The sequence below is a fragment of the Orcinus orca genome, chromosome 20 (genome assembly GCF_937001465.1).
Source record: "Orcinus orca chromosome 20, mOrcOrc1.1, whole genome shotgun sequence".
Taxonomy (NCBI): Eukaryota; Metazoa; Chordata; class Mammalia; order Artiodactyla; family Delphinidae; genus Orcinus; species Orcinus orca.
The window spans coordinates 45,991,708-46,120,167 of NC_064578.1; the positions used below are offsets into that span (position 1 = coordinate 45,991,708).

At 50.2% G+C, this 128,460-nt stretch overlaps 8 protein-coding genes, 1 non-coding gene and 1 pseudogene across 29 annotated transcripts; 2 read left to right on the top strand and 8 right to left on the bottom strand.

Annotated features, from left to right (window-relative positions):
• Positions 1-891: 891 nt before the first annotated feature.
• On the bottom strand, positions 892-10,103 carry RINL (Ras and Rab interactor like). Of its 5 annotated transcripts, XM_004271385.4 has the most exons (14): positions 9,873-10,103; positions 8,701-8,792; positions 8,342-8,501; positions 6,963-7,065; positions 5,932-6,004; positions 5,784-5,848; positions 5,378-5,527; positions 4,894-5,292; positions 4,176-4,493; positions 3,794-3,925; positions 3,479-3,642; positions 3,349-3,396; positions 2,062-2,135; positions 892-1,068 (listed from the first exon to the last, which is right to left on the bottom strand). In XM_004271385.4, the coding sequence occupies exons 2-13, from the start codon at positions 8,751-8,753 to the stop codon at positions 2,100-2,102; spliced, it is 1,701 nt and encodes a 566-aa protein (XP_004271433.4). In that variant the 5' UTR covers positions 8,754-8,792; positions 9,873-10,103; the 3' UTR covers positions 892-1,068; positions 2,062-2,099. The 5 variants fall into 5 exon arrangements, with proteins under 5 accessions (XP_004271433.4, XP_012388946.3, XP_033286896.2 ...); XM_012533492.3 differs by lacking the exons at positions 8,701-8,792; positions 9,873-10,103 and adding an exon at positions 7,600-7,869 and having other exon boundaries at positions 8,342-8,473; XM_033431005.2 differs by having other exon boundaries at positions 8,342-10,103.
• A 144-nt stretch (positions 10,104-10,247) lies between these two features.
• SIRT2 (sirtuin 2) lies at positions 10,248-29,638 on the bottom strand. 2 transcript variants are annotated; one of them, XM_004271317.4, is made up of 16 exons: positions 29,522-29,638; positions 28,642-28,688; positions 25,441-25,489; positions 25,068-25,181; positions 21,509-21,550; positions 21,242-21,348; positions 21,057-21,113; positions 20,435-20,503; positions 15,044-15,173; positions 13,172-13,231; positions 12,792-12,847; positions 12,562-12,638; positions 12,424-12,475; positions 11,320-11,390; positions 11,106-11,172; positions 10,248-10,985 (listed from the first exon to the last, which is right to left on the bottom strand). In XM_004271317.4, the coding sequence occupies exons 1-16, from the start codon at positions 29,535-29,537 to the stop codon at positions 10,830-10,832; spliced, it is 1,170 nt and encodes a 389-aa protein (XP_004271365.1). In that variant the 5' UTR covers positions 29,538-29,638; the 3' UTR covers positions 10,248-10,829. The 2 variants fall into 2 exon arrangements, with proteins under 2 accessions (XP_004271365.1, XP_004271366.1); XM_004271318.4 differs by lacking the exon at positions 28,642-28,688 and having other exon boundaries at positions 29,522-29,628.
• Positions 29,639-29,892: 254 nt separating this feature from the next.
• Positions 29,893-38,391, top strand: NFKBIB (NFKB inhibitor beta). The gene is made up of 6 exons (XM_004271316.3): positions 29,893-30,160; positions 35,702-35,807; positions 35,890-36,223; positions 37,027-37,115; positions 37,206-37,463; positions 38,244-38,391. Exons 1-6 carry the CDS (start codon positions 29,982-29,984, stop codon positions 38,337-38,339), a joined length of 1,062 nt encoding a protein of 353 aa, XP_004271364.1. The 5' UTR covers positions 29,893-29,981; the 3' UTR covers positions 38,340-38,391.
• A 72-nt stretch (positions 38,392-38,463) lies between these two features.
• CCER2 (coiled-coil glutamate rich protein 2) lies at positions 38,464-40,939 on the bottom strand. The gene is made up of 5 exons (XM_004271384.4): positions 40,813-40,939; positions 40,517-40,557; positions 40,269-40,356; positions 39,477-39,940; positions 38,464-38,812 (listed from the first exon to the last, which is right to left on the bottom strand). Exons 1-5 carry the CDS (start codon positions 40,886-40,888, stop codon positions 38,723-38,725), a joined length of 759 nt encoding a protein of 252 aa, XP_004271432.1. The 5' UTR covers positions 40,889-40,939; the 3' UTR covers positions 38,464-38,722.
• On the bottom strand, positions 40,273-53,682 carry SARS2 (seryl-tRNA synthetase 2, mitochondrial). Of its 3 annotated transcripts, XR_004483956.2 has the most exons (18): positions 53,388-53,682; positions 49,313-49,408; positions 47,765-47,794; positions 47,046-47,186; positions 46,909-46,963; positions 46,526-46,589; positions 46,182-46,287; positions 45,447-45,494; positions 45,091-45,199; positions 44,727-44,772; positions 44,555-44,642; positions 44,348-44,457; positions 43,587-43,680; positions 43,399-43,491; positions 43,222-43,287; positions 42,971-43,134; positions 40,517-40,557; positions 40,273-40,356 (listed from the first exon to the last, which is right to left on the bottom strand). XR_004483956.2 is itself a non-coding variant. In XM_033430990.2 (17 exons), exons 1-16 carry the CDS (start codon positions 53,652-53,654, stop codon positions 42,991-42,993), a joined length of 1,557 nt encoding a protein of 518 aa, XP_033286881.1. In that variant the 5' UTR covers positions 53,655-53,682; the 3' UTR covers positions 40,517-41,772; positions 42,971-42,990. The 3 variants fall into 3 exon arrangements, 2 of the variants coding, with proteins under 2 accessions (XP_033286881.1, XP_004271363.1); XM_033430990.2 differs by lacking the exon at positions 40,273-40,356 and having other exon boundaries at positions 40,517-41,772; XM_004271315.3 differs by lacking the exons at positions 40,273-40,356; positions 40,517-40,557 and having other exon boundaries at positions 42,647-43,134.
• Positions 47,767-53,371, bottom strand: LOC125962648 (60S ribosomal protein L39-like; annotated as a pseudogene).
• Positions 53,676-56,968, top strand: MRPS12 (mitochondrial ribosomal protein S12). Of its 3 annotated transcripts, none has more exons than XM_033431004.2 (3): positions 53,676-53,964; positions 54,244-54,311; positions 56,279-56,968. In XM_033431004.2, exons 2-3 carry the CDS (start codon positions 54,263-54,265, stop codon positions 56,647-56,649), a joined length of 420 nt encoding a protein of 139 aa, XP_033286895.1. In that variant the 5' UTR covers positions 53,676-53,964; positions 54,244-54,262; the 3' UTR covers positions 56,650-56,968. The 3 variants fall into 3 exon arrangements, with proteins under 3 accessions (XP_033286895.1, XP_004271362.1, XP_033286894.1); XM_004271314.4 differs by having other exon boundaries at positions 53,676-53,959; XM_033431003.2 differs by having other exon boundaries at positions 53,676-53,955.
• An 899-nt stretch (positions 56,969-57,867) lies between these two features.
• Positions 57,868-85,278, bottom strand: LOC101279216 (F-box only protein 17). 12 transcript variants are annotated; one of them, XM_033430992.2, is made up of 9 exons: positions 85,087-85,275; positions 64,455-64,820; positions 63,630-63,741; positions 62,614-62,673; positions 62,068-62,100; positions 61,576-61,671; positions 60,964-61,099; positions 58,920-59,007; positions 57,868-58,828 (listed from the first exon to the last, which is right to left on the bottom strand). In XM_033430992.2, the coding sequence occupies exons 2-9, from the start codon at positions 64,801-64,803 to the stop codon at positions 58,776-58,778; spliced, it is 927 nt and encodes a 308-aa protein (XP_033286883.1). In that variant the 5' UTR covers positions 64,804-64,820; positions 85,087-85,275; the 3' UTR covers positions 57,868-58,775. The 12 variants fall into 12 exon arrangements, 11 of the variants coding, with proteins under 11 accessions (XP_033286883.1, XP_033286893.1, XP_033286882.1 ...); XR_004483957.2 differs by having other exon boundaries at positions 58,791-58,828; positions 60,964-61,118; positions 85,087-85,278; XM_033431002.2 differs by lacking the exon at positions 58,920-59,007 and having other exon boundaries at positions 85,087-85,271.
• Positions 70,806-70,912, bottom strand: LOC117201849 (U6 spliceosomal RNA). The gene has a single exon (XR_004483977.1). It is a non-coding gene; the product is annotated as a U6 spliceosomal RNA (small nuclear RNA).
• LOC101281156 (F-box only protein 27-like) lies at positions 85,067-113,131 on the bottom strand. The gene is made up of 7 exons (XM_004271383.1): positions 113,122-113,131; positions 112,334-112,699; positions 112,014-112,128; positions 111,842-111,937; positions 108,213-108,348; positions 107,410-107,538; positions 85,067-85,291 (listed from the first exon to the last, which is right to left on the bottom strand). Exons 1-7 carry the CDS (start codon positions 113,129-113,131, stop codon positions 85,067-85,069), a joined length of 1,077 nt encoding a protein of 358 aa, XP_004271431.1.
• Positions 113,132-128,460: the final 15,329 nt, after the last annotated feature.

Genomic DNA, 128,460 nt, shown 5'->3' on the forward strand with positions numbered 1-128,460 from the left:
ATGGCCAAAAAACAAAAACAAACAAACAGAAAAAGAAAAAAGTGTAGGGACTTCCCTGGTGGTGCAGTGGTTAAGAATCTGCCTGCCAATGCAGGGAACATGGGTTCGAGCCCTGGTCTGGGAAGATCCCACATGCTGCGGAGCAACTAAGCCCGCGACCCACAGCTACTGAAACCCGCGCGCCTAGAGCCGGTGCTCCGCAACAAGAGAAGCCGCCGCAGTGAGAAGCCCGTGCACCACAACGAAGACTAGTCCTTGCTCGCCCCAACTAGAGATAGCCCGCCTGCAGCAACAAGGAACCAATACAGCCAAAAATAAATAAATAAAAATTTAAAAAAGATAAGAGCGTAAATTATATATTTTTCCTACAATTTAAAATAAATAAATACATATGTACATACATAAACACATAATAAATCAATGAAATTCTTGATGCCCTGCTTGCCCTGGAGGTCAGCTCCTTCTTACAGGACATGACTCCTCCCATCTCCTGGGGTCTGACCACCCCGCTCAGTGCTGTATGAACATAAGATCAGATACTGTGTCCTGCAGTCTCTCCAATCCCTTCTTCCTGCTTCACTGCCCAATGCAGCCATCCTCAAGGTTCTTGGCTTTCAAAAACAATTGTGAAAAAACTCTATTCCCTGGGACATTTTTCAGTGACATCTAAAATTACAGCATTTTGATCATTATAAAATGTAAAATTTTAATGGCAATGCATCTCTTCATTAGATGGATTAAGAGGGATTTTCCTATTTTTCTAGTAGACAAATGTCCTTGTTGCTGGAATGAGGTTGAGTATTAATTCTACTCTTATTTTTCCTTTTCATTAATAGTGCTGAGACTCTGTAAGTTTCCTGGGGCTGGTGTAACGAATGACTACAAACTCGGTGGCTTAAAACAACAGAAATTTATTCTCCTCCAGTTCCGGAGGCCAGAAATTAAACATCAGTATCACTGGGCTGAAATCAAGGTGTCAGCTGGGCCACACTTGTTCTGCAGGCTCCGTTCCTTGCCTCTTCCAGCTTCTGGAAAGTGTTCCTTGGCTTGTGGCCACATCACTCCAATCTGCAAGGCCAACATTTTCAGATCTCTCTCTGCTCTGCCTTTATAGTGCCTTCTCCTGTTTGTGTCAAGTCTTCCTTTGCCTTCCTTTTATAAGGACACATGTGGTTGCATTTAGAGCCCCCCTCGATATTCCAGGATAATCCCTCCATTTTAATCCTTAATTTGGGACTTCCCTGGAGGTCCAGTGGATAGGACCCAGCGCTTTCACTGTCGTGGGCCCAGGTTCAATCCCTGGTCTGGGAGCTAAGATCCCGCAAGCCTCAGGGTGTGGGAAAAAAAATCCTTAATTTGATAACATCTGCAAAGACCCCTTTCCAAATAAGGTAACATTCATGGATTCCAGAGATTAGGACATGGATATCTTTGCGGGGAGCCATTTTCAGCCTACCACAGAAAATGTGTTCATTGAACAAGTATTTATTGAACACCTACTGTGTGCCAGGCATTTGTCTAGGCACTGAGGATACAGCTATGAACAGAACAGAGATCGATAGCCTCCTGGAGCTGACGTCCTAAGGCTGTACTCACTGTCTAAAAATGGTAGCTACAGGCCCTGAGTGGCTATTGAGCGCTTGAGATGTGCTGCAGTGTAAAACACACTGGAATTTGAAGATTTAGGATACACACGAAAAGAATGTTAAATATCTCAATAATTCAAAAATATTGATTACATGTTGAAGTGATATAATGGGTTAAATCGGATATGTTATTAAAGTTAAATTCACTTGTTTCTTTTTATTTTTAAATGTAGCTATGAGAGTATTTAGAATTACATGTATAGCTTGTATTCTATTTCTATTGGACAGCACTGTCCTAAGGGGAGGGAGAAGATTATGGACAATTAACACAGTAAATAAGTATATTATATGGAATGATTGGAAGTGAAAGCTTCTATGGAAAAAAAAAAAAAGATCAGGGTAGGGGAGTGTTTCCTATGGCTGCTGTAACAAATTACCACAAACTTAGTGGCTTAAAAAAACACCCATTTATTACCTGTTGCAGTTCTAAAGGTCAGATGTCCAAAATATGTCTTAGGGTCTAAAATCAAAGGCTGAACTTGAGTGGACCTAGAGATTATCATATTAAGTGAAGTAAGTCAGACAGAGAAAGACAAATGTCATATGGTATCACTTATATGTGGAATCCCTTCCCCCCAAAAAGATACAAATGAACTTATTTACAAAACAGAAACAGACTCACAGACATAGAAAACAAACTAATGGTTACCAAAAGGGATAGCAGAGGTAGGGAGGGAGGGAGAGATAAATTAGGAGTTCGGGATTAATATATACACACTACTATACATAAAATAGGTAAACAACAAGGACCTACTGTATAGCACAGGGAACTATACTCAATATTTTGTAATAACCTATAATGGAAAGGAATCTGAAAAATAATATATATATATACATAACTGAATCACTTTGCTGTACACTTGAAACTAACACAACATTGTAAATTAACTATACTTTAATAAAAAAAAACAAAATCGAAAGCTGAGTTCCTTTTGGAGGTTCCAGGGGGAAATCCATTCCTTGTCTTTTTCAGCTTCTAGAGGATGCCTACATTGTTTGGCTCCTGGACACATCACTCCGACCTCTGCTTGCATCATCACATCTCTTCCTCTGACTCTGACCCCACTGCCTCCCTCTAATAAGGACCCTGGGGATTACATCGGGCCCACCTGAATCCAGGGTAATCTTCCCATCACAAGACCCTTAATTTTTTTTTTTTTTGGCTGCACCCCACGGTATGCGGAACTTCCCCCACCAGGGATCGAACCCGCAGCCCCCACAGTGGAAGCGCGGAGTCTTAACCCCTGGACCACCAGAGAAGTCCAAGATCCTTATTTTAATCACATCTGTAAAGTCCCTTTTACCACTTAAGGTAACATATTCACAGAGTATGGAGATTAGGGGGTGAACATCTTGGGGGGGCATTATTCTGTTTACCACAGAGAGGGTCAAGGCAGAGAAGCTGTGGTTTTAGACAGGGGTGTCTGGAAGAGAGCCTCACTGAGAAGGTGACATCTGCCTAAAGACCTGAAGGAAGGGAGGGAAGGAGCAGTGTGGATATCCGGGAATGGCATTCCAGGAAGCAGGGATAGCCAATGCAAAGGCTCAGAGGTCTTCCCTCAGACCCGTTTCCTTTTCCTGGGAGCCCCTCCTTCTTGCTGCCTCTAGTCTAAACTACAGGGATCAGAAGTTGGTGCTGCCCTAGGTGCCTCCCGAATCCTCTTGCGGAGCAGAAGGGTTTGAGACTCTAATCATCACTGGCCTCTTGCACAATCTCTATTGTCCATGGTTCCTCAAAGGGCAGCTTGGCCTGTGGGGAGAGGCAGGAGCCTGTGTCAGAAAGGCAACAGATCCAGCCCTCCCCTCCACCCGCAGTCCAGAGGGGCGATCACCTGGGCTTCGGTGGGCCTCTGTCTATGCAGCGTCCGCCTGCGGTGCCACTGGCGCAGGGAGGCCCGGGCCTCAGAGCTGAGCCCCTGGGGCGCGCGGCCCGTGTCGGGCTGGTAGTGGGCAATGTGGTACAGGGCCCCAAACCACGTGGTCAGGTAGTACCCGGCTAGGGGCAAGAAGGGGAGGTCAGCGCAGCCCCCTCAGGTTCCCTGGCCGCCTGCAGGCTCCCTGCAGGTTGACCACCTTCCCTCCCGCTGCAGGCGGGCGGCCTAGGGCGCTCCCTCTTGGGTCCCGGCGTTCTGGGGCTGGGGCGTCACCCTCTCCCCGTAGCTCGTCCGGATCCAAGAGCTCCATGAGAAACTCCACGTCGAGCTGAGTCTCCCCAATGTCCGGACTCCAGATTAGTTCCTCTGTTAGCGCTGGCAGGAAGGCGTCGGCCCCCAGGGGCTCTAGGGGAGCCGGAGGACAGGCTCTGGGGTGGACGGGGCGTGCAGGCACCTTCCATCCGATCCCCAGGACCGCAAGTGCTGGCTGCCCTTCCACTTTGCCGGGCATGCAAACGCCCGTTACTAGATTCCCGCGGCCCGCGTAGACGCCTCCTGCTAGAGCATGCCATCTTCCCCTCGACGTGTGCACGGGAGCCTCCTACCTGGCTCCCGTAACCCTCAAGCCACTCCACATTCAAGACTCCTCCTTTACCTTGGTTTTCGTCCCGAGCCAGGCCCTCGTAGACGTCACTGCACACCGCCAGCAGGAGCGACACCTTGCGGCGTGGGGCGCAGGCTGAGTGGAGGCGCGCCAGGCGCGCGTGGATGCGGCTTCGCAGGGCGGGGACGGGGCCCCGCCTCTCATGCCCCGCCCCCTGAGCTCCCGGAGGCCCCGCCTCCGCCCGCAGGGCTATCTGTCGCCGCCGCAGTTGCCGCAGAGCTGGGGCGCGGAGCGTGCGGAGTCGAGTCCACAGGGCCGGCTTCAGAGGCGCCAGCACCGCCCGGCACAGGGCCGCCTCCACCGCGGGGCCTGCAGGGGTTGAGATGGGTGAAGGAAGGGTCGCCAGGCTGACCCACGCCTACCCTCTCTCTCCAGCGACCCACCCTCGCCAACCGCAACACCTTCCTAGCCTGTGGCCACCCACTTGTGTAGACTTAGGTGTGAGCACGTGTGGAAGAAGGAGCCTGGGTGTGAACGAGCGCGTGGGAGAGTATGGCTGTCACACGTGTGTGAGATGGAGCAGTGGTGAACAGAATAGGTATTACTACATGTAGGAAAGGACGTGTGAGTGGAAAAGGAAACAGGTGTGCACACAGATGGAGAGAAGGAAGTTGGGTGTGAACACCTATGTAGGGCCAAGAGATGGCAAACGTGAACCTGTGCGGGTTGGGAGAGTGGCCCTAAGGTCCCTCTCAGCCCTCCTCATTACCTAGATCCTCGTCCTTCTGGGGGGCCCCGGGAGCCCTGCTCTCAAAGACAGCCCTGACATCGGGGTCCTTTGCTAAGTGATCTTGGAGGTCAGCAAGGAGGTGCCGCATATCCTGAAGCAGCTCTGTGGCCGGGTCCCCAGGCCTGTGGGGACCTTCAGCCTCTGAGGTGAGGCGCACCCGAAAGCCCCGGAACTGCCTGGCCACGTAGCTGCTCCGGGCCCTGGCTAGAGCCCGGATGTGACGCGTGAGCGCATCCTCAGCTCCCTCTTCTTCATCTTTGTAGTCATCCTCCTTCTTCTCTTCCACCAGGCTGGCCAGAGCTGGCCTAGGATGGTGTACTTCTGGGCTGAGCGGGCCTTCCACCCAGGAGACCTGGTGAGGGGCTGGGGTCCTGGGGGCTGATGGGGAGAGAGGGTTGAGTTCCACAAAACAGTGGCGGCAGCTCCTTCATCCCTCAGGGGCCCGGGGCCCTGCTCATCTAACCTGGACCATGTCTCTCGGCAGTCTCTGGAGTTGTCTCTGGGGGCGTCTGCTCCATCTCCCACCCTCTGTGGGTCTCCAGGTAGAGCTTGTTCACCACAAAGAACACCCTCCCTGAGGTGTTGAGTTGGATGCTGCCAATCTGCAGAGGATCTGGGGGCCAGCAGAAGTGAGGTGTCCCAGGTGTCCAAGGGGCCAGCCTTAGTGTCCAGCTTCGTTACTGGAAGAACTGAGGCTTGGTCCCTGGCACCTCCTCATTTGGGCCCAGGAGTTGAGCACCCCCCCCACCTTTCTCAAACCCCAGCCTTATCTTCCCTCGAACCCTGTAGTTTGGTCCCTCAAGTACCATCCTCCTGGACTAAGGAGGTGGAAAGGTGGCCTCTTCCTCCATTAGAGAATCATGCCTCACCTGTGTTTTGGTCTCCAGGCCCTAGAGTGGGAGGGGGCAAGAGCAGTGTTCTGGGCAAAACATCCCTGAGAAAAAATGAGGAGTCACAGTATGGGTGAGGTATCATAGGGAAGGATCCCCCTTAGCCCTTTTGAAAGGTGACCTGTACCTGCTGGCTGATAGGAAGGCCAGGAGATGGGGCAGGTCTGACATGCAGAGGTTAGAGGACTCCAGAGACACACCTGCGGGGAGAGGGCAAGGAGGAACAAGTTAGAAAACTCGAGGGGTAGCAGCCTTCTTTTCCCTGGGACTCTCTCTTCCCCAGTCCTGCAGGTCCCCCAAGAACCTTCAGAACAAGGAAATTTCTACCCTTGCAGTCCCTATCTTTTCCTGTGACTTTAGGCTTGCATTCCACTTATGCCACCAAATAGGATTCATTCATTAGACAAATATTTATTGAGCACCTATTCATTTTCAGGCACTAGGGATACAGTTGTCAAAAGGCAGATACATTCTCTGTCTTCCTGTAGTTTACCTTTTAGTGGAGGGAGACAAAAATGAATGAGTAAACAAATAAAGATAAGTGTATAATGTATTGAGTGCTATGAATGAAATGGAGTGATTGAAAGTGACCAGGGCTCTCATTAGCTGTGGTGGTCAAGGAAGATTACATTTCTACAGAGGCCTAAACGATGGAGACTAAACTAACCATTCAAGGAAGGGCATTCATGCAGGAAAAACAAATACAAAGGCCCTGAAGTTGGGACACATTTAGCATGCTCAAGAAACAGAGAAAACAGTGTGTCTAGAGTAGAGAGAATGAAGGGCTGTAGATGGAGAGGTGGGCAGGAGCTAATCATTCATCACCTTATAGGCCATGATGGGCTGTAAGGAGTTTAATGTTTATCTAAAGATGTTGCATGTCCTTTGCAGGGTTTAGGGCAGGAATGTATAACATCTGATTGATGTTTGAAAATATCACTCTGGCTGCCGTGTTCAGAATGGAAGAAAAGGGTGGGAGCAGGAAGACCAGAGAGGAGGCTACTGATATTGTCTGGGCAAGAGGTGATGGTGGCTAGGATTAGGGTGATGGAGGTAGAGAGCATTGGGGAGATTCAGGAGATATTTTAGAATTAAAACTGACCAATCTTGGTGATAAATTTGCTGTGGACTGCAAACTTGGGGGTATAGGCTCCTCACCTCCAGGAAGCTTCAGTATCTGGTAGGTGTTGATTTCCCCTGGTGAAGGTCCTGTCCTCAACACAAGGACCTGTCTGGGATCATGTCCTATGACCAGGAAACTCTGGGGGAATGGAGGCAAAGTTCAGCTTGAAGAGGATTTGTGCCTGCCTAGCATCCATTGCCCTTATTTTGGGTTCCACACCTCAAATTTCCTTTAGAAAACTCTCTACTCCACTCTCTACTCTAGGTCCTGTGGGTGACTAACTCTCCGTCAAGCCCTAGGGGTGGGTCCATGACCTGACCTAGCCAATAGGATTGACAGTGTTCTCTGACCACTGTGATTGGTTCAGAGATGGGCACGTGCACCAAGCTCAGCCAATGGAAATCTTCCACAGGATTTTTGCTGGAGCCCTTTGGAAAGAGGCCTCTTTTTACACTGAGGTTGCTAAGCTGGCGAGATGTGGCCCTGAGCTGGGGCCAGCCATCTCTCTAACTACAAAGAGAAAGCCTCCCTGAGGAGGAAACCGTGGTATACCTGTTTGTTGCTTTATCCAGATCTATTCCCTATTCCTTGCAGAACTCCAGCTTTATTCAGGGCATTAATAGGCCCAGCCATAGAAGATGGATAATGATTGATGTAGGCAGTGGTTCTCACCTCTGTATAACTCCCAGGTGAGCTTTTAAAAATGTTGCTACCTGGGCCTTATCCGTATATTCTGAATCAATTGTGAAGGCTTTTGTTTTTCCTAGTAAAAGAAAACAATGCAACTGGTGCCTCCTTTCTTCCTTCCTCCTGCCTGGAAGGCACACATGTGCTTGGGTCTGGGGCAGCCACTGCATGACCATGAGGGAAGTCCAGGAGAATTGCAGAGAAGATGGCCTTGATGTCACCTGAGGAGCAGAACTGGAGCCTGCAGCTACCTTTCTGGTTATGTTAGAAAGATAAATGCCTATTTATCTAAGCTATTATAGAACAAGTGTTTACTTGCATCCCCAAATATTTAGAATTCCCTGCAGTTTAAAGCAAAGCCAAGGGAATTCCCTGGCGGTCCAGTGGTTAGGATTCTGCGCTTTCACTGCTGAGGGCCCAGGTTCAACGCCTGGCCAGGGAACTAAGACCCTACAAGCCTTGTGGCAAAACAAAAACAAACAAAAAAAAGGGAAAAACAGAAAAACAAAGCCAAGAAGTGGAATGAAGAGAAATGTATACATTGTCTGATGTTCAGGATCCAGACATTCCTGAAATTACTTTTACTTCTGGGCTTTTCAGTCACTTGAATCAATAAGTAGCCTTTCAGTTTGCCTGGTCTGTGTTGTCACTAGCAACCAGCAGGGTCTGAACTGATTCAGAGTGTCATGGGGAGGGTCAGAGAGGGTCCCCGGCTGTGAGCACTTACCCCTGGCGGCCACAGCTCCAGAAGGGCTTTTGCATCCTGGGCATCCAGCTCTGGGATCTGCCACACCCCCCATGTCCTCTGAAGGCGAAGGAGTGGCTCTGGGGTCCCAAGGACTCTTAAGGGGGTCTCACCTGCTCCATTCGCCTGTGATGGGATTAGTCTGGGACATGCAGGGACCAGGAGACCAGGGGACAGAGGAAGGCAGTTGGACACTGAGATGGGGTCAAAGGTACAGGAAGGGGAAGCCCAGGGGCAATGGGTCAGAGATGGGGTTCTGGGTCCTGTGGCGGGTGGGAACTGGATGGAAGGGGCTTCTGAATCCAGGGGCAGGAGTTGGAGACAGCCCCAGCAGCCCTCACCTCTCCCCATCGGTGGGGCCTGCTGAGGCCTTGTCCTCTGGCCGTACCATCATCCTCAGGTTGCAGAAGGCCAGTGAGCCATGGTCTGGCCTCTGGCAGGGAGGAAGATAAGTCTATTTACAACCCGCATGGCAGAGACCTTGACCAATCAGAATGGACTTGAGACCCGTTGCTGTGCCAGGTATTAATTCTTTATTTGCTGGATGGTGGGGAGATCTGGGGATCCCAGGAGTCTTGAGTCTTGACGTAGTGGGGGAGGAAGGTGACTCAAACTGATAGCTATTTACCAAGCGGTAGGGTAATATTTCAGATTATAACATCCGGTGCAGCCTTATGAATGTGGACCAGCTAACTAACAACCTTGTCAAAATACAGTGCCCGGAAAGGGGCTCTGCCCACAGCAGGCACTCTGTAACGGTGACAAATGTTATACCACATTTCCTCTCCCTCCCTTCCCAGACCACAGAGGAGCCCTCAGATATTTTCTCCCAACGTTTTATTATGAGAGATTTAAAACATTCAGAAAAGCTGAAATAATTTTACAGGGAACATCCACATACCCGCTACCTAGATTTTACTATTATTCTTTTTGCTTTATCACACATCTGTCCCTCTATCCATCGGACCCCAACCCTTCTAACCAGGTAGAGAGTCCTACAGTGGGTTATCAGTTAAGGTGGGCATTCTAAAATATTTTCCCTGCAGCAGTCCCAGGAGTAGGAGTCCTAGGTCCATCCATGCATCCATCCATCCATCCGTGCACCCATACATCCAACAAATATTTATTGAGTACAGGCCCAGAGTAGGGTAAAAGGGTGCCTGAGGAAAAGGGTGATGGGCAGAATAGGCCCCTGCTCCCAGGGGCTTCCATTCTTCTTGGGGTGGGTACAGGGGATGGAAAATAAACAGCTAAACAAATCAATCAGCCCACCGACCAGAAGCCCAGGGTATTAGGAAGTGGGGGACAGAGAGCAGGTGCCCTGGCCAGGGGAGAGCAGTCAGGAGGGGTGGGGGGAGGGAGACAGATGCTTGCCTGGGTCCCATGAGAAGGGGAGAAGGAGATGGGTGGTGCTGGGCAGGATGGGACGGCGGCAGCTGCCTGATACCTCAGGGAGGCAGTGGGTCAGTGGGGGGGTGATGATGCCAGCTGCTCAGTCCCTGGGGACCCCTACCTGTTCTCCGAGGGGAGGCCTGGAGTAGCAGGAAGTGAAAGTGTTCCTCGCAGAGAGAGGAAGCTGAGTGGGCAGGGGGAAGAGGCGGGGCTGGGGGTATTTGAAATCGACCCTCCTCCCTCTTTCCGGGGGCTCAGGCCTTAGGTGACCGGGCTCTGGAGGAAGGGACCCTGGCAGTCTGGGAGTCCAGGGGTAAGAACCATGAGGCTCCCACGGCCCCAGGAGTCCCCTCTCGGCACCCTTCGGCACCCTGCACCCTTTCTCATGAGAGCCTGTGGATGTTCTTGTTTCCTTAGGGGCCCAAGGTCTAGTCCCTTCCTCCGGCAGCTTCCCTGTGGGCCCGCAGGAAAGAACAGCGAGGCCAGACAGCTGATGGTTAGTTGTTTTTTGTTTTTAATTTGTCTCTAATAAGTGACACCATCTGCCCACCCCAGTCTGGGAAGCGGGTCCCGAGTTGGGGGGCCTGGCACCCACTTTGGGAGTTGTAGGCAGAGACTTGGGAGGCCTTGAGGCTTGGATCCCCCCACTGGGTGTGAGTTACGTCTGGAGGGCGCACCTCCCCACCCAGGGTAGGTTAGACTTCGTCGACTTGGCCTCAAGCCCCTGGGAACAGTAGAGAGCATGGGGGCCCTGGGGCTCTCGTCCTGGGACAGTTAGCAGTTTGGAGGTACCCCTGGCCCCCTGAGCAGTTAGAGATTAGGGGAGGCTGATCCTTGGCCCTAAGGGTGATTAGGGGCTGCGGGCTGTTAGAGACCGGCTGCCCAAGCCTCAGCCCCTAAGACTGTTAGAGATTCGCCGGGGTCAGGGGTGCTGGGACCCCAGTTTGGGGAGGGAGTAGTTAGTAGATTGAGGAAATGTTCTGAGCTCCCCAGAAAAGAGCTGTAAGTTAGAGGGGGCCAGGCCTGGTTGGGGCTCAGCTGTCCCAAAGCTGGGCGTCCTGCCTGGGAGATGCGGCTGTCACTGGGGTTTCTCTCCCTCCGTGGTCCTGGCCTCCTCCTTGGCAGGAGGTGGAGACTTCCTGGAGGAAGCTGAAGTGGTGGGATTGGGAGTCCCTGACCCCGACTGGGCATCTATGCTGGCATGCTCCTTCCGGACAAGGTCCTCCAGTTCCTTCTGCAGGGGACAAAGTTCACAGAGATCAGAGGTCATCATGCATCATAAGGTCAGAGGACCTGTGGGACGGGGGTCCAGGGACTGGGCTCAGGGTGGGCGGGGGTGGCCCAGGCTCCTCACCTTCCATCCGAGGAGGTCGGCAAGGGCCAGGCAGCCCTGGTCGCAGTCACCCAGCCAGGCCACGTCCCTGTGGGCGGGTGAGAGTCAGAGCTCCCAGGCTTGTTCCAGGGCCCTACCGGCTCTGCCCTGCCCTGTGCCTCCGTGCCCTCCCTCCCACCTTGGCCCTGTCCCTTGAAGGCTCTGCTGCCCCCGCACTGCCGCGGGAGGGCCTCACCTGTAGGCCTTCTTGGAGTCGAAGTCCATGCCTCCTCCGAGGCCCATCATCATCCCGAGGAAAGGGTCCATCTGTGGGGAAGGGGGTGGAGTCGGGGGGAGCTAAGAGCACAGACCCTGGAGCCAGGTGGCTTGGGTTGGAATCCCAGCTCTGTGACTTTGCTCAAGTGGCCTGGCCTCTCTGAACGTCAGTTTCTTTCTCTGTAGAGTGGGGGTGATCATCAAACCCACTCCTAGGGTTGTACTGTCAGCGGGTTAATACAGAGGAAATGCTTAGCACGGTATCTGGCACACCGTACGTTTTTTGCCTGTTGGAGAAACATCTGTCCCCAGGAGGGAGCCCCTGCCTGGGAGTGAAGCTACCTCAGGAAAAGAGAGATGAGAGAGGGAGCGGGTAACTCCTGACAGAACTGCTGCAGGCCCAGGGGCCAGCTAGCCCTGACTCTTCAGTCACGGGAAGCACGACATTCTCGTTTTGGCTTAAGCCGCTTTGAGCTGGGGTTCTGTCACTCGTTCAAAAGGGTGAATGAGGGACTTCCCTGGTGGAGCAGAGGTTAAGAATCTGCCTGCCAATGCAGGGGACACGGGTTCGAGCCCTGGTCCGGGAAGATCCCACCTGCCATGGAGCAACTAAGCCCGTGTGCCACAACTACTGAGCCTGTGCTCTAGAGCCAGCGAGCCACAACTACTGGGCCCGTGTGCCACAACTACTGAGCCCGTGTGCCACAACTACTGAAGCCCGCACGCTCCGCAACAAGAGAAGCCACTGCAATGAGAAGCCCGTGCACCGCAACAAAGAGTAGCCCCCGCTCGCCACAACTAAAGAAAGCCCATGCGCAGCAACAAAGACCCAACGCAGGCAAAAATAAATAATAAATAAATTTTTTTTTAAAAAAAGGGTGAATGACACAGAGGCCTGTGGAATCTTGGAGTCAGGGCAGCCTGGAACCTGAACACTGTGGATTCCAGAATCCTTAGGTCTGAGCTGAGGGGTCCAAAGTATCGGGATTCTCCAGAGACCTGTCCCCTGGTTCCTGAGGAGGCCGGGGGGAGGCAATGTGGGGCCCCTGTGTGGGGGTGGCAGGGTGTGACTAAAAGGACTCACCTGGCCAGTCTTCTCCTTGTTGATGAGCAGGCGCGGGGTGGAGAGGGGCGCCCTGGTGGAGGGCGAGCTGAGTGGTGAGGGCCTGTCCCGGCTCCCCCAGTCCCCAGCAGCCCCCCATAGCCCCGAACCCCAACCTACTTGCTGATAAGGGATGCGAAGGGCTGCACCTGCAGGGAGGTGCCCATGATGATGAGGAGGTCCACCTTCAGGAAGTCCTGTGAAGGGGGAGCAGCCAGTGAGGCTGGGCTGCGGTCCCCGGCCCCCGCTGCAAGCCCACCCGCAGCTACCTGGGGAAGCCACCTTCCCCAGGGCAGGACCCAGGCTGCCCCTGCGTGGACCGAGATGGGGGGCGCGGCGGGTATACTTACTGACTGCAGGCAGGAGAAGAAACGCGCTGGGAGGTTCTCGCCAAAGAACACGATATCTGAGGTGGAGATAGATGGACAGACAGACACAGGGAGAGATAGAGACAGTGAAAAAGCAGGGGGGCAGAGACAGGGAGGGAGAGAGAGGACAGGCAGGAGCAGAAGGTGGACCGCTGGGCTGGGACGGGAGTGTGGAGCGCTGGGGACAGACTAGGGGCTATGGTACCCACTCTCCCTGGGGCAGACTCCGGGCACTGGTCAGGGAGAGAGGGTGACGGGGCTGGATGGACGGATAGGGCGCGTGGCCTTCTTGGGAAGGGGTTAGTGGCTGAGGGGGTCCCAGCCTGAGTCTACCTCGGTTGGTCCCCGGCCCCAAGGCTCACCAGGCTTCACCACACTCCGACATTTCTCACACTTGGGAGTCACCTCGGAGAAGATCTTCTCTGAGCGTGGGGAACGGGGAGGGAGAAGAGGAGGTAAGAGGCTTTGGGCTGGGGCTGCAGCCTGCCTGCCCACCCCATCCTTCCTTCACTGTCAACACAAACACACCTCAGTCACCGGCGGGCCTCCTGGGGTGTTTGCCCTGCTCAGGAGGGACCTCCCTTCTTAGACAGCTGTCCCTCCCCCACCCCCAACATTCCTGGGGTGGCTCCCAGCACCAGCCTATAGCTATTAAATGAACAAACAAACAAATGAGCAGACACTCGCCCCTAAAAGGGGCAGCTGGGTTCCACCAGCCCCCGACCTGGGGGATCTGGACTTGGGAGTGAAGCTCGTCCAGTGGGTCTTTGAGGGCAGCCCTACTTCACCGTGGGTCAGAGAGGCCTGGTAGGTGCCAGGCCTAGCGGCAGAGAGGGAAGAATTATGCAGATGATGCTGGGACAGGGACAAAACCTTAGGTGCAGCTGCTTCCCACTCTTGGGCTCTGTGACAGACACACCCCTGCCCCCACACACACCCCATGCTTATGACAATCGTCCTCATTGCCTATTGATTAAGGAAGCTTGAAAGCATTCTGTCACTTGCAACCCACAGAATCCTGGCTTGTTCATTCAACTATTCACTCATTCCTTCAACAGATATTTACAGAGCACTGCTTTAAGGTCTGTCATTTACTTGAGAATATTTTTGCATTGACAGTACATGACATTTTGCGAGTGACGCTTGTGCTACTGCTGTAAGAGAGACATAATGGGGTAATGTTAATTGTCCATCACCCCCAGCTGTGTGCACTTGGGCTATTCAGGAATCCTCACCCCAGGGGCGGGCAGCTGGCATGTGGTCAGAAGGGCCACACTCCAGGGGCCCTACTATCAGTGCTGCAGCTGTCCTTATCACACAGGGACACCAGAGGCTTTGTGAAATCAGCATAAAGAACGTCAGAAATGGGTTTCCATGGATGAAGTAAGTGGCTTCTTAATTAGCACAATGGATGTCAGAAATCAGCTCTCACTGGCATTCAGGAAATGTGGACTGGCTGGATTTTTTTGTTCCTCCTTCTCTTTTTGGACACTCTGCCCAGGCAAGAACAGGGATGAGGACTTTAGCAAGCCCTGGAGTTTGCATCCTTAAGGACAGCCCCCAGGCTTCATTCCTAACCAGGGCTGTGCCCAGCTTCACACGCCACGGCCTCTGCTCGCCTGAATCCAGCTAATCGGCCGGTTGAATCCTGTGCCTCTGGGGCAGTGCTGGCCGGTATGCTGGTTAGAGCCACATGTGACTTTTAAATTTTAATTGATACAAATTAAAGAAAGTTAAGAATTCAGTTCCTCGGTCACATTAGCCACATTTTAAGAGCTCAACAGCCCCATGTAGCAAGTGGCTGCCGTGTTGGACATTCCCCTCACCCCAGAAAGTTCTCTCAGATACTTCTGCTCTTCTTAGAGTGTAGCTGCGCTTGCCTGGATGAGCCCCTCATGTGAGACGGGGTCAGAGCGCCCAAAGGACAAAGAGCTAGGGTTTCATGACCTCACAGAACAGGTTGTAGGACCACGTGGGGGCCTGTCTGCTAACGCACGTCTCTGTGTCTGGAGTCTGCATCCATCATAACCTGGCTGTGAGGTGGTGTCGGGAGAAATGAACCCCCACTGCCAACTCCAATCTTTGGGGGCTGCCATTATCTGCTAAAAAGAGCTGCAGAGCTGTGCAGGACAGAGCTGGCGTCCGCGCGCGCGTGGAGACCCTGTCCCTGGCGCTGGGGAGCAGACAGGGGACGGGAGGCCTGCCCTCGGGGATAATAGCCTCCAGCCCCTCACCTTTCATCCAGCTTAGCGTGTACTCCTGCCGGCAGACGGGGCTGATGCAGTGAGACGTGTAGAAGGTGCCGTGGGCCTCCACCAGGTCCTCGGCCTCCAGCCCCGCCACTCGCTCCAGGGTGTCTATGTTCTGGAGGGAGAGATGGAGGAGAGAGGGTCAGGAGCGAACCACACCCCCCAAGGGGCAGAAGGCATAGCCAGGAGTTGCGGCTGAGGAAAGCAAGTGGGACAGGGAAGAAGGGAGGGAGGGAGAAGCAAGGGGCAGGGTGTGTCTAAAACTCTTCTGTTCATCCTGATGGTGCCTCTGAAAAGGTAAGTCATGGACACTTAAAGGCAGGGGCCCAAACTCAAATCTCTATGAGCCCAGACCCACTGCCACAAACCAGCCCTGGCAAATTTGGGCCACTTTGCTTCCGTTTTGCTGCAAATGTGTTTTGTTAGAACCAGACACTCTAGTGGCACCTGCCAGAAATTTGGTGAAATAAACGTACAACTCTCCAGTGTCTCCACTGTAAACGCAGCCCCCTCAGATATGGCATCCTTGGGCAGTACCCAACCTGCACAGCTGTCTGTGGCAGCCCTGGCCAGGCATTAACATAAATCAATGAATCAGGAGGGTTTTTTGGGTTTTCATCACACTGTTTTCCTACTTAACCTTACTATGATCTGCTGCATTGATAGTATATTAACTTGTAGTCTTTTCAGACAGAGATACTTTCCTTATTCAACAGGCAAGAATATTCTTCTCTTTCACATAGACACTTGCGCTTTCTCCAGCCCCTCCGGAGCAGCTTTTGTTTGCCCACGAGGAATGCTGCTGGGGCAGGTGCTGCTGGAGGACACTGGCAGACGTTACAGAGATGGCCGGGCATATGCAGCCCACAGCTGACCCGACGAGGTTTCCCGGAGGCTCCGTGAACAACTGAGAGATTTCCCTTGCAAGGGCAGACAGCCCCAACTGCCCTCTCTGCTCCCAGCCAGCCATCAGTTTATCCCCAACACATGCAGACAAGAGTCACTGTTCCCAGACTCTCTGTGGCTTTCCCTCTCCCCCCTTTACTAGAAATGCTAGTTTTGCCTTTGTTTCTTGACTTAGTCTACCAACTCCCAGACACGTAAGTAAGCAGTGTGCATGCATATAACTAAATGGCACGTCAAAGGTCTACCTACATGCCTCCGTGTTACCCTTTGATGTCATTTTTTTTTTTTTTTTTTTTTTTGCCACGCTGTGCGGCTTGCGGGACCTTAGTTCCCTGGCCAGGGATCGAACCCACGCTCTCAGCAGTGAAAGCACAGAGTCCTAACCACTGGACCACCAGGGAATTCCCTTGATGCCACTTTTGATGGAGAAACCACAAACAAACAAAAATGAATGCGGTCAACCCGTATGTACTGGTGTGAAGGGATCTCTCCAAGATGTTAGAAGGCCCAAAGCACAAAGGCAGTGTGTACAGGATGTGAAAAAGTCAATATATGAATTTGTGTATTTGCTTGCCTAAGTATGGAATATCTTCAAAGGAGACCCAAGAAGTAGGCAGCAGCCGTGGCCCCCGGGAGGGAAGCTGGGGCTGGGGAATATGGCCCAAGAGGTTCGCTATAAAGGCCAAGCAGCAATGAATGCATGGCAACACACAGCAACTGACGTCTGGCCTCAGCATCAGGCAGGAAAGAGGTCATGGTGAGGAGGCGGGCCCTGGGCAAGGTGGGCAGCGGCCACTCAGCTCCAGCCAACCACTCTCCCCCACAGAAAGCCACCCAGGGTACAGCCAGCTCTTCCCGATTTTCAAGAGGAGCCTGATGTCTGGGTTTTCATCTGCAATCTCTTGAATTTTAAACCTTGGCTCGCTTCTGGTTTCAAGACATCACGTCTCTGACATGCTTTTAAAAAGCATGAAGCTGGGACTTCCCTGGTGGCACAGTGGTTAAGAATCCGCCTGCCAATGCAGGGGACACGGGTTCGAGCCCTAGTCTGGGAAGATCCCATATGCCACAGAGCAACTAAGCCCGTGTGCCACAACTACTGGGCCTGCGCTCTAGAGCCTGCGAGCCACAACTACTGAGCCTGCATGCCACAATTACTGAAGCCCGTGCGCCTAGAGCCCGTGCTCCGCAACAAGAAAAGACACCGCAATGAGAAGCCTGCGCACCGCAACGAAGAGTAGCCCCCGCTCGCCGCAACTAGAGAAAGCCCACCTGCAGCAACGAAGACCAACGCAGCCAAAAATAAAATAAATAAATAATTTTTTTTTAAAAAAGCATGAAACTGCTATGTGGGTGCAGATATGGAAGGATCCTCCAGACAGGGCTTAAATGAAAGAAAGCCAAGTACAAACCCTATGTATGATGTAAATGCCATAGATATAGATTTAAAAGAGCGATAAGCTGGTTTGCTGAGGAGAACACAGTGACTTGAACGAAGGCGACAACTGTTCTCATGTTTGAATGGATACTTGTGTCTTGAGATAAAAATAGCATCGCGCGTGGCTTCGAAAGTGCTGCATCGTCACAATTCAGAAAGACGTGAAGACAATGTGTTCCAGAAAACTGGGTCAGTGACTCAAAAAGTGGCTGAGGTTAAAGAAGAGGGTGATGAGTTTAAAAAAAAAAAAAAAAAGGTTTCGTGAAACGTGAGACTGGAAAAATTTTTTCCACCTTTGTCTATGTTACGTAACGTGCCATTCTGAATACGTATGCGTGCTTAAATCCACACATGAAGAATTGCAACTGGGGGGAAATGCCACCACATTTCACGCTGACCTCACAACGCATTGGTGTTGGCTTTCGTCTAAAAATAGCCTACAGCTGGTGTGCTTTCGTGGTTGGGGCAGGGGGTTCTGCCTCAGAGCTGGGAAGCGAGCCCTCTGAGCTGCCCCCATGAGCCACCTGGGCCTGGGCCTGGGCTTCTCGTGCTGGGACCCCTGTGATCTCATCCTGTCTGGAGGGTTTAAACATCGTCTATCTGCTGCTCTCCAGCTCGAGTCCAGACTCCCGTGTCCAGCTGTCTGCCCATGTCCCCAGGTGGTTGTCTAATGGGCATCTCAACCCCGACATGCCTTCAGCCAAGCTCCTCCTCTGCCCCCCACGCCTGCACGTCCCACCATCTCAATAAAAGGCAGCAGGTGCTCAGGCTGAGAGGGAACCAGTCATCCCTGACTCCTTTCCTTCTCTCACGAATCGTTTCACATTCAACCCATTGGCAAGTCCTGCCAGCTCCACCTTCAAAACGGGTTCATAAGCCGCCCACCTCTCCCCTTCGGCGGCCCCCTCCCCGGCCCAGCCTCCATCCTCTCCTGCTTGGAACATCATTGCAGCCTCCTCCCTGGCCTTGGTACCCGCCCCCCACTGCTCCCACAGTCTGCCCCCCTCACGCAGCCAGAGGGACCCTGTGAACACCTGGGTCAGGTCACGTCCCTGCCCTGCTCAGAGCCCTCCTGTGATTCCATCTCACTCAGGGGAAGGGACAAAGCCCTCCCTGTGGCCCCCAAGCCCCCACACGGCCCACCCCTGTCACCTCCCTGACCTCGTCTCCTCCATCTTCTCCTACTACTGTCCTCCCTGCTCACTCAGATCCAGCTTCTTCTTCTTCTTCTTTTCTCTTTTTTAAAATATTTATTTATTTGGCTGTGCCGGGTCTTAGCTGTGGCATGTGGGATCTAGTTCCCTGACCAGGGATCGAACCTGGGCCCCCTGCATTGGGAGCGTGGAGTCTTAACCACTGGACTGCCAGGGAAGTCCAGATCCAGCTTCTTGAACACGCCAAATGCAGCCTCCCCTCAGGACCTCTGGACTGGCTGTTCGCTTTGCCTGGAATGCACTCTCCCCCGACAGATGATCCCATGGCTCCCTCCCTCCCCTCCTACAGGTCTCTGTTTAAATGTCCTGCTTCTCAGTGAGGCCTTCCCTGACATCCTGTTCACTACAGCCCCCGACCCTGCACACACAGAGCTTGAGTCCTCTTTCCTGCTCAGCTGTGCGCCATAGACCTCTCAGCATCAGCGTAGATACGCAACTCACCCATCTCGTCCGTTGTCTCTCCCCACACTACAGTGTCAGTTCCAGGAGGGCAGGGATGTCTGCTCCCTCCGTTCACTGCCTGCAGGGCCTGGCACTGGGTTGGCACTCAGTAAACATTGGGACAGAAGCTTACAAACAGGTTTGCCAGCAAGGCTATGGTGAGGATTTCATGAAGGCACTTGGCTTCAGGTGAGCTGTTCGTATCAAGTCTGAGTCACATCTCATGGAAAAAACTGACTCTCTGGGAAGAAAGGTCAGGTTTATTCTGAGCTGGGGCTCCTGCTGGAAGGAGGAGGCCATCCCCTCCCCCGCCAGCCCTGGGTGGGAGCACGTACCCCACTTGAGAATTCCGGACCTACAAAGATTTCATCCTCCCCCTGGTGGCAACTTCTGAGGCTGCAGGCTCCCGATTGCCAGGCGCAGGAAGAAAATAATAGAACACCTATTTCTATCCATGTGTTCTCTCTCTATTTTATAATTTTGGGTTCTGAGGTATGAATTAGAGCAGGCATGGTATCAGGGCTATAGTACATCATGTAATTTGGATACGTATTTATGAAACAAAGGTAGAGGTGCAAACATGTTTCACTATTGGGGTGCGAGACCCTAAAAGGCTCACCACTTGGAAGCCAACGATGTGAGCTGTCATTCCCTGAGGACACCCCGGCGAGGCCCTCCGCCAAGCACCTGACCTGTATGAGCCACGGCCCCACGGTACGCACAAGGCCTTTGTGCAAATTACAAAAGGGTGTCCCAGGACTTCCCCGGTGGTGCCGTGGTTAAGACTCCACGCTCCCAATGCAGGGGGCCGGGGTTCGATCCCTGGTTGGGGAACTAGATCCCACATGCATGCCACAACTAAGGAGCCCGCCTGCTGCAACTAAGGAGCTGGTGTGCCGTAACTAATAAGCCAGCAAACCGCAACTAAGGAGCCCGCCTGCCACAACTGAGACCCAGCACAGCCAAATAAATAAATATATTTTTAAAAGGTGCCCCACAAAAAAAAAAAAAAAGATAGTGCTCTTTCCTTAAGAGTTTACAGCTACCAGCCGGAAGATTGTCAGGTGTAGTGATCATGTTAGATCAACTCAGTTTGGAGTCACCTGCTGGAAAGCCCCGCCAAATACGGAATCTATGGTGCCAATAGCGTCTGCTCAGAGAAGTACTCCTGGGATGGCCCTGAGGGAGGTCACTGCCACACCACCACAGGCCTGAGAGGGCAAAGCTGTTCTGGCCTCTGTTTTATAGAAAGCGAAACTGAGGCTGAGAGAGGGGACGTGAGTTACTGCAGGTCACGTGACAGAGAAGCCGTGGCCTGAGCTCTCGGGCCCCTCCAGCCCTTGCTCTTCCTCCCAGCATGCCCGCGGTCCCACCTACCTGCGTGTAGCAGCGCAGGAGCAGCCCTTTCTCCTTCAGCAGGCGGATGAAGTAGTGGCAGACGGTGGGCTGGAGGGGAGCAATCATGACAGTGCCGATGAAGACGGAAGACACTGACCGCGCACCGCCGTGTGCCGGGAACCGTTCTAGGCACCACGCCTGTTTTCCCTCACGGAATCGTCACACCGACCTCGCGAGGTGCGCACCTCTGTTATCCCCATTTCACAGGTGAGGGAACTGAGGCACAGAGAGGGTGACTGTCTTGCCAGAGTCACCCAGGTTGTGGAGTTGGGGTTCGCACAGAGAGGACTGGCTCTGGAGTCTGGGCTCTTGCATGTATCGTTAACTCATTTAAGCCTCACGACAACCCTTCTCGTGGACTATTATCAGCTTCATTTTACATAAGGGAAAACTGAGGCTTGCAGGATCTCAGTTCCCCAACCAGGGACTGAACCCGGCACAGCAGTGAAGGCCCGGAATCCTAACCACTAGGCCAGGGAACTTCCCCAGAGCCCACGTGTTTAATGGCTATAATATTTGTCTGAAGGGCCCTGGAGGGGGCTTTCCCATGCCTGCTGGCCCCCAACCTTTCCTGTCACCGCCTCCACAAAAGAGAGCTCACCTTGAACTGCCCAGGATAGAGTTCCTTGGCGAGGGCAAAGAAGGGCTCTGGGTGTTTCTGTGGGAGAGAGAGCCGGAGGGCAGGTGGGCACCCAGATGGCCCTGGTGAGATGAGAGCTGGAGAGAGGCGGCCACGCCTCCACCCCCCACCCCCATTACAGACGTTCCTCCCTGCAGGACACGTACCTTGAAGTAGCCAATCTCAAAGATGGCCTCCGGGTAGGGAAGATGGTATTTCTCCAGGTTGGCATAGAGGCCCGTGTTTGGGGAGCGGAAGTCAGGGATGCCCGCCGCTGGAGGAGGAGTGGCAGCGGGCATTCAATCGATGAGGGACCTTGGCCCCTTCTCTACCACACTGACCCTCCCAGGCAAGGACCCCCACACAGCTCCTCCCCAGCTCTTCGAAGGGGCACCCCCAACCAGGGAGTTCTCTTGGGGGAGGGGGGCACTTACAAGTGGAGATTCCAGCTCCCACCAAACAGATAACCCTGCGACCTGGAGGAGAAGAGTTTATGCAGCGTGGGTTTTTTGTTTCTGTTTTTTTTTCAGTTTACGTTTGTTTACTGTTGTAACATTTTGTTTTGAACATCAAACACTGCTCCAAAATGTGACCATTTATCTTAAGACAGGTGTCTTTGCCATAAACTAAGTACTGAGCTGGTGTTCACCAGTTGTCTTTGCCATAAACTAAGTACTGAGCTGGTGTTCACCAGTTGTCTTTGCCATAAACTAAGTACTGAGCTGGTGTTCACCAGTTGTCTTTGCCATAAACTAAGTACTGAGCTGGTGTTCACAATGAACTTCTGACAGCTTAAAAAATTATTAGTGGCTCTTCTGTCTAATAATCAAATATATCATCACAGACTGAATGTAATGATTACATTAAAAGACCAAAGTTTCCCCTTCCCTTTCTTACCCTTAAATAATACCACCCACCACAGTCCCTGAAGCCGTTTACTCTGTGCCTGGCCCTGGGGCAAGCATTTCAGATCCCTGAATGGCTCTCCCAACCATTTCAAGGAGGGAGGTGTTAACATCCCACTTTATAGATGAGGAAACTGAGGCTCAGATAGGGGAAGGGGTCACACAGGTGACTGATGGAAGAGCCAGCATGGGGTCAAAGAATCCACTGTTTGAAATTACACCAATGGGGACTTCCCTGGTGGCACAGTGGTTAAGAATCCACCTGCAATGCAGGGCACACGGGTTCGAGCCCTGGTCTGGGAAGATCCCACATGTCACAGAGCAACTAAGCCTGTGTGCTACAACTACTGAGCCTGCGCTCTAGAGCCCGCGAGCCACAACTACTGAAGCCCGCGCACCTAGAGCCTGTGCTCCACAACAAGCCACCACAACGTTCTCATGCGCACCGCAACAAACTGCAAGTAGAGAAAGCCCACGCGTAGCAACGAAGACCCAACGTAGCCAAAATAAATAAATTTATATTAAAAGAAATGAAATTATAGCAATGTAGTAAGATTCAAGAAAAGGCCACTTGGAGAGAAATTTCTCCTCGCTAGATCTAGACAAAAATGCATGAGATCTTAGTGAGAAGGGTGGGGTGGGGGGTTCCCCCGGAAGAGCTGCAGGTTATTGTGAAAAAAATCTCTGGCCACCCCTCATCTTTTGGACATAATCTTGGATGGCCATCTATTTCTAGCATATGATACACATTCCTTCATCCTATTCCTTCCCTCCATAATCAAATGCACATCAGCCGCCGGAAGTCTGGTAATTTTCAGGTGAAGACCAAAGGCTGGCCACTCTCAGCCCATGCCCAGTGAGCAGCAGCGTGGATAAGGGCTTCCAATCCTACTTCTTCTGCATACCAGCGGGGGCGTCTTAGTTCAGATCACCACTCTGGGCTTTAGCTTCCTGCTCTGTAAAATGGGCATAATCACAGTACTGACCTTGCAGGGCTGTTGAGAGAATGAATTCATCCCTGTGAAGCTTAGATCAGTGCCCAGCACTGATGATTCTACAAGTCACTCGTGCTCAACTTCTTGAGCCCCATGATTCGTACACCTATAAGCGCTTTGCTCCCCCATCGTCACCAGCTTTCAGAGAAGAAGATGGGGAGGCGTGGTAGGGGTGGCATCACTTCACAAGCACGTGGGGCTGTGCAGAAATAGCCCAGCTGCCTCTTCAGTGGCTGGCTGGCTGGCAGCCCTGCCACGCAGCACCCTTGGCATCCGCCCCTCAGCTCATGGACAGACACGGGTGTGAGGCGCCTGTGAACCGGGCACCTCTGGGGTGTTCTGTGCAAAGGGGGACAGCAAGGGTGACAAAGCCTGAGGCCTGCTACAGCCACAGCCCTTGGCTTCGTCTCGGAATGCCATTGGACTCGGCCCAGTGGACCCACCAGGGGCCATGTGGAAGGGAGCGTGCGCCCTGGATTCAGGCGACCTGGCATCGAGCCCTGATCCTGCCTCTTGCCAGAAGTGTGACCCTGTACCCAGTCACAGTCTCTCTGCGCCTCAGTTTCCTCCTCTGTCCAGATCACTCCTCACAGGTATCATGTGAAGATCAAAGGAGGGGACACCTGTCAAGTGCTTAGCCCAGTGCCTGGCAAACAGCGAGAACTCAATTCATTGTTATTATTATTTTTATATTTTTAAGATTTTTTGGTGTGGACCTTTTTTTTTTGTCTGTTCGTTTTGTGGTACACGGGCCTCTCACTGTTGTGGCCTCTCCCGTGTGGAGCATAGGCTCCGGACGCACAGGCCCAGCGGCCATGGCTCACGGGCCCAGCCGCTCCGCGGCATGTGGGATCTTCCCGGACCGGGGCACGAACCCGCGTCCCCTGCATCGGCAGGCGGACTCTCAACCACTGCGCCACCAGGGAAGCCCTTCTGTCGACCATTTTTAAAGTCTTTATTGAATTTTGATTACAGTATTGCTTCTGTTTTATGTTTTGTTTCTTTGGCCGTGAGGAATGTGGGATCTCAGCTCCCCAACCAGGGATCGAACCCATACATACCCCCTGCGTTGGAAGGCGAAGTCTTAACCAACGGACCGCCATGCAAGTCCCCATTGTTATTATTTATTATTATCCCCTCATAGGCGCCCTCATGAATCAATTATCCTAAAACCCATGTGCAGGAGGACAGAAGGAATGAAAGCTTTGATGCCACTGCCTTAGTTCTCTTGGGGGCCCACCCAAGCCAAGAGATGGCTGCAGACAGCTGTCTGGCCTGCCCTAGGAGAGGGAGGTTCAGGACGGCCGGCCTGGCTGCCCTCGGAGAGACGGCAGCAGCTGGAGGACAGGGAAACTGGAGAAGACGTCCTCAACAAAAGGCTGTCCAGGACCCTCAAAGAGTGGATTGTTCTAGTCGAGGACTGCCGAGGGCTCGGTTTCTCAGCCTCTGGTGACCTCAACTCGTGGCGAGAAATATAAATTACATGGTGACCCCATAAAGAGGCACCTCTACACCACACCCGAAACAAGCCTCCTGTAATAATCGTCACAGGAAACACTTAGGCAGCCCTTGCTCTCTTCCAGGCCCGGTTCCAGGCATTTACATCTATGAATTTATGTAACCCCCTCATAACCCTATAAGGTAATTACTATCATTAGCGTCTTCATTCTGTCAAACAGGCCTGGCCAATCAGAGACACGGTGATTGGTTCAGGGGTAGGAATGTGACCCAACCCGGGCCAATTGGAGCCGATCTCTGCTCTTTTGCCTGAACTACTGGGAGAAAGGTGGCTCCCTCCCTCTTCAGTGGGAGCCACTAGGCTGCTGGAACTTGTATTTGCCACTGCCAGGAGCAACCTTGACCCCAACACAGAGAAGAGCTGCACCAGAGAGGGTTCAGATTTTTGACAACAGCGTGGAAGTCGCTGAATCCAGCCACGATTAAAGCGGGGTTTTCGTTACAGGATCAACACACTCCCTTTTTGGCATAAGCCAGTTTGAGTTGCGGTTCTTGTGACTTGCAGATGAAAGCTGTGAATTAAGTCACTTGGGACCAGGAGAGGGGAAGGGGCCCAGGGCAGGCAGAGGACTCACAGCGCTCACTCTGCATGTAGCGGGTCACCCCTTCCAGGGTTAATTCGTCCAGCAGACGCTCCTTCTGGGTGCCCAGGCCCAGTGTCTGGGAGAAGAAATTCCGCAGGAAGTCCACTGGCCAAAAAGAAGAGAGACAGCAGCCGGGTGGGTGTCCAGTCAGGGTGCCCAGAGGCCCCGAGTGCCCCTGCCCAGCCCTGGGGCCCCGCCGCCTTCCCGCAACTAAGAGCTCAATGCCTGGCCCAGTCAGGGGCCTCCAGGCGCTCGCACTGCATCTGGTATTACATACTTTGAATGTCACCCCTGGCGGAGGTGAGCACCCAGATCCCTGCCCTAAACCGCCCCCCAGAACCGTGCTCTCAAGGAAGATACTCACTCTCTCCTTCTCCGCCAGCCGCTCCTCCCTCAGTGTCTGAATCTGAGTCCTGGAAGGGGTGGGGGTGGGGTGATCAGGCCCCAGAAGTGGGGTGAGGGAGGGAGGGAAGTGGGGGTGACACCGGGTTTGGGGAAAAGGCTCTGGCTGGGAGCTGGGCCCAAGGAAGTGAGGGGTGGAGGGGACAGCGCTGGGGGCCAGTGTGTGGGCTCTGGGACAGGCTGCCTGTGTTGGAAAACCCAGCTCTGCTACTTGCAAGGAGCACAGTCTCCGGTGGGTGACTTGGCTTTTCTGAGTCTCCGAGCTCCTCCTCTTAGAAATGGAGCTCAGAGGACACTCATCTCAGAGTGCTACTGTGAGATGAAGTGAGTTCACCTCTGGGAGGTGCTCGGAACAGCCCTGGGGCGGGTGTGTGGTGGTGATCGCTCAGGAAGCACTGGCTATGTTCTCATCACCTCCCGGTGTCCACGGCCTCGCCTTACAACCCCTTAGTCCCCTGCCCCGGCCAGCAGTCCTGCAGCCCTCCTCAACTACGTCACTCCTGTGAATAACGCCTCGGTCCTCACCCTGCGGCCGTCAGCCCTCCTGCCTGAAGCCCCCCACTCCACCTTTCCAACCCTTCCATCTCCTTTATCGACTCCTCCCCTCAGCCAGACTTCCAAATTGAGGGTCTGGGACTCTGTCCTGGGCCCTCCCTACTTTCTCTGTTCACCTTCCCTGGTCGGCCTCATCCACGCCACTGGTCTGTCCTCCAGATCCAGGGTTCCCGCAGCCTCCTGGTATGCCTCCTTCTAAGTGACCCCCGGTCCCTCACTCCCGCCGTGTCCCAAACTGGCCTCAGCATCTCCCCCAAACCTGCTCCTCCTCCTGGGCCCCATCTCAGCGTGGCTTCCGGCCCCCGGTCTGCCAGACGCCTCCTGCCTCCCTCCCCTGCCCTCCTGCCATAACACGTCCCCTCTCCAGGGCTCCACGTGGCCCAGCCTGTCCTCCCCGCGGTCCTGCCCCGACCTCCTCCCTAGGCTCCCAGCCTCAGTCTTCACCTCTGATCTACTCTGCTGCCCTGTGTGTGATGGCCTGCCTGGGTCAGCCCGCTCCCCTCCACTTCAAAGGCCTTTCTCTGTGGCCTCTCCAGTCTAGTCATCTGATCACGAACATCTATGGAGTCTACCATGATGTCAGCTCCAAGAAGGCTGGGAGTTTTCGTCATCACCGCTGGCAGCCCAGCACCAAGAACAGGGTCTGGCACTCGGCGGGAGTTCCAGAACTATCCACCACTGGACAAACGGACGCCGGCTGTGCTGTGTGCTAGCCCGGGCCTGGGCCCTGTCATGGACCTCATGCAATGGTAGGAATGCAATTCTGGGGAATTCCCTGGCAGTCCAGTGGTTAGGACTACGCGATCTTACTGCCAAGGGCCTGCATTCAATCCCTGGTTGGGGAACTAAGATCCCGCAAGCCGAGTGGTGCAGCCAAAAAAAAAAAAAAAAAAATCTAACCAATTCGCTCTCCTGTTTAAAACCCCTCCAACGACCCCTCTCCATCACTCACAACTCTGGTTCCAAGCCTTTTTGAATAGAAACCTCCCTTCCAAACATAGTGAAAACTTTTCGTTACTTTCGGACTACGTATGCTGCACAAAAACTTCGACCATTAGACAATGTGTAACTTGGGGGCACTTGCTTCATGATTCCCTCACCCACAACCCCCGTCCCATTCCCCCACTTCAAGCTAACCACTCTTATTAACAGTACAATGGTAATTACTCCAGATTTCGTCTCTGCGGGTAAAACTCGTTATTTCCCCAGAAGTGGGTCATACCACAGTACGATGCTGCAACTTGCATTTTGCGCCAAACAATGTATCATAGACCTACCAGCTACATAGCGTTGCAGTGTGAGGATGCCCCATAGTTCATTTAACCCATCAACTGATAGCCGTTTGGGCTGTTTCCAGTTTTTCTGTATGAGACAATGCTGCAATTTACATCCTTGAATCTCTCTCTTTGGGACTGAGGATCGCTTTTTCACATGAAACCTTTTTCCCTGACAGTGGTCGTGCTTTGGGAGCCAGGCGAGGGAGAAGCCCGGCCTGACAGGAAACTCTTATCCCCTCGGTGTGGCTCTGCCGTGCCTCTGTGGGGTGCTCTCATCACAGCTTCTGCACTGGCCTACATCTGAACTGCGATCTCGCGTCTGTGGGTGGGCTGGCATGATTTCAGGTTGCAGACAGTGAGGCTCTGTGGAAGGATTTCAGGGCCCTGCTGAGAACGTGGGAGCAACAGGGCCTAAGGGGGAGCTGGAGGTGCTGGTGGGGCCTCTGTGAGCCTGCTTCCAGAGAAGTGTCCGGGATGCAATGTGCCGGGTGCCGTGGGTCACAAACCCGTGCCTGCCCTTCTAGCCAAGGAACAGTGGACAAGTTACTGAACAACTCTGTTTCCAATTCCTCATCTATAAAATGGCTACAGTAGACCTTGCCCCCCAACAGGGATGCTGGGAAGATGAAATGAGATGAGGCACATCAAACACTAAGCAGAGTACCCAGCTGGAGTAAGTACTCAATAAATGCTAACCATGAATATAATTAGCTGACCTCCCCAGCCACCTGATTACTGAACACATCACATTTTTTCATGCCCCTCAGTGTTTGCAAAAGCTGTATCCTCTGTCTGGGACACCATTTCTCACCTTGCCTGAGAAAATTCTAAATCACTCTACACTAACTACCATGTGCTGTATCTCAATCTGACTCCTAGATCAGCCTGTGGATTCCTCCAGGGAAGGGACTGGCAGGAATCTGTGTGACCCCACAAAGTTTACTCTGGGCTCCCAGAGTGCCCTGAGCTACTTTCATTATCACCCCATAGGGTCATTGTCTAGTCACTTGTCCTGTGAGATCTGTGAGTTCAGGGACCAAAGCTCTTCCATGCCCAGTGCAAATGAGTTTCAGAAGGGATGGGGGGCGCGGTGGGGAGGGCAAGGAGAAAGGAAAGTTTGGAAGGGCAGGCCTGGGGTTGAGGCTGCACACCCTTCTCTGACAGTCCCCAGAATCCACCATTCCCCGGGAGGATGAACCAGGAGGTGGGGTGAGGGACTGGGGCAGTGAGCTGAGGGCCCTGGGGTATCTGTCTCCCCTCTGCCACCTCCCCCCGTGTGGGGTGTTGGAAGTCCATCTCTCTCCTTCCCTCCACCCTTCCCTCCATCTCACCTGAGCCTCCTGCACCTTCCCTGCCTGGGTCTCCACAGGGTCAGAGGCTGGGGGAGGAGGGGGAGCAGATGTGGTTATGGTGAAGGGAGTGGTTAAGGGGGAATGAAGGGTTTCAAAGCAGCGGGGGGCAGAGGGGGTCAAGAAGACCCACCAACCTAGTTATACTGGGGTGGAAGTGTAAAAATGGAGTAGATGGAGGGAGGGAATGGGGAAAAGCAGATCTTATCAGAGTGGGGAGTGCTGGGAGGACAGGTGGTTAGTGAGGGACAAAGAGGCTGGGACGGGAAGGTTTAGGAGAGAGAAAAGAAAGTAAAGTATACAGGGTATGGAGGAAGACTTAGGAGGAGTTAGGAAGGTCGCAGTAGTGTGTGAGTGTGTACGGGGAGGGTTAGGTTTACAAGCAGAGGCAAGCGTAGAAAGCAAGAGAGAAGATAAGAAGAGATACTCCGCCTGGAAGAGGTGTTGGGTGATGGGGGGCAGGGAGGGTGGGATGGTAGGTTTAGGAGAGGAAGGAAGAGATAGGAGGGGACACCAGGGGTCCCCTAGCATCCTACAGTTCCCACTAACAACCAGGTACCCTCAGCAACCTGGACCGCGACATTCTAAGTCCCTAGCAACGAGGGTCCTTAGCAACTAAGGTGAGAGAAAGACGCGATCATTAGTAACCTGGGGGACGTGGCAAACGGACCCTTAAAACCTCGCGACCCAGAAACCCACCAATCTAGCAATATGGATCATTTTGCAACGGCCCCTGAATCCCATTCCCCCCCGTGCAGCCCCCATCTCCTGCCCCACCACGCCCGCCCTCGGGCCCCGGGGCCTGCAGCCCTCAGCCAGGCCCCGGCGCGGCCCGACCCTCCCACCAGGGCCCCCGACTCACGATCCGGCTCAGCCATGGGCGCGGGGCGGGGGCCCTCGGTACTGTCACCGACTGCTCTGCCCCGTGACGGCACCGGAAACAGGAGGGGGTCCGAGACAGGGCAAAGAACTACAACTCCCAGGAGCCATCGCGGCCGCCAACAACTCCCGGAGCTAGCCCCTCTGCGGTAAGGAAGACACGAGAGGGCTGGACTACGAATCCCAGAGTGCCCCGCTCCCGCAGCCATGTTGGTAAAGGGCGCGCGGAAAGAGTGGGAAAGAGTAGAGAGTCGCAGTCCATCTGAATACTCTGATTGGTCACGGTGTGGTATGGGGGCGGGGCGTTTACTATTTAACCCAGTCTGATTGGCTGAGTCAGGGGGCGTGTTGGGGAATTCCCCCCAGGGCGGAAGCGCTAGAATTCCAGGCAGAGCCCAGCGACTGGCGGGCGGCCGCTGGGGTCCCCTGAGGCTTTGGGGGCCATGGCCGGGGTCGCGTGCTTGGGGAAAGCTGCGGATGCCGACGAATGGTGCGACAGCGGTCTGGGCTCTCTGGGTCCGGACGCGGCGGCCCCCGGAGGACCGGGGCTAGGCGCGGAGCTGGGCCCGGGGCTGTCGTGGGCGCCCCTCGTCTTTGGCTACGTCACTGAGGATGGCGACACGTGAGTGAACCTTAGGCTGCCACACCGGGCCCTAAAATCCCACATCTGACTCCCTATTAGTCTCTGATCCTGACTTTCCAACCTCTCAATCCTAAATCTGTCTTCTAATGCTTTCCCTGACCTCTAACCCCCAAGTCTAACCTTTGATAAATCAATTTCCAATCTAATTTTGATCCTAACCCCTTCCTTTCTGGAACTCTGGTTCTCAGAGCTCCACATCCATTGATTGATTCCACATCCAAGGCTCGATTTGACCTTCCTGAATGCGGTCCTGAGACCTATGTTAGAACTGAAGTTCAGGCAGTCTCCTCCTGACATCTGACCTCTAAGTATGATCTTTGATCCTTAGCTCCTAACTTAGACGCATTAGATTTTGATTTCCGAAATTAATACTTGGCTTTTGACTCTAAGATCCCACCTTCTGAGCACTAACCTTCAAACCTTACATTCAAACAGAAAATGTAAACTCCGTGACAGCAGGGATTCATCTGTTAAACAAATATTTATCCAACACCGACAACGTTTCAGGCCCTGTTTTAGGTGCCGGTGATAAGGCAGTGAAGAAAGCACAAAAACTTATGACTTGTGGAGCCTACATTCTAGTGGGGGTATATAGATGGCAGGGCAGACAGACTTACAGAAAGGAAGGGAGGAAGGGTGGGAGGAAAAAAAGAGAAAGAAAGGTAGAGAGAAGGAAAGAAAGAAACAGAAAGCCACATAGACACAAAGTAAGAAAGAGAGAGAGAAGAGAAGAAAGATAGGAAGAAACAAAGATGGAAAAATGAAAAAAAAATAAGAAAAATGGTATGTCAGAAGATAGTAAGTTCTTTGGAGAAAAATAAAGTAGGAAAGTGAGACAAGTAGATAATCTGGGGAGAGCATTCCAGGTAGAAGGAACAATGCTGTAAAGGCCCAACTGAGGGAATGTCCCTGGGGTTTTTGTGTGTTGTGTTTACAGTTGTATCCCCAGTGACGGAACAGTGCCTGGCCCATAGGAGGCACTCAAGAAACACCGATCTTCTCAAAGAACCAGCTGTGGTTTCATTTATTTTCTCTATAGGTTTTTTTTTTTTTTTTGCTTTCTATTTTGTTGATCTCTCTTCTGACTTTCATTATTTACTTTCTTCTGCTTCCTTTAGGTTTAATTTGTTCTTCTTTTTCTAGTTTCTTAAGGTGGAAGCTGAGGTCATTGATTTGAGACCTTTCTTTTTTTCTAGTATAGGTGTTTCGTGTAAATTTCCCAGAGTAGTGCTTTAGCAGTATCTCACAAATTCTGGTGTGCTGTGTTTTTATTTTCACTTAATTCAGTACACTTTCTAATTTCTCTTTTGATTTCTCCTTTGGCTGGTGGATTATTTAGAAGTATGTTATTTAGTTTCCAGATAGTCCAAATATCTTCCTTTTATTGGTTTTTAGTTTAATTTCATTGTGTGTGCACTTGAAAAGAATGTGTATTCTGCTGCTGTTGGTGTAGTGTTCTCCAAGTGTCAGTTAGAGGTTGTATTGGTTTCTTTGGTTCTTCTGTTGTTCAGGTCTACTGTATCCTTGCTGATGATTTCTGTCTACTTGTTCTATCAGTTATTGAGAGAGGGGTATTGAAATCTTCAACAATAATTGTGGATTTGTGGATTTCCTTGTTCTATCAGGTTTTCCTTCGTGTAATTTGACGCTCTGTTATTAGGGGCACAAATGTTTAGGATTATTATGTCTTCTTCCTTAATTGACCTCTTTATCATTAGGAAATAATCTTCTCTATCCGTGGTAATATTCCTTGCTCTGAAATCTACTCTGATATTAAAATACTCACTCCTGCTTTCTTTTTTTTTTTAAACTTGTTTTTCATTGAGTATCTGTTTTTTATGCTAGCCAACGTTAGGGGCTTTCGTGTATGCTGTCTTATTTATTTATTTTTTGGCTGCGTTGGGTCTTCATTGCTGCGGGCAGCCTTTCTCTATTTGCGGCGAGTGGGGGCTACTCTTCGTTACGGTGCATGGGCTTCTCATTGAGGTGGCTTCTTGTTGTGGAGCACGGGCTCTAGGCGCACGGGCTTCAGTAGTTGCAGCGCATGTGTTCAGTAGTTGTGGCTCATGGTCTCTAGAGCGCGGGCTCAGTAGTTGTGGCACACGGGCTTAGTTGATCCGTGGCATGTGGGATCTTCCCGGACCAGGGATTGAACCCGTGTTCCCTGCATTGGCAGGCGGATTCTTAACCACTGTGTCACCAGGGAAGTCCTTCACTCTTGCTTTCTTTTGACTGACTGGTGTTAGCATGGTATATCTTTTTCCATTCTTTTATTTTTAACCTATTTTAAAATTTATTTTAAAGGGTGTTACTTGTAGGTAGCATATAGTTGGGTTTTGCTTTTTTATTCAATCTGACAGTTTCTACCTTTTAATTGGAGCTTTTAGACCATTTACATTTAATTTAATTATTGATATAGTTATGTCTATCATCTCGTTATTAGTTTTCTACTTATCTCTTCTTTGTTTACCTTTTCCTCTTTTTCTGTCTTTTGGAACGAGCAAATTTTGTTCCGTTGTATTTCTTTTTCTTTTCTTTCTTTTTTTTTTTTTTTGCGGTACGCGGGCCTCTCACTGTTGTGGCCTCTCCCGTTGCGGAGCACAGGCTCCGGACGCACAGGCTCAGTGGCCCTGGCTCACGGGCCCAGCTGCTCTGCGGCATGTGGGATCTTCCCGGACCGGGGCACAAACCCGTGTCCCCTGCATCGGCAGGCAGACTCTCAACCACTGCGCCACCAGGGAAGCCCCGTTCTATTTCTTTTGTTGGCTTATTACCTTTAACTCTTTGTTTTTTATTTTAGTGGTTGCTCTGAAAGACAGGTTGGCAAGCTATGGTCTTTGCCAACAAAGACAGGCAAAATCCAGCCAGCTACCTGCTTTTGTATGGCTGTGAGCTAAGAATGGTTTTTACATTTTTAAAAGGTTGGAAGAAAATCAAAAGAAGAAAAACATTTCATTGCAAGTGAAAATTATATGAAATCCAAATTGCAGACGCCATAAAGTAAGTTCTGTTGGAATCCAGCCATGCCCATTCATTTACATATCGCCAATGGCTGCTTTTGCATCCTGACAGGAGAGCTGAGTAGGTGAAAGGGAGACCATGTCGTCCACTAAGCTTGAATTATTTATCTGTCCCTTTACAGAAAAATTTGCTGACTCCTGCTTTAGGGCTTATAGTGTGCCACTTTAACTTATTATGGTCTGCCTTCAAGTGATATGATTCCGCTTCTCATAGCATAAAAGAACCTTAGAATAGTATATTTCCATTTGTCTCTTCCTGGCCTTTGTTGTATTGCTGTCGTACATTTCACTTATACATGTGTTATAAACTCCACCAGACACTGTTATAATTTTTGCTTAAACAGTCAATTCTTTTTAAAAAATTATCTTCTAAAGAAATTTACATATTAAGAAAGAAAATCTTATGTACTTACCCGTATAGTTACTGTTTTCAGTGTTCTTTATTCTGTTGTATAGATCCATATTTTCGTTTGACGTCATTTTCCTTTTGCTTACAGGTTTCCTTGAACATTTCTTGTGATGTGGGTCTGCTGGTGATGAGTTCCTTTTGTATAGTTGAAAGCAGCTGTATTTTGTCTCCATTTTTGAGAGATATTTTTGCTGGGTTAAAGAATTCTAGGTTGACAGTCCGTCTTTGAGTACTTTAAAGATGTGGCCGCATCGTGTTCTCCTGTATTATTTCCTTTGTGAAACCTGCTGTCGTGCTTATTTTTATTCCTTTATACTTAAGGTATCTTTTCCTCTGGCTGCTCCGAAGATATTTATCTTAGTTGTTGATTTTGAACAGGTTTTTCATGTGGGGCCTCGGTATACTTTTCATATTTCTTGTGCTCGGGAGTCATAGAGCTTCTTGGAGCCGTGGGTTTATAGTTTCCATCAGATTCGGAAAACTTTCTAGACATTATTTCTTCAAACGTTTTTTCTATCCCCCTGCTCCTTTAGGAACTTGTTACGGATAGACTGGGCCGCTTGAAGTTGGCCCACGGCTCACTGATGTCCTTTCCGTTCTGAAGTGTTCTCTGTGTTTCATTCTGGAGAGTTGCTATTGTGAAGTCCTCAGGTTTGCTAATCTTTTTTTTTTGGTAGTGTGTAATCTGTTGTTAATTCCATCCAGTGTCTTTTTCATTTCAGGTGCTGTAGTTTTTATCTCTAGGAGTTCAGTTTGAGTCTTTTTTTTTTTCTTTTTTTTAATCCATGTCTCTACTTAACTTGTTGAATGTATAAGATACAGTTTGAATGTTCTCGTTTGCTAGTTCTGCCGTCTGAGTCATTTCTGGGTCAATGTCCATTGGTTGATTATTCTCACTATGGATCATGCTTTCCTGCTTCTTTGGCAGGCGGATTCTTAACCATCTAATCTTCGATTAGATGCCAGACATTGTAATTTTTACCTTGTCAGGCTAGCTAGCTTTGTATTCCTATAAATACTCTTAAATATTGTTCTGGGATGCGGTTAAATTACTTGTAAGTAGTTTGATCCTTTGGGGTTTTGCTTTTATGATTTGTTAGGTGGGTCCTGAGCACCCACCTAATCTGGGGCTCATTATTCCTCATTACTGATGAAGTAAGACCTTCCGGAGCATTCTACCCAATATCCTGTGAATTGTGGGTTTGTCCTAGTCCCGGCCCTGTGTGAGCACCAGGCATATCTCTCTAATCCTTTTGGATGGTTTTCCCCCAGCCTGGGGTAGTTTCCTTACACCCTTGCACTGACCAGTATTCTTCTAAATACTCAAGAGGCCCCTCTGCGATCCCTGGGCAGCTGTCTCCTCTCTGGTTCCCTGTCCTGTGACTCCAGCTGCCTTGCTCTCCTGAGACTCAGCTCTGTCTCCTCACCTCAGGCAAATCTGCCTGCATTCCCCTTTCTGCATCATGGCTTGGAAACTCTCAAGACAGAAAGCTGTGGCAGTCAACTGAAGGGCTCATCGAGTGTGCTGCCTGTTTCCCTAGAACTGCTGTCATTCATTGCATGATGTCCAGTATCTTGGGAACTGTTGTTTCATATACTGTATTATGTCTGGTTTTTTTTGGTTGGTTGGAGATGGGAGTGAAATCTGGTCCATGTTACTTCATCTTGGGAGGGAGTAGAAGTCCTACTTAATAAACACTGGAGACTTCCCTGCTGGTCCAGTGATTAAGACTCCACGCTTCCACTGTAGGGGGCTCGGGTTCTATCCCTGGTCAGGGAGCTAAGATCCCACATGCCGTGCGGTGTAGCCACAAAACCCCCAAACCAAACCAAACCAAAACATTGATTAAACAAATTTGCTGAATTAACTCTGACCTGACCCTCCCAGGTTCCTGACAGCTGGTTCCAGAACTGTGGTCAGAATGCCTAGCACCCAGTAGGTGCCCCACGTTTGTTGAATGAACGCACGCTAGAGTACTTGACCTCATAAGAAGTAAAACAAACAAACCAAAAAAAAAAAAAACCAAACACCCAAGCAAACTAAAAAGAGAGTGCCAGACCTCTGCCTTCTGACCCCGTCCTTGTCCTCAGGGCACTGCACTTGGCCGTGATTCACCAGCACGAGCCCTTCCTGGATTTCCTCCTAGGATTCGCCGCTGGGACTGAGTACCTGTACCTGCAGAATGACCTGGGCCAGGTGAGCCACCCGTAGGCACCGTAGGGCTTGGGGGCCAGGCTTCTCTGTGTGACCCCCTAACCCCTGCCTTCTGCTCCTGCAGACAGCCCTGCATCTGGCAGCCATCCTGGAAGAGGCATCCACGGTGGAGAAGCTGTATGCAGCGGGTGCCAGCTTGCTGGTGGCGGAGCGTGGGGGCCACACGGCGCTGCACCTGGCCTGCCGCGTCGGGGCACACGCCTGCGCTCGTGTGCTGCTCCAGCCCCGCCCCCGGTGCCCCAGGGGAGTCCCCAACACCTACCTCGCTCAGGGCTCTGACCACACCCCTGACACCAACCACACCTCTGTTGCCTTGTACCCTGAACCTGACCTGGAGAAGGAAGAGGATGAGAGTGAAGAGGACTGGAAACTGCAGCTGGAGGCTGAAAACTATGAGGGTGAGTGTCCTCTGTCACTGGGAAGGGCCCGGGCTCCCAGGCAGGGTAAGGGTGCCTGGCTCTGGGCTCGGCTCTCCTGACTCAAAGCCTGGCCCCTTGGGAAATAATACCGAGGCTTTAGGGAACCCAGGCATCAGCCCCAAGGACTCCTGCTCAGGTCCCAGCTTATTGAGAACCACAAGCCCCAGGCCACCCAGGACAAGGGAACTCAAGTGCCAAGCCCTCTGGGAAACTCTGGCAGCCCAGGTTCCCAGAGGTTGACATTGGAGTTCAGGGACAGCCCTCCTCAGCCAGGCCTCATGGGAAAATAGACCTTGTCTACCCAGGGCCCTAGCATCTGAGTCTCACCTCCCCCGTCTCTAAGCCCACCCAACTACTTGGGACCAGGCCCCTCCACAGGTAGAAGGGCGGGACCCAGTGTTCAGGGCCCACCCCACCCCCCAAGGTCATAGGCCCTTCAACTACTCAGGACCCAGGAATTTGGGGTCCTGGTTCTTTGTGAAGTAAGACCAGAGACTCAGGTCTCCTAGCCCCAAGATCCAGGCCTCCTGTCCAAAGCCCCTGGGCTCTTCACGCATGGGCCCCAGACATCCCACAACCCAGGCATTGGCACTACCAGCAAGTTCCAGACCACCTGAGACTTAGGCATTTGGGATGCAGGAGCCTCTTTGATACACCCAGGCATTCAGGAGCCAGACCCCAAACTCCATCACCCTCAGGCCACAAAACCATCCCCTAGGATCGTGGCATTGGGGGCCCAGGCCCACCCCCCCATCATCTGACATAGGTCACTCTGTCCCCAGGCCACACCCCACTCCATGTGGCTGTCATCCACAAAGACGCGGAGATGGTCCGACTGCTCTGGGAGGCCGGAGCTGACCTCAACAAACCGGTGAGCTGCCCTAGGGAGAAGGCGTGGCAGGGTGGAGATCGTCCCCGAGCGGGGCAGGGTCTCCTCTAACCTCTCTGCTGCACCCCACAGGAGCCCACATGTGGCCGCAGCCCCTTGCACTTGGCAGTGGAGGCCCAGGCAGCCGATGTGCTGGAACTTCTCCTGAAGGCCGGTGCCAACCCCGCCACCCGCATGTACGGTGGCCGCACCCCACTCGGCAGCGCCATGCTCCGGACCAACCCCATCCTCGCCCGCCTCCTCCGTGCACACGGAGCCCCTGAGCCCGAGGACGAGGACAAGCCCGGCCCCTGCAGCAGCAGTAGCGACAGCGACAGCGGGGACGAGGGCGTGAGTCAGGAGGAAAGACTGGGCGGCCCAGCTTGGGGGTCAGAGTAAACGGGCAGGTGGAAGGGGGAGAAGAGAAATTAGGCAGCACGTTGAGACTGACGTTGGGCTGCTGTGATTAGAGAACTCAGGCAGCAGTGAAAGTGATACCAGACAGCGATCAGGGGAGACCTGGACAGGGGTGGCGGGGAGAACTCAGGCAGTGGCAGTTGAGAAGTTAAGGCAGTGGCAGAGGTAGAACTCAGGCAGAGGGAGAGAAAAGACCTTGGTCCTAGTGGTTGGTAAACATAGGCAGCAGAGGGTGGCAGCGTGGGGAGTTGTTTTGTGGGAGCAAGAGCTGGAGAATTTAGGCTGTGGGAAGATGACCTTGGGCAGCAGTGATTCAAACACGGGCAGCGGTGGGGAAAGACCTAAGCCAGCGGTGAGGAGGCTTCATTGGAGAACCCAGGCAGCAGAGACACTGCTGGGGGCAGGGGTTGTCGTTGAACGGTGGGGGTGAGGAATTTGCGTAGAGGCAGAGGGGAGGGGCGGAGGGGGAGACCTCAGGCTGCGGCGGCTGAAGGGCTGGAGAGGCAGCAGGGCTGGAGCCCACGCAGTAGTGCTGGGAGAACACAGGTGACCTGGAAAGTGGTGCTTAGAGAACTAGAAGCAGGGAAGTTGAACTGGGAGCGGGGAACTTGGGCTTCAAGGCAGCACCCGGTTCTCAGGGTGGGTGGGAGAACTTGGGCAGCGGGCAAGGTGGCAGCCACCTGAGCCCCTCTGCCTGGCCCCCTCTGCCCCCAGGATGAATATGACGACATCGTGGTCCACAGTGGCCGGAGCCCAAACCAGCTACCTCCCATCCCAGCCTCGAAACCACTCCCTGATGACCCCATCTGACTTAATTGTGAATAGAGTTTCCAATTTAATAAAAAAATCCCAGTTCTGACAACAGTCTCCTTCCCAGGCCTCCCGCCCACTCCTCAGCTCCTGTCCCTCTAAAATCAAGTGCTACACGATAAGCCTTGGTGGTTTTCTTTGTGCTTTATTCACTCGGGAGGGTTGGACTGCGTTAGACGGGTGTCAGGGCTGTTTCCTGAGTCAGTCTGAGCCCAGCCCCTCTACCCAGCTCAGACTTGGCCCCTCAGGCCTGGTTTCAAGGCGCACCCTTCTCCCCACTCCTGCAGGTTGGGGAGCAGAATGGGGTGATGGACTGGAAGGGTTTGGGTGTCAACAGTCCTAAGCCGTAGGGTTTGTGAGGAAGGAGGACACGAGGTCAGGGGTCAGCCCGCCCTCCTGAGCTCCTCTCCCAGCATCTCCGTCGCCTTCTTCAGCTCATCTCTCGTGTGCTCCAGCCGTTCCACGTCATGCTCCTGGGGGGATCAGAAGTGGGGTGCTCAGCACCCACCTTCAAAGGCAGGCCACCTCAGTGGTTGCCCATGAATGTGGGCCAGGTCAGTTCACTTAGTGGCAACCAGCAGTGGTCATCCTGGTCATCGTGGGCCGCGATGGTCGCCCTGCTGGTTGCTGCAACCCTGGAAGGGTCACGGCAGCTAACGTGGCCAGCGGTGAGGCCTGTGGTGTGTGCCATAGCCAACAGCGGCAGACAGAGGACTAGCAAAGGCGCTCCGCTGGGATGCTGTGACCCATTTGTGAGGTGATGGCCATTTCGGTCACTGCCACCACCTTTGCTTCTCATGACCCAGCAGTGGTGTCCATCTAGAGCCCAGTGAACCAGCCGCGGCAGCTACTTCTCATGGTGGCCAGCTTGCTGGTCACAGGCTAGCAGTGGTGGCTAACTCGGGCACTTCTGTGTGGTAATGGTGGCCTCTTGGTTACTGCAATGGAAGTACGGAAGCCCTCCTGGTCAAGTGAAGGCCCCACTTAGATGTTGCTGCCTAGTCCTCGTGTCAGTCCTGGTCACTATGGCCCGTTTGTGGTGGACCTTGCTGTTTATGGCCCAACACCGGTGGCTGTTCGGTAGGAAGTCCACGGACATCTGCTCCACCCCACTCCCCCCTTGCCTCCTCCACTCACCTCCCTGTCCGAAGCCTTTCTCTTCTCCTGCTTGGGCTCAGCTTCTGCCTGGTGGAGGTGGTGGCGGTCCTCGTGCCTCTCTCCACCCGCCTCGGCCCCCGGCCACAGGCTGTGGCCCCTGCCCAGCACCTGCACCCCCTTCTCCTCTGCCTCGAACTGGGCCGTCTCCTCATCGCTGGTCTGCTCTGCCACCCGCTTCCACGGGCCCTCAATGGTCTCCACGGGCCCCCTCTCCTTTTCCTCCTCCTTTCTGTGGTCCTCCTGGCGCAGCCGGCCGTGGAGCTGCTCGCGGATGGCCTGTTCCCGCACTTCGGCCTTGTGGGTCCTTTCTGCTGCCTCCTCTTCCTCGTCCCTCACCTCCTGGCTGGACCTTGTCTTCCCAGCCTCTGGCTTTTTAAAATCCCCAACCAGGAGGCCTTTCTCTTCAGTGGACCCACAGCCGCAGGACTCTGTCTCACACATTTCTAGAGGAAAGAGAGGATGTTCTCTGTGCAGCCAAACAGAAAACAGCCCTAGAGGAGTTCTGGGGCTGCCCGAGGTCCCACAGGGGCACTGCCCAGACCTGGGAGGGGAGAGTCAGGTGCTGGGAGACACTCTCTGCCCCCGTCCTGTACCCTTGCAGGGAGCCCCGAGGGTGGGGCTAGGGGCCAGGCTCCTTCAGTCTGGACACACTTGACAATGCCGGGCCAGCCCAGACAATGGCTCTAGGATGAGAAGAGGACACCCCTTCCTCCGGGCAGCCCTGGTGGGGTGGGAGCTCCTAAGAGGAACTGGGGCCTGGGCCCTCCTTACCTTTGTGGAGCAGAGCCATGCAGGGGCCTCGCTTGGCCTGGCCCAGCATCAGCACTTCTGTGACCACCTCTGCCAGACAGCGGGTCAGCTGGGGGTGAAGGGTCAGAGGGGAGGTTGAGGGTAGGGCAGATGGGGGGCATGAGAACAGTGGGAGGGTTGGAGGGAGACAAAAGATCGTGGAGGGGGCTGGGCAGGGGGGACCAGGGCCCCAGGGAGATGAGGCAGGGCAAGAGGGCCGCAGTCCTCACCTCCTCCTTGGAGGGTCGCGGTGCCAGGGGAGCCACGGTGGCTGTGGAGGAAGGACGGGGGTGCTGGGCTCGCACTCCGGGCGCTGTCCCGGGTGCTGATTCCAGCTCCGAGGTCGTCCCGGTACCCACAAGTCCCCTCCCCCAGCCCCCCTGCCAGGTGCGCCGTCTCCACCTGGAAGCTCAGCCCGTGAAAGCTCTAGTCTGGCCCCGCTGGGTGCGCCATCCCCGCCCCCGGTCACCCGAGTCCCCCGCTCCCCAGGCTGGCCGGGGGGGTCGCCCTGGTCTCAGGCGCTCACCCGCCCCGAGCAGCAGCGCCAGCAGAGGAGGCAGCAGCAGTAGCAAGAGCGGCACGGTGGGCTCGCGGCGCTGCATGGCGGGGCGTCCGGACCAGGGTCCTCGCACCGTGCGGCCGGGGAGGCAGCTCCTTATAACCCGCGCCCCCGGTGGCCCCCACGGGAGGAAGTGACGTCACCACCACCCGCTCCCCGCCAGATGGAGGGCAACAGCTGCGGGGCGGAGACCCGCCTGAGGCCCTCAATTATTCATGGGGGCCCACTCCCTGCACCCTCCCCTCCAGCTTCCAGCCCCTGAGCTCCAGCGCGGGGGTGGGGGTGGGGATTCTCTGCCCAGGGAAACAGGGTCTGATGAGCTTAAGGCCCCACTGGGAGGCGGGACCTGGGTTTGAATCCAGAGGCAGCCACTTACAGACCAACCTTAGGCAACTCCTTCCTTTCCTTGGCCCATTTTCTCCTCTGGAAAGTGGGTCTCATAAATCTACTTCCTCAGAGCTGTATCTGGGCCCCACCTGAGTCCCAGCTCCTCCACTACCAGCTGTGCAGCCCTGGGACAACTGCTTAATCTAAGACCTGTTCCTCACTTGTGAAATAGGGCTGGTGACAACCTACTCCACAGCTTGATGGGGAAGATTAAATCAGTTAATGCACATGTTAGCTTGGGCAGTGCTTGGCACTGCGAACTACACAGGTCCGAGCTCCTTCATCCCAGTCATTTTTGTTGAGCACCCATTACATGCCCAGTCCTCTTCTAGACCCTGGTGCTACAACAATGAATGGGGCTACTGGCAAACTTCCCTGGCCTCTTGGAGCAGACATCTGAGAATGGGGAAAGACAACACTCAAGGAAGGAGGCTGCGGCGCAGCACAGCACAGCGGCATAGATGCTGAGTGCTGGGGTGTTTACTTTGGCCACGCTGGTCAGGGAAGTCCTCTCGGAGGAGGTGACATCTGGGCTAAGGCCTGAGTGACAAAATGCAAGCAATCACACAAGATCTAGGGAAGAGTAGCCAGGGAGCGGTCTAGCAAGTGCAGAGGCCTGAGTTGGGAATAAGTCTGAGGATAAGAACAGCAAGGCAGGTTGGGGGGTGGCCAGAGCACGACAGGGAAGAGGCTGGTTGAAGAGGAAGGTGGGGGGCAGGTCACGTGGGGCCCCGTGGACCATGGTGACAGCTTGCCCTTTCCCCTGAGTGAGATGGAGCCACAGGAGGGCCCTGAGCAGGGAGGGATGTGACCCAACGCAGGTGTCCACAGGGTCCCTCTGGCTTTGTGCGGGAGACAGGGAGCAGGAAGACGGCCGACAGACTGCCGCGATTCTCCAAATGGGAGATACCAGTGGACAGGCCCAGGGAGGGGCCAGGGACGAGAGGGCAAAGGAGGGTTCTGGAAATATTTTGAAGGAGGAGCTGCCGGGGTTTGCTGAAGGATGGGATGTGGATGTGGAGAGGAGAGAACAGTCGAGGATGACTCTCAGGGCTGCGGCCTGAGGAGCTGGGAGAGCAGTTCCAGGTACTGAGACAGAGGCACTTAGGGGAGGAGTGAGTTCTGGCTTCACCGAGTTTGGGCTGCTTCCTGGACCCCACCCGGAGCTGGGGAATGAGGGGGGAGGTTGGACGTGAGGTGCCACTTGTCCCAGAGTCAGGGGAGAGGCCTCGGCATCCTCTCAATTCCCTCAGTGGCCCCCAAGCTACCCTCCACGTGCTCTGGGGATGCTGGACACTTCTGGCTTGGTTCCTGCAGCCACAGACCCCCTGAGGATTCAGCACCTCTGAGCAATAGCCCAGCATCCCTAGCAGGTTGGCCAGGCCACCCCCCTAACTCACAGACCCACAAAGGCCTTTGTTCCACTATTTATTGGGGGACTTTCTCTTAAGCACTGAGGGCGGGAAGAAGGAAGGAGGGATGGAGGCCTTCCCCCATCCCTAGAACCTCCAAGTCCCCTTGGAGGAAACACTGCTTCCCAGCACAGGCTGGGAGCTCCAACGACAACAGGGTCACTGACTGATCCTGAGGAAGTAGGGGCACAGGAGTGGTGGACCCTGGAGTCCAGGGGCCCAGGCGGGGAGCTGACATGAGGAAGGCAAATGTCGGGATGGCTCAGGACAACAGGTCCCAGGGGCCCAGCGACCCCCTAAGCTCCAGGAAACAGCGACAACCCTACTGGCCAACGAGGATGAGTCCTCAGCTCGAGGCAGGCTGGCCCGGGAGCCTGGGCTTCTGGGGCTGGTTGGGGCCGATGTACTGGAGAGGCACGTGGGTGGGGGTCGTGATCCGATCGGTGCTGAGGTAGGGCTGGAGGACAGGGGGCACGAGCACCGAGCCGTCCTGGGGAGAGAGCAGGCCTCAGGCGGCTGCCCTGCCAGCCCTGCAGCCTCCGCCTCCCTGCGTGAGATCCTCCCGCTGCCCCCTCACCTTTTGCTGATTGCTCTCCAGGAGTGCAATGAGGAGGCGGGGGACAGCACAGGCTGTGGCGTTCACCTGCGAGAGGGGCACGCTCAGACCCAGCTGCCGGCCGGCCCAGGGAGGGGCTGAGGTGGTGGGCCCGGGGCACCGGGCACTGGGGAGGGTGGGCGAGGGTGTGTGGCTCACCGTGTGGGCGAACTGCAGCTCCCCGGCCTCCGTCTGGACCATGACGTGGAGGCGGCGGCTCTGGAAGTCCGTGCAGTTGGAAGCACTGGTGACCTGGGCATGGGGGTGGGGTGGGCTGAGACGATGGGCCGTCGGCGGCGGTGGGGTCCTCTTTCCCACCCTGTCGCCCCGCCGGGCAGGGGGCTCACCTCGCCAAAGCGGCCTCGGCCCGGCATCCAGGCCTCGATGTCAAACTTGCGGTAGGCGGGCAGGCCCAGCTCCTGGGTGGGCATGTCCAGGACCCTGCAGCCCAGGAGAAAGACATGGCAAGGGCCAGCAGGTGAGAGGTGGTGGAGGAGCGGGGCAGGGGCAAGGGGAGGCGATGGAAGAGGAGGCAGCCAAAAGAGGGAAATGCAAGGGATAAAGTAGAGGACAGTGGCAAAGGGGAAGAGGTGGCCGAGTGGGCTGTTCACCATCGCCGTGCTTCCTTCTGTAACAGGAGCACCCTCAGGTTTTTGTAATGGGTCACCCAGATAAAAGTCCACCCTTCCCAGCTTCTCTTGAAAGCTCCGTGTGACTGACAGGGTGCGAGGAGGTGGGGCTTGTGACGTCCAGTCACCCCCTTAAAGGGAAGGGGTGTGCCCTCGCCCCCTGGAGGGTGAAGAGCCATCCTGGACCATGCAGATGAGGCAGCACCCTAGGGATGGGGAGCAACAGGAGGGAAGGGGCCTGGTCTGGACACTGGAGTGCCCTGCGCAGCTTATGCGGCCATTACGATCCTATGCGGGATTTTATAGACTGATAGGTAGACGGACATCCTATATATAATCGTAACACAGGCAAAAGGGGGCAGAGGGAGAAGAGGTGGTGAGGATTTTCAAGATGGGGGAGCACCTAGCCAGCCCTTCCCTCCCTCCTCCCTCACCCCCATCCTCTGCCACCCACCTCAGCCCCCGGCCCCTCCCCGCACCGGAAGTGCAAGCCCAGCTCTGTCAAGATCTCCATCTGAAGGGACAGGAACTCCTCCAGCAGCTGCGAGCTCTGCTCCAGCCCAGGGCCTGTCACCCCAAACATCTCCACCTGGGGCAGGGCGGGGGGCACAGGAGTCAGGAGGCACTAGGCTGTTGGGCTTGACGGGCTGGGGCGCTGGGCTGTTGCCAGTCCTAGCTATGCCAACCTTGGTGAAGTGGTGTACTCGATACAGCCCCCACGGCTCCTTCCCCGTGTCTGTTTCCGCCCGGTAGCAGGTACTGGAACAAACCATCCTGGGGGGAGCAGGGTAGGTGGGGTCAGGGAGAGGAGAGGGAATGTCACTGGTGGGGACAAGGTCTAAAGGAACTGGGCATCACCTGATTGGCAGATCCCTGAAGGCCACAGAGTGGTCCATGAAGTAGCCTGGGAGGAGAGGAAGACAGAATGGGTCAGCCAAGGCCACCATCCATCCAGCCATAGGAAACCTTTGTGAGAATTAGAAAAGGTGTCCCCTCTAGCAGACGCAACCTCAAGTCAGGACATGTGGCTGGATCCTCACCGTACCATTGTGCAGTAAACAACCTACACAACTGTACACATAGGCCCTGGGGTCGCTGAGATATCCTGGGCGTGCAGCCATCACCCGCCAGGAGGCTCCTGGCTGTCCCCTTTCGATCCCCTCCTGCTCTGAGGACACTGGAGGTGTCCTCACCCCACTCTTGCCCCCAGGTAGGAACTCACCTGCAAGTCCCACCTCTGCTGTCCCGGCCAGGTTGAGGTCTTCAAAGCGCGAGGGGTCGATGTTGTAAATTTGGGATGGTTTGGCATTTGGTGTCATCCCACAGCCTTCCTGGGGAGGAGGCCAGGCCACAGAGGTCAGGGGTCAGGTAACCTGGGTGGCCCCCATTCTGCAGTCACAACCCCTGCTCCTCCCCTAAAAGCATCTGGAATCACCCTGAGCTCCCTGTTATGGCTTGACCCCCTCAACGCAGCCCCAGGCCAGGTTCCTCGGGGGAGACAGGCTGGTCTCTCCACCTGGAACCCTCAGAATGGGGCCTGACACACGGCTGGGCATGGGGAACAGAGTCCTCACTCACAAACACAGCTCCTCGGAGAAGGTCTGGCACCGTCATGGGGGTGAAGCCCTGTGAGGGGGGGATGGGAGGGGTGAGGAGCACAGCCAGGACCCCCACCAGACCCCAAGCTCAGGCCTGAAGAAAGGACGCTGCAGGGTGGGCCAATGGCTCCCCCGTGTCACTCCAAAGTCCATTTCACTTCAGAGGAAATCGAGGCAGGCCTGAGCAAGTGGACTTGGAGCTGGACCCGGGGTCCTGGGCCCCTGTCACTGGGGCCCCCTCTGCTGGTGCTTCCTGGTTTCCTCACTTGGATATACCACTTAGATCTGACGATGTCCCTCCCCTGCTGAAAGCCTTCTGTGGCTCCCCAGTGCCCTCAGGAAATGTCTGAGTCCCTCACCATGGCCGACATCCCGTGCATTCATCCCTTGCCGACCCCTCCAGTTTCAACGGATGCTGTATTTCCCCAACACTCCCTGTACACTGCAAGCAGGCAGTGAGGGGCAGTGGTTACAGGTGCGGCTCCACACGCTAGCTGGGAGACCCTGGCTAGTTACTCCCTCCTCCATCTTTAAAGGGGATAATAATAGCACTCACCTCGTAAAGTTGCCCTAAGAATTAAATATGTCAATAATACATGTAAAGCTCTGAAAACAGTGACTGGAGCAGAGGTCACCCCCTCCTCTCCACCCTGAGCCTTCAGAGCTCAGCTTCAATGCCACCCCCTCCAGGCAACCCTCCCATCCAGGCCCATACCCGGTGGATGAGCTTGTTGAGTGTGAAGTTGACCAGGCCGTGCTGCAGGAGGGCCCCAGCCCCACGCAGGTAATAGGAGCGGTGGCCAGACACGTGGGACAGACGCCTGGGAGACAGATGGGCAGACAGGCGGGGGCACGTGGGCCAGGGCTGGTGGGGGAAGAGGGGGACTCAAGCACCCCGGGGCAGAGGCCCAGCTGCCAGGCGGGGGGCCAGGCATCAAACATTCATGCCGGGCAAGGCCCTGGCAGTTCCACATCCCATGCTGAGCCCAATGAGGCGGAGCCGGCAGCCAGCTGTTGGGCTGGGAGGGCTGGGCGATGGGGGCTGGGAGGGGGGCTCACTTCTGACGGATGATGTCGAGTTTCTCAGCTATTTCCAGGTGGCCCCGGGGTTGGAAGGAGAAGGCTATATACGGATGAAAAGCAATGGGGTAAGAGGGGGAGGAGAGACAGGGAACAGGGACAGAGAGAAAGAGGATTAGAGAGAGAGCGGAAGGAGAGGAGGACAGAGGGAGGGAGAGAAAAGGAGAGGAAAAGAGAGGGGGGAGGAAAAAAAGACAAATACATGTGTGCGTGTACACACACACACGTGTACCCGCACACACACATACGAGACAGGGTGAGAAATGGGAAAGCCCTGGGGCTCTACAGGCTCCAGCCATGGTCCCAGACCCCAGGAGCCCCCGCCCCCAGCCTGGGGTCCCCTGGCCTGGGCTGTGGTCCACCTGGCTTGTCTCCAACCACATGGAGCACTCGGGCCTGGCTTTCGTCCCCGACGGGCTGCAGGGAAACAGTGGGTGTCACTGGGAAGGTGGCACTAGGTGGACCCCTGGCCTCCCCCACTGCCCAGCGCGACGCTCACCACGTCTGGGTGGGTCTGGTTGGGCAGCCTCAGCGCCCGCAGGTAGAACTGCTCCTCGAGTTGGGCCTCCTTGGGGTACAGGAGCATGAGTTGCTTCCGGATCTCCCGGCCACGTGCCCGCAGACTCTGATACTGGGGGTCCTGGGAGTGGGGCAGGCAGGGTCAGCCCAGGAGCGGGTGGGGTCCCTCAACCAGTTTGACCTTCATCCCAGCTAGCACAACCTCTGTGGTGGACGTCTGCTGCTGCCTGTTTTCACTCAACATCTTGTATTTCCTTCCAGGAACCTCCCCTCACCACCACAGGGACATGGCTCTGGCCTGGTCTACTAGAACATTCCATTGCTTTGACCATAGTGATTGGCTTAAAGACAGGCACATGACCCAAGATGAACTCATGAGAATCAGCCCCAGGGCTGTGTCTGGAGCTGTCAGGAAAATGGTCCTCTCTGCACCAGACCCTGCCTCCCCTTGCCCCAAGGGGAGAAAGCTGGTCTGGGAATAAGAAGGAAGCAGAAGCAAATATGGGCCAGGACCTGGATCCAGCTGTACCTGAAGCCAATCTTTTTAGTTTCATGAATCAATAGAGCCTCTTGATGTTATTTTCCTTACTCCTATTTGAGTTATGTTTTCTATTACATACAATGGAGACTTCATGGCTGATAATGGGATCTTTGCTGCCCACCCCTCACCAGGAACAGGATATCAACTCCCTGTAGTACCTGCTGCACTTGACTGTGGTCCTGGTTTACCTGTAGAAAAGAGAAGGAGGGGGTGATCAGGTTGATGAAGTTGGGGATGGGGAGGAGGGGTGAAAGGTCAGGGCCAGGGGATCTGAATTCCTTGCTCTGCCAGTGCCTGGCTGGACCCTCCTCCACTCTGTGCCTCAGTTTCTCTGTCAGTAAAGCTGGGAGGAGGCAAGGTAACATAATAGTAATCATGCCTGCAGCTCCATTTATTGAGTGCTGCCTCATGCCTGGCCATGTGCAGAGGACTCTAATATGATCCTATTTCTTCATAGCCCACTCCTTGAGTTTCGCGCATCAGTGTGATGCCCGTTTTGTAGATGAGAAAACTGAGGCTCGGAACGGTAAGGTCTGTGAGCATGCATTTGGAGGCCTGAGACCAAGGGTCTGTGATACTCTGAACCTTCTGTGGTCCTGAGCACCAGAGGGAATCAGGCAGATCTGGGTCTGAATGTTGGGTGCCTACCAGCTGTGTGCCCTTAGGCAAATCTCTTCCCTTCTCTGAGCCTTGGTATCCTGGTCTGTGAAATGGGCTAACAGGAGCTCTTTAGTAGGGCTGTTGCCTGGCTTCCTGAGAAGATGAGCTCGTGCTCACTGAACATGAACTGTGATCAATCTTGTTGTTTTCACTGGCTGCTCGCCTGCGATGCATGTAGCCCAGGGCCTGGCAAGACACAGCAGGTCACTGGGAGATGTAGTTAGGGTTGGGAGAGTGGTGAAAAGCTGCCCAAATGCCTGGGTGCCAATCCCACCTCTCCTGCTTCCTAGCTGTGAGACAGGCACATTTGAACCTCTTGAGGTCTCGGTTTCCTCAGCTGTAGAACCGGGTTTGTATTGTTCCTGACTCACAGAGCTGTGGCGATTGAGTAAGGAAAGCACCTAGGACAGCGCCTGGCAGGCAGCGATGGCTATGGACACGTCTGCTATTATGACGACGATTGCTTTTCAGCCCTCTGTGGCAGACGCTGTTGGCTGTCTAACCCGAGACCATTTGCCCTCCTTCCTCCTTCTAGCCAGGGATCCCTGACTCAGTTCACCCTCCCCTGGGTAGCCTGCAGTTCAGGGAACGTGGGCCCAGCCAAGGTTGCCTCTTGTCATTGACTGGTGTGGCTGTGGGGTGTCTGGGCCCGTGAGACATGAGGGGACTCTGCTGGATGCTTCAGGAAAGGTCTCCCTGCTCTTGGAAAAGGCACTCAAGCCAGAGAAGTCCTGTTTTCTGCCTCTGGCAGAGACATGCCAGGAGACGCTGTACTACGGCAGGCACCCTGGGACCCTGAGGGGGCAGCTGAGGTCAAATCAACATGTGAGGTTGCAGGTGGAGAGAGAGGGAAGGAACCTGGCTTAGGGATGCTGGGGGGAGCTGCTAATTCATCAGTCCCAGGGATGCCTGGCCCTGGGTGGCTTGTTGTGTGACATAATGAATGTCCACCTCCTTCACGTTCCATAAATTGGGTTTCCTGTTACCTGCAGCCAGAGGCATCCTCCTGCCACCCCACCCCACCCACCCAGGACCCCCGCGCTCACCAGCAGGGCCTGCACTGCCTCAGCCACGGCCCCCTTCTCCTCCTCCAGGCTCCGGATCTGCTCCCGCTGCTGCCTCAGCTCCTGCCATGTTGAGATCTGGGGGTGGACACAGGAGGGAAAGATGTGAAGCGGCCACTGTCCCCTGCCCCTTCTGGCTGGAGCCTCGTCCCCTCGGCCCCCTGGACCAGCAGTGGGGTGAGGTAGAGACCACTCACTGTCCCCCAGTAGCCATTCTCCCCTCCTTCCCTTCAGTACTTGAACCCTCTGATGTTTAGCCGGGCACACAGCTGCCCAGAATTAAGACACACTCCCAGCCTCCCAGGCAGCTACATGTGTCTGTGGGCCCAAGACTGACCAAGGGACATGAGCTGAAGTGGTAGGTGTCACTCTTGAGTTGCCTCCTTAAAGATAAGCCCCCATACTGGACTTTCTCACTCCCTTTGGACTGGACGACGGACCCTGAGGAGAGGTGAACAGGACAACCCCCTAAGGGATGCAGAGCAAGAAGACGAAAGGACCTGGACGCTGGGGGACGTGGAGCTGAGGCGCACTTACCTCTTGACTCTCATGTGAGAGCAAAACAGCCTCTGTCCTATGGGGCGGCCACGGCAGCTACACCTGCACTCACCAACCCAGGGGGGTCAGGAGGGTCAGGAGGGGCGGGAGAGACGCAGCCCCCTCCAGCCCTCACTCTTTGGGCACACCTACTGCTGTGGAGTCCCTCTGTGAGCCCAGATCCCCGAGCAAAGCCCTCTGTCCTCTCTGGCTGCAGTTTTCCCTTCGACAAAATGGTGCAAGCAACACTGTCCTACCTCCCTGGAAGGGGGAGGGGAAGCCAGAGGGGAGAGAGGGAGATCACAGGATGGTTTGTTACCCACTTGGTGGCTCCCCCTGGATGTCTCCTGGACACCTCCCAGCTCACCGTGTGCAAGAGTGACTCTGGGAAAAGTATCTCCCCCACATCTGCTCCTCCTCAGGGACAGCCCCACTAACGCCCACCCTCCACCCCAGTCCCGCAGCCAGGTACCACGTGCTGACCTTTCTGTCCTTCCTCATCTCCCCACTCCTGCCCCACCCCAGATCCCGTCATCACCCCCCAGAAGCCCTGTGCCAGCCTCCTGGCCTTCAGGCTCACCCTCTCCAGTCCAGCCAGAGTTCTTATACAATCCTCTCCTGCCTGAGAGCACCCCTGGCCCCCAGCGCCCCCAGGAACAAACTGCATGCCCTGCTACTGCCTGACAAGCCACACGCCATAGTCCTCTCCACACTTATGCCCTAAGGAAGTGTTTTTCAAGCTTTGGAATGTGATCCGTCTGTGGGTTATAAATTTAACTTAGGGTCTCTAAACCAGCACTTTAGTAAACTGAGGTAAAATATACATAAAACTTACCTTTTTATTTTTTTCTTTTTCCCAACAAAAGGTTCACATGTTTATTACTGAGCTACACAGTGAGCAGTGGTGAGGAAAGATCAAGAAAAGAGGAGAGAGCATCAAACACAGGCAGTTGTTCCAGACACTAGTGATGCTCTGACAATGTGCGCCACTTCATATGTGAGGCTCCTTATAGACCCAGCTTGGTGCTTCTCCAATGTCTTCTCTTAGACTTGTACCTGATTTTATTACCAGTTTTCATTCGAATCCATTGGGGAATGGGACGATCCTACTTTTGTTTCTTGGCCAGGAATCGCTTGATCCTGAAAGTCTTGTGAGAAGACATGGCGAGGAGTAAATCCAACAGCCAAGATTTACCATTTTAATAATTAAAAAAGTATTTTAAAAATTTTTTATTTTTGGCTGCATTGGGTCTTCGTTGTTGCATGTGGGCTTGCTCTAGTTGCGGTGAGCGGGGGCTACTCTTCGTTGCAGTGCAAGGGCTTCTCATTGCGATGGCTCCTCTTGTTGTGGAGCACGGCCTCCACACGGTGCATGGGCTTCAGTAGTTGTGGCACGTGGGCTCAGTAGTTGTGGAGCATGGTCTTAGTTGCTCCGTGGCCTGTGGGATCTTCCTGGACCAGGGCTGGAACGCATGTCCCCTGCACTGGCAGGTGGATTCTTAACCACTGTGCCACCAGGGAAGTCCTTTAACCATTTTTTAAGTGTACAGTTCAGGGAGGAGGGATAAATTGGGAGATTGGGACTGACCTATACACACTATATAAAATAGATAACTAATAAGGACCTAATGTATAGCACAGGGAACTCCACTCAATATTCTGTAATGACCTATATGGAAAAAAATCCAAAAAAGAGTGGATATATGTATATGTATAACTGATTCACTTTGCTGTATAGCACAAACTAACACAATATTGTAAAGCAACTACTCCAATAAAAAATTGTTTTTACGTGTACAGTTCAGTGGCATTAAGTACATTCATATCGTCATGCTATCATCATAACTACCCATCTCTGGAACTTCTTTACGTTCCCAAACTGAAACTCTGTACCCATTAAACTTTCTCCCCTCCTGCCCCTGACAACCACCATTCTACATTCTGTCTCTGTGAATTTGCTCCAGGTGCCTCATACAACTGGAATCACACAGTATTTGCCCTTTTGTGACTGGCAAATTTCACTTAGCATAACGTCTTTAAAGTGCATCCACGTTGTAGCATGTGTCAGAATGTCCTTCCTTTTTAAGGCTGAATGTTATTCCATTGTATGTATTTACCACATTTTGTTTATCCATTTATCCATCAGTGGACCCTTGGGTTGCTTCCACCTTTTGGCCACTGTGACTAACGCAGCTATAAACATGGGCATACAAATATCTGAGTCCCTTCTTTCAGTTCTTTTTGGGTATATATCCAGAAGTGGAATTGCTGGAATACATGGTAATTCTATGTTTTTTGAGGAACTGCCATATATTTTTTGTTTTTCTTTTTTGAAAAATTAATAAATTTTTAATTTATTTTTGGCTGCGTCGGGTCTTCCTTGCTGTGCACAGGCTTCCTCTAAGTTGTGGCGAGCGGGGGCTACTCCTCTTTGCAGTGTGCGGGCTTCTCATTGCGGTGGCTCCCCTTGTTGCGGTGCTTGGGCTCTAGGCACGTGGGCTTCAGTAGTTGTGGCACACGGGCTCAGTAGTTGTGGCTCGCTGGCTCTAGAGCACAGGCTCAGTAGTTGTGGCGCACGGGATTCGTTGTTCCGCGGCATGTGGGATCTTCCCGGACCGGGGCTTGTACCCGTGTCCCCTGCGTTGGCAGGCGGATTCTTAACCACTGCGCCACCAGGGAAGTTCCTAGTTTTTCTTTTTTAATTAACTTCTCTGAGCCTTAACTTCCCCTCTGATAAAATAGGGGAAATAATGGTACCCACCTCATAAAGTTGTTGTGAAATTTAAATGAGACTCATCTGTGTAAAGCACTTAAAATAGGACGGTAGGGGGGCCCAAGAGAGGGCTGGGAGGATTTGGGGTCCCCATCATCCTCAGCACCCCAGCAGGGTCTAGAAGTATGGTGACCCTGGTTCTAGTTCCCCAGCATGCAGTATTATATAAGTGCTAGCTTTATTAATAATAATATTCACTGCCTTATTCTCAACATCTGGAACACAACAGGGGTGCTCCCTACATATCTGTTCAAAAGCACATTCATTCATTAAATAACACTATTTAACTGCCTACTACCTGTGGGGTAGGTGCACAACTCTACCTCTCGTTCTCCAAAGGCAAGAGGCAACCCCCGCCCCTATCACTGATTCACACCCCCCGCCGCTGATTCACATCCCTGTCCCCCATTTTCCTTCGTGGCCTTAGGATAAGCCTGGCATGAGGTCTAAGCACAGAGGACGCTGGCAGACAGTAAGTTCCTAACGCAGAGTGGGTACCCAGCACGCTTTATGGGGCAAGTGCATCATGGGTATCTAGACAGTAGGGCCTTAGCACTCTGGCTAACTGGCACGTAGTTAGGTGCCAAGTACAACACGTTGGCTAAACTTGGGGAGGAACTAAAATTCCTGCGATAAGACCGCCCCCTGCTGGAGAGTTTCTTGCTAGCCCATTTCGTCCGTAAAACGAACAGCCAATAGACAAAGCGGCCCGGCCTCGCAACCACCGGCCGGCGCAAGCGCACTCACGATCGCGGGCAGATCCTCCGGCCGCAGCTCCCCCTTGCGGAGCTCCAGGGCGCGCGCGGCCTCTTCCGGGTATGCGCACAGCGGCTCCATGTCCAGCTGAGGGAGCGCGCTGTAGCCCTCACGCGCGTGCTCGTACAGGAGGTTCCGGTCTCGTCTCTCCGTAGCGAAACTTCTCCTTGGGCTCTGGTTGCAAACGCAGCCTCCCCGGAGCCGCAAGCCCCGAGCAGCCACCAGAGGCCACAAGCGCCGCATTATGGACGCAGCCATCTTGGAAGGGGGACAAAGGGTCACGCACTCTTCGTCCCGCCCACTACGCGTTTAGACTAATTGCAAAGCAGCTATTCTTGGGACTAGCCAATCAGAGCCTGGAAGGGGTGAGCCCTCTCCCATGCCTCAAGAAGAAAGATCAACGAGAACAGTTGACCGAGATTGACACTGTCGTTGCCCAATCGTCGTCTGTTCCCCGCCCCTTCAGTGTACTGGAGAGGCAGAACCAGCCAATCCCTGCCGGGATAATCCCTAGACCGTGCTAGAGGCCGCATTCGGCGTGTCTGTGGACCCGGCTAGGGTCGGTAAGGTCGGCAGAGTTCTCGGGTCCTCCAAACTTCCCGGGCCTTCTCTCAGTTTCTAGTTTCTTTCTGTTTGTGAGCGGGGGCGGTTGGGAGAGCCTATTCAGAGCAAGCCTAAATTTACGGAGGGTTTTCTGTTAGCAGCGTTAGGGGTTGTGGTTTTACAATGAGAGGAAATTCCTTAGATTTAACCGGAAGGCTCTGAGAGTGGGATGGGGAGAATTTGGACCCGACTACGGCCACTTTCCCTTCCTCCTGCTTAATGAGTCTCTTATCCCCTAACACAGGGACGCTGCAGGCGGCGGGATGTCCTGGTCCGGCCTTCTCCGTGGCCTCCGCACGTCTCTAAATCATGGTAAATGGGGGGCTTGGGCTGCAGAGACGAGGCTGCGTGAGGGTTATATCCCCTGGGACTTGTGTCCCTCTGCCATAGCCCCGAGTTTCGGCGGAGCAGGGGTTGCAAGGGCAACAGGTAGGAAGTAGCATTTAGGCGTCTGGTGGGTATCAGGAGTTCGGATCAATTATTTTTTTCAGCAAATGATATTAAATACTTCCCATGGGTGAGACATCCAAGCAAGACTTTGAAGTCATTCATTCAACCGACGTTTTCTTTTCCTTTTTTTTTTTGGCCGACGCACACGGCTTGTGGGATCTTAGTTCCCTGATCAGGGATCAAGCCCGCGCCCCTTGCACCCTTGCAGTGGAAGCGTGGAGTCTCAACCACTGAACCGCCAGGGAAGTCCCCAACTGATGTTTTTCAAGAGCCTACTACATGCCAGGCACTGAGAGGGACACTTTATTTATGAACCTAGTTCTTCCACAAACATCAAATGATTCTCCTGGGCCATGCCCTTAGGAGAAATATTCCACTCAGTCACTCTGCAGACCTTTATTCACCAAGGGTCACAGGACTGGACAAGACAGATCTGTGCCCTGCTTGGGGAATCTGGGCTGGCTTGACATGCATATTTCATGGAAGCCTCTCACACACGGTGCTCAGGAGGGAGACCTGACTGTGGTGTCTACCATACAGATGAGGACACTGAGGCACTGAGAGGTGAACAGTCTTGGTCAAGGGCAGACCCGTCGGAAGAGACTTCTAGGAATGTCTCGTCCTGAGGATTGTGCTGTAACTTGAGGCATAAGGACTCATGGAAATGGACTGTAGGGCCAGGACCTGCCCTGAATCTGGAGGGGAGTGTGACGTTTGGGTGTGAGAGGGCATTCGTGCTAGTGACACAGAGATAGGATGCACCTCACAGCTCTGGCCTGGGAGCTCCAAGAGGACATGGCCCAGGGTTGTCTCAGTCACCACTGCGTCTCCATTATTGATTGGGGCCAAGACACAGTAGGTGCTCAATGAATGTTTGTTGAAGAGAATCCAGTTGTTTGAGTCTTTTTATGTCCTATTTCCTGTCTATGAGCACATCCTGTCATCTACCTTAGAACCATATTCCTGCCCTTTTCCCCCACCTGCCTTTCCTCTCACTGCACTGCAGCCACACTGCCCTCCTTTCTGTTGATGTGTTTGTGGACACAGGCTGAGGCTGGAGCAGGGATAACGAGGGGGCAAGTGAGGAGATGAGGTCAGAGAAATAGCTCGTAGACCATGTGGGGCCTCGTGGTGGGGCCTCGTGGGCCCCCGGGGGGGAATTCGGCTCTTACCCTAACTGAGATGGAGCCACAAGAGGGCTCTGAGCAGGGGAGTGATGTGATCTGACCCAGGTGTCCATGGGGTCCCTGTGGCTTCGAGTGGGGAGCAGACAGTAGGAGTCAGGAGACCTGGGAGGAGGAGGAAGGAGGACAGGAGAGTCCAGTGGGAGACGGGGGTGGACAGGACCAGGGTGGATGCCATGGGGGAGGGAGAAAAGGGATTCTGATCAGTTGTGAAGGTTCAGTTGATAGGATCTGCTCACCGGGATAGGAGAGGGTGCGACGGGAGGAGGAGGAGTGACACCTCCCAGGGATACCCCTTGGGGTCGCTGTGGAGCAGCATAAATTAACGTAGGTACGATGCATAGAACAGTACAGGACACAGTGGGAGCCTGTTTGCGTTTACTGTTGTTTAAACAGCACTAAAATTAATGTCTTCTTTGCAGAATAAAATGAGTTAATTCATAGAAAATGCTTAAAATAGGACCTGACACGTGGTGGTTACTCCATAAATGTTACATTACTCTCAGCCGTGAGTACCCCAGCCGTAAACAAATGCACCCTGGCGAAGTGCTTGGAACGGTGCCGAGAACACCAGAGCGGAGTGGCTGATGCTATCATCTGTTCGCTGGGATAATAACCGCGGCCCTCCCGGTTGTGTCTCTCCAGGCCTAGCCCTGGCCCCGCGGCCTTGGGCCCCGCGTCCCATGGCCACCCTGAACCAGATGCACCGCCGGGGGCCTCCAAAGCATCCGCCTACGAAAGTGGGCCCCACGGAGGGCCGGCCACAGCTGAAGGGCGTGGTCCTGCGCACGTTCATCCGCAAGCCCAAGAAGCCCAACTCGGCCAACCGCAAATGCTGCCGCGTGCGGCTCAGCACCGGTCGGGAGGCCGTGTGCTTCATCCCCGGAGAGGGCCACAACCTGCAGGAGCACCACATCGTGCTCGCGCAGGGCGGCCGCACGCAGGACCTGCCCGGCGTCAAGCTCACCATCGTGCGGGGCAAGTACGACTGTGGCCACGTGCAGAAGAAGAAGTGACTCCCTCCCCACCTCCCCCGGGACGCGGTGGGTGGGTGATCACCGCAGAACAAAACCTTCCCCTCGGGGCCCCTGCAGTGTCCTTGGGAAGCTAGTACAACTCTAGAAGTAGCTGGTCGTGGTTCAAAGCCTGGCCGCCTCTTCCATCAGGACCACCCTTAACCCATAGTGGTCCTGGGTGTGAGTCAGAAAAAAGGCGCCCCTCTCCCAACACTCTTGGTTTCCATGTTGGCGCCAGGGACCTCTTCTGCTGGGACGAAACACTGTAGTGCCATCTACTGGGAAGGGGTTGCAATAAACACAGACACGCCCCCCCACCCCCTTGTGGTATTTGCATGGTATTTGCCCTCTGTGTGGTCTTGGGCACCGACATCCCCTCTGGCCTCAGTTTCCTCCTGCAGAAAAAAATAGCTCCACTTGCAGTAATCGCCTTTGTTGGGTTTGGTGAAGATTGAAGATTAAACTGGGTGCTTTATGTGTATAACACATGCAGTGGCCACTCTGTTTTAAACTTTGGAGTTAGTGGGCAGCACTGAGGCCCAGTTCCCCTTCCTGCAGGCTGAGGGCCTGGGCACGAAAGCCCTGCTGTCAAGCTTCCTCATCTGAAAAGTGGCAGTAATTGTAATGTTGGCCACGAAGGGGTGTTGCAAGGATTAATGGTGTGTGCTGCTCTTCTGTCATTCTCAGACACACACACCTGGGTTCACATCCTGCCTCCACCTCTTCCTTGTTCTGTGACTCTGGGTATATTTGCTTCCCCCTCTGGCTTCAGTTTCCTCCCTTGGAAAATGGCACTGAGAGTGGTGCTGCCCTCACGTGATCATGTGCTTGGCCATGTTAGGTTTGAAAATTTGGGAGCTGAGCTTGTATCCTCAGGCTTTGGAACCCAATGTCTGGTATAAGTCCGGCTTCCCCTGTTTCCTGGCCAGGTGACGCTGGGCAGGCCTTTTAAACTCTGAGCCCGTTTCTGTCTGGACTAAATGGCAGTGATGACAGTGCCTCCGTGAGAGCTGCTGGGAGAACAGCTGAGATCGGGCACAGGAGCTGTTGGGTGAGCCCTTGTAGCCCGTCTCTGGGTTCTCAAAGCCCACCTCTGTTTCTTGCACGGCACTTAGCACACCTGAAGTTCTCACGATTGGAAACATCCCACAAGGCCTTTTAGGATCGGAGCTAGGGGCAGACAAGTGCATCAGTTACAGACAAAAATCCCCCATCACGTCATGCTTAGCACCGAGTTTATTGAGCGAGCTTGTTGGCTGCGCTCAGTTGGGGAAAGGAGAGCTTTCCTTCACAGCATGCCTTGCTCCCGGGGTCCATCTCCAAGCGGGCTCAAGTGTGGAGAAAAGGAGGCTGTCGCCTGACAGGAGGCGAGCTGCCCCCGAGGTAGGGGCAGGAGGTGGGGGTGGAGGATACAGTTTGGGGGTCAGCACAGAACTGGCCTCAGAAATTCTGAAAGAAATGGCACCTGGCCCAGAGGGGAGGTGCTCATGGGCGTGGTGCTGGAGGCGGTTGCACAGGCCCGCTGCCAAATCCCAGAGACTCCCCAAAACAACAGGAAGAGTTCACTTTGAGGCTGCTGCTGGTCCCCTCAAGGACCTCTGCTCCCTGCCAGCAATCTCCTTGCCCCAAAGCATGCTGAGAAGAGTCCTTGTCCACGACTGCCCGCAGCTTTCCTCTGTCTGAAATCCTGGTTTGGCCTTTGTTTTCTGACTCAGTCTGTCAACTGATATCCACACGTGAGAAAAAAATTTGCAAGTAACGTACAGGTCTCTGAGTTACTCTCTGACACTCCCCCTGGGAAGCTGGGGAGGCAAGTGACCAGCCTGGTTGGATCCCTGGTTTCTCGAATAGCATGGGGGCCACCACGCTGAAGCAGCAGCAAGTGGGGTTCACTGGAAACATTCCGGGAACAGGCTACACGGGACCCCCACTGTCCTCGGGCATCCTCCGGCTCGTGGCTGCAGAGCCGACCTTGATTGACGATGGTGTCTGGCAGATGGCGGTCTGTCCCGGAAGGCTGGATCAGGCTGGTTAGCTAGGACAGGCGGATCCTGACCCTCACGCTGGAGTGGGTCACGAGGGCACCATAGTGCCCCACCCAGGAACGCGTGTCTCTTCCATACTGCTCAAAAGACACATAGCGGATGCCCTTGCCAAAGTTGGTAAAGACGTGGGAGACCTGTGCAGGGAAGGAGAGTGAGGGAGTGAGGCTCCACGGACTCCTCTTCCTCCGCAACCTCAACAGATGTTCCCCAACACCAAGTAGGTACCTGGCCCTGCTCCAGGCGCTGGGGATATAGCCGTGAAGAAAGCAGCCAAAAGATCGTATCCTGGCGAAGCTGAGTCTAGACTGTGACGCTGAAGACAGATGGGGGAAAGGGCGGAGGAAGTACTGCAGGAGGGTGGGATTGTAAAGCAAGGGCCCCACTGAGATGACGGAGACTTGAGGGGGCAGGGGAGCCAAGTGGGGGTCTGGAGTGTTCCAGACAGAGGAACAGTCAGTGCAAAGGCCCTGAGGTGGCGGTGTGCCTGGAGCAGAGTGACGGGAGAAGTAAGAGGTGGGGTCAGGGAGGTAGCGGGCAGATCGTGTGGGGCCTTTGAGATCGGCCACAGAAGGACTCTGGCTTCTGGCTTTTTTTTCTTTTCTTTTGGCCACGCCACTCGGCATGTGGGATCTTGGTTCCCCTGACCAGGGATTGAACCCACGCCCCCTGCAGTGGAAGCGTGGAGTCTTAACCACTGGACTGCCAGGGAAGTCCCTGGCTTCTGGCTTTTTAATCTTCTTTAATTTTTTAAATTGAGCTAAAATCCACCTAACATAAAATGTACCATTTAAAACTGTACAATTCAGTGGGTTTTTTGTTTATGTGTGTGTGTGTGTATATTCGTAATGTTATGCAATCATCACCACTAATTCTGGAACATTTTCATCACCCCAGGAAGAAAACCTCGAATCCCTTAGCTGTCACTTCCAATTCCTCCCTCCCCCATCCTCTGGCAACCAGTAATCTATCTGCTTTCTGTCTCTATGGCTTTGCTTATTCTGGAAATTTCATATAAATGCAATCATACAATATGTGGCCTTTTGTGTCTGGCCTCTGTTTCACTTAGCACAGTTTCCAAGGCTCACGCATGTTCAAGTGTGAATCTGTATTTCATTCCTTTTTATAGCTGCATGATAGGATGTTGGCTTTTGCTCTGAGATGTAGCCACGGAAGGGTTACAAGCAGGTGAGATCCGTGGTCTGACTCACCTTTTTTAAAAAATAAATTTATGGGCCTCCCTGGTGGCGCAGTGGTTGAGAGTCCGCCTGCCAATGCAGGGGACACGGGTTCGTGCCCCGGTCCGGGAGGATCCCACATGCCGCGGAGCGGCTGGGCCCGTGAGCCATGGCCGCTGAGCCTGCGCGTCCGGAGCCTGTGCTCCGTAGCAGGAGAGGCCACAGCAGTGAGAGGCCTGCGTACCGCAAAAAAAATAATATAATAAAATAAAAATAAACTTATTTTATTTATTTATTATTTTTGGCTGTGTTGGGTCTTCATTGCTGCACGCGGGCTTTCTCTAGTTGCGGCGAGCGAGGGCTACTCTTTGTTGCAGTACTCGGGCTTCTCATTGCGGTGGCTTCTCTTGCTGCGGAGCATGGGCTTTAGGTGCGTGGGCTCTAGACTGCAGGCTCAGTAGTTGTGACACACGGGCTTAGTTGCTCCGCGGCATGTGGGATCTTCCCAGACCAGGGCTCGGACCTGTGTCCCCTGCATTGGCAGGTGGATTCTTAACCACTGCGCCACCAGGGAAGCCCCTGACTCACTTTTTAATAGGAGCTTTCTGGATGCTGAGTCTGTGTGTTGGGTTGGGGGTGGGTGGGAAGAGATCAGGAATGGAAACCAAAAGACCACCTAAAAGGTTACTTTGATAAGTGAGGTATGATGACCATGACAGTTTAGGCTCAGGAGCCAGCCTGGGGTTGAATCAGGCCCTGCACGCTTTAGGGTGACTTCGGGCCAGTCACCTAACCTCCCATGCCTCAGTTTCCCCAACTCTAGAATGGGGATGGAGCAAGGACTTTGGTTCACTGCTGCATTTCTAGCAACTAGAGCATAGCAGGCACACAGTAGGTGCTCAAAAATGTCTGTTGAACAACGAGGCCATGGTGCTAATGAAATGAATTAATGGGTGAAACTCTTGGGCAGGCCTGTAATAAGGGTTCAATGATTGTTAGCTGTTGTTATAGATACCCAGCAGTGCTGAGAGCAGAATTTGAGCAGGGTGAGAGGTGGGTGTGCCTTTGGGTCAGGGAAGGTAGTCTGGACCCACCTGTCGGCAGCCTCTTTCAGTCCACTGAAGGACCGGGTTGGGTGATGCCGAGAACTTGACCACTTCGTTTTCGTACATGTCCAGGAGGCGGACCCGGAGCCGGTAGATGCAGCCGCAGTTCTCCCGGGCACCCCACCTGCCGGGTGGCAGTGAGCCTTGATAGCCTCACCACCCGCTCAGGTCTCTGGGTTGGGGAGGGCGACTGAGGTCTGGCCTCCCTGCACTTTGATGAGGTTAGGCCTGGGAACCTAGGGGGAGGAGCCTAGGTGCCCCTGGGGTGGAGCCAGGGCCTGGGGGAAGAGCCTGGGTGCTCCTGGGGGCAGATTCAGGAGGCTGTGGGTCAGGTGTATATGGATGGGGGTGGGGAGGTAATGGTGTTCTGGGGAGGAACCACAACCTTGGGGAGGAGCTTGAGGGTGTAGAAATCTGGGGGTTCTGGGCTCACCAGAGTTCCGCCCCTCCCTGGCTCTGCTACTATGAGAGCATCGCTTCCCCTCTGTCAGCCTCACTATGAAGGGGGCACAGTAGCAGTGCCAGCCCGTGGGGTCGATGGGGGTGTGAAATGACTCCCTTCTGCAGAACTGCTGCCACCACGGGGGGTTCTCCACTCACCAGTCGGCCACACAGATCTCGATCTGGGAGCTGTCGAGCAGCTCCTGCCACACACCCTCCATCACCAAATCCACAAGCTGCCTCTTGAAGCACCATCTAGGAAGGGGGGATGATAGGATGGGTGGGGGGGTAGAGAGTCCCATCATTCAAGTCAGCCCAGAAATCACCTCCTCCCAGAAGTCACCTCCTCCCAGAAGCCTCCCCAGACTACCCTGTCTAAAGCAGCCCATCAAGGTTGCTCTACCAGACAAGATGTATGATGGGCTGTGCAACCCCACTGGCCTCTCAGATCCCCTCCACCCTTCACTCTGCTGTGGACTCCAGGAGGCTGACTGTATGCAGGCCTGCCCCTAATATTTGTGGGGACCAGGACATGAATACAAATGGAGGCCCACATACTAGACATCTGAGCAGAGAATTCTGGGGTCTCCTCAAGCACCAAGAGGCCCATGGTCTAAGGTTGTGTTGCCTGTATGGAAGGGTCTCCCTTACCCTCTACTTCCTGTTGGGTCAGTCAATGGGAAGCTCCAGCAGCAGATAGAAGGGAGAAGAGAGTGAAATCAGGGTATTTATTCTCCTGGCTCCCTCCCAAGGGATCATCGTGGGACTGTTGTATTTCTCAACGAAAGGGCCCTCTCCACAGTGCCCTCTCCTCCCAGCCTTCTCTGTCTTCATGTTTCGGTAATTGCTTCCTCCCCTTACCCCTGCCAGGCCTAGGGGTGGTAAGGTCCTTTCCCCCCACTGTTACTAGCCTAGAGTCCTGTAGTATCTCTTGTGTTCTGCCTGCACCTTTGTAAACAGTCCTTTTCAAATTTCAATGTGCCATAATAACAGAAATAGTGATTTATCAGAAGAACTGATAAATTGACCAGAACTGAACAGAGTGCTCAAGGACAGACCTAGGTTTGTATGGGAACTTCATAAATGATAGAGGTGGCACCGCCATTCCATGGGGGAAGGGAAGGATTCTTTAGTAGATGGTGTTGGGAAAACTGGCTCAATATAAGGAGGGGGATAAAAAGAAAACTGGATCCTTACCGAACATCACATTCAAGGTGGATTAAAGATCTAAATGTAAAAGATAAAACTATGAGGTTACTAGAAGAGAGTATAAGAGAACACTGTTAGGATCTAAGGGTAGGGAAGGATTTTTTAAACAAAATTTCAAAAAACAAATTCTAAAGCAAAAAGATGAATTTGATCATATGTAAATACCAAATAACACCATGGACATAGTTAATGCAGATGGTAGAGTGGGGGATTTCTATAATGTCCAGGATGGACAAGGGACTGACAGCTAGAATATACAAGAAATTCTTGTATATCAACGAGAATAAGATATCAACCTTAACAGAAAATATGAACAGGCAACTTACAAAAGAGGGAATCCAAAAAGCTAACAAGCACATGAAGAGATGTTTAATTATTAGTAAACTGAAACATGCAAATTAAAATAACAATGAGATATCCCGTCACCCCTAATATACTGGTAACTACTAGAAAGCTAGATGCCACGAGAATGGTTGACTGTGGGGGCAGGGCACAAGGAAAATGGGTATGGGGTATGAGGATAGAGAATCAGCCAATCAAACTGTTTTTATGTCTTAACAGCATTTATCACCATCAGAAGCTCTGAAGTCAGACTACCTGGGTTCGAATCCCAGATCCACCATTTATAATAATGGTATTTGTATCATAGGGTTATTGCCAGGATTTAAAAATTTACATGTAAAGCATCTGGCATAGAGTAAGCCCTCTAAATGTTTATTATGTTTTTGTTTGTTTTTTTACTGTTTATGCGTTTAATGGCTTCCCCAACCCTACATCTAAAATGCAAATGAAAAAAGAGCAGGTTCCTGATCTTTCTGAATTTTCCTTGTGTCTCTGACATGTAAAACAGTGCCTGGTACCTGGTAGGCCCTTAACAAATATTAGCTGGTTGACTGACTGAACAAATGAATGTGCGAAGGAGAGGCTGAAAGTGGGTGAGGGTGAGGATGAGGACGGTAGGGTAGAGTCCCCCTCCCTCGCACCAGGGATCAAGGGCCACTCACTCGAAAGAAGTCACGAAGCAGGTCTGGGAAGGAGCGCCCGGCACCAGTATTAGGTTCTTTTCCACAGCCCAGCCATTCCCGCCGTGCTCCACCTCCCAGCCTCTGAAGCCCTCTGTGAGATATAAAAGGGTTGAACACCAGGAATTCGCCCGCCAGCTCGCCCCGCAGAGAACCCGCCACCACCTAGCTTGCTCCGCCCACCAGCTCCTCCCTCCCAGCAGGCTGTATTCGTGGTCCCACCCCACAACGGCGTCACTCAGCCCTGCCCATCCACTCAGCTTCTCCCCAGCCTCTCTAGGCCCCACCCCCTGTTCTGCCTCCCTTCACTCTCAAACTACTGGGCTTCAATTCTGGCCCCGCCCCGGGCTCCTTACACCACCGCTTCCGGGCCCCTCCTACCTTGGTCCCGCCCACTCATTCAGTTCTCCTCCCCACAGCCTCTCAATACGACCTTATATTTCTATGCAAGCTCCGCCCCTGCCAGCACCCAATCGGCTTCTCCCCAGGCCTCCCTGGGCTCCTCCCCCTTTAACCGCGCCCACCTAATCTACAGTTCAAGCATAGCTTCCCGGCCCAGTCCCCTGGATCCTTCTGCTCTGTCTCGCCCAGCCATCTTGGCTCGCTATACGGCCCACAGCCCCTGGCTCCTCCCACCCAGTTTCCCAAGAGCCTCGACCACGTCCCCTGGCTCCCGGCCCCGCCCCTGTCTGCTTCACCCTGGCCGCGCCCACTCACGCCACCTCGCCTGGGTCCCCAGGCCATGCACACGTCCTTTTGGTCTCTTTTTTCCCGCCCCTGCTGCTAGCCCCTGCCCCCGGCACCCACGCTCTCCGCAGGAGTTGAAGATGAGGTTGCGGCCGAGGGGCGCTCTCAGGCAGTAGCGCGCCAGGGCACAGAGCGGCAACTCTTCCTCGTCCTCGCTGTTGGGCGGGCAGCGCTGGGCCACCGCGTAAAGAGCGCGGCCCTCCGCGCTGCGGTCGCGGGCCAGCTGCAGCAGCCACACGGTGGGCCCGTCCACCACGTCGCGCCAGGCGCGGCACACTGGGCGGCAGCGCGTCACTAACGCTCGCGGTGGCACGTGGCTCAGCACCTCCACGAGCAGCTCCGGCGGCAGCGCGTCCAAGGCTATGGGCGGGTCCGCGGGCAGCCGCCGCCGCGAAAGCCGGGCGCCCATCTCCGGCCGCCAGAGTCCTGCAGGTCGAGAGGGGTCGGCGGGTCAGAGCAGCCCGGCCTCCCTCCACCTCTCCTTCCAGGACGCAAGTCCCCTGCGACTTGACCGTGACCTCACCAGGTACACGGGCGACCGGGGGACTGTCATAACCAAGAAAATGCAGCATCTCTTTCCTACCACTTGGCTCTGGACGGGGACCGGTTTCTCCCCACCTTTCCCCCTCAAGCAACAACCCCCTGGCCTGATCACGACCCCACCAGGACTGCTAACCACGACTTCTGTCTCTGGCCGGTGCACTTGCGTCTGGCTAAGCACTTTACATATGACCATATGCACACTGAAGACCCATGAGAAAAATCCACCGAGGAGGAAACCATTTCCATCCCATCCCCCAACCTGTCCCAACTCTAGGGCCTTTGGAATCCAGGACTTGTCCTTCAGCAAAATCTATTTCTTCAATCTCCTCGCTGAAGATTCTTGTCACATTTTTGCTCTACCAGAACCCAGCAGTCCTGTGGGCCTTCCAAGTGGGTAAATCTCCTTGCTCCCTGGTGCTGTTTCCAGAGATTCTCCCTCCATCCTCCCCCAAATGCCGCAGCTATGAATCTCATCATCAGGGTAGATCGTTTGTCACCTTGTCATCATCTGCTGACCCAGATGACTACCCCTCACTTCTCCATGATTTTAGCTCCAGGCTCACAGCCACTCAAGCTGCTCTTATCAACATTCTTGGTGATTTCCGTATCCAGGATGACGATCCTTCCTTCTGCCACCAGGCCTCTCTTGTTCCCTGACCAGCTGTTCTTCTAGCCCCTCCATCCCGTGGTCGCACCTACACCTTGTCTCAGTAACCACAGCCTCTTCAGAACCTCAGTCTCAGGCTTCTCACTCCCCACGCATCACCTCCTCTCTTTCCAGCTCTCTCCCTCCAGTGCCCTAGACCTACCCCCCCGACACACACACAGTCCTTCCAACCCACTATGATCTCCCATCCTTTGTCCCTACCTCTTTTTCACTGCCCCACACCCCCTCAAGTCCTCAGTTCTTCCTTCAGCTTAAATTCCTTGGTTAATCATTTAAAACATTCTTTGCATACACCCTTGCCTCCTCTGGCTTCTTCCAACGCGTGCCCCGGTTAAATCCAGCCCTCCACCTACCTGTGCCTGTACCCGCACAGTTTAAAGCAGCTGAAGAACAACACACAACTCCACTGGCTGGTCTCACTTTAAGTTTGTGCACTTGATGCTCAAGTGTACCCACAGTGCTGCCTGGCAATCAGATTACATTTCTCTTATCCTCTTGCTCTTCCTCTCTGTAGATAACTATTTCACACCTTCTCCCCTATCCCCAACACATCACACTTCCTTCCACCTTTTCACTCTCTCTTTGCTTCTTATTTATATCTTTTTTGGCCGCGCCGCGCAGCATGGGGGATCTTAGTTCCCCTACCAGGGATCGAACCCATGCTCCCTGCGGTGGAAGCATGGAGTCCTAGCCACTGGACCACCAGGGAATTCCCTCCTTGCTTCTTATTTTGCAGAAAAACTAAAATCGATGGGAAGTGAACATCCAGAGACCCCCACCGCCCCATGTACCACTGTGCTTTCCCCCCGTGACTGCTCCCACCCCAGGTCACCATCTCACAGTTCTCCCCTCTCCCTGCTGCACCTTCAGCTTCCCCCTCTGCACTGGATCGTTCCCGTCAGCTCGCACAGAGTCATCTCTCATTTGAAAACAAATTAAACTCCTCTTGACTCCACCTCCCCTTCCAGCTCTGACCCCATTTCTTTGCTCCTCTTTATAGTAAATCTTCTCCAAAAAGTTGTCACACTCACTGCCTCCATATTTTCTACTGATATTCTCTCTCAAACCTTCTCTAATCAGACTTTGCCCTCCTTCTCTACCCTGAAATGTCAAGGTCACCAATGACCCCCCCTTGGTGCTGAGCCAGTAGTCACTGTTCAATCCTCACCTTGCTTGACCTGTCAGCAGCACCTGACACAGGGAGGTGACGCTCTTCTCACTTGGCTCTGGGCCAGCATGTCTCTCTGGACCCCTCCCGCCTGCCTGTGGCTCCTAGTCGGTCTCCTCAGCTGTTCCTTCCTCCTCCCTCTGATTTCAGTGTCAGGGATCGGTCTTTTTTAAAAAAACAAATTTATTTATTTTTGACTGCGTTGGGTCTTCGTCGCTGCGCATGGGCTTTCTCTAGTTGCGGCAAGCGGGGGCTACTCGGCTACTCTTTGTTGGGGTGCATGGGCTTCTCGTTGAGGTGGCTTCTGTTGTTGCGGAGCACGGGCTTTAGGTGTGTGGGCTTCAGTAGTTGTGGCACACGGGCTCAGTAGTTGTGGTGTGCGGGTTTAGTTGCTCTGCAGCATGTGGGATCTTCCCAGATTAGGGCTCGAACCCGTGTCCTCTGAATTGGCAGGCAGATTCTTAACCACTGCACCACCAGGGAAGTCCCAGGGATGAGCCTTTGAACCTCCTCTATTCTCCATCACCTCTCACCTGGACCATTACTGTCTCCCTGCTCCTTTCCCCAGCTGTCAGGTGTGAACACCTGAGTCAGGTCCTGTCCCTGCCCTGCTCAGAGCCCTCCTGTGGCTCCACCTCACTCAGGGTCAGGGCAAGGTCCTCAATGCAGCCCACAAGCCCCACACGATCTGTACCCATCACCTCCCTGCCCTCATCTCCCCCTCACTCACTCTGCCCCAGCCACACCGGCCTCCACACCTCAGGGCCTTTGCACAGGCTGTTTCCTCCACCTGGAACCAGAGCATTTCTTGGCTCACCTCCACATTCCCTTCAATCTTTGCTCAGATGTCAACTTCTCCATGAGACTGTCCCTGGCCACATTATTTACAATTTCAGGGCCTCATGACCATCACCTCCTCCTCCTTCCCATTTTCTTACTTTATTCTTCCCTAAAGAAACCCACTTCACAGATGAGCAAACTGAGGCATAGCAAGGTGAAACACCTTTATTTAACAAGAACTCAGTGAATAGCTCAAGACCTAGTGAGAAACGCATTTCATTTCCCCATCAGGGCAGAAGAGCTTAGTGATGAAATGCTCATGCCTGGGTCCAGCCAGCCTGGGTTTGAGTCCCAGCTAAGCCTCTTGCCTCAAGGGCAAATCACTTCAACTTTTTATGCCTCAGTTTCCTCTTCTGAAAATGAAGATGTTAACCTTACCCACTTCATAGGGTTATTGTGAGGATGAAACGAATTAATATTTATTTGTAAAGCGCTTAAATAATCGCTGGTGTTTCATAAATAAAAGTGGTATTGATATAATATTAGACACTAAATTATGTTAGTTGCTATTATTATTACACACCATAAAAAGCTGGTGAGCAACCATTTAGCTACAATATTTTCATCTGGTGACATTTACTGAGCCCTGACTAAACCACCCGTGCTGAGCATTTAAGCTGGATCATCGCACTGAATCCCATCACCGTGTTTTAATGTCCAAAACGATCCTTGGAGGTTGCCCTGGGTTAAGAGGCTTCAATGATCTAATGCTTGTTATACTATCTAATGCCAGTAAGTGCTCCATTCATGTCAGCGGTTACTATTTTGAAATAAATTGATTAAGGTCTTGTTAAGGATTAAGGCTCTATCAAGCCAGTGGTCCGTGGACGTGGCACAAAGCCCGATTCCCCTTCACCCCCGCAACAGAGAACTGAAATTGTGGAGACACGCTTTAGAGACTAGGGTGTGCTTTGCCCCAGGTGGTTATTAGCTGCATTAATAATTAGCTGCAATTTACAAGCGAATCCACCAGCTTGCCCGGTATGGATGTGTGCCGATCACTGGCAAACAGGGGATCCCTGGAGCTGGGGGTGGTCCCCTCACACAACGAGGGCAGCCAGACTTCACTGAGGGGCAAGGACCTTCAAGTGATGTACCATACGAGCCCTGGGTATTCAAAATGCTTGTGTGTGATGCTCTCCTGAGGACCACGAGGTGCCCTGTAGCCAACATGTCCAACACGGCTGAATGCCAACGACTGGCTGGGTCAGAATGGCACAGCGCTGCCTGCTGCTAGGGTGTTTGGGAGTGTGTGTGTGTGTGTGTGTGTTTGGTGGGGAGGATATTGTATTGGTTGTCACAGTGACTGGGGGATGCTACTGATATTCAGTTTCCAGGGACCTGTGATGCATGGCAGACATCTTCCCCAGATGGTTATAACAACGTATGCAAACTGATGTGCTCTTTTCCAGGAATTGGTCATTCTCCATTAAGGAGTGGCGTCCACAGCCCTCCCCTTGACATGGGCAGGCCTTTGGGATTGTTTCGCCTTTCAGAGCATTGCAGAAGTGATATTGCTAAGGGATTTCAGAGGCTGGGTCAGGAAAGAGGATACAGCCTCTGCCTGACTCTCTGGGGATGCATGCATGGGGAGCCGTGAGTCCAGTGGTGTGCTCTTAAAATGTTTAACAACTGGCTCTGTAGGGGAAAAAAAGAAAAGAGTCTGGGTGTGTAACGTTTGCTGATTTCTGTGGTGTGAATACACCTTCCATGGCTGACAGCAAGCTACCAACACGACGTCCCTGGACTTTGGCGTTGGAAAGAGCTGTCCACAACGTGCTTCCAGGATCCGGTGCGAGCCAGCTCCAGCACACCACGGCCTGAGTCACCATGTAAGTCTGGCTGCCCTGAAGTCGTCACATTGGAGATACACCGGGAGATAGACATGCTTGGGAGCCCCAGCTGTTTGGGTCTCCCCATCCAAGGTGCTACAGAGAGGAGTAAATGAGCCCTCAGATGACCCCGTCCCAACCACTGCCTGATGGCACCTGCACTAGAGCCCCTGAGAGCTGCTTAGCTGAGCCCAGTCAATCCCCAGAGCCGCCAGAATAATAAAGGAATGGTTATTGTTTTAAGTCATTGCATCTTGAGTGGTCTGTTACGCAGCACTCGCTAAATGTAACGATGCTCAGTGACCTGTATTTCAGGGGACAGGTACCCCTCACAAAGGGTGGCCAAGAGAATTCCAGTCAGCATTAAAAGTTCCATCTGGAATGGATAAAGGAGATGTGGTCCATATATACATGGAATACTACTCAGCCATAAAAAAGAATGAAATGATGTCATTTGCAGCAACATGGACGGACCTGGAGCTTCTCATACGAAGTGAAGCACATCAGAAAAAGACAAATACCATATGATATCATTTATATGTGGAACTAAAATATGACACAAATGAACTTATCTGTGAAACACAAACAGACTCACAGACATAGAGAACAGACTTGTGGTTGGTTGCCAAGAGGGAGGGGGGTGGGGGAGGGATGGACTGAGAGTTTGGGATTAGCAGATGCAAACTATTATAAATATTATAGAATGAATTAACCACAAGGTCCTACTGTATAGCACAGGGAACTATATCCAATATCCTGTGATAAACCATAATGGAAAAGAATATAAAAATGAATGTATATGTGTATAACTGAGTCACTTTGCTGTACAGCAGAAATTAACACAACATTGTAAATCAACTCTACTTCAATAAGTTAAAAAAAAGTTCCATCTGGGCAGAGGAACTGCCTTTAGAAACATTTAGAAAGATTTTTTTTTCTTTCTTCTTTTTTTTTTTTTTTTTTTTGTGGTACGCGGGCCTGTCACTGTTATGGCCTCTCCCGTTGCGGAGCACAGGCTCAGCGGCCATGGCTCACGGGCCCAGCCGCTCTTCGGCATGTGGGATCTTCCCAGACCGGGGCACGAACCCATGTCCCCTGCATCGGCAGGCGGACTCTCAACCACTGCGCCACCAGGGAAGCCCTCTTCTTGTTTCTTGATCTGAGGGCTGGTTACATGTGCGTTCGTTTGTAAAAATTCATCAGGCTGTACAGTTTGTGTACTTTCTAGAAAAGGTTTACTAGAAACGATAACAACAATAAAAACAGAGATGGTAGTCCATGGAAAGGAACCAAGGGATGTCCAAAAAGCTCTCCCCACTGTTATCAAACAAAAGATAGGATTATTATTATTACTATTATTTTAAACTATGGAATGCTTCACAGATTTGCTTGTCATCCTGGTGCAGGGGCCAGGCTCATCTTCTCTCTATTGTTCCAATTTTAGTATATGTGCTGCCAAAGTGAGCACGATAGGATTATTTTTAAATTAAGGACCCCATGAGAGTATTAAGAGGTAGCTTCTCTCTCTCCTCAGTGGTTCCTCCAATCAAGTAGGGCCTTTTTATAGTGATGGAAAATTTTGCACAAAAATACCTCCGTGACTCAGTGGTGATACCATTGCCATGGTTTGGTGGCACATACTTATAATAACCATTATTTATGATTATTTTTTATGGCTCTAGGGACTGACTGGGCTCAGCCAATCAGTTCTCAGCGGCTCTCATGCAGTGGTCCTCAGGCAGGGGCTGGTGCTGGGTCACCTGAAGGCTCATCACTCTGTCGAGCACCAGAGGTGGGGACTCAAACAGCTGGGGGCTCCCCAGCATTTCTCCGTCTCTACGTGGTCTCCTGCTAGCACATACTTTTCCCTGAGTAGCCAGCTTTTTTTTTTTTAATGCTTTTTGCCACATAAAAGTAAACACTTTATCTTCTTTGTTGTTGTACAAATCACGATGATGGAATTGTCCTTCTCTCTCTCTTTTTATTTGGCCGTGCGGCGCAGCATGTGGGATCTTAGTTCCCCTACCAGGGATCAAACCCCGGTACATTTTGGTACTTGAAATATCATGTCGTTAACTTTTGTTTTATGAATTTGGAAGACTGAACAGTTACTGTGAATAGTAATATTTCAGTATCGGTCTAAAAAAATACATGGGTATTGTCCTTGTCTCCCTTTCTTAGGAGTCAGTGTTTATCCACTGTATAATTATTTCAGCTTTGGGAATTTCCTGGCAGTCCAGTGTTAGGACTCGGAGCTCTCACTGCCGAGGGCGTGGGTTCCATTCCAGATCAGGGAACTAAGATCCCACAAGCTGTGCAGCGTGGCAAAAAATAAAAATAAAAAAATTTTAAAAGTCAGCTTTTCTGTATGCTTGAATTCGCTTCTCTGTATCGTTGAATTTTTTCAGAATATAATCATGGGGGTAGAAAAGACCCAACTGCCAAAGATTCAGTGTCTGGGCTTCCCTGGTGGCACAGTGGTTAAGAATCCGCCTGTCAGCGTAGGGGACACAGGTTCGAACCCTGGTCCAGGAAGATCCCACATGCCTCGGATGCCACAACTACTGAGGCTGCGCTCTAGAGCCCATGAGCCACAACTACCGAGCCCGCATGCTGCAACTGCTGAAGCCCGCATGCCTAGAGGCCATGCTCTGCAACAAGAGAAGCCACTGCAATGAGAAGCCCGCGCACCGCAACGAGGAGTAGCCCCCACTCGCCGCAAATAGAGAAAGCCCACACGCAGCAACGAAGACCCAATGCAGCCAAAAATAAAATAAATAAGTTAAAAAAAACAAGATTCAGTGTCTGTAAAGCCTATTAGGACCCTCTACCGAGGGCAGGGAGCAACTGAAGGTTTCCAGGATCCTGGGCTGCTGCTCCCAGCAGGATAGCTGATGGTCAGGAGCTCCCACTATGGAGGCAGACGATCAACGTTCAAATCCTGGTTCTGCCTCTTCTTGGGCAGGCCATCACTTAGGCATGTTGCTGGCCTCTGAGCCTCAGTTTTCTTGTCTGTAACACGGGGATAACTATTGTTCTACCTCAAATGATGGATGTGAGCAGTGAAGGACAAATATCCCTAAGCCATGCCTGGGACTCAAGGAATAACTCTCAATGGTCATAAAAGAGCTGTAGGCTTTCGCCCTTTGGATGAGGATTTGATAATCTGAAAGAATTAGGAACCTAGTGAGATGCTCTCTGTGGATCCCCCTTGGGGAGAAGGGAAATGGGAGAGGGGGTGGGCACACATCTACCTCATCACCCTTTCAAAACTCTGCCAACTACCCAGGGCACCCATGTTGCACTTGAATTCCTCAGGGAGAATGCATGAGCAAACCACCAAGCCAAAGCCAGAAACTACTTCCAATAACACCCCATGGAGAGATATGCACCTGCATAAGCTGGGGAATCTTGGTGGTGGGTTTTGTGGTGCATTTCTGCTGTGTGTGTACACGTACATGTTCCATTTATATTTGCACACAGGGAGCCCTGTTTCCCAGAATGGATACCTTTTTAAAAAAATTACCTTCATGGATGTATAAATTACATCCAATAAGATGCACACATTTCAAGTGTACAATTTGTGTTCTAACAACTGCGTACAACTGTACAACCATGCCCACAGCCAAGATGTGGGACATTTCTTTCACTCTGAAAGGTTTACCCCTTCCCAGTTAAGCCCCACCTCCATCCCCGCCACTAATCTGCTTTCTGTCACTATAAATTCGAGTTTTCTCTTCTAGAATTTCATATAAATGGAATCATATGGTGTGCCAGTTATTAATTTATTTCCTCACAGCTCCAAGTTGAGAAATTGGAATCTGGGCGTGTAAATCTTTTCCCTTTGCCGGCTGACATGTTAAATATTTCCAGTAGAGGGAGCCAGAGAGGCATTGCAGGAGGAAGTAGTGTTAGATTCTGCTGCACAGCAAAGTGAATATGCATACATATATCTCCGTATCCCCTCCCTCTTGAGCCTCCCTCCCACCCTCCCTATCCCACCCCTCTAGACGGTCGCAAAGCACCAAACTGATCTCCCTGTGCTATGCGGCTGCTTCCCACTAGCTATCTATTTTACATTTGGTAGTGTATATATGTCCATGCCACTCTCTCACTTCGCCCCAGCTTCCCCCTCCCCCCACCCCGTGTCCTCAAGTCCATTTTCTATGTCTGCGTACTTATTCCTGCCCTGCCACTAGGTTCATCAGTACCTTTTTTTTTTTTTTTTTTTAGATTCCATATATATGTGTTATTTGCAGTAAGGTGGATGGACCTAGAGTCTGTGATACAGAGGAAGGGGTTTTGCTTCCCACTTCCAGACTGCCGGGATAGGCAGCTTCTCCTGCCCCATTCCCAGGCGTACATGCATGCTTCTCCAGTGTCGGGCAGTCAGCAGCATCCTTCAGCCAGCACCCTCCCCTGGCACCCACCTCAGCTGGTTTCCTAGCTGAGTGCCGCTGGTGAGATACTTCCTTGGGAACTGCTTTCCCTGGCATCCTAGAGGACTGACTTCTGGCAAGTACCAGAGGGTGGATTTCCAGCAAGTTCTACAGGTGCAGCACCAAAGGGATTCTTTTGCCCTTTAGTGAGCCATCTCCAAGTGTTCTCCAAAAACAGCAGGGATTCTGGGGCTGCCACGGACGGCCTGGGACTGGCATCTTTCTCCAGCTCTCTGTCTTAGATCTTAGGGGTAGTGGCTGCTCCTTGTAGTTGCTATTTCTATATTCTTTATCATTCTCTTATTTCTTAGCAGCTAATCCCTCTAACTCTAATCCTCTGCTATAATTAATAATTCTGTATATTAAACATTCTCCCTTCAAATTCCTGTGTGGTTCCAGCCTCCTGATTGGACCCTGACTGATAACTACAGAATGTGCCCCTGTGTCTTCTTTCCTTCAGCATCACATTCTGTGGTTCAGCCACATCGTTGCATGTATCCATCAGTAGTTCACTCCCTTTTATCACGGAGTAGTATTCCATTGAACAGGTTAAACCACGACCTGTTTACCCACCCAGCATGATGGACATTTGGGTTGTTTCCAACTTGAGGCTATTATGAATAGAGCTTCTATGAACATGCACACACAAGTGTTTGTGTGCACATATGTTTTCATTTCTCATGAGTAACTATGTAGGAGTGGAATTCTTGGATCACATGGTAAGTGTGTATTTCACTTTACAAGAACACGCCCGATCGGTGATCCCATCAACCATGTATGAGAGTTGCAGCTGTCAGCACCTCGTATTGTGAATCTTTTCAGTTTTAGACAGAACGGCTTCCTTTTGATGCCCCGGGGAGATTTTCCTCTACCTGACATCCTCATTTATTAATTTTTTTTTTTTTTTTTTTGGCTGCCCCTTGCGGCTTGTAGGATCTTAGTTCCCCGACCAAGGACCGAACCCGCGCCCTCAGGATTGGAAGTGTGCAGTCCTGGACTGCCAGGGAATTCTCTCCCTTATTAATTTTAACTCTTGACTCTGAACTGTGGTGCCAGTGTTGTTTCTAACCTGTGACAAATGGTTACAGAAAAACCATCAATAAAACAAGATTGAAAATTCTTTGCTTTTGGGAATTATTTGCATGTACAAAGATCTGGTGTGTCTTCTCCTTTAAGAAGGCAGACTGAGCTATTGATAATCAGAGCCTCTACTGGCCTGGAAGAGTTTTTAGGTAGATTTTTAAAAAATGGTACCCTTTCTGGGTGAATGCAAGCCGGGGGTAGCAGGGCCTGGTGATCAGAGCAAGGGCTGCGTTCAAGCCCCCGGCTGGCCTCATAATAATAATAGCTAGTTCTGTGCTAGAGGCTCTCAAAACAGAATCCCAGGAATCCCAAGTTCAAATGCCTACAAGAGACAGGCAGTATCCAAAGTGAGACCAACTGGGTGGAAGCAAACCGGAGAGAAGAGCCCAGGCTGGAGGCTGTGCCAGTGTTCACTGGGGCTGATTTATTGCCCAGTAGGAAGGTGGGCCCAGTTCGGCTACATTTTCCAGTTTGTCAAGTGATTGGAAATCCCTGTTTTTATGTGAAATCACCCAATTTTTAAATGTTAGCAGTGCATTTAAAGAAAAAAAATAAAGAACAGTGTGGGCCAGGTGAGACAGATCTGCAGACCCAGGAACTGATTGCGGGCAGCCTTTTGTGGCTTCTGCATTATCCCAGTTGATCTTCACACCATGAGGAAACTGAGGCCCAGAGAGGTGAAATGAGGCACAAAAGGTCACACAGCAGTCAGAAGTGGAGTGGCGATGGGAATCTGGGCAGTCTGATCTCCCTCTCAAAGGGCATCCTCCCTATGTACAGCAAAGAAATTAAAAAGCAAAGTGAACAGGAGGGAGACCATCACCAAGAAAGAAATGTTGATAAATTTCTGCAAGACAGAAAGCAGAAGGAAGTGTAGGGGCTAGGACAGAACTCAAGGTGGGGACAATGGAGCCTCAAGGACCCCCAGAGGCTCTGGACCCAGAGTTGAGGATCCAGAGGGGCCCAGGCTGTGGTAGAAGTGCAGGTCAGGAGTCGAGAGGGCAGAGGGAGGACAGAGGTTAGTCCATCTCTGAAAAACTGTGCCTGTTGGTTCCCTGTTCCCTCACCTTCCTCCCCCACGCTTTGCCACACAGATCTCAAGCTGCCCAACATTCACATACAGGAAAAACAAAACAATACTGGATGACTGTTCTTTGAAAACATTGCATGAAGCATCCAGGAAGAGCCCAGGCTGCTGGTGCTCCTGAGATAGCCTTCCCCACTCTGGCATCTGGGAGTGAGCTCCCAGCAGCCTGGTTTCCCCCAAGTTATCACTGACAAGTGCTGCCTCCAAACACAGGGTTCTCAGTCATACCTTCAGCTGGGCAAAGAGGCCAGTGGGAAACCAGGACCATATTTACGAAAGCCCCAAATTTCATACCAGTTACTTAAATAAGTCACCCAGCCCCTTGTTCGTTTGAAAATGTGATTGGACAAGCAGGGATCACCAGATGCTTAAAGAAAACCAGCAGCCTGAAAAAGAACCAGTAAGATAAACATGCAGGGCTTCCCTGGTGGCGCAGTGGTTAAGAATCCGCCTGCCAATGCAGCAGACACGGGTTGAAGCCCTGGTTCCTGAAGATGCCGCGGAGCAACTAAGCCCGTGCGCCACAACTACTGAGCCTGCAAGCCACAACTATTGAGCCCGTGTGCCACAACTACTGAAGCTTGCATGCCTAGAGCCCATGCTCCACAACAAGAGAAGCCACCGCAATGAGAGGCCCATACGCCGCAATGAAGAGTAGCCCCTGCTCACCGCAACTAGAGAAAGCCGCGCACAGCAACAAAGACCCAATGCAGCCAAAAATAAATAATAAATAAATTAATTAATTAAAAAAAAAAAAGATAAACATGCAGAGCAAAAGTGAACTGACCCCAGAGGTAACAGAGACAGTTCAGAGGGCCAAAAGAATGTAAAGGAAAAGAAAAACCCTAATTCGTACACTCAGGGCCGGCTTCAGGCTTCACGGGTGTGTGACCTTTGGAGTTGTACTTAGAAGGGCTCCATGCCTGTTTAATGGTCTGCTACTGCCAACCTGAAATTCTTAATCGTTTTTGAACAAGGGGCCCACATTTTCATTTTGTACTGGGCCCTGCAAATTATGTAGCTGGTCCTGAGTACACGTAGATTTGAGAAGAAATTCAAAGCAAAACAAGAACAGCATACTAAAAAAGGAAGAATGTCTTTTAAAAAAAAAAGGAAGACTGTCGTCAAGAAGAAAAAAAGAATTCCAAGAAATAGATGGGATGAGTTAAAAACAGGAAAATCCTTCTCTCAAAAGAGAAAAAGTAAAGCTATTTAAAAGAACTGCAGGAAAAACAAAAAACTGTTTAAGAAAGTCATGGCACAAATATGATATACACTAAGCCATATCCATGTTATATCCATTTAATAACGTACAAGAAAAAGGAATCCATTTGACCTGGAGGCTAGGGGCATTCTCCTTATACTAGCTCTGTTTATTGGTTCTCATGGGAAAAATATTGTTTTTGTTTTATTGAGATATAATTAATATTGTGTAAATTTAAGATGTACAGCCTGTTTTTTGGTTTTTTTTTTTTTTTTGGCCTCAGCACGTGGCTTGTGGGATCTTAGTTCCCTGACCAGGGATTGAACCTGGACCCCCGGCAGTGGAAGCAAGGAGTCCTAACCACTAGACAGCCAGGGAATTCTCCAGCCTGTTGATTTGATACATTTATATATTGCAATATGATTATTTATTAGCAATGCCTTTATCACTTCACATAATTATTTCCTTTTTTGGTGAGAACATTTAAGATCTGGTCTCTTAACATAAAGATTGTCTTTTCAAAAAAAGACAATCTTTTGGATTGTGCTAGGAAATCTACATGCAAAAAGATGAATTTAGGCCTTTACCTCACACCATACACAAACATCAACTCAAAATGAACCAGAGACCTAAATGTAAGAGTTAAAACTATAACATTTTTAGAAGAAAACAGGAGAAAAATCTCATGATCTTGGGTTAGGCAAAGATTTCTTAGATACAATACCAAAAGTAGGATTCATAAAAGAAAAAATGGATTAATTAAACACCATCAAAATTTTAAACTTTTGTACTTCAAAAGACATCATTAAGAAAATGAAAAGACAAGTTATAGATTAACAGAAAATATTTGCATACCATATATTTGATAAAGGACTTGTATCTAGAATATATAAAGAACACTTAAAATTCAATAATAAGACAATCCAATTTAAAAATTGATGAAAGGGGCTTCCCTGGTGGCGCAGTGGTTGAGAGTCCGCCTGCCGATGCAGGGGACGCGGGTTCGTGCCCCGGTCTGGGAAGATCCCACACGCCGCCCAGCGGCTGGGCCCGTGAGCCGTGGCCGCTGAGCCTGCGCGTCCGGAGCCTGTGCTCCGCAACGGGAGAGGCCACAGCAGTGAGAGGCCCACGTACCGCAAAAAAAAAAAAAATTGATGAAAGATTTGAATACACATTTCACTGAAGAAGATATACAAATGACTAATAAGCACATGAAAAGATGCTCAACATCATTACTCATTAAGGAAATGCCATTTGAAATCACAATGTGATGCCACTTCATGCCCACTAGAATGGCTATTGTCCAAAAGACTGGCAAAGGACAGGGAGAAACTGGAACCCCCACACACTGCTGGTGGGAATGTAAAATGGTACAGCCTCTTTGGAAAACAGTTTCTCTAAAAGTTGAACATTAAAAAAAAGAAAAAGTTAAACATAAACTTACCATGAAACCCAGCAATTCTACTATTAGGCTATCTACCCAAGAGAAATGAAAACACACGTCCACGCAAAGACTTGACTGCAAAAGGGCATAGCAACATTATATCTTCGGAAACAATCCAAATGTCCATCAACTGGTGAATGGATAAACAAAATGTGGTATAGTCATACAGTGGAACACTGTTCAACAATAAAGGAATGAAGTACTGGTACGTGCTACAATATGAGAATGAACTCCCAAACAGTATGCTAAGTGAAAGCACCAGACACAAAAGATCACATATTGTATGATGGATTCATATGAAATGTCCGGAAAAGACATACAGAAAGATTAGTAGTTGCCTGGGACTGGACATGGGAACAGGAAGTGGTCACAAATAGGCACAAGGGATATTTTGGAGGTGATAGAAATGCTCTAAAACTGTGGTGATGGCTGCAAAACTCTGTAAATTCACTAAATCACTGAATTGTACACTTAAAAGGGCTGAATTTTATGGTATGTAAATTGCACTTCAATAAAGCTGTCCAAGAAAAAAAAAAAAAACCCAAACCCAGCAAACTTTACAGTTAAAGCATGTAAGACTTAAATAGTGTAACAGAACAGACTGTAGAAGTAATCAACCTTGACAGTGTGAAAGCAAGTGTACAACTGACAAAAGATGGGAAAGGAAAAGGTGGGAGGAGGGGAAGCCAAGACGCTTCTCTCACTCACTCAGTATCATGGGAATCAAAAGTTGCCAGAATAAGAAATACAAGTGAAGCATAAAATTTTAAGTTACAAAGGTAAATAAGAAATGATCTTTTAAAAAGTACAATTATTAAAAATTAGTGGAGCGAATACACAGTGAGCTAAACACCATCTTTCATAGCAGACAGTAATAGACCATACTGAATTTCCCTATTTCTCTGTCATTTTCACTGTCATCCCCCTCTCAGTTATTCAGCTGCTTTCTGGGCCACAGCATGGGTGAAATGGGAGGCAAAGTTACTTCTGATTTTGGTATATTCTAGTTTAAATGTCATGAATATCATGCGTATTAAAATCAATCAACCAACCAGCCAACCAGTGCAATGTCACCATAATTTACTTAAAATGCCACTAGTGAGAACTCCCATACACACCTGATGAGAGTAAAAATTGGTGGAACCACTTTGGAAACTAGTTGGGCATTTTAAATTTTATTTATTTATTTATTTATTATGTGGCCGCACCACAGGGCATGTGGGATCTTAGTTCCCCATCAGGGATTGAACCCACCGCGCCTGCAGTGGAAATGCGGAGTCTTAATCACTGGACCGCCAGGGAATTCCCTAGTTGGACATTTTTAATTTATTTATTTTTGGCTGCATTGGGTATTCGTTGCTGCGTGCGGGATTTCTCTAGTTGCGGTGAGCGGGGGCTACTCTTTGTTGCAGTGCACTGGCTTCTCATTGTGGTGGCTTTTGTTTGTTGCGGAGCACGAGCTCTAGGCGCACGGGCTTCAGTAGTTGCAGCACGTGGGCTCAGTAGTTGTGGCTTGTGGGCTCTAGAGCACAGGCTCAGTCGTTGTGGCGCATGGGCTTAGTTGCTCCACGGCATGTGGGATCTTCCTGGACCAGGGCTCGAACCCGTGTGCCCTGCATTGGCAGGCGGATTCTTAACCACTGTGCCACCAGGGAAGTCCCAAGGCATTTTTTTTTTTTTTTTTTTTGCTGTACGCGGGCCTCTCGCTGTTGTGGCCTCTCCCGTTGCAGAGCACAGGCTCCGGACGCACAGGCTCAGCGGCCATGGCTCACGGGCCTAGCCGCTCCGCAGCATGTGGGATCTTCCCGGAATGGGGCACAAACCCGTGTCCCCTGCATTGGCAGGCAGACTCTCAACCACTGCGCCACCAGGGAAGCCCCCCAAGGCATTTTTTACTTAAGTTAGAAATGTGCCTTCTCCATGACCCAGCAATTCGACCCCAGAGCCAGGAAACACATACTAGGATATTCACGACAGCATTGCCCCTAACAGCTTCAGCCTGGAAATGACCCAGGTGCCCATCCGCTGTAAGGTGTATAAACAAATTAAGGCAGTCACAGAATGGGATACTAAGTAGCAATAAAAAAGAGTTAACGACAAGTAAACACAACAACACAAATGGACCTCAAAAGCATAATTTGGGGTGAAGTTGCCAGACACAACAAGTCACTCAGAGTGCGAGTCCCAGGACAACCAGACAGCTGGGTGGCCTGGGGCAGTCCTGCCTACACCTAGTGTCCCAGGGTAATTAGGGTCATTGTTAATAGTGACCCCTATCACTTCCAAAATTCCCTGGTTTAGATGATAAATTATATACTCACACCAGTGGTTCTACTCTTAGAAAGTTTACAAACAAGCTAAACCAATGGATGAACACACATATGAAAAGGTACTAACACCATATTAAAAAAACCAAGCAGGGAGACGAGCATTATAAAAGTCGGAACGCTGGTTCCCTCTGCGGGGATGGAAAGGGCTACTAACCAGAGGAGCATCTGGGGGCTGGTAATGTTCTCCTTGTTGACCTGGGCGCTGGTTATATACTTTATAATTATTTGTTAAACTGTACATGTATATTTTATGTACTTTTCTGTATGAGTGTTATATTTCGCCATTTAACAATTATTAGTGCTATCAGTGAACACCATGATTATTTAAGTCAAAGAAGGAAACAGTCGCACTGCATCTTAGTGCAAATAATAGTTCATATTTGTCGATGCTTTCTTTGTGTAAGGCATCCTGAGAAATTCTTTACGTGCATCATCTCATTCCCTGGAGGCAGCACTGACATTTCTGGGGCATCACAGGGCTAGCCGGGGACATTGGTTTTGGGAACTGCTGGTGACAGCCTGCAGAGGAGGTGGCACTGGGGAGAGGTGAAATGTTGCCAGTTCCACATTCAGTCAGCCCCAATTCAAACTTCTTCGTGAATTTGGGCATGTGGCTTTCCCTCTCGAAGCGTAGATTTCCCCTCTGGGAAGTGGGAAATGTGCAGGTCCACATCTCCCGTCCACAATCCCTAAATCCAAAAGCTCTGCAAACCAAGTCTTTCACAGACCCATTTGGTGGCAGAGCTGCCTGGAACTGATGGAAGGTTTTATTTATGGTATGAACTTGCATTTCACTGAAGAAATATCAGTGTGTTTGGTTACTCTCCAGCCCCACCAGGAATCTTATCTAAGGTACAGGATGGTTCCTATAGCTTAGCCTCATAGTCACTTCCCAAACGCATTGGGCCTCAAAAGTTTTGGCTAAGACACTGTGGACTTGTAGTAACTCTCACTTCTCATGGTGATGGGGAAATTCAGTGAGATCAAGGCCTGGCCCTCGACAAGTGTTAGCTGCCATTGTGAACGTTGTGACTACGATTAGCACTTAAGTCCATCTATGGGACTGGAGTCTGTGGCTGCACCTCCTTATGTCAGAATCACGCAGCCATTAAAACCATGACTGGAGGAATGTGGGCTAAGGGGATCCTTAGGGAGTAACGAAGCACAGCAGGACATGAAACTGCAGCAACGGCAAGGTCAGAGCCATTCAGTGAATTTAAAAACGGCAAGAGAAAATGCCAAGTTTGGGACTTCCCTGGTGGCACAGTGGTTAAGAATCCGCCTGCCAATGCAGGGGACACGGGTTCGAGCCCTGGTCTGGGAAGATCCCACATGCTGCAAAGCAAATAAGCCCGTGCGCCACAACTACTGAGCCTGAGCTCTAGAGCCCGCGAGCTACAACTACCGAAGCCCACGCGCCTAGAGCCCATGCTCTGAAACAAGAGAAGCCACTGCAATAAGAAGCCCGCACACCGCAATGAAGAGTAGCGCCCACTCGCCACTAGAGAAAGCCCGTGTGCAGCAGTGAAGACCCAATGCAGCCAAAAATAAATTAATTAAATTTAAAAAAAAAGAAAATGGCAAGTTCAAAATCTATCTCCAGAAAAAAAAAGGAGTAGAAGGAAGGGCTCAAGAGCAGTGATGATGTTATGAGTAGTTATTCCCAGGTGAGCAGACCATGGTAGTTAAGAAAAATCCTTCACAAAATACTAACAGCTAATGTTAACTGCACTCTAACTGCTCTAGGCATGTGGAAAGTGCTTTACAAGATCTCACAGAAGGCCCCACAACAACCCCATGAGGCAGGCGCTATTTTTCAGCTGGGGAAACTGAGGCTTGGAGGAGGGAAGCAACGGACCCAAGGTCGCCTGACAGGCAAGCAGGTCGGGGATTTGAACCTCAGTGTGGAGGACTCCAGGGTTTGTGCCACTGTGCACGTCTTCATCTCTGAGTTTCTATACTGTCTTACTTTATTTACATCAAATTTTACCATAAAAATGTCACCGTACAGAAAAGTTGAAAAAAATAGTTAAAACGAATATCTCAATGTGCTCCATATTTTGCCATATTGGCTTTCTCTCCCTCCCTCTCTTTTGATTAACCTTTTTCTTTTTTTGATGGTCTTGAACCACATGGCATTTTATTTGAATTGCATTTTACATTTTCTGTCTTGGTATGTTGTGACTCCAGAGGACTAGCTACTGTTGCCAAGGCAAGATGACTTTGGGTAACTTCAGGGATCCACCGGGTTTTTGCTTGTTTTTTAAATTATTTTTTATTGGAGTATAGTTGATTTACAATGTCTCTTTTGATGAACTATTAAACATGCATCTTCTAAGAAAGAATAAGGACCCTCTATAAGTCTATACTAACATTTAATCCACTAAGAGAAATCCATTCTACCATCTAATCTTCACTCCATGAACACTTTTTCCCATTGTCCCAAGGTCTTCTGGAGCTGTATCTTCCTAACAAAGATGGGGCTCACACTCTGCTGGGGGTGCTCATGTCTCTCTAATCTCTTTTAATCTGAAACACTGCCCCTGCCTTTTCCATTTTTCTTAAAGAGATTATATTTCTTTTATCATAGGAAAAAACTAAGGCAGATTTTTCTATTTGATTTGTGAATCATATGTATAACTTGACTGGATTGAAAAATTAGCATTTAAATAAATATAAATACTTTATTAAAAATATTTTAGGGACTTCCCTGGTGGCACAGTGGTTAAGACTCCACGCTCCCAATGCAGGGGGCCGGGTTCGATCCCTGGTCAGGGAACTAGATCCCACATGCATGCCTCAACTAAGAGTTCGCATGCCACAACTAAGGAGCTCGCATGCCACAACTAAGGAGCTCGCAAGCCACAACTAGGACCCAGTGCAACCAAACAAATAAATTAAAAATATGTATATTTTTTAAAGTAGATTCCTCAGTCAGGCCATACAAAAATGGGAGTCAACAGATTATATACATATATATATATAACAAATATATATATATAGTTATATATAGATATATTTAATGGAACAAGAAAACAAAAGTTTACAAAAATTATTTCATGTTACAAAAGTGCCAATAGAGAAACTAAAAGGAATGTCATGATTATTTAGGAAGGAGGGAAACCGTGGAGCTGATTGATAAACTAAGAAATAACAATGGAAGAATTTGCTTTAAAAATGTGTAAGTAACTACCAGAGTAATAAAAAGCAGAGAAAGGTTTAAAACCATGCACCACGAATCACAAGTTACTTTTGCCATTTCTGAAAAGTAATTTAATTACAAAGTTTTAAAACTGGCTGCGGGGGAGGGTGTCCTGTTTAAACGATTGATATTTCATGCAAAGCTTTCTCCCGTTTGTCTTTTGTTCTTGTGTTACTGGGACATTTAAAAAATTGTTATTATTTATTTTAAAAGTAGGTTGGTAATATTGTAAATTTGAATATTGGTAATATTCAAAATAAGGGGTAAACAGCTGCTGTCTAAAGTTGAAGGATCAAGATACGGAGTGTTAACAAATATTACTGAACACTGCAAAGGTTAACTTAGAACAAAATTTAAATTGGGTGGAGCGGCCGCAGCTAAAAACATACTGTGCCCAAGTTGCTAAATCGAGAAACGGCGCTCTAAGATCTTCTGATTCACAGATTTTTCCGCCAGTCAGAGGAAACAAAAACCAGAATTGGTAAAAAGTGGTCTGGCCTTTCACCAGCTGCTGCGAACACGTGTTGGTCGGGTACGTTTCGGAGGGGGATTTATTTAATGGTGGCCTCCGCGGGCCAGCAGCCGAGCGGAGAGGCGAGAGCTTTAGAGGACTGCTTTTAGCAAAGCCCTTTCCGAACGATCTGGGGCTTTCAAACGTGCGATTGTGTAACTCTGGACTTAAAGGGGCAGAAGCTGGCTGGGGCAGGCCGGGAAGGGGCACTAGGGCGCAGGACTCTCGGGACACGCCCCTCCGGGCAGGGCCTGGGGCGGAAATCCTTCCCGGGGCGCCTCAGCCGCGAGTGGGGACGGGACACCGGTCCCGACCTGGGTCCCTACCTGTCCCGGCGCTCACCTGGCGGCCTGCTCGGAGGCGGCGGCGGGCTAGGATCCCCTTCCCCACCCTGCTCAGAGAGGCAGTCGGGGGGCTCCCCGGGAACGGCCGCGCCCAGGGAGCCCCGGGACCCGCGCTCTGGGCAGTCGGTCCTCTCCGGGGCGGACGGCTGTGAGATCCCGCGGGCGGGCGGCTGCGCGAAGCCGCAGCGAGGGAGGGGCGGGGTCTGGGAGGTTGTAGGCGCTGGGAGGAGGGCCCAGCTGCCGCAAGGCTGGCGGGGAGGAGACCCAGGCCCCGCCCTCGTGCATCTCGGGGCCCGCTCCTCTGAGAGTTTACATTTTCTCCACGTGGTTACGTGCTGCCCAGGCGCCCCGCGATTTGAGACCCGGGTTCCCCGGCGCTTAGCGCAGGCACCACCGGTGGGCGAGTCCCACCTCCCGGGGAGCCTCCCGCCGTGGAAATGGTCCCAGCTGCCCCCACCCCCCTAAATCATGTCTTTCCTTCCTTTTCCCGCCACCTGCCTACAACCGCCTCGCCGTTCACAACATCTCTCCCACCATACGTCAACTTCTAGTAAATGGCCGAGCTGTGACCTCGACCCTGGGCTTGGTGTGAAACACTTGGATAGAAGCTTCTATCCACAGGGGTTCTCTCGAATTTACATTGTGTCCCCGGGGTGGTAGTGTCTCAGAAGCCCAGGCTTGTTCTTAAGTTGAGCCTCTCTGCCAAACATACCTCTCTGGGGTGACAACCTGGGCGCTCCTACATTAGAAACCTGCCCCCTCCCCTAAATTGCAGACAAGGTAATTAATCCGAGGTTCACAGTAAGGATGGGGCCAAGACCCATTTCTCTCTTGACCTCTGCCCTTGGCCCTGCACAGTTTCTTCGGATTGCCCTGTACTGCGCAAGGAACCTCAAGGACTGACCTTAGCCTCCCCAGAGCCAGTCTTCTGAGCTCCAGGCCTCCCACAACCTAGGAAATCGTCACCAGTCCCAGTTACCCCAGCGCTCACTCATCACGGGCACTGAAACTGATAGAACACATCTCTGTACTTAGCAGAGCCTAAGTTCCTCTGTCTCCCGGTAGAGAGACTTCAGGGAGAGGCAGAGTGACAGGTAAGAAAAGAGTTTACAGTATTAGTATAGGACGCTTTTGAGGCCTACAAGCTGGTGGGCAAGGGAGTGCCATGCCTGGAGAACTTAGTGGGCTACAGTTTTATAATCAAAGGAAAAGTGGAGAGGGGGAGAAGACCACCTTTTTCCTCATTCTTGAGTAGATGGTGAGCTTCCATCATCAGCTCCTCCTCCATGTGAGGTGGGGGAGTTTTCTTGTCCCTCCATGGTCAAGCCGGGACTGTCACGGCGCAATGGAAATGAGCAAAAAGGCGGTAACGTATGCTAAAAAAATGTAAATCATCTCAGGGTTCAGTATAATGTCACCCTTTCCTTATATTTTTGTTTTCAGTGTGCCCAGAGGAGCATGTCCTAGGAATCATTAACCTACTGAGCTCACTGGGCAAGACATGGGTCTCATGCCACCATCGTTTTATTGTTTTGGGGCATGTCTCATGCTTCTGTTGCATGGTTTTGTTGCTAAGCGAGGCTGCTTGGTGTTGTAGTTAAGCAAACATGCTTTCTTGAGTGATCATTAACTTACAGGGGTCTCCCATACTTTTTTCTCTACTTAAAATCCCCTAGTGGGATTAACTAATCACCTACTTTGTCCCTTTACTCTGTCCCTATCAACTATGCTAAATGGAATATGCATTATTCCATGGGCACCTCTCCTGAGAAACTGAGGCCCAGAGATACGTAGGCTTTGCACGAGGTGCAAGTCACTGGCTTGGTGGTCACACAGGAAAGGGTTTAAGCCTCGGTTCCCCAGGTCCCCTCCGCCGGAAGCCTCAGAAAGGCACCACAACGCCATCATGAGGACGGCGTGAGGTCCGTGCCTGCAGCGCGCAGTAAACGTCAGCTCTCGTTATTTGTACCATCTGCCTTTCGAAGCATTTTCTGCGGTGGGTTGTAAAATTGTTGTATTATTGGTAGCGTGTACAGTATCGATCCACACACAGTCCCTTATCTGAAAGGCCTAGGACTAGATGGTTTGGATTCCGGATTGTTTATTTTTTACTTTTCAAATTTAGAAGGCAGTAGAATGCATATAACATATATACAGCAATCTGCAGTATTCCCAGCAGGATCAGGGCAGCATTCCATGATCATGTGATATTTCTGCGTTAAATTGTGTGTAGAAAGAACTACTTAGTGCAATAGTTATGAGTACCTGATGTCAGTTCAGTCAGGTCTTATTGCTTGAAGACATTGGGGCCTAATTTATGACGAAAGTTTGTGGGTAAGAAACTATAACGATGTTTTTAAGTTGTTATTTATTTATTGAGCCTCACTGCACAGCTTGTGGGGTCTTAGTTCCCCGACCAGGGATGGAACCCAGGCCCCGTGCAGGGGAAGTGAAGAGTCCGAACCACTGGACCTCCAGGGAATTCCCTATTTTTTTTTTTTAATAACTACTTATTTATTTATTTTTGGCTGCGTTGGGTCTTCGTTGCTGCACGCCAGCTTTCTCTAGTTGCGGTGAGCGGGGGCTACTCTTCATTGCAGTGTGCGGGCTTCTCATTGCAGTGGCTTCTCTTGTTGCAGAGCATGGGCTCTAGGTGTGCAGACTTCAGCAGTTGTGTTTCCCGGGCTCTAGAGAGCGGGCTCAGTGGTTGTGGCACATGGACTTAGTTGATCCGTGGCATGTGGGATATTCCCGGGCCAGGGATCGAACCCATGTCCCCTGAATTGGCAGGCGGATTCTTAACCACTGCGCCACCAGGGAAGTCCCCTTGATTGGGTCTTGAATTGGTGATTTCCTTTGGGTTCTGTCTTGCTCGGGGCTAGTTTTCTTTTCCTGTCTGATGATCTAGCTTGTTCCTTGCCATTCTCAACTGAGGAGCAAGGCTGCTGTCTGGTAGGTGATGGGACTGTGCTTCCTGTTATAAATGTTGGACTGTTTTCCCGCCAGGTCTCGGGTGAATGGGAGCTTTGTGTCTGGGCGTGGGGCTTGCTGTCGGGCCAGCCTCACATGTGGATGGTGAGAGACCAGAAGCCCCACTTCCGGCTGCCCCTCCCCTCCTCCACAAGTGCCGAAATAGGACTGGCTTTTTCCAGAAGCTGACACCTAGCCTAGTTACCACCTCAGGCTGGCAGAGAGCTGGATCTCTTTAGGGAAGCGCCCTTCGATTCTTGTTGTCCTGCCCATGAATGTTGGGTGGCCTGTGCCCTGGGGAAGGGGGGAGGAAAGGGTGCAGGAAGTGTGGAAAAACTATCATCTGAGCCTGCCTTGGCCCTTTTTTCTCACTCCTGCCTGTCTCCTACAGCCCGGGTCATGCTGGGCTCCCTCTTCCCTGCAGTCCTGTCCTGAGTGCGATGACCTCTTCACTCTGATTCATATCCCCAAGCCTCTAGCAGGTTTGCCTACCAGAAAAGTGTGGGAATCTCTTACATGTGGGTGGTCTCTGCAGTAGGCTGAGTAAAGACCCCCTGAACATATCTGTGCCCTAATCCCTGGGACCTGTGAATACTGCCGAATGCGGCACAAAATATTTTACAGGCTTGTAACCTCCAGAACTGTAAAAGAATAACTTTTGTTGTGTTAAGCCATTGAGTTTATGATCATTCGTTGCAGCAGCAACAGGAAATGAATCCAGTCTCCTCCCCCAGCCCTTTGTCAGCTGATTTCCTTTTTCATTCCATTACTTTATAGAAATGGGAATGTATCATAACCTCTAAGGTGCTAAGACCGGGGGTGGGGTTGGGGGGGGGGGGCTCTGGGTCAGACTTTATCTCCTGGTGACACCGCTGATTACTGAGTGACCCGAGGCAGGTCACTTTGCTGTCTCACCGTGTTGTCATTTTCTTTGTGGCGTGAAGGTCAAACTGGATGACACAGAAGTCGCCTCCAGCTTCTGTCAGGCCTACAGATCTGTTTTGTTTAGCTTTCAGTGTTTTAAAGTTTCTCATTGTATTTATTTTGAATTGGATAATATATTTACAAGGTATAAAAATTTAAAAGTATAAAAAAGGTTTCTAGGGCTAATCTCTCTTCTACCACTGCCCTCAGCTACCCCAGTTTTCCCCTCGATTCAGACATGTTCTTGCAGAGATTTTCTATACATGTACAAGGAATTATGCAGACACACACTCTCTTCAAATAAACAATAACATACCATGTACTCCCTGTTTGACACTTTGCTTTTACCGTATAATATATATTTTAAAAATCCTTTTCCTTTATGGTTTATTACAGGATATTGAATATAGTTCTCTATGCTCTACAATAGGACTTTGTTGTTTATCCATTCTATATATAATCGTTTGCATCTGCTAATCCCAAACTCCCAATCCATCCCTCCCCCACCTCCCCTCATTTAATATACTTTGATGATCTTTCCATATCATTACATAGAGAGCTTCCTTATTTATTTACTTTTATGTATGGGGGTACCCCATGTTTTACTCTCATCCTTTACTGATGGAAATACAGGGTATTTCTAATATTTTGTTGTTACCAACAGTGTTGCCATATACAGTGTGTGTCATCATAGTATGTGTATATTTCTAAAAGCGGAACTGCTGGATCACAAGATATGTGCATGGTTGTAATTTTAAAAAGGAACAATGACAGGTGTTGCTGAGGGTGCAGGTAAATCGGAACCCTCATACACTCCTGCTGGTGAAAACATAAAATGGTGTAGCTGCTTTGGACAGCAATCTGACAGTTGCTCAAAAAGTTGAACTTAGAGTTCCCATAAAACCCGCAATTCCACTCCTAGGTATATACTGTAGAGAAAGAAAAACTTATCTCCACACAAAAACTTGTACAAGTGTTCATAGCAGGATTATTCATAATAGCCAAAAGATGGAAACAACCCAAGTGTCCATTAATTAATGAATAGATAAGCATAATGTGATATTTCCATGCAATGGAATTATTGAAATGGGATTACTGAGCCAGAAAAAGAAAGGAAATATGGACACATGTTACCACGTGGGTGAACCTTGAAATCCTGTTGATAAGTTAAAGGAGCCAGACACAGAAGGCCACATGCTGTACCGATTCCATTTACATGGAAATGACCAGAATAGGCCAATTTACAGAGGCAGAAAGTAGACTAGTGGTTGCCAAGGGCTGGGGGAATTGCAGAGAACGGGGAGATGATAATGTTCTGGAATTAGATAGTGGTGATGATTGCACAAGATTCTAAATATACTAGAAACCACGGACTCAAACACTTTACAATGATTAATTGTTTTGTTATGTGAATTCTATCTCAATAAAAAAGTGATACTTATGAAAAAGTATGTGCAGCATAAAATTTTCTTAGCTACTGCAGAATTACCCATTACTCACCAGTAATGTATGCAAGCAGCCATTTTTCCGTGCTGCTGGATTTGCTCACAACCATGGGGCTTGCGTGTCAACAGGAATACTAACTAATCTTTGTTCTTTGATAAAATCGTTAAGCAGTTATTCTTCTATATCAGAATTCCCTAACCAATTAAACACTCCTTCCAAATGTAATCACTTAAACCCTTCACAAGTCTCATATCAGATCTTTGCAAACGTTGTAAATACCTTAACGAATAGATGAGGCAATTGTGTGATATTATAATGATTATAAAACTAATTACTTGTACTGACACATGTCACAAATGTGCTGACACCGTGGGTTTGAATTTGTTTCTTTACGTGGCTGTTCCAATGTGTATTCTTCTTTCCTGTTGGGAGTATGATTTTATTTGCCAATGTAAAGAGTCAGAGTTATTGCCTCAGAGCTGCTGAGGTTCTGGGTGGAGGTGGAGCCAGTTTCGGGATGGCCGATGATTCAGGACCAGTGAGGAGATGGGGGGGCACCCACCGCAGCAGCCCACTGATGTGGTCTTTCCTCAAAACTGTCCACGGTATTGGCTCTGAACAAGCAGATAGGCTGGCACTCTTTGTTCTGAGCAGGATCTGTTTCTTTTTCTTCCTTTTTTTAATATTTATTTGGCTGCGTCGGCTCTTAGTTGCGGCACGCGGGCTCTTCATTGTGGCGCCTGGGCTTAGTTGCCCCCCAGCATGTGGGATTCTAGTTCCCCAACCAGTGATTGAACCCAAGTCCCCAGCATTGGAAGGCAGACTCTTAACCACTGGACCACCAGGGAAGTCCCTGAGCAGGACCTGTTTCTATACAGTCAAATCCAAAGCCCTTCATCAATGTGGCTTAATAAAACCCCAACTTACATTTTTAAAATATATTTATTTATGTTTGGCTGCGTTGGGTCTTCCTTGCTGCGCGGGCTTTCTCTAGTTGCGGCAAGTGGGGGCTACTCTTGGTTGCAGTGCACGGGCTTCTCATTGCGGTGGCTTCTCTTGTTGCGGAGCACGGGCTTTAGGCACGCGGGCTTCAGTAGTTGTGAAACACGGGCTCCGTAGTTGTGGCTTGTGGGCTCTAGAGCGCAGGCTCAGTAGTTGTGGCGCATGGGCTTTGTTGCTCCGCGGCATGTGGGATCTTCCCGGACCAGGGCTCGAACCCATGTCCCCTGCATTGGCAGGTGGATGCTTAACCACTGTGCCACCAGGGAAGTCCTTAACTGTTTAATTTTCTTTGGACACTCAACAGAAGCTTCTACAAAGCGAAACCTTCCCAAGTATTTAACTCTTACAATAAATTACAAGAGTGTCAAGGTCTTTTAAATATTCTAGTACCATTTACTCTGTTTGAAAAAATCCCTTTCACATTTCAGTGACACATTACACGTCTAAAATAATGTATTACTCAATTACACACTTCAAGTTGGAAGACTTACATTTGCAGGACACATTCGTCACATTTTCTCCTATGCCAGATTCTCTTAAACATTTCAAATATATTAAATACCAAATATCCCAGATGGTTCTTAAACATAACACAAAACTATTAATTCTGTGGGTTCACCTGACTTTCTCTGATTGTAAGCCTTCTTACAACTAACTGGGCATTAAAAGACACTCATAAGGAAAATTTTACTAGTGAGGTGAGGGCGATTCTTGGCCGGGAATTTGGGACTGGAACAGGAGCTCTGACTTGCTGGTTATGAAGAAACCCACGGGGCCCCTTTTAAATAGTTACCAAAACAAAGCGGCTTCGCAGTCTACCAAGTTCTGGTCCCCTGGGTTGCATCCCATGTCGGGCTGTACCATTACCTGACATGTGTACAATTTCACAGCCAGTGAAATCAGAGAAAGTCTGCGGCACTAGCCGGGTGGTTCACATCTGGATTGGCATCAGCTGGTCTGTTTACTGCCCAGCTCTATTCTGCCTTCTTTCCTAAGTCTCACTGTTGGGCCTGGCCATAACCCCAGGAGGTAGTTAAATGACGTCCAGTGTGTTAATGGCATCATGTAGCATCCCTTTGCCTGGCTCTGCTCCTGACCAGGCTGAAGTCAGGGCTGTGATCCGGAGATGAACGGGGATGTCTTAGAAGGTCCCACAGGGATTGGAGATCAGAGATTTGGAGATTGTCCCTGGGATGGATCAACTCCCACTATTATGTCAACGGAATGGGAGTGTGGCAAGGGTACAACCAGCCTGGAATTAACCACCCTGGGTGTGAGGGGAGCAGCTGAGCTCAAATTGTTTTTGTTTTTGTTTTGGCGGTGCCATGTGGCTTAGGGGATCTTACTTCCCTGACCAGGGATTGAACCCGGGCCACGGCAGTGAAAACGCTGAGTCCTAACCGCTGGACCACCAGGGAATTCTCTAGGTTCAAATTCTTAAAAACCCCAGAGGCCCCATGGCCTGGAGGAGGGGATGCAAGGGGTCGACGTGAAGGAAGATCAGAGATCGGGCTCTTGCGGGGGTGCTGGAGGGGGACAGTGGAAGGATGGCAGGACGCTGGCCAAGTGAATTCACAGCCCAGCCAAGAGGGGGTGAGGAGGCCAATCAGTCAGCCTGGACATGAGCTCCTACTGCATGCAGCACCTACTACGTGCGGGGCGCCTTCCTGGGTCCTGCTGTCTCTGAACTAGATGAATCATAACTGAGGTGAGAGGTAATCCTGCCCAGGACCAGAGCCAGGTGGTGGCAGAGATGCGGCAGATTTTGCCTGTATTTTGAAGGGCTCCAGAGCGTGTGGACTTAGTTGCCCCATGGCATGTGGGATCTTCGTTCCCAGACCAGGGCTCGAACCCGTGTCCCCTGCATTGGTAGGTGGATTCTTAACCACTGGACCACTAGGGAAGTCCTGGATTGAAATTCTTTATGATTGTTTAAATATGAAAATAAGGATGCTGCTAAGTGTTCTACGAACCCCAGGACAGTCCCTTACGGCCAAGGATTATCCAGGCCAAAATGGCGGTAGTGCTGAGGTTAAGAAACCCTGCCCTAGAGACACTTGTGCCCATGACCTCAGAGGCAGGTATGAGAACGTTCATTGCAGCAGTGAGTAATAATAGTCGCGAAACTGGAGACAACACACATGTCTGTCAAGAGTGGAACAGACGCGCATATTGTAGTTTATTCACATAATGAACAAAATTAACAAGCGATAGCTATGTCATCAAAATGGGTGAATCTCACTTCGATGCTGAATGAAAGAAGCAGGTCATAGAATACATGCTGTATAATTCAAAAGCAAAGATATAGATAGATAGATAGATAGATAGATAGATAGATAGATATAGATATAGATGCAATACATAGGTACAAAACACTAAACACACACACAGACACACACACACACACCAAGAGATTATTACCAAATATCAAGATGTTGATGATATCTGAGTAAGCTGGAAGGGGAAAGACGGGGAAGGACCCACAAGGGGCTTCTAAGGCACTGGCAATGTTCTATTCCAGAACTTAGTTGGTGGACACATAAATATTTATTTTATTTTTGTTTAAAAATAAACACACATGGGACTTCCTTGGTGGCACAGTGGTTAAGAATCCGCCTGCCAATGCAGGGGACGCGGGTTCAAGCCCTGGTCCGGGAAGATCCCACATGCCGCGGAGCAACTAAGCCCGTGCTCCACAGCTACTGAAGCCTGTGCACCTAGAGCCGGTGCTCCGCAACAAGAGAAGCCACCGCAATGAGAAGCACGTGCACAGCAACGAAGAGTAGCCCCTGCTCGCCGCAACTAGAGAAAGCCCGTGTGCAGCAACGAAGACCCAACACAGCCAAAAATAAATAAATAAATAAACACACATAACATTCACATTTTTGACACGTAGGGTTTCCTAGGAAACAGACTTTGAGGTAGAGATTTGCAGCCCAAACAGCTGGTTTCTGGGAAGAGCTCTCTGGGGCAACATTTATAAGGAAGAGAGGAGGCAGGAAAGGCACAGGGAGAAGCTGACGTGGTTGCAGCAGGGCCTCAGTCCATCCTACAGGGAAACTGGAGTGGGCTGGCCTTCTGGGTTGTCCCTAATTGAGGCATGGAGCCAGGCTTTTTTTAAAAATTTTATTAATTAATTTATTTTGGCTGCGCAGATCTTCGTTGTGGCGTGTTTAGTTGCGGCATGTGGGATCTAGTTCCCCGACCAGGGATCGAACCTGGGCCCCCTGCATTGAAAGCGCGGAATCTTACCCACTGGGCCACCAGGGAAGTCCCTGGAGCCAGGCTTTTGTCCCCTCATTGACCAGACATGGAATATGGGCTGCCCCTAGGAAAGGGACATAAGCTTAAGCGAGATGGTTTTCTTCAGCTGAGGGCATTGACCAGACAGATGCTCAGCTCTAAGCCACCAGCTGCCAACACTCCTGACAGCTGGTGGAAACAATTCCTCCATCCTGAAGAGGGTATTTGGGTGGCATATCATAGCAACCAGTCCGCTTTCCTACCTATGACAATTTCACATCAAAAAAAATTTTTTTAATCTACTAATGTGACACACCATATTATCAAATTAAGGGAGATGAAACATTAGATGGAGTTCAACACTCATTTATAACAAAACCTTTGTGAACAACTAGAGATAAAAGGGAAGCATCAGCGTGATATAAGGACCCCACTGGAAACCTTCAAAATATCCAAGTTAATTAGAAAACTTCCCTGTAAAAAACAAAAACGAAATTTCAGCCAGTCTGCTGGATTAAAGATCAACATACAAAAATATCATTAAGACTCCTCTAATAATAGCAATGACCAATTAGAAAATATAATTCTTAGAAAAGAGTCCATTCTCTTATACAACAAAAAGTAAGGTGCAGAGCCCAAATGCCAAGAAAAGATGTTCAAGTTCATTTTGGAGTAAATTATGAGACTTCATTAAAGGATGACAAAGATGACCTCAACAAGGAGACAGATGCTACGTCATAGAGTAGTTAAGATGAATGAATTAGACCAGACACAAAAGGACAAATATTGTAAGATTCCACTTTTATGAGGTGCCTGGAATAGGCAATTTTATAGAGACAGAAAGTAGGATAGAGGTTACCAGGGGCTGGGGGTGGGGAGGAAGAATGGGGAGTTATTGTTTAGTGGGTACAAAATATCTATTTGAGATGATAAAAAAGTTCTGGAATGGATAGTGGTGGTTGTACAACATTGTGAAGGTACCTAATGCCACAGAATTGTATGCTTAAAAATCGTTCATGCTGGGCTTCCCTGGTGGCACAGTGGTTGGGAGTCCGCCTGCCGATGCAGGGGACACGGGTTCGTGCCCCGGTCCGGGAAGATCCCACATGCTGTGGAGCGGCTGTGCCCGTGAGCCATGGCCGCTGAGCCTGCGCGTCCGGAGCCTGTGCTCCGCAACGGGAGAGGCCACAGCAGTGAGAGGCCCGCGTACCGCAAAAAAAAAAAAAAAAAAAAAAATCGTTCATGCTATGTTTATTTTACCACAATAAAATAAAGAGTCTCAGGGAAACAACTCCTGAAGGAACCATGTAAAAACAATTTTTAATGAATTAGATATACACAAATCCATATGGATACATGTAAGAAATGTAATGTTGAGTGAAAAGAGCAAGTTGCAAAAGATGAATATGAAACTACGACATTCTCTGTGTTCATTAGAATTTGGGTTTGACTATGTAAAATAGACACTCAAAATCATAGTAACTTAAACAAGATTTCAGTTTATTTTCAAATGGGACCTAATGAAACTTAAAAGCTTTTGCACAGCAAAGGAAACCATAAACAAGACAAAAAGACAACCCTCAGAATGGGAGAAAATATTTGCAAATGAAGCAACTGACAAAGGATTAATCTCCAAAATTTACAAGCAGCTCATGCAGCTCAACATTAAAAAAACAGACAACCCAGTCCAAAAATGGGCAGAAGGCCTAAATAGACATTTCTCCAAAGAAGATATACAGACTGCTAACAAACACATGAAAGAATGCTCAACATCATTAATCATTAGAGAAATGCAAATCAAAACTACAGTGAGATATCATCTCACACGGGTCAGAATGGCCATCATCAAAAGATCTACAAACAATAAATGCTGGAGGGGGTGTGGAGAAAAGGGAACCCTCTTGCACTGTTGGTGGGAATGTAAATTGATACAGCCACTATGGAGAACAGTATGGAGGTTCCTTAAAAAGCTAAAAATAGAACTACCATACAACCCAGCAATCCCAGTACTGGGCATATACCCTGAGAAAACCATAATTCAAAGAGTCATGTACCACAATGTTCATTGCATCTCTATTTACAATAGCCAGGACATGGAAGCAACCTAAGTGTCCATCGACAGATGAATGGATAAAGAAGATGTGGCACATATATACAATGGAATATTACTCAGCCACAAAAAGAAACGAAATTGAGTTATTTGTAGTGAGGTGGATGGACCTAGAGACTGTCATACAGAGTGAAGTAAGTCAGAAAGAGAAAAACAAATACCATATGCTAAAACATATATACGGAATCTAAGGGGAAAAAAAAAAGGTCATGAAGAACCTAGGGGCAAGATGGGAATAAAGACACAGACCTACTAGAGAATGGACTTGAGGACACGGGGAGGGGGAAGGGTAAGCTGTGACAAAGTGAGAGAGTGGCATGGACATACATACACTACCAAATGTAAGATAGATAGCTAGTGGGAAGCAGCCGCATAGCACAGGGAGATCAGCTCGGTGATTTGTGACCACCTAGAGGGGTGGGATAGGGAGGGTAGGAGGGACGGAGATGCAAAAGGGAAGAGATATGGGAACATATGTATATGTATAACTGATTCACTTTGTTATAAAGCAGAAACTAACACACCATTGTAAAGCAATTATACTCTAATAAAGATGTTTAAAAAAAGATATAAGTTTATTTCTCTCTAGGGGAAAATTCAGGAGTAGGCTGTGCAGGTTGGGCATGGTGGCTCTAGGATCTAAGCTGCTTCTGGCTTCTCATTCTGCCAACATTAATTAGGATGTGGCTCTTGTCCTCATGGCCCACGATGTAACTACAGCCACCACATCCACCTTCCAAGAAGCAGGAATGCTGAAGAAGGTGTAGAAGGGGCATGCTGCCCCCCACCCTAAAGTCATATCTTAGAAGTTGTGAACATCACTTTCCCTACATTCCACCAGCTGGGACTTAGTCACATGGCCACACTTGGCTGCAAGGGAAGCTGGGAAATATAGTTTTTATTTTAGGAAGCCTTGTGATCAGAGATATCAAGGGCAGGATGGACATTGGAGGACATCAAGTAGTTAATCTCACATGGTCCATGACAGAGACTGCTAACTTCAACAGTTTCCTCATATCCATTTTCCCTTTCTTGCTTTTTTTGAAAAAAATTTATTTATTTATTTTTGGCTGCATTGGGTCTTCGCTGTGCGCGGGCTTTCTCTAGTTGTGGCGAGTGGGGGCTACTCTTCATTGTGGTGCGTGGGCTTCTCATTGCAGTGGCTTCTCTTGTTGCGGAGCACAGGCTCTAGGCACGTAGGCTCAGTAGTTGTGGCTCATGGCCCTAGAGTGCAGGCTCAGTAGTTGTGGCACAGGGGCTTAGTTGCTCCGCGTCATGTGGGATCGTCCTGGACCAGGGCTCGAACCCGTGTCCCCTGCATTGGCAGGTGAATTCTTAACCACTGTGCCACCAGGGAAGCCCTCCATTTTCCCTTTCTTCCTTTTACTATTAAAAGCCCCCAAGTTTTAGCTGGCCACCCAGTCACAAACTACTTTTCCCAGTCTCCTTTGCAGCTAGATGTGGCCATGTGACTAAATTCAGGCCAGTGGGATATGGGATGTGAGTAGAGATATCGTATGTGACTTCTAGCTCATCTCCTTGAAAACAATCCCAATTTCCCATACTTCCCCTTCTCCCCTTCCCCACTGGTTGAGACAGAGCAATTTTAGCAGCTTTCTTGGATCTGGAGATGGAAGACACATGTTGAAGATGGTAGAAATGATAGGTCAAGGATCAGATCCATCTATCTGCCCCAGACCGCGCACCAACCTATAAATTATTAACTAAGATATGAGCTTCCATGTTTTGTAGATACTGTGTGTTCAAGTCTGTTACAACAGCCTAGGCTGCACCTTAATATAGAAATTGATACCAGAAGTGGAATGCTGATGTAGAAAATAAAACTCTAAGACATGTGGCATTGTCTTAGTGATCATGCAGCAGGTGGCAGACTGGCTATCGTAGGATGAGAACCGGTGGCCTTTATTGTGCCAGGAGAAAACATTTTGTAGAACTCTCTTCTTTGACAGTGAGGTTAGCGGCCCATTGTTCACCTGAACTTGTAGCCCTAGGGAACTGGTTGGAAAACTCAGAGTATTGTTGGTGTGTATACTACCCATATTTGCTTTTTGCAATATCCTTATAAGAGAGATGAGCTCAGGCAGGAACTGGCCAGTTTGTAAGTAGGGATGGAAGGAACTGGACTCTACTAAGGGATTCTTCTCTGCCTGTGGCCTGTAGTCTAAGGTAACAAGACTCCAGACACTCACCACCTAGGAAAGTTGGACAAGCTAACACTGTGTGCTCCTGTCATTCAGACTCCTTCTCAAAAGCTTCCATGCAATGTCTCCACGAGACAGTAGAAGGCAACCCAGATGCAAACATCATATGGAAGATGTTGGCATCACACTCAAGCTATTGATTCAGCTGGCCTGAAGTTTGCAACCCTCTAGTCAAGGGAGAGAGGGTTGGGCTGCTCAAATAGAGAGATGAAAAGGAAGTTCCTTATATTTTAGAACAGCAACTAAAAGAGATTTGGGGCTGTGGCTACATTCACGTAGAACTGAATGGAGAACTGTGAAGAAAAGAGTCAACACAGCTGGCCTGAGGCTTCTATCTTTAGAAGGACCGGCTTACAAGATTGCCTCTTGGACTTCCCTTGTGGTGCAGTGGTTAAGAATCCGCCTGCCAATTCAGGCGACACAGGTTCGAGCCCTGGTCCGGGAAGATCCCACGTGCCATGGAGCGACAAAACCTGTGTGCCACAACTACTGAGCCCGTGTGCCACAACTACTGAAGCCCATGTGCCTAGTGCTCTGCAACAAGAGAAGCCACCACAATGAGAAGCCTTCACACTGCAATGAAGAGTAGCCCCTGCTCCCTGCAACTAGAGAAAGCCCACACGCAGCAACGAAGACCCAAGGCAGCCAAAAATAAATAAATTTATAGAGGAAAAAAAAAAAGACTGGCTCTTGGCTGGCATCTGGAAACCTGGCTTTTGGAAGTGTTCCCACCATTCCCTAACAGATAAGGGTGATTTGCTGTGGCTAGACTCTTTGTGCAAACAATGTGGTTTATGCTGAACACAGCATGTACCTAATTCCTAATTTGGTAGCATGTACCAAAATTCCAGAAGGAAAGTAGCATAAACCATATTGTTCACATAATTCCAGGCACAGAGAATCATCCTTATCAGTCCTTGTCACTCCCAAAATGCAAGTTTCCGGAAGTCAGTCAAGGGTCAACCTTACAAGCAGGCCTAATGGTACTACCCACAAAACGCTATTTAGAAAGGGAAAAGAGTAGCTTGACAGTGAAGGCTGACAGACACCACCTTAAATCTAGTGATCAAGGTGAGCATCGTAAGTAACAGGACAAATTGAAATCATGTATCACCTGATGGGATGCAATAAGGACAAAAAAGTCACTTCTGTGATATTCTTGCCAAAGAGGCATAATCTGAATCTATAAGGAAACGTCAGAAAAAAACAAATTGAGGAACATTCTGCAAAGCAAAACTGGCTTACAAGGTCTGAAACTGTCAATATCATGAAAGTAAAAAAGAGATGGAGGAAATATTGCCGACCGGAGGAGACTATGGAGACATGACAACCAGAAGCCACTGCACGTGATTTTTTTGCCTTTTTAAAATTTTTTTTGTTTTATATTGGAGTATAGTTGATTTACAATGTGGTGTTAGTACAGCAAGGTGATTCAGTTATACATATACATGTATCTATTCATTTTCAGATCCTTTTCCCATTTAGGTTATTACAGAATATTGAATAGAGTTCTCTGTGCTATACAGTAGGTCCTTGTTGGTTATCTATTTTGTATATAGTAGTGTATATGTTAATCCCAAACTCCAAATTTATCCTTCCTCCCCACGTTTCCCCTTTGGTAACCATAAATTCATTCTCTAAGTCTGTGAGTCTGTTTCTGTTTTGTAAATAAGTTCATTTGTATCATTTTTTTAGATTCCACATATAAGTGATATCATAAGATATTTGCCTTTCTCTGTCTGATTTATTTCACTTAGTGTGATAATCTCTAGGTCCATCCCTGTTGCTACAAATGGCATTATTTCATTCTTTTTATGGCAGAGTAATATTCCTTTGACATGTACCACGTCTTTTTTTATGTACCACATCTTTTTTTATCCATTCCTCTGTCAATGGGCATTTAGGTTGCTTCCATGTCTTGGCTATTGTAAACAGTGCAATGAACATTGGGATGTATGTATCTTTTAAAAAAATATTTATTTAGGCTGCACCAGGTCTTAGTCGCGGCACACAGGATCTTCGTTGCGGCATGAGGGCTCATAGTTGCGGCATGTGGAATCTTAGGCATTCGGACTTCTTAATTGCGGCATGCATGTGGGATCTAGTTCCCCGACCAGGGATCGAACCTGGGCCCCCTGCATTGGGAGCACAGAGTCTTACCCACTGGACCACCAGGAAAGTCCCTATGTTTTCAAATTATGGTTTTGTCCACATATACGCCCAGGAGTGGAATTACTAGATCATATGGCAACACTATTTTTAGTTTTTTAAGGAACGTCCAAGCCATTGCACATGATTTTGACCTGGATCTTTTTGCTACAAACAAAACAAAACAAGCCATTGGAACATTTGGCAAAACTTGGATGGAATCTAAGGATTAGAGGTACAGTGTTGGGAGTCCCCAAGACCACTGCCATGTTTAGAGATTTTCTAGAATGACTCATGGGAGTCAGCGTACAGTTGTACTCAGCGAAGATTTATGACAACAGGTACTAAGGACACACAGCCAGATGGTAAGGAAAAAAGACATGGATGGGTTCTGGAGTAATCATGTGCAGGCTTCCTTACGTTCTCTTCCTTCCATGAGGGCTCACAGAGCATAACAAAATGCAGCAACATGTGTGTGTTGTTTCCGTCGTGGGAAGTCCATTAGAATTTCAGCATCCAGCGTTTTTATTGGGGGCTGCTCACATAGGCACCGTCTGCTGACATATATCAAAATTCCAGACTCCAAGAAAGAATGAAAGTGCTCAGCATAAACCACATGTCTGCAATTCCAGCTCAGTGAGCCATCCTTATCAATTAGAGAATGATGGGGACACTCTGACCAAGCTCCTAGATGCCGGCCAACCTCGTAAGCAGGCTCTTCTAAAAATGGGGTCTCTGGCCTGCTGTGATAACTCTTTTCTGCAGTCCACTACATTGACCCTTGGCCAGGGCATCTTTACAGCAAAATTCTTATCAGTAGATCCTCACAGGGTGAGATTAACCTGCAGTATTGGCCTCAGTTACGCCCTCCAGAGTCCTGGATTTATTATTTATTTATTTGACCGTGTCGAGTCTTAGTTGCGGTACGTGGGGTCTTTGTTGTGGTGCGCGGGCTTCTCTCTAGTTGTGGCTAGAAGGCTCCAGAGCGTGCGGGCTCAGCAGTTGCGGCGCACGGGCTCAGTGTTGCCCCGCGGCATGTGGGATCTTATTTCCCCGACCAGGGATCGAACCTGCATCCCCCCATTGGAAGGTGGATTCTTAACCACTGGACCACCAGGGAAGTCCCTGGAGTCCTGGATTTAGCCAGGTAAAGCAAATCCCACTAACCATAAAGGTCTGTCTCAGAAAATCAGGTGGCTTCCTCAAGTTTCTAGTCTTCAAGCTTCTGTTTGAACTTTTTTTCCTGGCCCGAGGCATCAACTCAGGCACTGCACACTCTGGCCAAGAAGGTGAAGCTGACGTCAAAGCCTTCCAGGGCTGAGGCATGTCAGGGCACCGCATACATGAGAAGAACAACCCCAGAGGGCACACATGGTACCCCTAGAAGCAAAGAATTTATAATTGTTAGGGCACCCCAAGTAGGACACGCATTGGTCAGGCAGAATGGGTTAACAGAGCCCCCAGTGTGGCCGCCTGCCCTGGGTCCTCCCACTCCAGGGTTGCCAGACCAGTCCAAGTGGTTCAGCTCAGTCCTAGCTTTCAGGGGGAATGCCTGAGGCAATCAGTTCCAAACAGTTTGTTTTGCCATGAAGCTGGTTCATCCACCTCGTTAGCATGGACAACACCTGGATGTATTTGTGACTGGGGTCCCCTCCTGCTGTCTCCTAGTCAGATCTGTCAGATGTGACCAGTTGGAGGGATAGACATCAGAGGTAGGCTCACAGTTTGAATTCAAAGTGGTCCAGCAGCCTGGAAAGACAACACTGGGCTTCCTCCCATTTTTTTTCTTTCAGCTGGGGAGGAGAGGAAATCTTCCAGTAGCTCTGAAAGATAAAGATCATATCTCTCCCCCAACTCTGGCACCTCTCCTTTATATATATATATATATATTTTTTATTATTATTTTTTTTTTTTTGGCGGTACGCGGGCCTCTCACTGTTGTGGCCTCTCCCGTTGTGGAGCACAGGCTCCAGACGCGCAGGCCCAGCGGCCATGGCTCACGGGCCCAGCCGCTCCGCGGCACGTGGGATCTTCCTGGACCGGGGCACGAACCCGCACCCCCCGCATCGGCAGGCGGACTCCCAACCACTGCGCCACCAGGGAAGCCCCAGAAACGTCTTTTAAAAGCTGTCAAAATGTCATAATGAAACCGAGTGAGGCCCTTTTGTCCCCGTTTCTTGTAAGCAACACTCCAGCCTTCATGACCTTCCCTGAGTTCCAGAGGGACAGTTGCTAATCAAGGGAGGCTGAGGCCAGATTAAAGGGACCAGAGAAGTTCATCGGGATTACAAGACCAGGACGTCCCTCGTGGTCCAGTGGTTGAGATTCTGCACTCCCAATGCGGGGGCCTGGGTTCCATCCCCGGCAACTAAAGAAAAGATCCCGCGTGCATGCCGCAACTAACACCCAGTGCAGCCAAATAAATAAATGCTTTTTTAAAAAAAGAAAGATTAGAAGACCGAACACCTGAGAGACAAGATTAAAGGAGTGCGGGTCCTACACACACCCTAATCTTTTCAGAGACCCCACCTTTGAATCATTGTTATAAAACCCCTCCTCAGATCCTCCCAGGTTGGGACACAGTGTTTCGAGGCAGAAGCCTGCTGTGGCCCCCTTTGCCTGGCAAAGCAATAAAGCGATTCTTTTCTACTTCACCCAAAACCCTGTCTCGGAGATTCGATTCATCACCGGTATACAGAGAGGCGGAGCTTTTGGTAACAGTAATACAGAGAAAACAAACTATTGTGTGTGTGTATAAAATACATATGTATTATATATATAATACATATGTACGTATATATATGTATACATTGATCATTGATCTTTTAAAATCATACGTGCAGATGAAATACCCAGAAAATACAAATTTCCCTTTTCCTTTGAGAGCTAATTGAGAGGCCATATTGTGTTGTAGATTTCCCTTTTTCTTTTCCTCCTTGGGAGTTTACTCAAATCCCTAGAAGTAAATTCAGCATTCAGGGTTAGCATCATGGCCACCTGAACAGGGAGGGCTGCTGCAGCCTCCAGGCCTAAGAGCTGGAATGTTTCCTTTCTTCTTTTTCCTCTGGCTTACCTAAAGCTTCGATCCAGTCTTGGGAATGGATTTTAACCTAGTTTCCTTCTACTTGGAGGAGAAAGCAGTGCAAACTTTTAGGTTCACCTGAAACCCATCTTTGGGAAGTTTGGCCCTTTTCTCTTCCCACCTAGAATAGGGAGCAACTGCAAACTAATATTTATTGTCTTTGACCCCACCCCAAACTCCCACCTGGAGGAAAGTGGGAAAAACCAAAGGCATCATCAGGCCGCATTAGCATCTTCACTTCCGGGCCAAAGTTAGCCAGGGGGTCCTGTGGGCCAACTCCCCAGGGGTTGGACCTATTGTTTTTCCGCAGGCCTCTCACTGTTGACGACCTCTCCCGTTGCGGAGCACAGGCTCCGGACGCGCAGGCTCAGCGGCCATGGCTCACGGGCCCAGCCGCTCTGCGGCATGTGGGATCTTCCCGGACCGGGGCACGAACCCGTGTCCCCTGCATCGGCAGGCGGACTCTCAACCACTGCGCCACCAGGGAAGCCCCTGGACCTATTGTTTTCATTGCATAGGTAACTTCTACCTCTCACAACATGTTTTTGAACCCAAGTTCATGTGCTTGACACACAGTGAGGCCAAACAAACGGAAACATCAAAGTTTGGAGCACAGAGAGTTTTACTGCAATGGCCAAGCAAGGAGAACAGGCAGCCCGTGCTCAAAAGACTTGAATTCCTTGAGGTTTTCAGGGAAGAGTTTTTGAAAGGTAACATTTGGGCTGAGAGCTGCAGGGTATATGACTTTCTTCTGATTGGCCGGTGGTGAGGTAACAGGGTGGTGTACAAGGAATCTCGATCGTCAGTCTTCTGGTTCCAAGTCTGGAGTCTCAGCATGTAGTTGCCATCCTCTGCCTGCATGGGGGCTTTAGTTCCTGCAGAAGAACTCAAAAATATGTATGAGATTGTTATGTATATCCCTTGAGGAGGAGCTAGGACTCTGTTTTTTTCCCCTGCATTATTGTTCCTTGACTCCTTTTCCTTTCATTCTGCATTCCCTCACTTCCCTAATTAGTAACTGTTTGAATCTGCCCTTTGGAACAGTTGACAAAAATAATCAATAAACAATCTATAATAGGAATAGAAAAGAGTTTATTTGAGCCAAACTGAGGACTATAGCCCGGAGATGCCCTCTCAGAGAACTCTGAGGAACTGCTCCAGAGAAGCACGGTTTTCAACACGGTTTAATCACTTGTCAGAACAAAGAACACCGAACAAGTCAGAGATACATTCCTTCAAGGTTTAAAAAAAAAAGAAAAAAAAAGAGAAAAGAAAAGAAAAAGATCAACATGTACACAGTGAATCAGTATGACCTTGGCAAGGGAGTCTTATCATGGAAGCAGTACCAGCGTTGGCGTCCTAGGAAGGGGGGCATTTAATCTTTATTCTTAAGATGGACATTTTTACTTCTGGTCAATGCACGTTTTTCTTTAATAATTAAAGCAGATGTACAATGTATGTTTGATAGGCCGCAAACAGGCTGTTTTAGTTAGCATAAAATTTGAGTTACATCATGTATAAGCCACAATGTCTTCCCCAGACCTCAATATGTGAAAATTTCTTTCATCAGAAATCAGGGAAGGTCTAGGAGGCTGAGGCCTTTTCCCTACAAACAAGAAACGGGGGCCTTGGAAAGACTTTTTACTCGGGGGGGCCCTGCAGGGTCCTCCTCAGCTCCAATCCCCCCTTTTCTTTGATACTCCTCAATCTTGAGGGGAACAGGGGTGGAACAAGAAAAGGAATAAAGTTTTGGATAGAGAGGTTAATCGTAGACTTGGTAGGGATTACAGTTTTAGGGGGACTCAGTTTCAAACAGACAGCAGCTCAGCTGTTTCAAACCATGAGCAAATCCGTGGCCACCAGGCACTGGGGGTTCACCATTCCCCACCCCCTCCCTTTCCCCCAAACAGAGTAGCCATATTTTAGGTAGCTAGGATCCTTCTAGCAATGCCACCCCTGCCACAACTGTACACAGGTTTGTGTGGCCCCAAGATTACCCCCATGGTTGGATATTTGCCAGGAGGACTTGGGGGACTCAGCATATAGTTGGACTCACTCCAGAGATGAACTACAGGGGTACCGTAAGGATGCACAGTGGATCCTAAGGGAAAAACACACAAGCAGAGACTGGAAGAATCCATGTGCCTCTTCCTTCCGTCCTCTCCCTTCCCCGGTGGGGGAACATGCAGAGTGTACTCTTCTCCCAGCAATAAAAATGCAGCCACATGTGTGTGATGTCCAGGGAATCTCATGAGGGACCCAGCACACTAGGGTTTCACTGGGCCCTAGACACAGAGGACCCTCTGCCTGGCATGTACCAAAATTCCAGGCTCCCCATATGAAAACAGGTGTTGAGGAGAAACCATCGTGTTTGCACAGTCTAAGAACAATGAGCCTTCTTATCAGTTAGGAAATGGTGGGACAACTACCAAATCAAGTTCCCAGATTCCAGCCCACCTTGCAAACAGGTCTTTCAAAGAAGAGAGACAAGCTATGTGAAGCCTTTCTGTTATTTAATCAATGTGACCTTCATTGTTCCAATGGTTTTATCGTAGTTATGTAGAAGAATGTCCACATTTGTAGAAAATACACATGAAAGGATTTTGCAGTGATGTTGATGGTGCATCGAGTTGGAAATGTATTCAATGTTTCAGGGGGGAAAAGCTCTATGTGCTATAACTACCACGTATCCTGTAAATGCCTGTCTCATATTCCTCGTATCCAAATTCCTCCAGTTGACCTAAAAATATCCTCCAGAGCTAAATTGTCTGAACCATAATGGGGGCTGGAATTTTCTCCGCCATAGGGATGAACTTCTAGGAGGCAAGGGTAGAGGGCTCTGGAGCGGAAACAGAGGGCCTGGTGTGGGTGGAGGGTGAGAAGCCTTCTCATGATCCAGTGTTTCCCTGTGCTGATCACTGCGTATCCACTCAGTAAAACAGGGGCTGCCTTAGAGCAGGAGCAGCCAGTAAATTTGATAGAGGAACCTTCTTATAGTAGTTTCCAGAATCTGAAGACAGGGCCCAGTAGGAACTTTGACCGGATCCAGGAGATCCCAGGATTCCAGGGAGCTATAAGCCCTTGATTACTGAGACGGCCCAGCCAATGGGCCCAGCTCCCGGGAGGCACGGTCAGGTAGTTTTCAAGGACAGCCCTCGACTAGGACAGACAGACCTGCACGATGACACTGGAATTCGTCACAGAGATTCCATACTGCTCATTTCTGAACTCCAAGTCCCAGATGCAGCATTCAAAAGACACAAAGCGAACGCCCTTCTTGAGGTTGGAGAACACGTGGCTGACCTGTAGGAAGGAAAAGAGGTAAGCCTCATTGTGACATAGGTTTCCTCTCAGAAGCTGAGTTGGGGTCCTCAGGCAGGTGGTATTTTTCCATAGATGGCTGTGACAATGTCTCCACAGGTACTTCTAGAATCATGCCACTCCTTATCCAAGGATAGAGTCTAATTCCTGTTCCCTTGAATCTGGGCAGGTTCCCTTGTAACCAAGAGTGTGGTGGAAATGACGCTGAGTGACTTTTGCTAAGTGACTTCCAAGGCTGGGTCAGAAAGGCAAGGCAGCTTCTGCTGGTTTCTCCAGAAGCCTCATGGTGGAACCCTGAGCCACCAGGAAGCAGTCTGACTGCCCTGAAGCCACCATGCTGTGAGGAAGCCCAAACTAGACCAAGCAGAGAGATCCCATGGCCAAGCTCTGAGACTAAACAAGAGCTGCTTGGCCAGCCACCAGCTGCTGTATACACACTCACATCCTGCCCTGCCCTTCGGCCCCTGCCAGTGCCTGAAGGCTACTACACGAGAGAATGGAGCCAGAAGCAACCAGCAGAGCTCTACTCACAGAAACCACGAGAGGTGAGAAAATGACTGCTGATGCTATTAAGCCACTATACTTGAGGGCAACTTTTTATGCAGCCATAGATTCTCATAAGCCCCACTGTCCTTTCCCACACCCCAGAGACTCACCCGAGGAGAGACGCTGTTTCTCCACTTCCAGATGGGAAAAGGCAAAGGAGAGAAGTGATCCAGGATGGCCTGGTTGGCATCTAGAAGTTGGACAGTTAGCTGATATATACAGTCAGTTCCTTGTTGGTCATTCCGCCTGTGGGAGAAGGGAGACCTTGAAGGCTGGACTTGCCGTCCTATCTCTTTGCGGGTCTGCCTGCTTCACCTGAATGGCCTTCCCATGTACGCAAGTACAAAAGAGTTTTGTGATCCCCGGGACTGGCACCATTAGTGTCACTTAGGAGTTTGGCCCCTCTGCCTACCCAGTGAATCCATCTGCACTAAACTCTCTCCCCAGCTGGTCCACATGCACATTCATTTCAGAAGTAATGACCTAAAGCCATGCTCTTCAGGGTACCTCCTCCCATATTATTTCTCATTCTATATTTCACTGGTGGCAAAAGATGTCATTTCCGATGTGTACAACGGTGATGTTTTAAGATACAATTTTCTTATCAGCCATTTACAGGGATTCAGAGGAATCTAGATAAATTGGTGATGAGATATCCAGCAATATTCAAAGACACCACATGCAATGTCCTTCAATGGTAAATGGATAGATTAGGGTACATTCATGTAATGGAATATTATAAAGCCATGAAAGTAAACTAACTGCAGCTACGTACAACTATGGATGAATTTACAAATGTGTTATTGATTGAAAGAAGCCAGATACAAACTATATACTGTATGGCTCAATATGTATTAAGCACCAAAATGGATAAGACTTATCTATGGTAACAGAATTCAGGATGGTGCTACCCTTGGGTTGAAAGTGATGGGGAATGGTGCATGAGGGATGCTGAGGGTGGGGTTTGCTGGCAACATTCTGTTCTTGATTTAGTGAATGTATTCACTTCGTAATAATTCACTGAGTTGCACAACCAAGACATGTGCATTTTTTTTTTTTTTTTTTTTGCGGTACGCGGGCCTCTCCCTGTTGTGGCCTCTCCCACTGTGGAGCACAGGCTCCAGACGCGCAGGCTCAGCGGCCATGGCTCACGGGCCCAGCCGCTCCACAGCATGTGGGATCTTCCCGGACCGGGGCACGAACCCGTGTTCCCTGCATCGGCAGGCGGACTCTCAACCACTGCGCCACCAGGGAAGCCCCATTTTTGATGTTAGAAATTAAAAATTTAAAAACAAGAGTAATAGGTGGTATAAATACACAAACAAGTAAGTACCTCCTTTTACAGAGATTTCACATCACTCCACTACTTGGACTTAGATGTCCGTTCAACTTCTCCCACAGAATTTTGTCCTAATGTAGTACTAATATATTTTAAAATTCTTCTGACTTACCTTTCATACTGTTTGTGCCAACCACACACACACACACACACACACACACACACACACATACACACACACAAAGAATATAATTAGAAATTTAAAATTTTTCCTGTGACCATAAAACTCTAAGCATTAACATTTTTTCTTTTGGATTAAATTATTTCCTACTAGTGATTCCCAGACATTGCTGCAGATTGGAATCATCTGGAATCTTGAAATGATACCTTATAGAAAAGCATTTAGCCCTGTCCAAAGGTAAGGTCTTTGCTGTCCACTACTGGGAGGTAATCTCTGGACCCTTGGACTGTTATGTCTGACAGGAGTATCTTAGTTCACCTGGGGACCTTGAGTCACATTGAATAGCCTGCCAATATGATTTGGCGGGGGCTGGCCACATCCACATAGTCTATAATGGGAGCAAACCACCGCAGGAAGACCAACAATGTGACTTAGGGTGCCTCACGCAATATCAGTTGACCTGGAGGCTGAGATGAAACACAGGATAAAGCCCCTATAAACTCAGGTGAGCTTCCGTGGTTGGCAATATTCCATGGGTACTGTCACCCATGGAGGCCAGGACAGTCATGTGTCCTGACCCCCTGGGGAAAGGGCAATGGAAATCTGGTACCCCCTGGATGCTGCCTGTGATCTTACCCTTGGCTAATTTTAATCTGTATATTTTCCATGTAATAAACTAATTGTATAATAGTTTCCATTCAGTTCTGTCTTTCTAGTCAATTACTGAGCCTGAGGGTGATTTTGGGAATCCCCCAAACTGGCAGTTGGAAGGTGGTCTTGACGTTGTGCCCTTTAACTTCGTAGTTGGCTCTAAACTTCTCATAGATGTTGATGCCTGGCTCTCTCAGCCTAGACACTCTATTTAATTGGTATAGAGTGTGACCCAGACATTGGGAGTTATAGATATTTTGGGTGATGTACAACAAAACTGGGGAGTCACTGATTATTACAATCAACTGGTACACCACTGCTCAAAGCCACACAACCATGCTACAATAGTTTGATAGAGGATTAAATTAAAAACAAAAGTTGATTGGAAGTACGCCTCCTAAAGATATGGATTTGCAGAGGGAGGAATTTTACGGTGCCTTGATTGAAAGTGAATGTGGTAAGGCCAACATTTTAAATGGTCACTTTTCCTGTCTCTCAAGTAGTCTTTACATCTGAGGACCACGCAATACAGGGAGGGGCTTTCATTTTCTGTAAAACTGGAGGACTGTGAGATAGGAATTGGGAAAGGATAACTATATGATGCTCCAACTATCGATGTGAACTGTAGTGAGTTGTTTTAGAACAAGGAACATAAAACTGTAGAGGACTTGGATTTTGCCTTGCTTAAACTCATCTGAGTCCTGTATCCCCTGGAAGGTGCTCATGGACCGCAGTTTCAAGACCATCACTACAGAGCACAAGAGTCAGACAAGTATGAGTCTCATGCCAGGCCCTGCCAAGTCTTAGCTGGGCCACCAGGGAAAAATCATCTCCCCATTCCGAACTTCTCAGCTTGACGTTTCAAAAATAATTTTCCCACAGGATCAAGGATCATGAAGGGTACTAAAACAGCTCAAACTTCAAAGCACTGGCTTTGTGTTTGACATATAACCCTATCTTATAAAGATAGGGAAACTGAGGCACACTGTGACTTGCCCAAGGCCACAAAGCTGGGAAGCCAGGGTTTGAACCTGAGAGGTTCTGGCTCCAGAATCTGACCTTTAGCCAAGTCTCCTACCTTGTCTCCTCCTAAACCAGGGAGCATCTCATTCACAGACAAGAGCGAATTGGGCCCAAGTCCTCTGTATAGGATCCAAACTGGCATCATCCCATCCGGGTCCTTTTGGGGGTTAGGGGATGGGTTCGGGGAATGTACTCTGCTAAGTACTAAAGCTCTCATGGTGGTTAACTCTCATTTCCCTACCTGCTTTATCCTAAGGGGCTGTTAGGAGGCCTAAATAAAGTCACCCAGGGACTTCCCTGGTGGCGCAGTGGTTAAGAATCCACCTGCCAATATAGGGGACATGGGTTCAATTCCTCGTCGGGGAAGATCCCACATGCCACGGAGCAACTAAGCCCGTGCGCCACAACTACTGAAGCCAGTGCGCCTAGACCCCATGCTCCGCAACAAGAGAAGCCACAGCAATGAGGAGCCAGCGAACCACCGAAGAGTAACCCCTGCTCTCCACAACTAGAGAAATACCCATGCACAGCAACGAAGACCTAAAGCAGCCATAAATAACTAACTAAATAAATAAATAAAGGGCTGTTTTTATCATCACACTCACCAGTCAGAGACACAAATCTCAATCTTTCCACTGTCCAGGAGTTCCGGCCAGAAACCCTCCTTCTCCAGGTCCAACACTTGCTTCTTGTGATAACCCCTAGGAAAGAGGGAGAAAGGTCAATGAGGACCAGGCAAGTCCTCAACAACCGCCCTTGCGGAAGAGGGACATTCACCTGTAGGCAGACAGGAAGCTGGTCAGCATATAGGCACTAGGTATGACCTCCAAGTTTTCCTCCTCCTCCGCCCAGCCGTCTTCACTGCTCAGCACCGTCCATTTCAGGAAACCTTCTGTTAAATGAAAACGGGTTTTCCCCAAGTTTTTTGCCATCCCACCCGCCCAGGGATAAGTCCCCTGGGGTTTCCCGTGGAGACCTGCACGTCCCGCTCCTCCCTTGGGATCCAGTTCCACCCCACCCACGGAGTCCAAGCGCCCCCCGCATCCGGCCCCTCCCACCGGCTCCCTTGAGGAGGACCCCTTTCCTGGGCTCCCCACCTTCGCCCCTGGGGTTCTGGAGGAGGTTGCGTCCTATGGGTCGGCGCTCGCAGAAGCGGCCCAGGACACAGGGCCTGGGGTCGTCGGCGGCGGGCAGGCAGGTGCTGACGATGGGCCACAGGGAGGCGTGTTTCCGGGCCAGGATGCTCAGCCACAGGGCCTGGCAGTCGACCAGGTCGCGCCAGCGCCGGCACACCCGGCGGCAGCGCCCGAGCAGCACGTGAGGGGGCACGTGGCTCAGCACCATCTCGAGCAGCTCCGTGGGCAGCTGGCCCAGACCCAGCGGCTCCTCGGGTTCCTGCTCTAGCAAGGGGATCCCGACAGGCTGGCCCCTGGAGGAGGTCTTCTCGCCAGGCTCCGCTGCGACTGCGGGACAACCAGGGCCAAGATGTCAGAGACCTGCAGCCTCCGTCAGCCCCGCCCCTGCCAGCCACACCCCAAGACTGTCACCCCCCAAAGCCCGTCAGCTGCCTCCCCCACCTCACCACCCCCAGCCCCATCCTCAAGGCCCCAGACTCCCAACCCGTCCTTGCCAGCAGGCGATTTAAGCCCCTCTCTACCATTTGCATCACAGCCCCCGGCAGCCAACCTCCTCTGCGACCTTGCAGACGCCCGAGTCCTACCCTGCATCTCAGCCAGAGCTCCTCACAGGATGGGCCCCCATCTCTACCTCTGCCCTTTTTATTTGCCCGCCCCTCCCTTCTTAATACCCAACACCACTGCCAGCCACCTCCCCTGCCCCATGCTCTTTCTGACTCCACAGTCTCTGCCCGCCCCTCCTTTCTTACTGTCTGTCATGCCCCCTCCTCCCTCTGCCTTGCCCCGACTTACTAGCCAGCCCCTCCTGTCCCCACCTCCTGTATTCTCCAGACACCCGCCTCCCTCAGGCCGTATTTGGACTGAGGTGGAACTGCCGAACCAAATCTCCCAGAGTAGGGGCTGCCAGGATCCAGAGTCTGTCGCTCTTCGTCCGGACCAGTGGCCCCTTGGAGTGTCCCTAATCAGGCTGTAAGGCCCCTTGGTGCCGAACAACTGCTGCTATTTGGGTCAGACACCTGGGCAGGAGGCTTTGTATTCATTAGGTCGTATAAAATTCTCATCACCTTTGAGGATCCAGCATCACTAGCTTGGAGATCATTGCACAGGAGAAAACAGGCTCCAGCAGGAGCCAAATGCATTTCTATCTGACTCCCTAAAAGAGTGCTGTAACCAGTAATAACCCCAGCCAAACTTCATGGAGCCTCTTACTACCAGTCAGGGTAGCAACCCCCTGAGATAGGTATGGCTATGTCCCCACTTCCCAGGTGAGAAAACTGAGGCCAAGGGACCTGCCCAAATCAAACAGCTAGTAGGTGACAGAGCTGGGATTTGAGCCTAGCCTGGGTAGCTCTAGAATTCTTGCTTTTAACCTCTATACCAACTCTGTCCAAGAAAAATAAAAGGGAAGCTACACATACAATTTCCAGTATCAGCAAGTAAAACCATCATTGATTCCTGCCCACGTGGAACTTACTTTGTAAGGGAGAGAGACACGGTGAACAGGAGGCAGATTAAGCAAATTAGATACTGTTAGGAAATCATTAAAAATAAAATCTCCTGCCAACCCCCAACATCCTCTTCAAAAATGCAGAAAAGATGCAAACAGTTTTTCTATGGAGTAAGCATCAAATCAGACTGTAATTCACATGGGCCATGATGAGCAGTAGACGTGACATGGAAATTGTGTAGTGTGTTAGAAGGTGATCAGTGTTCTGGGAAACAGAGCAGGCAAGGGGTAAAGGGCCATAAGTAGTCTGGGTGGGGAGATCCTGAATTCTGAGAGATGGATTGACTATTACATGGGCCAAATTTCTTTTCGATACATACACTGTCAGTACAATTTTTACTGTTGAGGTTTTCCAACATATCCCAAAGTGGAATAGTGTAAGGAGCTCCAGCAGTTAACTGCTGACCAATCTGGTTTCATCTCTACTCCCACCCACTTGCTCCCCCAGGCAATTTAAAGCAAATCTTAGAAACCACACCCTTCTGCCCATAGCAATACATTATTTTAATGTAATTTGTAAACTGGGGGAATCCATTTGATAATGAGATTATGAAAATTGATTATGACCCAATCAGGATTTCAAAAAGTGGTTAAAATAAAAAAGTTTGAAAACTTCAAGTAAGATAAAAGAGCAGAGACTGATAAGTCAGTTTCCATTCTTCAATTTCCTCCTCAGACACAATCTCCGTTAATTCCTAGAATTACACCCCATGGTGTACTCCAGTTAAAAAGAAAAATAGGGACTTCCAGGGTGGCACAACGATTAAGAATCCGCCTGCCAGTGCACGGGACATGGGTTCGAGCCCTGATCCAGGAAGATCCCACAAGCCGCAGAGCAACTAAGTCCATGTGCCACAACTACTGACCCTGCGCTCTAGAGCCCCCAAGCCATAACTACTGAGCCCGCGTGCCACAACTACTGAAGCCCGCGCTCCTAGAGCCCATGCTCCGCAACAAGAGAAGCCACTGCAATGAGAAACCCTCACACCACAACGAAGAGTAGCCCCTGCTCGCCGGAACTAGAGAAAGCCCACACACAGCAACGAAGACCCAACACAGCCAAAAAAAATTAAATAAATAAAATTTTTAAAAATAGAAGAAAAATATAATTCTGTTCCAAGGGCTTACTGCCTAGAAGAAAAAGATTAGAGAATAATGGCTCCCAGGAGACGAGGGTGTACAAGGCACCCCAGGGGCCTTTTGGGGAAGTTGTGGGTGCATTTTGGTGTCACAGTAATGAGAATGTTATTGGGAAGCCGTGCACAGGACAGTGCCACCCAGGGGAGAACTATCGTGGATTCCTCCTCCTAGCCAATGTCCTGTGTGTTTTATGTAGGAGGAAATCCTGTTAATCTGAGCCTAGAAGCCAAATTAGTTGGCCTGTAAGTGTCAAGAGTGTTAATAGACACCGAATGGTCCAAGAACGCAACTTCTGAGTCAATTGGAAGAGTTTCCTCGGCTTTCTTGGCACTTTACTAGTTGTTACGATCCAGTTCAGGAAACAGCAAAATCTCTTCATCTAGGCAGGGCCAGCTGTGGGTTTTGTGGAGCTTTAGGGATCCACAGAGAGTGCTGGGGATTTTTCAGACACACTGGGGAAGTTTTAAAATCCAACTCTGAATCAGATCTGCATTTGTAACAAATTCCCAAGGGATGTTGATGGCTGCCCTCCATGGACCACACACTAGCTGGATCTTATTGGGAGCAAGCCGGAGTATCACTTGTATATTGAAATATGGTTTTTTTTGTTGTTTTTTTTTTGCGGTACGCGGGCCTCTCACTGTTGTGGCCTCTCCCGTTGCGGAGCACAGGCTCCGGACACACAGGCTCAGCGGCCATGGCTCACGGGTGTAGCCACTCCGCGGCATGTGGGATCTTCCCGGACCGGGGCACGAACCCGTGTCCCCTGCATCGGCAGGCGGACTCTCAACCACTGCGCCACCAGGGAAGCCCGAAATATGTATTCTTTTACTTATAAATTGCTCTCCTTTTATTTCACCTTTACACTATACATATATATTTGGGACCTTTTATGAACATTTAAAGATTTCTCTGTGGAGATAGGTTTCATCAAGTATTTCATTTCAAGGTGGTAAAGGCTGAATGAGAAATTCTTCGCCATAAATGGAGGAAGGTTGCAGTTGGCTCTGACCAAGTGAAGCAACAAGGACGGGCAGGGAAGTGCTGAGTGGGGATGCAGGTGCCTCTCTCTGCTGGAGCAGTGGTTGGGAAGTTGGGGGGAAACCTGCCAGCCTGGTTTGCAGAAGTAGAAAATTCCTGAACCTCAGAGCACTGGAGGCAGGTTGCACGAATATCCCAAGGATATCAGAAGTTCCACCAACTTTGCTTCCCTGCCCCTGGTTCTCCTATCCTGTTAACAGGAGTGGAGTAGCAAGCCTAGGGGTATTTTGATTCCAGGAAAAGAACTGGACTGGGGATGGGCCTTTTGTGTGGATGGAGGGTCTGAGGGATCTTAGGAGGAAGGAGGTAAGTAGTTAACAAAATCTCTCTCAGAAGGGTGGGAGGGATTTGAAGAGAGCCCAGCTCCCTAGCTTAGGGTTGAGTGCATCCAGCCCTGAGTGTCGGGTTCAAGTTCCTTCCTCAAGGTGATTCAGCCCCTGAAGGCTCTTCTCTCCTGGATTAGGGAGGATGTGGGTGGGGAGATGGTATTTCAGGTAAAATCTTCTCAGCTCCCCACCCAACCCAGCCTCCAGGGGGTCAAGAGCAGAAAAGAGCCACAAAACCCACAAAATTTCTTTGCTCTAAAGAAGAAAATCCGGGGCTTCCCTGGTGGCGCGGTGGTTAAGAATCCGCCTGCCAATGCAGGGGACACGGCTTCGAGCCCTGGTCCTGGAAGATCCCACATGCCGCGGAGCAACTAAACCCACGCGCCACAACTACTGAAGCCCGTGCACCTAGAGCCCGTGCTCCGCAACAAGAGAAGCCACTGCAATGAGAAGCCTGTGCACCGCAACAAAGAGTACCCCCCCCTCACCACAAGTGGAGGAAGCCCACGCACAGCAACAAAGACCTAATGCAGCCAAAAAAATAATAATAATTTAAAAAAAAAGTTCTGCCTAGGGCCAGTTTTCTAGGCTCTACAACAAACTAAGAGTCTTTAAATATCAAAGCACCAACCTATCTAGAGAGGACACACACCTAGGGAGTTGTGAAAGGAAAGTCCTGGGCAGGGCAAGGAGTGGGACAGGCCAGGGAGGGCGGGAAGGGAGACCCCTGGTGTGGAAGGTCTGCAGAAGGCAGGGGGTGAGGAGGACGGCTCCAGCCTGAGGGGAGATGGGCCTGGAGGGTGTGGAGGGGCCGGCCTCCTTCCAGAGCAATCTACCCTACCCACCTCTCAGGGGACTGTCTAGCCAGAACGTCCAAAATCGAGTGAACATTCCTAGTAAGGGTTCAGCCAGAGCTGCCTGCACCTCTGGTGTACCACACCCGGTAGCATTACTGCATGCTGGCAACTGTCCATTTAGAAAATGTAATTCATAGGTGATCCCATATATTTAAAAAGACATTAATAATTCCTTATGTATGACACTGGTATTGCGGTTCCATTTACCTGTTGTATTTACTGCTGTGTCTCCATGCCTGGCCCGGGGCCTGGCAAACAGTAGGAGCTCAATAAATGCTTGTGGAATTTATGAGTGAATTGCGGCAGTTTCTCACAGGGTTACAGTTCCACTTTAACTAGATTCTTCTGCATGGGGCTCCTGACTGAGGACAGGCATGGGCCATGTCAGGAAACCGTTGTCCACCTCCAGGAACAAAGGTGATGGACCACATTTAATTCAGGAAGAAACTGAGCTTCTGACAGAAGACAAGTGACTTGCCCAGCTCAGGAGGGGTGGTGCTGGCCACCTTGTGGAAGGGATGGTGTTAGCAGGGATGCGGTGGTTGCCATGGCCCTGTAGAAGTTGTCTCTGCATGGGATGGGGAGGTCAAGGGCTATGGGGATTCCCCTTGGATGACGGTCAACCATTCTTGACCCTTTCACCCAGGAAGCATAATGATAACAATAACATCAGTAATAACTGTGCCCTCTCCCCGTCCCAGGCAATTAGCTGCACGTCTTAGGAGCACTATTTCATCAACTCCTCTCAACTCCCCCTTGATTTAGGCCTCGCTACAAAATGAGAAAAAAAGCTTGGGGAGGGCAGCAGCCTGCCCGAAGTCACACAGCTGAACCCTGGTCCACAGGGAGGAGGCTCCTGAGCCCGCCTCTAACCTGCTGTGCGGGGCACCTGAGCAGGGCAGTGACGGGAGGGAACCAGTCTCAGCCAGGAGCTGGCTCTTGGGGGGCAGGTGGAGGCAGGTGCCCTGAGCCCCAGGTCCTTCTCCACCAGCAGTCCCTGAACTTGGCATGGAGCCTAGGGGAACCGTTGGCATCAGTTCTGAAGCCGAGACTGCCAGGTCTCAAACCTTAGCTGGGACAAACCAAACACTCCATATCTGGCCCCTCCCTCCAATGCCACTCCCCACCCCCAGCCACCGTCCTGGGAAGGCACACGCTTTGGGTTACGTTCTCCTTTTTCTACATGTGTTTGGCCCACAATTATTATATAGCATTTTTTTATGTGTTCTTAAGTTTTATGGAAATCATATATTGCAGTCGCCAACCCACAGCTTCATGTTTGCCCTGAGGATGTGCTTTTGGATTAGTCCATATTGTTACTTCCTTGGTGGTGCAGTTGTTAAGAATCCCCCTGTCAAGGCAGGGGACATGGGTTCGAGCCCTGGTCTGGGAAGATCCCACATGCCGCGGAGCAACTAAGCCCGTGTACCACAACTACCGAGGCTGCGCTCTAGAGCCGCAAGCCACAACTACTGAGCCCGTGTGCCACAGCTACTGAGCCTGCATGTTGCAACTACTGAAGCTCATGCCCCTAGAGCCCATGCTCCACAATAAGAGAAGCCACCGCAATGGGAGTACGCGCACCACAACAAAGAGGAGCCCCCGCTCGCCGCAAATAGAGAAAGCCCGTGCACAGCAACGAAGACCCAATGTAGCCAAAAATAAATAAATAAATAAATAAAGTAATTTAAAAAAAAAATAGGCAGAAGATCTAAATAGACATTTCTCCTAAGAAAACATACAGATGACCAAAAAGCACAGGAAAAGATACTCAACATCACAAATTACTAGAGAAATGCAAATCAAAACTATAATGAGGTATCACCTCATACCAGTCAGAATGGCCAGCATCAAAAAGTCTGCAAACAATAAATGCTGGAGAGCACGTGGAGAAAAGGGAACCCTCTTACACTGTTGGTAGGAAGGTAAATTGGTACAATCATTATGGAAAACAGTATGGAGGTTCCTTAAAAAAGCACTCCTGGGCATATATCCAGAGAAAACCACAATTCAAAAAGATACATGGACCCCAATGTTCATTGCAGCACTATTTACAACAGCCAAGATATGGAAGCAATCAAATGTCCATTGGCAGATGAATGGATACAGAAGTTGTGGTACATATATACAATGGAATACTACTCAGCCATAAAAAGAATGAACTAATGCCATTTGCAACAACATGGATGGACCTAGAGATCATCATCCTAAGTGAAGTAAGTCAGACAGAGAAAGACAAACATCATATGATATCACTTATATATGGAATCTAAGAAAATGATACAACTGAACTTATTTACAAAATAGAAACAGACTCACAGACTTTGGAAACAAACTTATGGCTACCAAGGGGGAAAGGTGGGGGGAAGGATAAATTAGGAGTTTGGGATTAACATATACACTCTACTATATATAAAATAATCAACAGGGACCTACTGTATAATACAGGGAACTCTATCAATAATCTGTAATAACCTATGTGGGAAAAGAATCTGAAAAAGAATGAAGGGACTTCCCTGGTGGCATAGTAGTTAAGAATCTGCCTGCCAATGCAGAGGACACAGGTTCGAGCCCTGGTCTGGGAAGATCCCACATGTCACGGAGCAACTAAGCCTGTGAGCCACAACTACTGAGCCTGTGCTCTGGAGCCTGTGAGCCACAACTACTGAGCCCGCGCACCACAACAAAGAGTAGCCTCCGCTCACCGCAACTAGAGAAAGCCTGAGCACAGCAACGAAGACCCAATGCAGCCAAAAATAAATAAATAAAAATAAATAAATTTATTTTAAAAAAGAATGGATATATGTATATGTACAACCGAATCACTTTGCTGTATACCTGAAACTAACACAACATTGTAAATCAACTATACTCTAAAATAAAATAAAAATTAAATTAAAAAATAAAACTGCATCTTTTCTACATTTGTGAAGAGAATTTTGGGGGGTTGGCAGGAGACTTTATTTTTAATGACTTCCCCAACAGTATCTAATTTGCTTACTATGCCTCCTGTTCACCGTGTCTCTCTCCCTTAGAAGGTTAAGTCCCACGTGGGCAAGAATCCATTTCTGGTTTTATTTGCTGATACTGAAAATTATATGTGTAGCTTCCCTTTTATTTTTCTTGGATAGAGTTGGTATAGAGTTATAAATTTATTTATTTTAATTTATTTTATTTTTGGCTGCGTTGGGTCTTCGTTGCTGCACGCGGGCTTTCTCTAGTTGCGGTGAGCGGGGGCTACCCTTCGTTGCAGTGCGTGGGCTTCTCATTGCAGTGGCTTCTCTTGTTGTGGAGCATGGGCTATAGGCGCGCAGGCTTCAGTATTTGTGGCACGCGGGCTTCAGTAGTTGTGGCACGCGGGCTTCAGTAGTTGTGGCTTGTGGACTGTAGAGCGCAGGCTCAGTGGCCATGGCTCACAGGCCCAGCCACTCCGCGGCCTGTGGGATCTTCCCGGACTGGGGCACGAACCCGCGTCCCCTGCATCGGCAGGTGGACTCTCAACCACTGCGCCACCAGGGAAGCCCCGCTTTGTGTCTTTTGAACAGTACATCTGGGACCTGGAGTTCAGGAATGAGCAATATGGATTCTCTCTGTCCCACTCCAGTGTAATTGTTCGGGTTTGTCTGTCCTAGTCAAGGACTGTCCTTGCAAACAACCTGACAGTGCCTTCCAGGAGCTGGGACCATTGGCAGGACCATCTCAGTAATCAAGGGCTTGTAGCTCCCTGGCACCCCGGGATCTCCTGGGTCTAGTCGAAGTCCTACTGGGCCCTGTCTTTAGGTTCTGGAAGCTACTACAAGAAAGTTCCTGCATCAGATTTACCAGCTTCTGCTTCTCCAAGGCAGCCCCTGTTCTACTGAGTGGAGACACAGGGGTGAACACAGGGAAATCCTGGATGGGGAGAGGGCTCCTCACCCTTCCCCGATGTCAGGCCCGTCTTTTTCAGCCCCAGTGCCCTCTGCCCTTGTCTCCTCCTGGATCGGCTGCAGAGGCTTTATTGGTCCCTTCCAGGAAGCCCTCTCTTCACCTATGAACTAGAACCTTATCCCTATGGCTGAGAGAATTCCAGCCCTCTTGGGGTTTTAAGATTGGGACCAAGACTCATAGCAGAAAGTCAACTAGGTCAAAAAAATGTTTGGAGACAGAAGGTTCTGCCCACCCTGTGAACGATGAAGCGGTCCCCTGAGCCCAACGCTGCTTTGAATTGTATGGCGTATAAAATTATTTTGTTATTGTTAAATTCTTTTCAAACACGGAGAGAATGTTGAGCAATACATCTGCTGATCATAGGTAATAAACGTATTATTTTGCCAAAAGTGGCTCCGCTCTTTTTAATGGAAATACAATGTTACAGCCTTGGTGAGTACTTGGCTCAGAGTAAGGAGTTGTCCCGGTTGAGGAGGGAAAACTGTACAGAAGAAAACACCAATAGAAGGTGTTCTCCGGTCGAGAGAATGGAAGTGTTAGCACCCTATTTCCCAAGCCCTAAGGAAATCATGGGTCAAAGATTATCAATTAGGGTTAGAAGCATTAGGTGGTGGATGTGGGTACGGTGTCACAGTGACACCACAACTGTGACATTCTAGTCATGATGAGGGTGAGAGAGAACCATGCAATGGCAGAATTTGACTGTCTTCACCCCAGTCCAGGGGTTGTGGCTAGACTCACTGCTGCAGGATCCCTAAGGAGTTCCAGTCTCCTGATGTAAAGCAGATGAAGCCTGCTGCTGCCTTTGATGTACCCACCTTGAACTGCCCCACTCAACTGGCAGGGAGACACAGCTAGAGGGGTTAGTGTTTTTCCAGTACCATCAAAAGGCGAGTGTGACAGGTTGAAACAGCCCTAAGGGTCATGACCACATGTAGTGTGTGGTCCTGGAGCAGATACTGGTTTGAACAATTCAACTCTGGAGGATAATTTTGGGTCAACTGGAGGAATTTTGATAGGAGGAATATGAGACAGTCATGTTCAGGAAGGGAAAGGTGGAGACCATTGGCTCAAAAAAAAAAAAAAAAACCCACATAATTTAATTGGACAACCTAGAAGAAATGGACAAGTTTCTAGAAACATACAGCCCACCAAAACTGAATCAGGATGAAATAGATAATTTGAACAAACCTATCACTCTAGAAGTGAAATAGACTGTGTAATTTTTTTTTTTTTGCAGTACGGGGGCCTCTCACTGCTGTGGCCCCTCCCGTTGCGGAGCACAGGCTCAGGACGCGCAGGCTCAGCGGCCATGGCTCACGGGCCCAGCCGCTCCGCAGCATGTGAGATCCTCCCGGACCGGGGCACGAACCCGTGTCCCGGGCATCGGCAGGCGGACTCTCAACCACTGCGCCACCAGGGAAGCCCTAGACTGTGTAATTTTAAAACTCCCTACAAACAAAAGTCCAGGACAGGATGCCTTCACCGGGGAATTCTACCAAACATACAAAGAAGCACTTATATCCATTCTTCTCAAACTCTTCCAAAAGATTGAAGAGGAGGAAACACTCCCAAAGTTGTTCTCACAGTCGTCCTTTGTTTGGTCTACACGATAGTAATAATAACAAATATACTCTTACAAGTGATCAGGTGGAAAACTCATTTAACTTCTTACTGCACCTTAAGCTGTAGGTACTATTGTTCCTTCCATTTACAGAAGAGTAAATTGAGGCTCAAAGAGATGACGAGTCTGACCTCAGGTCACACAGTCCGGGATTTGAAACCAGGCAGGCTGGCCGAAAAACCCTTGATATTTTTTTTTAGAACTTTAAGTTTTGTACTAATTTTAGACTTAGCAGAAAATTTGCAGATATATTACAAAGTTCCTCTGTCCCCCTCACCCTGTTTCTCCTAATGTTAACATCTTGACATTTTAGAGTCCTGAGCCGTTGTTTTTTTGTAGGATATCACGCCTTTGAGGTTTATCTGATGTTTTCTCATGATTGGAATTAAGTGAATTGGATTCTGGATTTTTCTGGCACGACTGTCCTAGTGGGATGTAGTGTCCTTCTCAGTGCATGGTATCAGAGGGTTTATGACACTGACATGGCTCTCACTGCTGACGTTAACCTTCATTGCTTGGTTAAAGCGGTGTCTGCTGGGTTTCTCCACTGTAAAGCTTTTATTCTTTCCTTTGTAGTTAATAAATATCTCGGGGTGGGGGGTGGATCCCTTAAGGCTATGCAAATCAGGTTTCTTCTGAAATTTTCACCCACTAATTTTATCATTCATTGGTGGATCTCGTCTGCAAGAATTATTAGCATGGGGTTTGCCTAATGGTGATTTTGTTATTTTCTAATTCTCTTCCTTGTCTAATTGAAATTTTACTGTAAGGAAGGGCTGTTCCTCCCCACTCCAGTTATTTATTTATTCAATTATTTCTTTAAGTCAGTATGGAGTTACTGATATATATTTTGTCCCCCGGGTTAAATCCAATACTGTTACTATTTATTTTGTGACTCAGATGGTCCCTGATATGGTCTTTTGATTTTCTTCAGATGGGTTTCTGGGTTCTTTCAACTCCCTCCCCAACCCCACTCCAACATCATGGGTTTTTTTGGCTTTTTTTTTTTTAAAGGGATGACATTTATTCCTTTTCCAAATGTTGCAGTAAAACCAGGTGGAAAAGAATGGTTTTAGCAGTTAGAAAAAAAAATGTACAAATCTGGGGTTTGGCCATTAAAAGTTGTCTACAACAATGGGAGGGGGGAAAAAAAGACAAGAAGTTGTTTCACATTACATACCTCCCCCCGACACCCCAGAGCTTAATACTTGCTCACCAAGTCAAAAAAGAGACACAGCTGATTCACAAGCTGGAGGTTTGAACTTGAGTTAAGACATTTACAAAAACCTAGACAGGGGCAGTGTCCTCCCCAGCCCAGGGGCCACTAGGCACAGCACAAGAGACTACAAACTCAACAGGGGAAGGTGGACACTCAGGGCGTGGGAGTAGGCGCCACCACATCTGGCTCAGGGATTTGGGGAGTAAAAAAAGCCTACTTGGAAAAGAATTGGGGAAGAAAACAGCAACTGCCTTCTGCACAGGTGGGGACAGGGAAGGAGGTAGGGACAGGGGCAGGAGCATTTCACATCATTAACCTAACTTGGGAAACTGCAAGGGACCATCTTCAACTTAAGAGGCTTAAGAGGAAGACCAGATGGATGATGGGAGAATCCACAGGAGGGAGAGGAGGAGAGGGAACGTGGCTAGCGGACAACAGACCCTTCCTTTCTGGGCACAGGAAGGCAGCCAGGGCCCCAGGTCCAGGCAGTGACCACAAGGACAGCACAGTTTTTGCAGCTTAGGGATCACGCATCTGCCCCCACCCAGATACTCACTCTGCTCACTCGCTGGTGTAGGGCCACTCTCTGGCCAGAGGGAGTGGATGGCTGTGCGCCTGGGGCCCTGCCTCTTCCGTGTCTCCTCCCTTGGAGGCAGTACCAGCCTCGGCCCCTTTGGCCTGGGGCTCCTGGCTCTCAGGGGTGGCGGCAGCCTTCCCTCCCTGGGCAGTGCCTTCCTCACTGCAGGCACCGACCTCTCCCTGCTCCGGCTCTTCCTCTGTGGGTGACGAGGCAGACGGATCACCCCACCCTCCTTCCGATTTCTCTTGAAGGACAGGCCACTCAATTTGAAAGCCTTTTTTAAAAAAATTTTATTTTATTTATTTATATTTGGCTGCGCTGGATCCTCGCTGCTGCGCGCCGGCTTTCTCTAGTTGCGGTGAGAGGGGAGTCCTCTTCATAGCGGTGCGCGGGCTTCCCATTGTGGTGGCGTCTCTTGTCGCAGAGCATAGGCTCTAGACACGCGGGCTTCAATAGTTGTGGCTTGCGGGCTCTAGAGCGCAGGCTCAGTAGTTGTGGTGCACGGGCTTAGTTGTTCCACAGCATGTGGGATCTTCCCGGACCAGGGCTCGAACCTGTGTCCCCTGCATTGGCAGGTGGATTCTTAACCACTGCGCCATCAGGGAAGCCCCACAATCCCCTTTTGATGATACTGGCAAAACACTGTCCTCAGTGGGTGTGTCCCATGCTGATACTGCAGGTGGGTGGGGCAGTTCAGGGTGGATACATCAAAGGCAGCAGCAGGCTTCATCTGCATTACATCAGGAGACTGGAACTCCTTAGGGATCCTGCAGCAGTGAGGCTAGCCACGACCCCTGGACTGGGGTGGGGACAGCCGGATCCTGCCATTGCATGGTCCTCTCTCACCCTCATCATAACTAGAATGTCACAAATGTGGTGTCACTGTGACACTGTACCCACATCCACCACCTGCCTAATGCTTTTAACCCTGACTGATAATCTTTGACTCCATGATTTTCTTAGGGCTTGGGAAATGGGGTGCTAACACTTCCATGCTCTCAAATGGAGAACACCTTCTATGGTGTTTTCTTCTGTACAATTTTCCCTCCTCACCTGGGACAACTCCTTACTCTGAACCAAGTATTCACCAAGGCTGTAACATTGTATTTCTATTAAAAAGACATGAGACACTTTTGACAAAATGATACATTTATTACCTATGATCGGCAGATATATTGCTCATTTATTCTCTCCATGTTTAAAAATATTTCAAAATAACAAAATTATTATATACCCCATACAATTCAGGGTAGGGTTGGGCTCAGGGAACCGCTTCATTGTTCACAGGGTGGGCAGAACCCTCTGTCTCCAAACATTTTCTGCACTAGTTTGACTTCCTGCTGTGAGTCCTGGTCCCAGTCTTGTTTGAAACCCCATGAGGTTAAGTTCACCACCCAAGGGGGGCTGGAATTTTCCCAGCCATAGGGATGAGCTTCTAGTTCAGAGGTGAAAGAGGGCCTCCTGGAAGGGACGAATATAGCCTCTGCAGCAGAAACAGGAGGAGACAAGGGCAGAGGGCACTGGGGCTGAACCAGAGGGCCTCTGGGGGATCGTGGAGCTCTCAGGATCCAGCATTTCCCTGTGCTCAACCGTGGGTTTCCATTCAGTAGAACAGGGTCTGCCTTAGAGAGCAGCAGAAACTTTCTTCTAGTAGTTTCCAAAACCTGAAGACAGGGCCCAGCAGGAACTTCGAATGGACCCAGGAGATCCCGGGATGCCAGGGAGCTATAAGCCCTTGATTACTGAGATGGCCCAGCCAATGGGCCCAGCTCCTGGAAGTCACGGTCAGGTAGTTTTGCAAGGACAGCCCACGACTAGGACAGACAGACCCGCACAATCACACTGGAGTTGGTAAAAATGACTCCATATTGCTCGTTCCCGAACTCCAGGTTCGACACCCATTGTTCAAAAGACACAAAGCGAACGCCCTTCTTGAGGTTGGAGAACACATGGCTGCCCTACAGACAGAAAAAGGTAAGCCTCGTTTTGACATAGGCTTCCCCTCAAAAGCTGAGTTGGGGGCCTTCTGACAGGTGTATTTTCCATAGATGGCTGCAACAATGTCTCCAGTTCCACATGTACTTCTAGAATCAATGCCACTCCTCACCCAGAAGTGGAGTCTAATTTCCGTCCCCTTGAATCTATCTGGGTGGGTTTCCTTGTAACCCAGAGTGTGGTGGAAGTGGTACTGAGTGACTTTTGCCAAGTGATTTCCGAGGCTGGGTCAGAAAGGCAAGGCAGCTTCTGCTGGTTTCTCCTGAAGCCTCATGGTGGAACCCTGAGCCACCAAGCAGCAGTCTGACTGCCCTGAAGCCGCCATGCTGTGAGGAAGCCCAAACTAGACCAAGCAGAGAGATCCCAAGGCCAAGCTCTGAGATTAAACCAAGAGCTGCTTGGCCAGCCACCAGCTGTATACACACTCACACCCCACCCTGCCCTTCAGCCCCAGCCAGTGTCTGCAATGCAGCCACATGAGAGACCAGAGCCAGAAACTCCCAGCAGAGCCCTACTCGTAGAACCCAAGAGAGGTGAGAAAATGACTGCTGTCAATATTAAGCCACTAAATTCAGGGGCAGTTTGTTACACAGCAGTAGATCAGCGGAGGCCCTACCATCCTTTCCCCACACCCCTTTCCCCACAGAGACTGACCTCAAAGGGGACTCTCCTCCACCGCTGGATGGGAAAAGGATTCGAAGAGAAATGATGCAGGACAGCCTGGTTGACGTCTAGAATTTGCACAATTAGCTGATATATACGTATACGGTTAGTGCCTCTTTGTTCCATCCAGCTGTGGGAGAAGGGAAACCTTACAGGCTGGACCTGCCGCCCATTCTCCCCGACCTGAATGGCCTTCCCATGTATACAAACCCAAAATGGTGCTGTGGTCCCCAGAAGTAGCACCATTAGGTCACTTGGGAGCTTGGCCCCTCTGCATACCCAATGAATGCATCTGTCCTAAATGTGCTCCCCAGCTGGTCTGCAGGTACATTCAGGAGTAATGACCTAGAGCTGTGCTCTTCAAGGTACCTCCTCCCATATTATTTCTCATTCTATATTTCACTGGTAGCAAAAGATGTCATTTCCAATGGGTACAATGGTGATGTTTTAAGATACAGTTTTCTTATCAGTCGTTTAAAAGGATCCAGGGGAATCTATCTATGGTAACAGAATTCTGGATGGTGGTACCCTTGTGTTGGAAGTGATGGGGAATGAGGCACGCTGAGGGTGGGGATTGCTGGCAACATCCTGTTCTTGGTGTAAGTGAAAGTGTTCAATTGGTCATAATTCTTTGAATTTCACATCCAAGATATGTGCATTTTTGATATTAGAAATTAAGAATTTAAAAACAAGAGTAATTGGTTATATAAATACACAGAGAAGTAACTTTCTTTACAGAGACTTCACATCACTCCACTTCTTAGACTTAGATGTCCATTCTACTTCTCCCAGATTTTGTCCTTATATAATAATATTATGTTCTTTGGACTTTCATGCTGTTCTGTGCCAACCACACACACACAAAGAACATAATTAGACATTTAAAATTTTCTTGTGACCATAAAGCTCTAGGTGTCAACATCTTTTCTTTTCGATTATTACCTACTAGTGGTTCCAGTTATAGCTACAGATTGGAATCATCTTCATTCTTGAAAAGATATTGTGTAGAAAAATTTTTTGGCCTGTCCAAAGCTGTGGTCTTTGCCCTCTGCTACTGGGATGTAATCTCTGGACCCTTGGAATGTTATGTCTGACAGGAATAACCTTGTTTGCCTACAGACTTGGGTCATAGTGGACAGCCAGCCAATGTGATTTGGTGGGAGCTGGCCACATCCATATAGATAGGGGGCCAGCCACTCCAGGAAAACC

Bases quoted from the DNA above. Each gene is read 5' to 3' on its own strand.
- RINL (XM_033431005.2), bottom strand. From the start codon at position 8,710: ATGGGGAGAGGTGAGGGCTGCTGGGGCTGTCTCCAACTCCTGCCCCTG. The intron at 5,293-5,377 runs GTTAGATGAGCA...TCTCCCCATCAG, and splicing joins TGCCGAGAGACATGGTCCAG to CCCCCAGGACCCCAGCCCCT. The intron at 4,494-4,893 runs GTAATGAGGAGG...CAACCCCTGCAG, and splicing joins CCAGAAGGACGAGGATCTAG to GCCCCGCGGTGGAGGCGGCC.
- SIRT2 (XM_004271317.4), bottom strand. The intron at 11,391-12,423 runs GTGAGTCCTTTT...CCTTCCCCACAG, and splicing joins ACAAGGAGAAGACTGGCCAG to ATGGACCCTTTCCTCGGGAT. The intron at 10,986-11,105 runs GTGAGGAGCCTG...TGTCCCCTGCAG, and splicing joins CCGACCTCCTCGGATGGAAG to AAGGAACTGGAGGACCTTGT.
- NFKBIB (XM_004271316.3), top strand. From the start codon at position 29,982: ATGGCCGGGGTCGCGTGCTTGGGGAAAGCTGCGGATGCCGACGAATGG. The intron at 35,808-35,889 runs GTGAGCCACCCG...CTGCTCCTGCAG, and splicing joins TGCAGAATGACCTGGGCCAG to ACAGCCCTGCATCTGGCAGC. The intron at 37,116-37,205 runs GTGAGCTGCCCT...TGCACCCCACAG, and splicing joins GAGCTGACCTCAACAAACCG to GAGCCCACATGTGGCCGCAG.
- CCER2 (XM_004271384.4), bottom strand. From the start codon at position 40,888: ATGCAGCGCCGCGAGCCCACCGTGCCGCTCTTGCTACTGCTGCTGCCT. The intron at 39,941-40,268 runs GTAAGGAGGGCC...TCTTTCCTCTAG, and splicing joins CATGGCTCTGCTCCACAAAG to AAATGTGTGAGACAGAGTCC. The intron at 38,813-39,476 runs GTGAGTGGAGGA...TGATCCCCCCAG, and splicing joins GAAAGGCTTCGGACAGGGAG to GAGCATGACGTGGAACGGCT.
- SARS2 (XM_033430990.2), bottom strand. From the start codon at position 53,654: ATGGCTGCGTCCATAATGCGGCGCTTGTGGCCTCTGGTGGCTGCTCGG. The intron at 44,643-44,726 runs GTGATGCCCAGT...TGCTCCCCCCAG, and splicing joins TTCAGGGATCTGCCAATCAG to GATGGTTTGTTCCAGTACCT. The intron at 44,458-44,554 runs GTTGGCATAGCT...GCCCTGCCCCAG, and splicing joins GAGTACACCACTTCACCAAG to GTGGAGATGTTTGGGGTGAC.
- MRPS12 (XM_033431004.2), top strand. From the start codon at position 54,263: ATGTCCTGGTCCGGCCTTCTCCGTGGCCTCCGCACGTCTCTAAATCAT. The intron at 54,312-56,278 runs GTAAATGGGGGG...GTGTCTCTCCAG, and splicing joins CCGCACGTCTCTAAATCATG to GCCTAGCCCTGGCCCCGCGG.
- LOC101279216 (XM_033431002.2), bottom strand. From the start codon at position 64,803: ATGGGCGCCCGGCTTTCGCGGCGGCGGCTGCCCGCGGACCCGCCCATA. The intron at 61,672-62,067 runs GTAAGGGAGACC...CCCCCTTCCTAG, and splicing joins GACCCAACAGGAAGTAGAGG to ATGGTGCTTCAAGAGGCAGC. The intron at 58,829-60,963 runs GTGGGTCCAGAC...TTCCCTGCACAG, and splicing joins CTGAAAGAGGCTGCCGACAG to GTCTCCCACGTCTTTACCAA.
- LOC101281156 (XM_004271383.1), bottom strand. The intron at 112,129-112,333 runs GTGGGGAGCCCA...TTCATTTAACAG, and splicing joins CCAGAACCCCAGGGGCGAAG to AAGGTTTCCTGAAATGGACG. The intron at 111,938-112,013 runs GTGAATGTCCCT...CCTCTTTCCTAG, and splicing joins AGCTTCCTGTCTGCCTACAG to GGGTTATCACAAGAAGCAAG.